This window comes from Enhydra lutris, unplaced genomic scaffold (genome assembly GCF_002288905.1).
Source record: "Enhydra lutris kenyoni isolate GAN:26980312 unplaced genomic scaffold, ASM228890v2 scaffoldscaffold6, whole genome shotgun sequence".
In the NCBI taxonomy this organism is placed as follows: Eukaryota; Metazoa; Chordata; class Mammalia; order Carnivora; family Mustelidae; genus Enhydra; species Enhydra lutris.
In genome coordinates, this window is record NW_019154090.1 from 5444267 (window position 1) to 5571844 (window position 127578).

Consider the following 127578-nt stretch of genomic DNA (forward strand, 5'->3'; position numbering starts at 1 on the left):
GGGGGGGGGGGGGGGGGGGGGGGGGGGGGGGGGGGGGGATGGGGATGAGAAGAGAAAATAGGACACCCCCTCCCCCCTAGCATGGATTGCAGAAAAGATAAGCCTAAATGAGGCTGTGGGAATTCAGAGGGAACCTTATCTTGCCCAGGTCTTGGATATGGAGAAATGTTTTCTCTCCTTCTTGCATGAGAAAAGATGGCATCCCAGAGAGAAGGTCTAGGGGTGAGGGGTCTGGGAGACACCTCAGCCTATGCCTACCTAGGAGGTGCTCAGCCAACAGTGCTCTGTAGGTATTGGCTGTGCTTCTGCTGTTCACTCAATGGGTACTTACTGAGCACCTGCTGTGTGCCAGGCTCCCTTGGGCTCAGGATGCAAGGTGAGGGGAGGATAATCCTTGCTTCAGGGCCTTCCTGTGGTTGAGGGGGGACAGGGTAGATGCTGGCCTACCAGTTGTTTTCATATGTAAATTAGTACCACCAGTACCTGCTGCCCCTTCCCCCCTCCCTCAAAAGTCTGTCACCACTACCACCACCCCCGCACCTCCCCCCTTTGCCCAGACTTAAGAGTGGATTACAAAGCAGAGAAGGTTGCTGCTTTCTGGAAGAGAGCAACCCCACTTCATCCCAGCTGGTGCTGGAAGTGCGAAGAGCAGTCCCAGCGACTTTGCCCCTGGAAGGCCAGTCCTGGGGCCAGTCTGGGGTCCCATCCCTGACCTGCAGGGCCCGCTGCTCGCTCTGCCTAGGATGCCTGTCCCTGGGAAAGCTGTCTCCCCTCAGCCTTCCAGGACTCAGGTCCGTGGTGTCCCCTCCAGGAGAACCCCTTCCCACTTCCCACCTCCCCGCCCTCACCCTGCTGATTTCCCGTCTTCATCACAGGCCTAGAGGATCTGGGTTGCGCCCTCAGCAGCAGACACGGGAGGCCGGCTGGCACCCCTCGGGCTGCCCCCGCAGGTCCCTGTGTTAGCTTCCCACACCCCATAACGCCCGTCTGAGTCTTTCTTCCCTGCCCCTCCCGTGACCGCCCAGGCTGCCAGGCTCCAGTGGCTGAGTGGACCACCTCCTTCCCCGAGAGAAGTGAGGGACAGCACTACCACCCCTCCTGCCCCGAGATCCCGATGAAGCTTCCTGCTTTGGCTCCTCTGGAGCGAATGCCAGCTTTGTCCGGCCGGAGGCGGCCGCGAGGGCTCCCTCACCATGCACGGTGCTTGGCACCAGAATGGGCCACAGAATTTGCAGGGCCCTGTGCGAAAGGAAAATGGGGGCTCTCTGTTCACAGATGAGGAAGAGCGGCGATACTGAAGCAGGAGAATAGAAAGCCGAGTGTGACACCCTTCGGATGGTGGAGACTGGGGCGTCTAGGTGGGTGTTAGCCCATGAAGCCCACTCTGCCTGCCACCCAGAAAGGACCGTGCCGAGTTCTGTTGAGGAGCTCACTGATAAAGGGCGGGTGGTGGGGGCTTTCAGACTGCCTCAGCTGACAGGTGGCCAGGGGGCTCGGGACCTGTTCCATCTGGAAGTCCGGGGTCTCAATAACACGGCGGGAAGATGTGATAGAAATGGCTATGACCGGCAAAGCTCCCATGGCTCTCCTCGCCTGGCTTTTGGCCTCGCCTATCCAGCCACGTGGCCCCTCAAGCTGCCATCTTGTCCCAAAGCCCCCAGAGGGCCGCATGGCAGAACCACCGCTGCTCCAGAAAACCTTAGAAGACCAGGTTTATCTTTACCAGTCCTGGAGCTTTCTCCCATCCCCACATGAGGCTTGGCCAAACTGCCCCCACCAACACTTGTCTCCCCAGCTCAGCCCTTTCTCTTTCATCCCAAACTGCCTGTGGGGCCCCTGCATCTAGCCCGTCACCTGGAAACCCTGAGCTTGTGGGTTTGCCTCTTCGGGTCAGCGCCAGGAGGGGAAGGCAGCAAGGCTGAACTTGTACCCAAGGCCTCACGTGTGTTCTGGGGGAAGAGCTATTTTGCTCCCATTTTTACAGAAGAAGGCATGGGGCTCCTGAAGAACAGTGATTCACCTGAGGTCCCAGAGACATTCCCCTACGTTCCCGCCGCCAGTGCCCACGGTCAGTGTCCGCTGGGCTCCGAGGGGCTTGGCAGGCCCGCAGGATGAATGAGTGCTGGGAGGGGAGACAGAGAGGCTGGCTGGGGAGGTCCCAGGCCCAGCCCCTCAGAGGTGGCCTGGATGGATGCAAGGGGGCTGGGAACTCCTACCACACTGCCCGCCAGGGGCTGATGGGAAGGGCAGACCCAGGCGTGGGCGGGGGACAGGGTATGCAGGCTCGGGCTGAGGAGTGCTTGGAAATAAGCGAGGCCCACAAGGTGTGTGTGTGGGGGGGTGAAGACATCCAGCAGTCCACACAATTTCAGTCATTTCTACAAATTTTGCAGTCCCAGATGCTACCGGGACCTGGGTTCAAGGAGCTGCGGTTGCACAGGAGACTGACAAAAACTCGGCCTGCGCCCTCCGCCCCCCGCCCCCGCCCATGCGGGGGTTCCTCGGTTTCCAGTGGGACGCAGGATGGTAAGGAAGGCACGAATAACTCAAGGAGTAATTCCAGACGGTGAGGGAAGTTAAAGCAAATAAAACAAATGTGCGTAGGGGTGAGGAGGGGAGGCGACCTTCTCTCTCCTGGTCTGGGAGGAAGGGGCACCTGAGTGGCACCTGGAGGTGGAGGGTTGGCCATCGGAGCTAGGCAGAGATGGAGGTGGGAGGGATTAAATGGAAGGGATAGAATTCCGGGCAGAACGAATGGCAAGTGCAAAGACAAGCTAGCGGTAAGTTCTGGGAGGCGCGGAGGGGTCCGCGTGGTTGGAGTAAATGGAGCGGTAGTGGTGCAAAGGGACGAGAAAGACTTGGGGTCACCTCCTCCGGGAAGCCTTCTCCGATTGCTGCGCTGCCTCCGCACTCCTTCAGCTTCTTTCCCTCGGCCAGAAACTAATCCCACGGGTACCACTCAGGCCTCCTCCCTGTCCCGACTTGAGTCCCGAGAGGGCCGGGCGGGCTCGGATTCCTCCCTCCGCAACCCCGCGGCATTCAGCCCGGCGCTGGGCACCCTGTGGGCACTCGGTAAATATTTGTAGAGCGCACTAGAAGGAATGAATGAACCCATTGGGCGCAGCCGGGGGGGAGGGCGGGGCCGAGGGCAGGTGGGAGGCCGCGGGCGCGGGAGGGGCCCCTGGAAGCCCGTCCTCCTCCTCCTCCTCCCAGGCCCCAGCGCTTACCAGCCTGGTGCTTCGGAGGCGGCCTCTCGTGCGATCAAGGGCGCGCGCGGCTGGGAGAGCGACTCGGGGCCCTTGCTCTCCGCGCGGGAGTTCGGAAGAGAGTGGGTCGCCGCCGCCCGAGGGCGAGAGCGCGAGCGGCGCGGGAGGAAGGAGCGCTCGCTCGCCTACCGCCTCGCTGCCTCCCCGGCGCTAGCTCTCCCGGCTCCTAGGTTTGCTGGCTGCTCCTCCCACCCGCGCCCGCCTCCTTGCTCGCTCGCTCGCTCGCGCCAGCCGGTTTCTAAGCCCCGCGGTGCGCCCGGGCCACTGCCGGGCTAGGGGCCCCGGGGCTATCGCCGAGCAGGGGGCGGGGGTCCGGGCAGAGCGCAGCCGGCTGGGGTGGGGCCATGTCTGGCGCGGGCGCAGCGGGGCCCGTCAGCAGCAAGTGACCGAGCGGCGTGGACGGCCGCCTGCCCCTCTCCGCCACCTGGGGCGGCGCGGGCCCCGGTGCCGGGTGCCCGGAGCCCGGGTCGCGCGTAGAGCCGGCGCGATGCACGTGCGCTCGCTGCGCGCCGCGGCGCCCCACAGCTTCGTGGCGCTCTGGGCGCCCCTGTTCCTGCTGCGCTCCGCCCTGGCCGACTTCAGCCTGGACAACGAGGTGCACTCGAGCTTCATCCACCGGCGCCTCCGCAGCCAGGAGCGGCGGGAGATGCAGCGCGAGATCCTCTCTATCTTGGGCTTGCCCCATCGCCCGCGCCCCCACCTCCAGGGCAAGCACAACTCGGCGCCCATGTTCATGCTGGACCTGTACAATGCCATGGCGGTGGAGGAGGGCGGCGGGCCCGACGGCCAGGGCTTCTCCTACCCGTACAAGGCCGTCTTCAGTACCCAGGGCCCCCCTCTGGCCAGCCTGCAAGATAGCCACTTCCTCACCGACGCCGACATGGTCATGAGCTTCGTCAACCTCGGTGAGTGAGGGCAGGAGGGGGGGAGCGCCTCGGTCAGGAGGCGCTTCGGGACCGGGAGGGGGCCGCTTCTTACATCCAGCCCGCCCATCTTTACACTCCGGGGCCGTTTGCAAAACCGCAGTGCCTGGCCGAGGGTGTCCTACTCCCAGCCCCAGGGGACCCCAAGCTGAGCGCGCCCCAGGTAGGGCGAGCCGGGCTTGTTTGGCTTGTGGGAGTTCCGCGGAGGAAAGGGCTGGTCCGAAGCCCCCTCCGGGTTAAGTCGGCGGCCGCACCTCTGGGGCTGGAGGCGCCGGGCCGGCCGCGGCTCAGTTCAAAGCGCGGGGCTGGGTCATGTGAGCTGTGCCGGGCCCGCGCGGCCCCTGCTACCTGGATTGAAAGGGCCCTGCTGGGCGAAGCTGCCTTCCCGCCCTTTCGGGGCCCCTCTCAGCCCTGTCTGGAACTGGCATCGCAGGCGTCGCGCCCCCTTCCCCTCCCGGGCCAGCCCTACCTGTCCCCTCGCGGTGCGCCCGCCTTAGCGTGCCGCGCGCCGTCAGTGTCTCCGGGCCCCTCTCCTTGCGACCGGGCGTTCCCCCCCACCCCCCGCCCCCGGCTCTTAGCTCTCCTGGCTGGGGCTGGGGAAGAAACGGTGCCATTGGGAGCTTTCTATTTTAAATATTTAATGATAGGTCCCAGGCGGGCAGAATCCATTTTCAGCGTTTATCACGTGTGGCGCGCAAACCACGGCTTTCGGCGATGGAGTGGCGCGGGATCCCGGAGCAGACTCTGCCGGGGGCGGATGGGGGGACCTAGCTCACTCCCCGAGCCACAGGGGCCCCGGGGACCGGGGGCTGGCGCTACAGCGGAGGCGCGGTGGCTCCTCCTCCCTCCGCGCACGCACATTCACCAGACTTGCTCTAACTAACCCCCGGCAGCGCGCTGTAGGACTGATGGTCAAATATTTGGTTTCCGAGATAACACGCCGCGATAGCGCTGTTTCCTGAGCCCATTTCATTCTACGTGTGTAACCTGCTGCGAAAATCCGAACGGAGTCGAGACAGCAAACTCACGCCCACGGGCGCCGCGTTAACAGCGCCGGGATATTGAAGCCCCCAGTTGGGGGGGCTTAGGTCGTGGGTGGGGGCGCGGGTAAGCCGGGGATCAACCCCAAGGCTTCCAGCCCCAGATAAGGCCCGCTGGTGCCCGGGTCGCCATTGTCTGCCCTTAATAATAGCCAAGAATCAAATAGTAAAACGGGTTTCAGAGAGCAAGGGGAGGGAGGTTTAGATGCCAAAATAACTTCAAGAAAGTTTAAATTATACTAAGCAGCCAGCTAGAAGGAGGCAGCTCCGTATGTCCCGATTTAGAACAATCTCTAAGATGTATGAGGTGGAAAAAAGCAAGGTGCAGATCCGGGAGGTTACGTATGTGCTTGCAGATCATCTGTTCCCACTGGAAGAAGGCACCGTGAACTGGAAATAGATTTTACTGGGGGGCGGGGCAGGACCGGGGCTGGGGCTTTGGAGTGGGAGCTGGGGTCTGATTTTTCATGGTTTGCACCTTTGTCTGTGATTTTTTTTTTTTTCCACAATGTGTATTTATGACCTATACCAGAAACTGAAGAAAAATTCCAAATCTGTATCTGTGTATCTATGTATATGTGTGTGTGTGAATTAAAGCAGGGCTCTGTAGCTGTCCTGAAGCCCATGGTCCTCCCCCCCCCCCCCCCCGCCCCAGCTCCTTTCTCTGGTGAGGGATTTATGGTATCTTCTGTTCTTTTGGGTACCCGTGACTCCCAGTGAATGCAGCAGGTCCCAGTGGTGGCCTTCAGAGACAGGCTGGGGTCATTAAAAAGGCATTTGTGAGCCCTGGCTTCTGCTAACCCAGGGCAGAAAAGCACCCTGCTTCTATGGACCAGCAACGTGGTCAGGACTTCCTCCCCCTGCCCCACCACCACCCCCAGCCCAGAGCAGGAGAACGTTGCTGACTGGGTACCTCTGGGAACCTTGGGGCAGCGCTGTTTGCTCCCCCTTGGTGGTGGGAGCAAGCCGGGACTGGTTTGGGAAGGCCACAACTGGGTGGTTCTCCTCCTTCGGCTGTGCACACACCTTTCAACCCGTTAGCCCCATTTCTTTCATCTTGAAAGGACAAAGACCAGCTTGTCTGAGCCTCTTAATCAGTTCGGCTGGCTTTGGGCTTTGTGGGACAGTCCTGACTTTCTCAGGTCTTGCTTTCTGGAACATCACTCCAAATTAGATGGCGCAGTGGCTTTTAACAGAGTGCGCTGACCTTGTTTTCTTTCCCTCGCCGTCCCTAAAACTCGAGGTAATTAGTTGGGGGAAGACCTGGCCTGCCGTTTGGCAAGACTCTGCCTGCAGATCCTTTAAGGGTGGCCTTTCATTTCTGCTCAGCACCAGCGCGGGAGGAGTAAACTGCCTGTCCCCTCCATTCTGTCCAGGGCTGGGGAGTTTCTTCATAGGAGGGGCCTGGGATGGGGGTGGCAGTGGGAGTGGAGGGGAGTGTGTAGGAGACCAAGGAAGACCAAGGAAGATAAGTTTGCTGAGGAAGCACACTGTTTTTCCTTGGGTTGCAAGTCATAATTGATCTGTAACATACAAAGTTTTCTAAAAGTGCATTTAGTCTCACACTTTATCCAATTATAAGAAAATGTCATTCGTCCCTATCAGATCATCACTTGGTAACCCTCACAGGGGCCCTGGGGCGACTTAGTGGGGGGCTGCTGGCTCTCTCCACTGCCCCCCTCCTCCCTCCATTGCATACCGATGCTGTCCTGCCATGCTTGGGGGACCTCTGACCAGATCCTGAAGGCTTTTGCAGACCTGGTGCGTTGATTCTTCTTCTGTCTGCAGCCAAACTGGTTTTTGTTCCTCTAAGTCGTTCTCCTTGGAATTCAAGCTTTCTGCCAGGCTGAGTGGGATCTAAACTAGAGAGGGAGCTAGAGGAGAATATAGGACAAAACCAGATGCCCCAGCTTCTGACAAAGACCAGCCTGTCCGATGAAGCCCCGTGTGATGCTAGCTGAGTTACGGAGGGGGACCCACATCTTCTCAGCCGGGGCCCCTTCGGTTCAATGGCGAGATTTGCAAACTGCTTTGGATTAACCAGCCCCTGACTCCTCTGTGTAGACTTAATTTTGGAATTCGAAACAGGCTACCCCCTCTGAAATTGTCCCCAGGCAACGTGAGTTCTGCAGACCGAATCCGCCAGAGCCCCCTACCACTTTCCCCCCTCTGGAGAAATCCAGCAGCTCTTTTTGGAATCTTCAAAAAGCAGCCGGCTGGCATTAGGGGTGTGTGACGCGTGTTCCTCTCTGGCTCAGGTTATGAAAGAACCAAATTTGTTTTAATCTTTGAAGTTCATTTAAAAAAAAAAGTTGGAAACCGGTCATTATCAGACTCAGTGTATAAAAGTGGCTTTTGTTAACGTAGCTGGGGAGCAGGGAGGAGGCTGTGTAGTTTTTGCTTTAGACCGTCTGGCTGTCCGTTTTGTTGACAAGTGTTTGGCATGAAGATCTCTCCTCTTGCCCCTTAAGAACAGGCCCTACCACTGTAGAGTATTAGAAAAAGATTCTGTTACAGTTTAAAAATTTCCTTCAGGGAGTGCTTCGTGAAAGGAGCACTGGGCTGCAGGCATTTGCAGCTGTAACCTGGCTTGTGTTAAAATTTGGAAGGGGCTGTTCCACATTCCAGCACTTGGAGCAACGGCCCTCACTGGTAAGCAGCCAGAGGTTAATACAGATGTCACACAGGCTTCCCCTGCTTGCTTGCTTGCTGTAGAGTGCCTACGCTCCAGCGAAGAGAGCCCCAACAGCTGTGTTTTTAGCAACCCTTTCAAAATCACTTCTTTCAAACCTCATTTTCCTGGTTCTTAAATCAAAGATCTTCTCCACACACCCCCTCTCCCCCGGACCCCGCCTTTTCCCAAGGATATATCTGACCCAGATTTGAACTTTGTTGATCTTCTTTGTACTTCCCTTCTGGAATCGAAGCAGGTTAAGGCCGAGCCCTGGATGCCAGCCTGCGGGACTATTTTTGGTTTTTATTCCAAGGGCTCTCATTCGGTTGTGGAGCGGTCCACCCGAGGTGTAAGGGAGGTGGCCCAGGTAAAGCTGGATTTCTGGGCAGTAAAGGGACGATTCTGTGAATGCCCAGAGAGAAGCGAGCTGCGGTCCGGACCCTTTCATCGCCTAGTAGGGCTATCAAACACAGCTGGTGTCCGATCCCCTGACCTCGGGGATGCCTGCGATATGAGCGAATGTCACATGCCTGCTGCACTCAGAGGCAAGTGATGACTTCATTCCGGGGAGAGTCCCATCTAACTTGATTGATCACCCCTATCGCTTTAATATCTTTTTTCCCCTGTTGGGTAAGGTCATCTTTGGCCCCTTGCAAGAATCGGCGTGTCCTAACGCTTCCCCAGTCCCCACCCTCCGTGGCCTGCCCAGCCGTTTTGCCGGATGAACATGTAGCGTGGAGAGCCCGAAGGGCTGGCTGTGTTAATTTTTTGGCCATCACTCTTCAGACCTAGCTGGGGGCTGTCGACACACTGTTTCTGGCAGGCTGCTGCGGCGCTTCGCCGTCGTGCGCGCTGGCAGTGTCTCCGGGGTTAGGGCGCAGGCAGGGATGTGTGGGACCTGTCGAGTTATTGTGGGAAGGAACGCGAGGATTAGCCTTTAAAACGTGGCGGTGGGAGAGCGCTGCGGCTGTGTACACTTATTATAAAAGACTTAAGTCCCACTGGTAAAATCAATATATTGAGTTGCACGACCCTCTGCTTTTAATTAGTTCGAATCAAATGCGCCGGTGCCATTTTGCCTCCTCTCGCCTTCATGGGGTGAGGAAATACCAATATTTACATAGAAACTGTTAATTTGTGGTGAAAATGATAACACATTTAGCTCCACACGCCCGAACTGCTCGGACTGGATGGATCCCAGAGCAGCGTGGCGTTGCGGGGTCACGTCCCCGGGGCGCGGGAGCAGGGGCGGGGCCCCGGGAATGCGGGTCCCCGGGATCCCGGGGGCCGCGCGCGCGCAGGTGGGCACATCCATGGGCAAGGTGCCTAGGGAGGCTGGGCTTCTAAGAAACGAGCCGATTCTTTCATTGTGAGCCAGAAACGTTGGGATTCACCCACATCTTCTACAAGCTTCCCTCCGAAGCATTCTTACAAAATCGTTAAGTGGGCGCTTGCCTTTTTGGTCGTTTCCGAAAGTCCTTGCGCCCAGCATGCCGGGTCTTTTGGACCGGGCAGCTCAAGGCATAGTACTTTATTCCAGAGCTTCAGATGTTTTCTTTCCCATTCCTGAAACAGTTTATAGAGGAAGGGGGGGTTTCTTTTCGCTGCAAACCATCCCGTGTCTGACGAGGGCCATTATGTGAACCGTTTGGTATTAGCTGTGTGTTCAGCTGCAGTTGAAATCTGAGTTTTGCAGGGACTGGCATTTGACAAATACTATTTGACCAAAATGTGACTTGGTATTTCTTAATATGGAACAGATATTTTACAGTTAACCTTCCCCGACGTGAGACAGTGGGAACCCAGCGTGCAATGGCAGTTTGGACCAGCAACGGTGCTGCCGCTGTGCCTTCTGCCCCCCCCCACCCCCAGGGGAGTGTTTATGATTTGGGGGGATATGAGGGGCGCATGAAGTTTGACACTTGTGAGCAACTTCGAGAAGCATGTGCGATGTGTCCTTTCAACATTCGTGGCAGAAGGCATTGTTGGGAGCTGCGCAAAGCCTTTGCTGATCCGCGTGGAGTGGATTGAATTAATGACAACTCGGAGAGCCCCAGTTTTAGGGTAATTGCTTTATTGTTTTGGAGCCAGGGTGCTTATAATCCGGTTCCTGTACAAACATGTTTAACGTGTGTTAATGCATTTCCAAACCAGAGCCTCTCAGCACAACCCTGCTTTCCATTAATTGATGTCGGTAGCATGGTACAGTATTTCAAAGGGCTGGCCAAGTATAAACTGTGTTTCCAATTTCCTTCCTTTCCTGTGTTTGGAATGCCAATGTTAATTTGTTCCCATGCAGGAGAGGGGGCTGCCAACTGCGGCTTTCTATAAAGGGCTTCACAGTGAAGGCTTCCAGCCCTCGCTGATGCTTGGGGCTGCCTGGCCAAGTTTCCTGACACTTTGCAGCTAATTCTGGGTGATATATGGAGTGGGGGGTTGGGGGCTTCACCGCCGTGTAACGGAAGTTCTCAGTGACAGCCGAGGGTGTGACTTGGCAAGGGAGAATGGACCGGCATCCACAGCGATTCTCTTTTGACACAGCTTAAACCCATGTGTCTGTTTCCACTATGGGTGCCTATTAGCTGTGTGACCTTGAACCAGTTTCTTAACATCTCTGAGTGGGTCTCCTCTTTTTATAAAGGTGGATAATAATTCCTTCCTTCACGGAGCCGCATGAAGACAAAAAAATTGTATCACGCTTGTTCGCACACAGTAGGGGCACAATAGACAGTGGCTCCTGCTTTATTGTGGTGACCGCATCACTAATCGCTTTGCTGTATAAGTCCAGATATTAGGGTTTTTAAAAAAAGATTTTATTTATTAATTTGACAGAGAGAGAGATCACAAGTAGGAGGAGAGGCAGGAGGAGACAGAGGAGGAAGCAGGCTCCCCGCCGAGCAGAGAGCCCGATGCGATGCGGGCCTTGATCCCAGAACCTTGAGATCACGGCCTGATCCAAAACCCGGAGTCTGACTCTTAACCTACTGAGTCACCTGGGTACCCCAAATATCAGTTTTTAAATACTTAACCATAAAGTATTGAGAGGAAGCCACCCATGTTATTTTAAAGATGTCTAGAAAACGGCCCCCCAAAGGCGCGCGCGCGTGTGTGTGTGTGTGTGTATGTTTGCACACACACATTTTCTTCTTTCAGAGGTCCTTGAAGTTTGACTGAGAAGACCCAACTTATTTGAGGATAGAGTGTAAAGCGGACTCTTTCTCTTGCTTTTAGCATCTATGGCTATCTAAAAATTTCATTACGAGGCAAGCTGAGACTTGAGTGAGGGGTATCTGGGAACTCTCTGTACTATCCTTGCAACTTTTCTCTAAGTCAAAAATTATTCCAAAATAAAAAGTTTTAATTTTAAAAAAAGCACATGACTGAAGTATTTCTTCCCACCCCTTCTGGAAGATGGTCAGAGTACAAATTGTCTTTTCCTTCAAGGGAGTGACAAGCCCAAAGCATTCATTAACAGAACAGCACAGCCTTCGCCACTCTTTATTGGAGCAGGTGCAAGGCTGCCCCCCACTCCCCCAGCTGGGATGGGGCCACGACAAAGCCCTGTGTCCATGCCCTGCGTTGAGAAGCCTCTGGAGACCCAGGCACGAAAGAGAATGTCTCCAGGGCCCCAAGACTAGGGGTGGGCTTAATCACTCAAGGCTTCCCGTAAATTCCCTTCAGCTCTTTCTGTACTGTTTGAAAAATCTGACTCGGTGAGTATTAGGTTTCCCTGCATCTTTGAGGTCACGTGTTGTTCTTTCACATCTTTATCTCCCCAGAGTAGCTTTCAAGTTCCAGTCCTTTGTTGTCTGGCTTAATTAAATTTGGCCGTGAATAAAAACTTGCAGTGTTTCCCAAATGGAGGACTTGCCTGTTTTTAAGCACCCGAGTTAGACCTGTACTGCCTTGTAAGGCCGGCCTCTCTCTCGCTTTCATGTAGTTGGAAAAAAGAAAAAAATGGTAAACACTTAGCATGACGGTCAGCTTCGACTGGTTCTATCGTGGTCCCAGTCCCATCTGCCCGGTGACTTAACCTTGCCAACCGAGGCTGGCGAGGGACTGCGTGGTCTCACTGACTTGTGTTTGGCCTTTGATAAAGGACTCCTTTCGTGACTACTTTTTCAGACATTCTTGTTATCCCATTCTTGCAGTGCCGTGCCAAATTCTCATGGCACAGTGCTCAGATGTTGGCTACTCGTGTGTGTGAATGAGTTGAAGGTGTTCTAATGCAGCGTCTTCTAAATACTTTTTGATTTCACGTCCCCGCCAGTAAATGTCTGGGTCCACACCCTAAATAGAAATAAATCCTACTGTTTTAGTACATATATACATATATATTTTTTTTAAACCTTAAAAAACATAGACTAAAATATACATGTAAGGAGATAAAAACAATATAAAATTCTGACAACGTTAATACACATTTCAACTAATTGATCATTATTTATTAGTATGAAAGGACGCTTTTAATGAACAAGACACGTTTCATTTTGTTGTCACAAATTCATTAATGTTATGCGATAGACTTTAATGTCTTTCAAAATCGTGGTTCAGCAGTGGGGGATCAGTGAGCTAAAGGTCTGGTCCTGAATTTTGATTATTTTCATCCTTCATTTGTCTATTTGGACTAAGTGAAGTCCTCACGTGATTAACAGAAAATTCCCCACAGTCTTGGCGGGGGTGGGGGGTAGACCCACAGAGGTTGTTTCTCTCGTATGAAGTTATGGCTCCATCGTGGGTTGGTAGGGGCTCTGCACTTTGGTCAGGTGGGAGGTGCTCAGGTCCCCTGGCTGATGGGGATGACATTGTCTCCAGGGTCACCAGTTACTGTGTCAGAGGGAAAGTCTCTGAATTGCGCCTGGGCCTTTAAAATTTCCACCTGGAGGGGAATGCCCCACTTGTGCTCCCATTTCATTGGTCAGAGGTGGTCACGGGGTCACACCAGAAGGAAGGTCGGTGGGAAACTACAACCCTAAGCACCGGAAGGAGCCCGAGAGATGGCACCAGTGCCTGCCATCTCCAGGAAGAACATGGAACTGGGACAAAGAGATTGTTGGCTGCAACAATATCCTCTCTTTTCGGTTCACAGTTCTGCAGCTCGGCTGCTCGTTTCCACCTTCCCCGTTGGCCATCGGTCCTTGACATTTCCTTAATTGTGCTTGTAATATTTTCCCCATCTCCCAGTGGACCCCTCTAGCCTCCCTCAAGTGCTCGCACCCCATTTTGGAGACCAGTGTTTCTAGAAGTTTCTGCATCACTGAGGTGTTCACACGGTTCACTCTATCCCCACTTGTAAATGACTCGCTTCTTTGGGACTTGTCTTTCAGCAAAAGCGTGCTTCAGCCTTAGTCTGGTTCACGACCCTGAGAATTAAGGAGGATGCCTCTGGGGTCCTGGCTGGGGAGGTGCTTGTCCTGGCCGGGTTTCTGTGGGTCCTGCAGGTGACTGCTGTGGCGTGAAGTCTTGCCCTGAATGGGACTGCTCCCTTTTCTTCCTGAGCCTCAGAGGCAATTTGTAGTGGGGTGGAATGTCACATGGTTGACTCTAGAGACTGAATTCACAGAGCCTTCATTACCTAAAGGCATCGCTGGAGTAAATCATAGTGATAAAGTGGGAGGGTTGAGATCTTTTTGTAGCAGCAGTGGATTTACGATACCCTCCTTATTGGGCTTCTCACTGAATTCTCTCAGCTGTCTGCAACACAAGTGGTTTTATTCCCATTTTAGGGAGGAGGCAGAAGGGGCTCCAAAACTTGCATAGCTAGGAAGTGGTGGGGTTGACATTTGAATCCAGCTCTTGCTGAATGTAAAGCCGTACACTCTTTCCTCCTGGCCCCATGGAGGTATGTGCATGGGGCGGGGGACACACAAGGAGAGAGGTGTTGAGGCCACCTAAGCACACACCGAGCCCTTGACGTTGTGGCTTGGAGCACTGAAGGTGGATATAGAGATGAGCAGCGTGGACCTTTCTTCTGCTATCCATCCTGCTTAATAACCCCTCCTTCTCCATCTCTATGACTTCAAACAATTGCCAGGGCCCAGGGTCCTGAGTACCATGTACTGGGGCTCCTCCATGCCCCACATGCTCCTCCGATGGGGAAATTCCCAGAGGTAGCTAGAGATTGGTAGTTTATGTCATCGCAAGAGAAACCAGAGAATAGAGATTGGTCGTTTAATAGCAATACCTCAAGGCCACTGGAGAACAGACCATGAATATACCAGAATAAATATTGCATAGTTTGTAATAGTATGAAATCACCCACGGTTCAAACGTCCATGAGCAGGGGTTTGGAGAAATAGATTTGTATTAAACTTATTTATAAGTTTATAATAAACCAGAAGGGAATCAAAAGTCTTCTTTCTTATGTATCAATACTGATTCAAAACAATGTTAAGAGGGAGGAAGCAAGTTGCAGAAGGATGTTTAGGTGTAACCATTTTTCACTGTGTCAAAACACACACTCAGGACGGCACCAGATAATACTATAGGTCCTTAGTGGTTCCGTACACAGTTAGTTTCATGCGGGAAACATAACAGGGGCTGCTGGACTCACACCAGCTGCCTCTGGGGAGGGGGACGGAGGAGGGCGAGAATGCAATTGGGGAGAAATTTTAAGTAAACTGACTGTTCCCTTCAGGTTTTCCTTCCCTTAATAAGAAACCTTAGGAAGTACACTGTGGTATCCTGGATCAGTTCTTGGAACAGAGCACGGACAGCCGTGGAAAAACTGGTGCAATCTGAAAAACAATCTGGAGTTTAGTTACTAGTAAGGAGAAACGAACACTGATGTTCATTTCTCCGCTCTGACGAGTGTCCTGTGGCCCTGGGGGATGTTGGCGCTGGGACAACCTGCTGAGGGCGCTCTGGGACTCTGCACTGTCTTTGCAACGTTTCTGTAAATCCGAAATGATTCTAAAAGAAAAAGTTTATCACAAAGGAAGCAACCAGGATATTAACTCTTGTTAATTCTCAGCTGCGGTACCTGAATATTTGTTCCATTTTCCTCTGTGTTCTTCTTTGTGATTACATTTTTTCCCAAGTCCAAGGTACCGGGAAAGCCTCCCAGAGACCCAGTCTGGGAGTGTGTTCAGGGTCTCATGCCCCAAGGACCAATAACTCATCAATCTCCAGCCCCACAAGAGCAACGGGGACTCAGCGGCGAGTGAAAACCTCAGGCAGCTGTGCCTCGAGACCTTTAAAACTCTTTCTGCCCCGTTCATGAGATGCCCTGTGTGAGGCAGACATTCATTTATGAGCACGAGAGACAGGGCGGGGAGGTCGTGTCAGGTCTTTCGGTTTTCCTCCCGGTCCTGAACTTTGTAAAATGCCCCCCACCATCTTCCCCTCTCTCAGGTTCCACCGTCTGACTGACTTGACCTAACATTTGTTGAGAGAGAAGCCCTTAAAAATGGCAGTGGGCCCCCGAACCTTCCAGGGCTAGTAAACGTTTATAGGGTAGAGGCACCAGTTGGTCATTTCCTTTAGGAGGAAACAATAAATGAAGCGACTTGCCTTATACCAACTTGAACCCTGAGCTCCTCGTCGTGAACCCTGAGCTCCTTGTCGTCTTAATATGCTTGGTGGGGGGTGGGGGATGGGAAAGGGGGTCCAGAAGTCTCTGGTTCTCTTGTGGCTCAGCCCAGACACTGGGAAATGCCTTTTCTAGGTAGTTTAGGGCAGAGTTTCCCAGGCTTGACACGCCTCCGTTTTTAGCCGGACCAGTTCTCTGTTGTGAGAGCTGTCCTGTGTGTTACAAGATGTTGGGCAGTATCCCAGGCTCCTACCCGCCAGATGCCAGGGGCACCCCAAGCCAACACCGTGAGAGCCAAGAATGTTTCCCAACATTGCCAATGTCCCCCCCACCCTGGAGTGAAGGGGGGGCAGGGAGCAAAATTCTAGTGGTGAACCGCTGGTTTAGGGTAGCTTTCCTCCAAGTTGGAAATTGATTTGAGAGCCTTTGGTTCAAACCATTGGTTCATGGCAGTACCTGGGGGAAGCCAGCTTTTCTAGAGGGATGGATTATTTTCCGGTTGAAAGGAACACAGATTGCAATCAGGATGTGAGCCTTCTCCTGGGACACAGCATGGCCTGGGTTCGCAACATTCTAGGGACAGAGATGGACGTCACATCTCTAAAGAGCAGCATCACCTCCTGGGAACAGAATAGTCTTCCAGTGCCTTTTGCCCCATGATACTAAAAGGTTACAAAACACACCCGTCAAAGTGGTTCCTCTTTTTTTTGTCCCTTGACAAAAGGACAATTCCTTGAGGAATTAGGGCAAAAACCTCTCTTACCTGGCCTCCTCTGTCTGCAGTTAATTTACTGGGGGTGGGGGGGGGCAGAGAAGCCACGTGTTGCCATGGCCACGGCCACCATAGCTCCCTCCAGACCTGCTTCCAGCAGGGAAAGCTGCTGGCTTTAGACCACAGTCCACAGGCCAAATTTGAAACTCTCTCTGTGTTTGCACAGCCTGGGAGCAAGAATGGTTTTTATGTAATTTTTTAAAGGATGATAAATGATCAAAAGAAGAATACTAGTTCACGACATTTGAAAGTTAGATGAAATTCAAATTCCAGCGTCTGTAAGGCTTGATTGGGACATGACCACTGATGTATTGTTGGTGTCTGCTTTCCCCCTGTGATGAGAGTGGGGTCACTGACACAGAGTCTGTGCTCTCCAGAGCCTTGGAATACTTCCTATCTGGTGGGTTATGGAGGTCTGCCTGGGGCGCCTGGGGAGCTCAGTCGGTTCAGTGTCTACCTTCGGCTCAGGTCATGATCTGTGGGATCTAGCCCCATGTCAGGCTCCCAGCTTAGCAGGGAGTCTAGTTCTCCCTCTCTGTTTGACCCTCCCTCTGCTCGATCTCTCTCTCTCTCTCACAAAGATAAAATAAAATCTTTAAAAAAAAAAAAAAGTTTGCTGACCCTTCGACTGTCCGTACCCTCTACCTGGGAAGGGATAGAAATGAAAAATCCCGAGTTTTACCCACCCCCTCTTTGTCGCTCTGCAGATGATCAGTGACACAATGCACCGTCTGTCCTGCTGGCCATACAGAGGGGCTCCTCCTAGCTTGAGGAAACTCTGATTTACGCAGATTGCTCCTCTGATGGCTTCTTGGCCTCTGGACTGGGAGGAGTGCACCGTGAATCCCTATGAAGGCGCTTTTAGGCTCCTCCTAAATTTGCTTGGTCCTTGTAGCCCCCTCTCCATACCCCCACCCCCAGATTTTCCTCAAACATCTCAGGTGGTAGTTAAGACCAGCTCTGGGTCAGAACCTATGAGTCTAAATCCCACTTCTGCCCCTTGTAGCTTCGTGACCTTGGGCGGGTGATAATACTGTGCGGGTCCGTTTCCTCCTCTGGGTTAGTAGCGGGGCCTGGCTCCTGGGCAGCTATGGGGGGTCCCCTGTGCGGAGGCAGGAGGAGAGCCAAGCACGGTGCCCGAGGGGCGCGAGGTGCCCAGGACTCATACTGCCGACAGTGATGTGGTCACTCCTAATGGGGGCAGCTCCTCTGGGCGTTCTGGGCAGGGGACGCTGCCGGCTCATTCTGGGGGTGACAGCGGGGCGTGAGTGTGTCCCCCACGCTGAGCTCTGCAGGGCTGGGGTCTGCCACTAGCTGTGTAGCCCCAGAAGAGAGGTGGGAAACTTGATGGTGCTCACAGGACACGATCAAACCCGGAAGCTAGTTCCCTTAGGACAAGTCCTGTTATCCGAGCAAGTCGCCTCTGGCTGGTTCCAATCTGTATTTATCGATGCAGGTTTGAAGGAAACACCAAACCGTCGTCAGACCCGGCACCAGCTCAGGGCACCAGCAACCCCTCAGATGTACGCACTCACTGTGGGCTGGCCCACTCTTCATGAATTAATGAAAAATTCACAGTAAAATTGCACTTGTATTTGGTTTTTGATTTTTATTTTTGGAACTCCATTGATGTAGAATTCCATGGGGTAGCATTTCCTGTGTCCCCTCATTTTTTTTTTTTTTTTTAAAGATTTTATTTAATTATTTGTCAGAGAGAGAGAGAGGGAGAGAGAGCAAGCACAGGCAGACAGAGTGGCGGGCAGAGGCAGAGGGAGAAGCAGGCTCCCTGGTGAGCAAGGAGCCTGATGTGGGACTCGATCCCAGGACGCTGGGATCATGACCTGAGCCGAAGGCAGCTGCTTAACCAACTGAGCCACCCAGGCGTCCCTGTCCCCTCATTTTTAAAAAATATTTTATTTATTTATTTGACAGAGATCACAAGTAGGCAGAGAGGCAGGCAGAGAGAGGAGAGGAGGAAGCAGGCTCCCTGCTGAGCAGAGAGCCCTATGCGGGGCTCGATCCCAGGACCCTGAGATCATGACCTGAGCCGAAGGCAGAGGCTTAACCTACTGAGCCACCCAGGCGCCCCTCCCCTCATTTTTTGATCTGAATACCTGACATTTCTCCTTTTTAAGTGAGATCCTCCCCACAGCAGCCATTAGCACGATTCCCACATTTGTTACTAAGCGTGAGGAGAGGGGAGGTCAGAGAAGACCAGCCACTCACCCAGCTTTGGGGACAGTGTGTGACCTCAGGCCAGTCACTGGAAGTACCACAGCGCTTAGGGCCTCAGTTTCTGCCTCAGTCAGCTTGAGCCAGAACAGAGTACCCTACCCTGGGGGGCTTAAAGCCCAGACATGTATTTCCCCACAGTGCAGGAAGCTGGAGGTCTGAGGTGAGACCCCCGGCATGGTTGGGTTTGTCTCTCTCCCTGGCTTGTGGACCCGCTGCGAGCATCCTGGCAAGGCGGGGGAGCTGGAGCTCCCACCTCTTCCTCTTTCCATGGGGACACTGGCTCCTGCAGGGGACCCCAACCCTCATGACCTCATCTAAACCTCGTATCTCCTGAAGACTCATCTCTTAGTCCCATCATTTTGGGCTTAGGGCTCCAACAGGTGAATTTGGGGGCACAGTTCAGTCCCTAGCAGTGTCCCTGTAAGGTGGGGTGGCTCAGACCTCGGGGCCTGTGGGACCAGCCCAGATAGTAGCAGGGAGCTCTCAGCAAACGGGGGCCCCTCCCGGGGCTGCCTTTGGAGCACCGTCAGCTACAGAGTCTCTTCTAGGCCTTTCCGTGAGCATGAGCATGGTGATGGGCGAGCCCCTGATATGTTGATGGGTCTGCAGGCAGCAGCTTTCTGGGACGCCTGTGAATCCCTCTCCCAACACTGCCCGGGGCCCTCCTGTGCGAGACTGCATTTCTGTAGGTGACTTCACATTTTAAAAATTATACTTACTTTTTTAACTCAACTCCCATTACAGATTTTTTAAAAGATGCATTTATTTATTTATTAAGATTTTATTTATTCGAGAGGGAGAGTGAGTGAGAGCGAGCGAGCAAATATGCAAGTTGGGGGAGGGGCAGAGAGAGAGAGGGAGAAGCAGACTCCCCGCTGAGCAGGGGGCGGGACATGGAGCCCGATCCCACGACCCCGAGATCATGACCTCAGCCAAAACCAAGAGCCAGACGCTCAACCACTGAGCCCCCCAGGTGCCCACCTGCCCCCCTCCTTCCACTTCACAGGTTTTGACAAGAGGCATGGGCGTTTGAAAAAAGTGTGATGTTGCTGTCACCTCTTCCGGGGAAGCTAGGCTGAAGGCAGTGCACAGAAGTTGAGCAGAGTGAAAATTATCCTTGAAATCCCTTAAGAAGCCACACCAGAAATACACACACTGTGTCTTTGGGCGAAGACCCAGGGCCAGTTTTCCTGCTTCCATTGCAAATGAGGGGAAGTGCTTGGTTAAGGTTCAGGGCCCATCGTGGACTCAAATACTTATCTTTAACCACTAGCACCGCCCTCAAGGACAGCGGATGCTGCGAGGTCTATGCTTCCCAAAGCCGGCTCCCTGCTTCAGTGGAAAGGAATGATGTCTCATTTAGGACTTGTTCTAAGTCACACAACACCTGCCTACCAGTGGGTTCGGTGTTAAAAACATGTCATTATCTCCCATAACAGTAAGAAATCAGGGAGGTAATGCCAAGTGTGGGGTAGTAGCTCAGTGATAATCACTCAGGTATATGTGAAATTTATGCCTTACCTTCAACCATCCTCAAAGTCCTCATGCCCATTACTTCATGGTTACAAGATGGCTGCTACAGCCCCAGACATCACATCCTCACACAATTTCATGTTCAAGGCAGGAAAAAGGGGATAGGTTCAAAGAGCTCTCCTGGCTTGCCTAGCTCTTCATTTCCTACAAGCCTCTAAAAAACTTGTCTTTAAGTCCCATGGGCCCAGCTGGTTCCTAAGGCCAACTCTTGCTGCAAGGGAGGGTGGGAAGGTATGAAACTGGCCTCTGGCCAACACAGTGGGAGGCGGGAGAGGGAAAAGTGGGTTAGAAGTAGTTTTGGGGTAACCACTTTCAGTTTATTTGAATTGTTTCTCTTTGTTGTCCTTGCCCATGTGCTACATAGTTTGATTTACAGAAGTTATTTGCACGTGTGATTTTGCTCCTCTCTGTGACAGATAGGGGCCCTAAGCTGGTTTCTGGTCTCTGAATAATAGTGCGGTGTGCTGACGTGAGTTCAGACCCTCTGCAGCTCACCGAGACCCTTGAGATTCTCTTTAAACTCAAACCTATAAGTCAGTACAGCTTCAGTCCTCACAGGACTCTAGCCCGCAGCCAATTGTTTGCAGAAAACAAACTTTATTTTATCAGCTCAACCCTCCTGATCTCCTTAGACAAGGGGCCAAATTATTTGAAAAGACCTAAGAAGGTCAGGAGTCACTGTGCCCTGGGAGGAAGCAGAGGCTGGGCTGGGCTTGGTCTGAGCTCTGCTTGGGGGACAGGTGGCTCTTGTTTCCCTCTGGGTAGAGAACGAATAGATCAAGATACTCAAGGCATCGGAAGAATCTGTGTCACATTGTTTGCTAGGCAAGGGTGGGGAGCTGCTGCAGGGGGAGGCCTGCCTGTCCTAGTGGAACCCTGTGTGTACACTGAGAGCCCGAAACAACTTATTTCCAGGAGGTGGGCTCTGGGCGCCTGGGTTGTTTCTGCTGGTTTACAAGAGACTAAGGCGAGAGGGTCTGAATACATTCTTAGGTGCACCTGTCAGAATTGATGATCGGCGGAAAAGGAGGCAGAAGATATTTTAGGGATTATTTTTGGGCAGCGAGGGTAACAGAATTCTTTGGTTGGGGGCAAAACAAATCTATTCAAACTAGCTTAAATGAAGAAAAAAAAAAAAAAAGGAAATCAATGCATCCCAAGCCTGTGGGCAGGACGCGCCAGCAACTTGCTGGTCTGTAGAGAGTCCAAGTGTTATTCTCTCTGTGTCCCTCATCTGTCCCTGCACAGCCCCTCCTGCCTCTCTGCCCCACTGGGTTCCTCTGCTCCCCTGCTGATGGGCAGAAAGGCCACCCACGGCAACTTGTAATTACAGCTATCTGGCTAGCCACACACTTGCTTTCCCAGCTTTCCTAGCAGGTTGGAATGGCCACAGGATGCTGTCCTAACCAGTGAGACATAAGAGGAAATTTGCTAGGGGAGGAATGGGGTAGGAGGTGGTTCTTCTGAAAAATATTTTGCTTCCAGATGAGTGACAGCTGAGCAAACAGAACTCTCTGTGCTCTTCGTTTTCTTTTTTTTCTGCTTTGAATGTGGTTCTGTGAAGATGTGATGTTTGGAGTCATGGCAGCCATCTTGTGATCATGAGGCAACAGGCCTGAGGATTAAATATCAACATGCAGGGGCGTCTGGGTGGCTCAGTGGGTTAAAGCCTCTGCCTTCGGCTCAGGTCATGATCCCAGGGTCCTGGGATCGAGCCCCACGTCGGGCTCTCTGCTCAGTGGCGAGCCTGCTTCCCCTTCTCTCTCTGCCTGCCTCTCTGCCTACTTGTGATTTCTCTCTCTGTCAAATAAATAAAGAAATTAAAAAAAAAATCCCACCTCCTAATACCATCACATTTAAGGGTAGGGTTTAAAAATATATATATATCAACATGCAGACAATGGCAGAGCCAGAGACAGAAGAAACTTGGGTTTTTGGTGACATGATTGACCTACTGCACCCAACTAAAATTTCTGGGGAGAGACTCTTCGACACCTTGAATCACATGTTCATGCATGCATCAGTTGTGTCTAGAAGGTGGATCACACTACATAAATAAGATTGCTGGGAGTCAGCCTCTGGTTCCTTGTGGCTAGGTCGGAGAGGGGTTGGGGAGGTATCAACTATTCAGTTAGAGCTTTGTTAACCGTCGTGATAATAATCTAAGTCGGTGACATGTGTCAGGGGCTTACTGTGGGCCAAGCATCCTTCATTCTCTTTACCTAAATTAACGTGGTGAATTTTCATGAAAACCATTTCAGGTGGGGACCATTCTTATCCTTCCTATTTTATAGACCAGTGAAACTGAGCACAGAGAAGTAGCTGGTCCAGGATACACAGCCAGGAAGTGAATTTAAATTTGGAGGTCTGCTTTCTGAGCCCTGCCTCTTAAACTTGATCCCTAAGTGCTTGTGGGGCTCAAAAGATGGGTGTGGAGCAGCTCAGTAAACAGCCTTGCTAATGGGCAGGTCGTTTGTGAGGGCAGGAGGAGGCCACAGAACTCTGCTTTAGGCAACACCCCCCCATTTCTTTTCTTTTTTTTTTTTTAAAGATATTTATTTATTTATTTATTTATTTGACAGAGGGAGAGCACAAATAGGCAGAGAGGCAGGCAGTGGCGGGGGGGTGGGCAGACTCCCTGCTGAGCAGAGAGCCCGATGTGGGGCTTGATCCTGGGACCCTGAGATCATGACCTGAGCCGAAGGCTGAGGCTTTAACCCACTGAGTCACCCAGGCGCCCCATCATCCCCCATTTCTTTGATGATCAGTGTTTCTGAAACCCAGATGTCTTAAAATTGATAGAGGTGCTTTGCCCCCAAGAGCTGCCATGACATTAATCACCTCTTACAATAGAGGACATATGGTGACAAATACTTCTTGTGTTGAACCGAAGGGGAACAGAGCCAGCCCACGTTTACTGTGAACACGGTTTATTGACATGGAAACGGGACGGGCACAGAACGGCCCTCGAAGCCAAAAACAGAGCACAGTCGGCTCCTAGGACCCCTGGCGTCTTCCCGGAGGGTGACCGCTGTCCTGACTTCTAATGGCCTAGATTTCGTCTCGTCTGTTTTTAAACTTCATATACATTGAATTGTGCAGGAATTCTCTTAAATCACTACTGGTCGTTTCCAGCGATTTGTAAGATGACCCCATTTCGAACTGTTTTGTGTGAGCTGGAGACTCACTTTGTAAGTCATCGGCATCTCTACTGACTATGTGCCACAGATTTCCAAGCCATTCTTCGGTTTTTGATGGTGGATTCCCCTTCCCTTACAGGAAATGGGTTCAGGGGACAACAGTGTCGTTTTGAGGATGTTTTGGTAGTTCAGCTTGGGAATCCCAGCTCAGCTTGTTGAAAATACGAAGATCGGGGCATCTGGCTGGCTTAGTCCATGGAGCCTCTGACTCTTGATCTTGGAGTCATGAGTTTGAGGCCCTCGTTGAGTATAGCGATTACTTAAAAATAAACCAAAAAAAAAAAAAAGAAAGAAAAACCAAAAAATCCCCCAAAACTTGAAAATGTGATATCAAGTGGATCAGGCTCTTGAGGATTGCGAGTTTTCCAGCAAACCTCCCCCGCCAGTCCCCGGGACAGGCTTTGCACACCCCCCACATTACCCTGTGTGCAGAATGAGTGCACATGGCTCCGTGGTGTTTCGGTTCGGGTACACGGCTTTGGAGAAACTCTTATTTTGAAAGGGAGATGGGAGCCCAGCGTGAAGGAAACGCAGAACAATGTCTTCCTTAGCTGCACCTGCACAGCCAGGGCCTAATGAGTTTGGGTTGATGGAACCCAGACCTCAGGAAGGATTATAAATTCTCATTTGATTTGATTTGCTTCTAAAATACCTTAAACCAGCTGTGCCTGCCCAGCTAACCCAGGAGTCTGTGGCTGCTCTGGGGGAAGGTCTGGAGAGGCACCCTCCTGTCCCGCAGCAGTTCCTCTTGCCACCGCCAGCCACTCCTGGGGTCTCCTCTGGGCAGGGCCCCCCCTGCCCCCGCCATGCCCCGTGATTGCTAGCCTCTGTGTCCTCGAATTCTCAGGGAGCCTCATAATCGAAGGCTCCTTCATGTCTCCATTTTATAGAAGGGGGACGCTGAGCCTCCCAGAGATGGATTAACTTGTCCTGAGTCCCTGCTGGCGATTGGCAGAGCCCATGTTCCAACCCAGGCCATCAAGCCCCCTGGCCCACCTGAGCCCCAGCTTTCTACGGCTTCTTGAGCTGAGTGAGGCTGGGGCTCCCATGGGGGAAGTTTCTGGACACTCTTCGCTAAGATACTTGGGACTCTGCCAAGGGCCATGCAAGTGGGTACAGCAGATGAAACAGTGGCGAACACAACAAAACAGTGACAGCTACTGTCTTTCAGGACCTCCCTGTGTGCCAGCGAGCCAGACAGCCCCGTGCCAGTGCTTCTCAAAGTGGGGTCCCCAGACTGTCAGGATCTCCTGAGAGTGTGTTAGAAATGTTGGTTCTTAGGCTCTACCCCGAATGAAAAATGCTGGGTGTCAGCCCTGTGGTCTCTGTGTGAACGAGCTCCCAGACGGTTCTGGCGCACACTGGTCTGCAAATCCCTGGTCTGTTTTAACCCACCAGCAACCCCATGGAGGAAGTATTCCCATCCTCCCGTCTTACAGGTGAGAAAGAAGTAAGTTGCTAAGCCCCCAGCACGCACTGGGGCTGGGCCTCCCACCCCAGCCTCGCTCCACGGTCAAAGCCTTTGTTCTGTGCCCTCGCTCAGTTTGTGTACTCTTGGTGAAGATCTAGACGAGAAGACAGGTCGTAGACAGGTTAGCGGGCCAACCAATACAATAATCAGAGCAGTTAAGTTCAGGAGGGAAATGGAATGGGCTGGTGGGGAGGGGATGTGAAGGGACGGTGGCCCTGTGGGGCTGTGGCCATCCAGTTGAGCCCAGCTCAGTGAGAGGGAAGGGGCTGGGGTGCCGGACTGGACCTACAGCAGAGCCCCTGCCCCATGTTCTCGAACTTGATGTGTCTGCTGATCATTCCGTGTGATGTCACTCACCAACGGACAGGTTCCCGGTGGTCCTGCACCCAGAGCAGGGGCAGTCATCATGCCTGTTTACAGATAGAACTGAGAGCCTTGGAACCACCAGCTTCCAGCCCAGGCCTCACACACAGCTCCAGGATTAAATACTCGCTGCTTCTGTGGCATTTCTCACAATGGAGATGTCTTTGGTGGGAGGCGTGGGGGGAGGGAACCCTCCCCTTGTGCCTCTGAGAACGTGTATTTGGACCCTGGTTTGCAACAAACTCTCCCTATATCTTGTTGCTCTAAGAAGTCAGCACAGGGATGCCACAGAGCATCGCTTTAAGTTCCCCAAGAACTTTCTACCGTGACGGACAGGTTCTGCATCTGTGCTCTGCAAGGCGGGAGCCACGAGCTCCATGTGGCCGTTTAGATTTAGATCGAACACCAGAACACACGTAAACCACCTCCCAGCCACACCAGCCTCGTCTCAAGTGCCCAGTAAACATATGTGGCTCGGGGCTGTCACACCAGAGGCACGGGTGTATAATCCAGGTTTGGAGATATTAGGCTGAACCATCGATAGGTCAAAATCGGTAGAATGTGGGCAACTTTCTATGGTATGATGTAATGGAAACTCAGGGAGGAGGCAAGACCAGGGAAATCCATCCCTTTGTTACAGAGGGAAGAACTGGGACCCCACCCACCTCGCTGAGAGCCCAGATGGGGCCCAAACCCAGGTTCCCAGACTCTCTTGAGGTTTGTCTGTCTGCTTGGGGATTCTCAACTGGGCATGACTGACAGTTGGGGCTGGACCATTCCCTGAGGGAGGGGGGCTGTCCTGTGCTTTGCAGGATGTTTAGCAATGTCCCCGGCCTCCACCCACTAGACGCCAGTAGCACACACCCCCTGAGTCGCGGCAAACAAAAATGAATCCAAGCATTGCCCAATAGCCCTCGGTGGGGTTTTGGGGGGGAGGACAAAATCACTCCTAGTTGAGAATTACTAGTTGAGCTGAAAATAGTAGCTAGTTTCCATTCTTTTCCCTCCTTTGTAGTTGGGGATGGGATTGGGACCCAGGGATCCCTGGGGGCTGGGTTCCTCCGTCCACAGAGATGGGCTGCCCGTGAATGAGGAATGGCTGCCCTTGGTCGATGGCAGAGAGATCGACATTTGCTTACAGCTCATTTTTCTTTTGAGCTCTACCAGCGTCTGGGTCTTTTTAGGCAAACAACTGGCTTCAGCCCTAGAGATAATTAAACCCATCTTTTTTCCCCTCTCTCCACCCCATGCCCTAAACCCTTTGGTCCATTCAATTCACAATGATAACATTGTTCGAGCAATACTGTGCACATGTTGACATGAAGTGTTTAATCTTGTGGTACAGTAATTCCCCTGCCCCACCCCCACCCCACATCTGTGCCGCAGCACCGATGACAAATGCGGGGCCTGCCAGCGGCCTCGCCTCCGCGCCTGCGTCTCTGGCCATCTAACAAGGAGGCAGTGTCTGCGAAGACCCTCTCGGAGTGCCCGGCGCTGGGACTCCAGGTGGTCTTGTTGGCAGCCCAAGTATTTGGTGGAAAGTTCGAGAGTTGAAGCAGCAGTCCAGGGGCAGGGAGACAATGCTGCTTGTGTGCCCTCCACCAGGCAGGGCCCTGCCCCCAACCCCGATGTGGGGGGCTAAGGAGGGCAGAGGATGGGGAGATGGATGAATGCTCTGTCACCCTCTCTCCAGGGCGACTTTGACCTTGGGCAGGAGCAAAACTTGCAAAGCAAAGAAGCACCTGAGTCGAATGTCGTCTTTACTCTCTGAGTGCAACTTTTAAGGTTACTCTTGAGTTCACATGTGTGCCAAGAGCTTCTGATACTCTAGAGTTGTCCTTACCTGATTATCTCCATGGCTATGACGTCTGTGGTGGCGTCCAGTGTCACGGAGCAAGTCGGCATGGCTGAGTGGTGAGGACCATGTGGGTATTCAGACCAGCCCTGTGGCTGTGGGAAAGTGATTTTACGGCTCTGAGCCTCAGTGTGTCCATCTGCAAAAGGGGCACGATTCATGTGCCTACCTCTGAGTAGGATTTTTACAAGGATCAGTGAGATGTCGTGTGTGACACATGTGATGTGATGTTCAGGACAGTAAGAGGGCCTTTATAGTTGTGACTCACCCCCATTCGGGTGGCTACTCTCCAAACAGAACCCAACCTCAGAAAATAACAAGTCAGCACGTGTTGGTGAGGATGTGGAGAAATTGGAGCCCTTGTGTAGCGTTGGGGAGGACTGTGAAATGGTGCAGCTCTGTGGAAAACAGTATGACAGTTCCTCAACAAATTAAAAACAGAATTACCCTATGGCCTGACAATTACTTCTAGATACAGACCCAAAAGAATTGAAGGCGGGGCTTTAAGGAAATGTTTGCCTCCCCGTGTTCATAGGGGTGTTATTTATAGTAACCAAAAGGTCGAAGCAACCTCAGTGTCCATCGACAGATTAACAGATAAACCAAACATGGTCTGTACACACACCGGAATACCGTTCAGCCTTGAAAAGCGAGGGAATCCTGACAGATGTTAGATGCTCCCGTGTAGATGAACCTGGAGGACAGGATGCTCAGGGAAATAAGCCAGACACAAAAAGATCAGTGCTATAGGATTCCTCTGGTGGGAGGTCCTTAGAGGAGTTGAATTCAGAGACAGAAAATGGAATTGTGGGTGTCGGGCTGGGGGTGGAGAATGGGGGCTCGTTTAATGCATCTTTCAGTCTTGCAAGATTAAGAGAGTTCTGGATATTGGTTGCACGGCGCTGTGAATGTATTTAACATGACTGAACTACAAAAATAGTGAAGACGGTAGTCTTATGTATATCATACCTCAGTTAAGAATCAAATGGAAAAAACAGTAGCCATTAGCCAGCTCAGGGGTCAGGCAGCTGACAGAGTTGCAATCCTTTTTCCTTTTTAAAGGTTTTATTTATTTGCCAGAGAGAGAGAGTACACACAAGCAGGGGAGCAGCAGGCAGAAGGAGAAGCAGGCTCCCCGCTGAGCAAAGAGCCCGATATGGGACTCGATCCCAGGACCCTAGGATCATGACCTGAGCCAAAGGCAGATGCTTACCAGACTGAGCCATCCAGATGTCCCCAAAGCTGCAATCTGACTGGGCTTTTATCTGTCTTTGTCCCACCGCACGATGACAGAGGGCTCTCACACCTCACTGGGATGGTCAAGAAGGGTTTGAGGGTGTGAGGACACACGGAGATATTTTCTTGGGAGCATCTGTCATTTTAGACTCTTACATGATAGTCTTTTCCTATGCCTTTAGGAAGGTGTCCTCTCTTCTGTAGCAGACCTGTGTCAGCACTCATGTTCCCGAAAGAACGTTTTCCTGTTAGAGTACTTGGGTATGTCTGGTCCATTTTCCAGAGCTCCCAGTTTGTGTCATGCCCCTGCCAACTTTTTCAAGCTCCTTCATCTCGCCATGTAAATCTTTGAATGAATGAAAAGTCATCATCAAGGTTCACATCCTTGAAGCTGTGGGACCATAAATTGCCTTCCAACAGCTGCCTTGGTCACAGTCAGCTCCAGTGAATTCTGGCATGTGCCAGAACCTTCCGGATGAATTGCATTCCTGAAAGAAAGAAGGAAGCCTGCATTGGAAATTTTGGAGTTAAATCAGGATTGGCAGGAGGATCTGGGACACGGTATCTTAAGCAGTCAAGGGTCCTTGAAAGCTCAGTTCTAGCTTCTGGTTATATTATGGTCTTTGGTTGGTTCTCTTGGTTCCCACAACCTCATGATCATGGAAGAGGTTCATAACTGGAGCTCTTGGGGACCAGTCTGTTTCCTCTGCCTTTTCTCTGGGGCTGGTCAACCTCCATCCTTCTTCAAGACTGCACTCAACACTTTTCCCGTGAACTCCCTCGTACCTAAACAAATACACTGCGGTTTGCTAGAATAAACTAAAATGAACTGTTCCTTTAGGGACTGTGTCTCCTTTGGCCCCATTGCCTGTTACCCCTAAACTCTTGATGTGGAAATGGTCAGATGCATATACTAAAGATGACCATGCTGTCCTGCCCTCTAACCTCCTGCTTCAAAGTATTTACCCAATAGAAATGTGGTCACCGAGAGGCACACGCAAGGATGTTCCTCATAGCACAGTTTATAACAGTCCCAAACGGGAAACTATCCAAAGGCCCATCGGAGAATAGACTGTGGCCCACTCACGCCACGGGGTTCTACACAGCAGCGGAAATGAATGATCACCACTATAGACAACCAGCCGGATGCAGACATAGAAGGGTAAACGCTCAGCGGGCGAACTGAGTCTGTGGCATCCGGTGTTGGGTTGGCGGTCACCTTCGGGAAGGAGTGGCTTGTGTCCGGTGGGGGGGCCCAGAGGTATCTTCGGTTAGAGGAATGAATGTACCGTTTCCCGCGCTGGGTACGTTTGTGTTGAGATAGTTGATCGAGCTTTGGTCTGTATGCTTTACTGTATGCATGTTATTTAAAGGCTAGAAGGAATTTTCATGGAGAGTAATATATTCAATCCAGTTGCCTTATGGAGCCCTACGTGTGTCCGGCTGTGTCGGGCACTGGGGGTTCATGATGGGGTTAGTCATTGCTTTCTGCTCGGTCAAGGGGTTATCTTGGTGATGACCTGGGTGGCTCAGGTGTTAAGTGTCTGCCTTCGGCTCAGGTCATGGTCCCAGCTTCCTGGGATCGAACCCCGCATCGGGCTCTCTGCTCAGTGGGGAGCCTGCTTCTGCTTTTCCCACTCCCCCTGCTTGTGTTCTCTCTCTTGCTGTGTCTCTCTCTGTCAAATAAATAAAATCTTAAAAAAAAAAGGGGGGGTCATCTTTTGTTTGGAAATTATCCAAGTCTAAAGAATGCAGCTTTCCTGGCAAATGGTCACTTGGAGGTAACCACAGTCGCCTGGATGTGTTTCCCTGCCCATCCATTTCCAGGTGTGGAATATTACTGGGCTTATGATTATTTTGTGCAGAACAGCTTTGGTTGCAAATGGTAGGTTGCGGTCTGTAAAGTTGCAAACCCTCGCTCCAAGTGAGCTTAAAGGGGACTTGTTTGAGGGGTTCCACATAACCCACAGATTGGAAGAACTGAAACCCCAAACTTCAGGAAGGATGGGGATTCCCCACACCAAAGGATCAAGCCTGGGAGGCTTCCCTCCTCAAGGCTGGTGTCTGTGCCCCCCTGCCTGGCATCTTCTTTCTCACGGACCAGCTTCCTCTGCACAGCAGGGGCACGTGGCGGCCCACAGTCCCAACTTACACCCTTAGAGTTCAAGGCAGAGATGACAAACGGGCTGTTTAGCAGCAGGTATGAGGAAAATAAAAGACATCCCGCGTTTGGCCCAGCTTGGGGCTTGTTCCCTCCCATCCCTCAACTGCAGAAAAGGGTCATAGGACAAGATGGTAGCTCCCTTGGGACCACGTGGTTTGACAGAGAGAGCCCCAGTGAGGCTCTTTTTTTTTTTTTTTTTTTTTTTAAATTTATTTATTTGACAGAGAAGAGATCACAAGTAGACAGAGAGGCAGGCAGAGAGAGAGGAGGGAAGCAGGCTCCCTGCTGAGCAGAGAGCCCGATGTGGGGCTCGATCCCAGGACCCTGAGATCATGACCTGAGCTGAAGGCAGAGGCTTTAACCTGCTGAGCCACCCAGGTGTCCCTCCAGTGAGGCTCTTAAGAGAAAGAGTTGGTACAGTCACATCACCTACTTGTGACATGACAGCGAGTGGTCAGTCCTGCAGCTACTTTGCCCACGAGCGGGAGCAAAAAAATATGATACCTTCTATGCCTGTTTTCTCGCACTTGTAAGAATTTATTGTATTCTGGGGTATATGACTATGTATGGACATAGTATAAATATATTGGGGCATCCGTACGCCCTCATTTTACAGGGTTAAATACAATTCTACAAGGCACGGTTCTCAATACCTACGCTTCGGTGCTGCTTAAATCCGTGCTGCCCCCGGCAGGTCTACAGGGCAAGATCCATTTGGTTATCATACCCCTTTGTTCAGAGGACACTTACTTAGTGAGAGCTATGCCTGTACCTTTTGTGTCATGACAGTGGGAGGAAGCGTTCAGATGCTGAGAGGAGGCAGAACTCTGGGGTTGTACGTGGGGCAGAGGTCTCCCCTCGCATGTCCAAGGGTCATGGGAGGGGACGCCCTAGTGGGTGGCTTCCGGTTCCCACCTGCCTCTACCCTTTATGGACACCCTCCAGCCCAGAAAGACCACTCCCAGAACCAGCTTTGGGGTTATTATCCCAGGCTTTTGTAAAATGACACTAGAATTGGTTCTGGGGACAGTCTTGGGGCTGGTTGCTGTCAGAATGGTGTTTTCCGGAATCCATTTTCTTTGGACTTATCTTTTGGTCTCGGGGATTTGGGCCCTTTTAATCTTTTGAAGATGAAAGTCTTCGTTAATGCCTGTGAGCTCTCTTAGCCGGTGGGGTGCTGGAATGTTCAGGGCGGTGCAGAGAAAGCTGGATTCCCAGGGTCTGGGTTGCTTTCGGAAAGCTTCTCTTTATGGACAAAGGGAGATACCAACTCTAGACAATTATTGAAAAACCCAAGTCCTGGGTAATCAGGTATGGTAATGCAAGAAAGATGTGTAAAGCTGTATTTTCTCCCTAAAAGTATATGGTTCTACCTACTTCAGGGGTGACAGTTGAACTGCCTTGACCCCTGAGCTCGAAACGGTGTGGATTCCCTGCCATGGAGTGGCTTCTGTATAAAGTGGAAGCCTTGGAAGGATGAGATTTGGAATTTGGTTTGGACTTTGAATTATGAACTCCTCTTTAAAAAAAAAAATGACTGTCTTTGATAGATTACAAAATTATTTTTAGAACCCACGGTGATGTGGTTTCAGGAAGAGCAGAAGGTGAACGTGGTTCCGACTCCTCATTGTCTTAAAATAATTAATGAAGGCGATGTATGCAGAAAACTGTCCGGGAGAGCCTGCAGGTGTTTGCAAGAAATTTAGCCTGACGCTATGCATAGATCTTGTTAACAAAAGAAACCTTACAGCCTTGGTATCTTAACTGTCTTACCAGTTAAGATACATTTTATCTTCTACATTTAAGAAGTTACGTATACACCTGCTGCTACAGATTTATTTTTGTGATTATGTGTCAGTGTTTTCTTTCTTTCCCGGGTGTGACTTGAGTGGTTGCACCTGTGTTAGTGCCCTGTTCTTTCAAACATTTCTTCAGTGTTAGGTCTGACTGTGGTATTTTTCAAATACAGTTGTCATAGCCGAACTATGCAAATACCCACCTTCGAATAAGGCTTCTTCTGTATGGATGGCATTCTCCTGCCTCACTGTTTGAGAGGCCCCATGACAACGGCAGACATGAACTTATGTTGCCGTAAGTGCCGACTCTGTACAGAGAAAGGGCCACTATCATTATTCTGGGACGAGGGGAGGCATGCAGAGGTTAAGTCCTCGGCTGAGACCACACAGCTGGGAGGGACATAGATTCGAGCTGAGCGCACTTGGCTCTAGAAAGGTCAAGGTCAAGAGTGTGAGCTTTGGAGCCCAGTCACGGACCAAACTTGTGACCTTGAGCAAGTCACCTGCTTCTCTGCACCTCAGGGTCCTCATCTGTGAAATGGGGATCAATCCCACCCCGCCGGGCTGGGAGTGCTCAGAGCGGGAGCCGACTCAGAGCAAGTGCTCCCTGAATATGCCTTTTCGTCCTTCTGGGTTGTTCAGCTTCTTCATTGTAAGTGGGGGGTTCTGCACCCCCATCTCTGGGGCAGGAATGAGGCAGATGGTTGGAAATGGAGACTTAGCGTGGCCTGTCAGCTTTCGGGGAGGGGGGTGGCCCATGGGATGCTCCCTTTTTCTTCCACAGCTCCTGGGGACTTCATTGGGACTAAGATTATGTTCAAGGAGTGGCCAGAGAGTCGGGGGGAGAAGCTAGCTGTTCACAGGGGAAGGAACCACAGGAAGATGAGGTTTTCGAAGGCAGGAAGAACCAAGTGCTGCATTCTGGTACCTGGAAGACGGGCAAGATCATGACCATAAGACAGCCTTTCCGTTTCGTTAGGAGATGGTCTTCGGTGACCTCAGGTTGGGGGGTGCTGCGGGGCTGGGGGGCAGCTCAGGCGTGGTCATGGCTACTCACTCAGTGAGGGGGCCCGGCTGGGGGACTGCAGAGGCTCATGCACGGACTGCTCGCTGGCGGGGAGGTGCTCTCCAGGGGTGGCTGCCTTACTGCCCTCAGCCAGTCCCTTGCAAAAAAGCCCTTGACGGCTCCCAGACTGGGCCCATCTCCCTAACAGGATGAACTTGTGTTTCTCCACTATTCCTCCTGGCACCCTCTGAAAAAGCTCCCAGGGTGATAGTTGGGGTGAACAGCTCGGCAATACGACTAATGGGGAAAACACACACAATTCCACTTCTGCCCATGCCTCCCCACATTCACCAGATACGGGCAGGGCACATGGGTACCAGAATGCCCTGCTCTGAGAGCCCCAAATTAGAAATGACCCGAATGCTCATGGACTACAGAATGGACATATGAATCGTGGTGAAATCCATGCAGGGACTATTGCACGGTGTCAGGGCTGGGTGGCTGTCCCCAGGCACGCAGATGGACCGCACAAACACTGTTGAATCAAAGAGGCCACGGACAAAAGAATATGTATGGTGTTATTTCCTGTTTGTGAAATTCTGAAACGAGCAAAACCAACCTGAGATTTGAGAAGTTGGGGGAGAGGAAAGGGGAGCTGGCGACATTCTGTTTCTTGGTCTGGGAGGAGGGCCCATGGGGACACTCAGGGCAACACGCACAGAAGCACACACATGCATTTTGCGTGCACATCGTATGTACGCTGAACAGCAACGAGAAAGTTCTGACCACAGGCCTAAGAGCTGCCCTAGCAGAGCCGGAAGTGTGGCCACTGAGAGGCGCGGCTCAGATTTGGCCGGGTCTGGGTTTGAGGTCCCTCTCTGGCCCTGGACAGGGCAGTCAGTTCCTCTTGGCTCTTAGGTATGTCCCCTACCAATGTGGCATTGCGCTCGCCTCCTAGGGTGACCTGAAGATTGAGTGAGAAGGATGACAGAGGCCTGGCCCCGGACGTTAACACAGTGACCGACGCAGGGAGCTTTGCTCTGCTCCCTCATTCAGAGGTCCCCTCCTGGCTCACTTGACCCCCACCGTGGGCTGCACTTCCTAGAGGCTGCCACAAAGACCCTTACCCTACCCGCTTTCTGCATAAATCAAAGCTGGGGACGCCCCCATCAGCATTCTTTGTCCCCCAACTTAGCCTTTCCCTGAGCCTGGGTCGGGAGGCAAGTGCTCTGGGTGGGGGTCAAGGACAGAGCAAGTGAGGAGGATAGGTGCAGTCTTCAGTGACCATGGGATGGTTTCTGGAGAGGTCATTCCTGTGGCCAGCTCTCCACGTATGGCCCAAGATTCCAGCAGCTGAAGTCCGGAGGTCACCTTCCCGAGATCTCCCCGGAGGCAGAGTCACTGCTGTACCTAGCCAGAGTTCCCAGGCCCTGAAGACTTCACCTGCCCCGTCTGCCAACAGGAAACAGCCTGATGAGAATAATCTGTCACTACCCCAGCCTCATCCCAGTATCTTTTAGAACTATTATTAAGGTTTAAAACAGTTTTGTTGTTGTTGTTTTTAAATGAAGGTCCGTAGGAAGGGCCGTTGGCCTGCCGGTGTTGGGAACCCTTTTCCTCAAAGGCGTTGGCGTCCCGCCTGCAGCTGCGCAGCCCTGACCCTGCCTGGGGGCCTCCAGGGATTAGGAAGCTGAAGCGAGAGGTCAAGCTGGGCACATTTGTCCTCTATTTCTCGTATCCCTGGTCGCCCCCCACCGCAGGCAGGAAGCAGAGATGGGCTGTGTCTCCCGGGAGAGGAAAGGTATCTGTGGATGTCACACACTTGCTTGAACTTGGCCATTCTGCATCTTCCCAGCCCTTGATTCCCAGCTTCATCCTTGCTCCGTTTTGGACCAGAGGATACATGAATCTCGGGAATCACAGGCCCCTTCCAGAAACACTCTTTTTGGGCTTATATCCATTTAACATTTATTATCAATGAAATGGGCATAGTCCCTCAGTCTAGTCTCACCGCTGGTATAAAGGAGAAGAGTTGAGGCCTTTGCCTTGTTTTATCCAGAAGTCATTTTAAAAAGCCACACCCCCTGACCTGTTGCCGCTTTTTCTGCTTTTAGTCTAAGGCCGTGGTTGGAAACTCTGGCAGTTGTTAGAAACATCTGGGGTGCTTTAAGAAGTACGGGTTTCTGGGCCCCCTCCCCAAAGATACTGAGTCAGTTGGCTCAGAGGGGGGTGAGTGCAGCAAGGGGCTGGAGCCCCCCATGCCAGCCTCCCACCCCCATCTTCAGTGATTTCACTTCAGGAGCTCGAAATCGGCCGAAATGGAAACTGACAGACACGACCGATAAGGTCCCAGAGACCCAGTTCCTCAATATTGACCAGTGCACCACTGGGACGGGGCCTCAGCGTTTTCCCACAGCCCCCATGGTGATTCCTACCTGCTGCTGGGGCTGAACACCATTGGGCCTCAGGGACCCCATGACAAGCAGAATGAGGTCTGTCTACACTCATCATAGCTCACTGTTGTCGAGCTCTCCCAGAGGCTAAGCTGCTGGTGTTAGGTTTCTTAGCTCTCCCAACAACCCATGCAGGATAATGATCCTCATTTTTAGATAAGGAAATGGAGGTCCAGAGATTAGCGGTACCTTGTGTAGGCCTGCCAGTTAGTGGCTGACCCTGGATTTGAACCCAGGCCCACGAACCAGAGTGTGTCTAGGGCCTCTGGGATGGCTCGGTCGGTGCCCCACTCTTCCCAGCAGGTTGATGCCGAGTCACTGCTCTCGTTCAAGGGGAGCACAGGGCCAAGGCTGTGTGTCTCCAGGCTTCCGCAGGGCAGTGTGGAAGGGGTGGTGAGCACCAGGGTGGTCCAGCCGTGGGCGGGCTTGGACTCTGCGGCGGGAGAGTGAGAGCCGGGAACTAATGAGCCCTCGGTGTGGCGTGTGCTTCCTCCCTCCAGTGGAGCACGACAAAGAGTTCTTCTACCCACGCTACCACCATCGGGAGTTCCGGTTTGATCTTTCCAAGATCCCGGAAGGGGAGGCTGTGACGGCAGCCGAATTCCGGATCTACAAGGACTACATTCGGGAGCGCTTTGACAACGAGACGTTCCGGATCAGCGTTTACCAGGTGCTGCAGGAGCACTTGGGCAGGTGGGTGCTGGGACCAGTGCCGGGGAGGGGTGCCGAGCTGCCCTCCGCGGCAGAGGAGGAAGGGGTGGTGGCTGGGCTGGGGCCGGGGCGGTCGGGCCATTTATGTCCCGGGCCGCCCACCACGTGCCAGGCCCTACACTGCACCGTGAAGCCCAGCACGTGACCTCAGACGACCAGTGAAGGCGGCCATCCGTAAGAAAATGGGATCAAAACCCTAACCCAGAAATAAACAGGCAGAGAGAGAACTCGACCTTCTAAGAATCACGAGGTCAGGAACCCAGATCTTGGGTTGAAAGACTTGACTGTCTGGAGACCCTTTAGTTTCGAGGTCTCCTCAGAGGTCAGGAGGCTCCGAGATGGGCCAGAGCATGGAGTGAGCACATTGGTTCTTCCAGAGGTGACTGTGACACCCCCTGTCCCCCCACCTCAGTGGTGCTGCCCAGGGGCTGGCTCGATGGCGGGCTCAGGCTGGTGGACTCCTGTCATGGCTGGATGCCATTCCCCAGTAAGGAATGGTGGGAAGGTGCTGTGGGCGCCTCCTGATGGACAGTCCCAGCATTTGCAACGGGAATGGGGACCCATTACCACCCTGGGGACAGAGGAGACGTCACCACCTCCTTCACGGGTCATCTTCTTAAAGACTAAGACAACCAAGCCTCTCTTTCTAAGGGTTTCCACTGTTTTGCATTTGTTACCTGGTTTGTATCCCCGCAGCCCTGCGGGGCGGCCGCTGCTCTGGGACGTGGGGAGCGTTAGGAGCTGAAAGCCGAGGGTGAATCATCTGCCTGCGGCCCCCTGGGGAGACAGTGGCCAAAGTAGGGCTTGAACCTGGGCGTACAAAAAGTAGTTCTTTGGAAAAGAGACTTTTGTGTAGGTAAGACTGTCACGCTGTCACACGGACAAGAGAATAGCAGCTACAGTGACTAGGAAGGCTCCATCCCGGCTCTGGGCCCCGGTGCCCACCCCCAGGCCACCTCTGCTCCCCGTTCCTTGAGGTTCTCCACCCGTGTGACAGGCAGGAGGCGCATTATTTTTGTGGACAACATTATTTCGCACCGGTGTGTGTCCGTCAGATACAGCCCCGGAGATAGAATCATGGGGTCCGAGGGTGCACACGTCGGTAACGGTTCGATTTTGCTGGACGGCTGTCCTCGGAGGTTGTGTCAGTTTATAGCAACAAGCTAGGGGGAGGCCGATCTCCTGTGTGCTCACAACATCATCTCTGATCCAGCTGTTTCGGTCTTTGTCAGTCTGATGGGCGGGACTAAGTCTGCACTGAGGGCCCCGCTTGAACGGCCCCACTCGCCCTACAGGGAGGCCAGCAGACGCTCCTGGAGGGGAGGGTCTCAGAAGGAGGGTGTGCTGTGGGGGAGGCGGCAGGCGGGCTTGGGAGGCACCTCCGAATCCTACGATAGGCACTCCGGCCCCCAGTGAGCCCCGACATCGGTACCCCGCCCCTCAGACCGAATATAGGAAGAAGGATGGAGTTCGTTTTGGGGCGTGACACACGTTTGCTCTGGACTCTGACAGACCCCCCAGGACTGCTGAACAAAAACATATGTTTGACTTTTCTCCTGAAGGCCAGCGAGGACGCAGGTACCACCGGCCATTTGTCACCAGCACTCGATCGGCCCACTCGTGCGACCGCTGAGCCGCACTCCCTCCCCGCCCCTCCTGGCGGCTCCCCACACCTGCCTCTGGAGCGGCCCCCAAGAGGCTTCACCTCAGGAATGGCTGCTCCGAGTGGGTTTGGCTGAAGAGAATGCAAGGGTTGGCTGGTGTCACCTGGGCCGCTCTTTCTCCGAGTTTCCTGAGATGCCGGGCAGGAAGGCCTTTGCCCTCCCTGGCCACTGCAGTGTCCCCAGGGTTGTCTGGGATGCTGCCACTTCCCATGAGGGGCGTCGCCACCCACCGGTCCCTGAGACGGGCAAGCCTGGTGTGACAGGCACGGGACCTCCTTTGTGGGGGTCTGAGGCCTCTGCACTTGGAGAGAGACGTGTGAGCCCAGAGATGTGTTTCGCCCACCCCCCTGCTGAGCACCCATAGGCCAGGTGCTGGCTTTGGAGCTGGTCTCTGGGGACAGGGGCCTCATCTGCATTGGTGGCTGAGGAGAGGACTGGTTTTCTGGGGCTGTGCTCACAAAGTCCCACGAGGTGTGTGGCTTAAAACAATGGAAATGGGCTCTCGAAGGGTTCTGGGGGCTTGGAGTTGGAAGGCGAGGTGTCTGCTGCCTCTGAAACCTTTGAAGGGCAGGGGTGGGGTTCCTTCCTGCCTCTTCCAGCTTCCAGGGGTGTCTGTCCATTGTCAGTGCTCTTGGCTTCTAGCTACCGCTGTCTGTCCTCTCTCCGCTCTTTCCACGTGGCTTTGCACCCTCGAGGGACCTTCTCCTGTGTGCCTCTCTCCTCTTGGAAGGAAACCGGCCATCTCGACCTCGGGGCCCTCCCTGCTCCCATGCGACCTCACCTTACTTAACCAAGTGAATTAATCTGCAGAGACCCTCTTTCCAAATACGGTCACATTCACAGGTACCTGGGGTGGGACTCGAGCATATCTTTTTAGGGGGTGCACTGCAACCCACAGCACGGGCTGGAGGAGATGGGCAGGAAACCAGGAAGCAAGGATGCAGACGCTTGATCACGCGGTCTTGGGTGGCCGTGGCCATGCTGAGCTGGGGTGTCGGAATGACAAGAAGGCTCTGGCAATGGGGCGTGGGCTGGAATAGGGCGAGGGGCAGGGGAACGGCAAAGACCGTGGTCCTAAGGTGGGGACAAGCACGGGCTGTCGGGAGGACAGAGGGACGTGAAAATACCCAGATGGGGCGAGCTACTTGGTCGTTGCTTAATGGAACACGAGCCTTGGCTTCCCCGCCAGGCTACCAGCAGCTGCTTCTCTTTCTGCCTGTGTCAACCTGCCGGCGTCGTGGGCACGTGTCCCGTCACGGTTTGAGGCTGCTGCCTCCTCGACCCTGTCTTAGTTCCGTGGGGTGGATCCAGAGGCCCTCGGGGAGGGGAGGAGGCCTGAGTCACTGTGGTTGGAAGAGGGACGGGCGGGACGGCTGTCTGCGGCTCTCTGGCAGGTGGTGAGGGTGGGCGTCGTGGGGTGCCCCTTGTGAGCAGCTTAGCCACAGGCCACCTCTGGGGGCTGCGAGCCTCTCTTTGCGTTCCTGACTCTGGGGGCCTTTGGTTTGCTGGGAGACCAGGTTCCTCCTTAGCGAATGTCTGATCACCTGCTGTGTGCAGGGCACCGGCACAGACCCACGCCCCTGCCCTCCAGGAGCTTGTCAGGCCAAGGAGATGACCTGGCAAGTGCAAAGTAGAAAAGAGGCAGGGAGCGGAGGGAGGGGAAGGGGTCGCTGTCTTTAGGTTTCTAAGTTTCCTTTCTGTCCCTGAAAGAAGGTGGCAAGGCCTTTATTCTCCAGAAGTTAAAAGGTTAAAAATTTTTTTTGAATTATTTGTATGTGTTTTCTGGGTGGGTTGTTTTGTTTTCTTCATCCAGAAGCCGTATGATTGTATTGTGTAATTCCCCGGGTGGGTCACCCGGCTCTCTCGAGGGTGTGGATTCAGATCCGGACACGACATACCAGCATGGCCTCTGGAAGCAATGACCTTGGAGCCCCAGGCTCCTCCTCTGTCGGATGGGGAGGATCACGCCATCTACCTCCCAGGGCTTCCTTAGAACACAGCAGGTGCTCAGCAAAGGTTCAGTGTTACCAGTATCACCACCATCTCCATCATCCTCACCGTCACCACCGTGACCACCACCACCACCATTAACGCCATCACCATCATCACCTACATCACCGCCGTCTTCTTCACCATGATCCCCATCATCTCAGGGAATCAGGGGTCTTCAAAGGAAAATGGGGGTGGGGGGGACCCAAGATTTGGCTGCAACGGTGCTTCCCCCGTCTCTGCCGAATACCTCATTTTGCAGTCTCCGGTGGGACGCAGGCCTAAGCTCGTGTGGAGGTGGGGCCCTCGTTTGCGTGTCCCCAGCTCTGGGGGCCAGGGAAGGGACATGCATCTTCTTCAGGCTGAAGGCCTGTGGCTGATCTGATCCCCCCAAGAAGCCCAGATCCGGTCACTGCCACCCTGCTGCGTGGCCAGCCTGCTGCCTCTGCCGAAGGGTCTGGGGTCTTGCCGCCGCCAGCCGCCCAGCTGTGTGGGGCCGGGACATCTGGCTCACTGGCAGTCCTCTGCCTGAGCTCCAGGAAAGCTCTGCGGTGCTGGGGATTAGCCGGCTTTGGTTTAGCCTCAGCACCTCTCCCCTCGTGGCAGCCACTTCCCACCAAGTCCTCTTGATCTCTCGGAATCCAGATTAAATTCCGATAACGAGCCGAGCTGGAGGCCTTGCACAGCCCTTGGGCCCTGCTCACAGCGTTGCCCCGGACAGCTGGGGAGGCCGCCGGAGCCGCCCTCGATGGGCTGTGGGACGAGTGGGGCTGTGAGGCCGGTCTAGGGACGGGGGCCTTGGCTCCAGTGGCCTTGCTGGGGGAGTAGTGCTTGGGGGGGCAAGGGGTCAGAGCCTTTCCTCCTCTTCTGAACCCCAGGACTTAGGCTGGACCGGCTTGGGCCTGGCTTACAGGGGGTCGCATTAGTTAATCGGTTTCATTCTGGGCTGGACTCGGCATTTCCATCCTCACCCCCCTCCCACTTTGGGTCCAAGCTTGCTTCCCCAGGGCTGCCCCATCTGTGGGGGATGCAGGTGCTCTATGAGAAACCCCTGGAGGGGGCACACAGGCCTGCTAGGACAGCCGAACCTCGTCAAAGGGTGTCAGTCACTGCCAAGGTCGAGATGATGTTGGCAGCTGGATGAAAAGTGTCCCTTGGTCAGTCTCAGGGACTTTGGTTGCCAGGAGGGTGACCTCAGAGTGGTCTCCAGGGCCAAGGTTGGCTCAGCCGCAGCCTGAGTCACTGAGGAAGAAGGAGCTGTCCCCGTGACGGGCTGGAGTGGGGGCCGAGGGGCCGTTTGCCAGGGCAGCGGGCAGGCGAGGAGAGGGAGGAGGCAAGCATGTGTCCCTTTGTTGTTGGGGCCTGGGGAGAGCTCTGTCACACCCAGTGGCCCTCCCCGGGATCCCCCAGCGCTCCCGGCTCCTGTCATGGAGGGAGCGTCCTGGGGCTCCTTGGCAGTGTTCTCAGCACCCCCAGAACCCTCACACCTGCCACAGCTCTGACCCCTCCCTCTCGAGAAGGAAGCCCAGCAGCTTCCTTGTCCTTAATCAGTTTGGTGACAGGGCTCCTGGAGATCTGGTGAAAATGCAGTCAAGTTCACTTCTATGGGGCGGGGGTGGGGTGTGTGTGTGTGGGGATGAGCTTCTGCATTCTGGCAAGCTCCCAGGGGATGCCCTCGTGATTTCCATCCAGGGAAACGGGGGTGGGGGCAGAAGGTGCATGGGTGCTGGGTGCAGAGCTGGTCTTAGTGGGAGAGCACTGAGGGCTCCGGGGCACAGCTCTCTGGACCCCTCGCCAGTCTCCCTCGTGCTACGTAAAGGTTAAGGATTTGGTAGCAGGACTGACTTTTTTCCTGACTTTAATCACCGGGAGCATGTCTGGGCAGAGGGACACGGTCACGCACCAGAGCACCTCCCCACCCCCTGCTCTAGGCTTGCCGTCATTTGGTGCTTTCTGGAAGTGACTGTGCCAGCCACTTCTGCTTCCTTACGTACCTTGGAAAGGATCCTTGGAAAACTTGGTATCCCCATTTTCCAGAGAAAGTCCCCAGCCAGAGACTGGCTCAGGGAGAGGGAGTAACTTAACTGGGCTCACACAGCTAGAAGGTGACAGAGTTGGGACTTGAACTCGGGTCTTTGGGGTTCCGGGGTTCGCGTCTCTGGCTATGGCAGCACCGTGGTGCGTGTCCTGATTTCCTCCCCTGGGCCTCAGCTGGTGATTGTGATTCCCCAGCTCTGGTTCACGCCCTTGGCTGTGGGCTAGAACCACTGGCGGGAGGGGGAAGGGAGGTTTTTTTTAAACTCCTGATAAGTCGGAGTCTTGGGGTGGGGCTGGGCGTTTTTGTATAGCTTGCGGGCTGCGGACAGGTGACCAAGAGCTCTCTTCTCTCTCCTCTGTGAGCCGTCTTCTCTGCCTGAGAGACGGAAGGGGACAGACTCCTGTGTTCCCTTTAGCCTGGTTTCTCAAAGATGACTGTTTTTCTCCGTAGGACCGAGCCTGAAGTGCCATCCTGACCCTGACTGACAGTCTCAGCGGCACAGGGAAGGGGCTGGCTGAGGGTGGGGAGCCCCTCGGGCTCTGGCTCCAGAGGCTTCCGGAAGCTTCCAGAAGCAGTTTTCTGCTGCTCCTGAAGGCCTACGTGCCTGGTTCCCCGTCTCCTGGATTGCACGTCTCACCACTACACCTCAGCCCCAGGGCGGGAGCTCTGGTTTTGAGCTGCTTTCTCAGGAGTGGCCGACTCAGCTCCCTATAGCCTTTTCAAGAGGCAGGAAAGGAGCCGCTGGCTGCCTGGGCACCACCAGACGTGCTGGAAGGTCAGGGGAGAGCAGGGCCTGGGGCAGTCTGGTCCAGGACACGTTGGCACAGCTCTTAGCACCTTTGTCAAATCCCAGCTCGGAGCTGCTTGGACAGGGACAGAGGCCCCTGGTGCCTCTTGGTTCCCCTTGGGGTCCCCTCCCGTGTCCGGAGGGATCACTCTAGAAGAAGCCTGCATGCTGGGACAACCTGCTGGGCAGAGACTGTGTCCAGTTAGTGCCATTGGCTTCCGGTCCTGCAGGCTTTGGCTGACTGGTGGGCCTTGGTGGTTTTTCTGATCTTCGTGCTTTTGTTTCCTTCCATCATTCATCCCAAGCCTGGCTTTGTGGGGAGAGTCGGGTTGGTGGGGAATCAGTGATGACAGGTTCCATGCCTGTGACTGACCCGGTCAGCACTTAGCAAGCCAGGGCCCGCGTCCTCCCTCCCTCCTCCTGATGACCTCGAGAAGTCCATGTTCTCCCATTTTGTGGATGAGACCGTTGGGGCACAGAGTGTTAGGTGACCCTCCTGAGGTCACACACTAAGGTGGAATTCAAAACCAGGTAATACGTGCCAGCTGGGGTGCTGGGGTCCCGCCTGGACAATTCTGATGTAGCTGGTCCTGGTGTCACCTTGACACTGATATTTTTTGAGGCTGCCCTGAGTGGACTTGCTCCCTGCCCTTCCTGTTCCTTTGAGGATCTGCGGGACCTTGGATGAGTCCCTTCATCCATCCCGTGGGGGCACGGATTTCTGTCCTGCTCCCCTCCCAGGCCTTGAGGACTGTGCGCTGTGCAGCTGAGTGGCAGGTAGGGTTCCCGAGATGAGTGGCTGGGTCCAGCCGTCTTTCTCCAAGAGGACACAAATGATTCCACCACGGGGCATGCCTCCACCTCTGCCCCATTCTGATCACTCCAGGCGGGTTTCACGCCTGATGGCTAAGGTCAAGGTGAACAAATGACCCCCCATGAAGTGGTCCCCTTGCAGACCTGCCTGTAGGTAGGGCTGCTGCTTGTCCGTCTGCATCCATTTGGCTGATGCCTTCCATTTCGCAGTGTGTGACCTCTGCCCCACCCTTCTTGAGGACACCTCTCTGAATGGAGAGGAGAGACCAGCCTTCTGGAACGGCAATGATGACAGAGCTAATTGCCTTGAGTAATTGCTGTGCAGCCCTCTGTAGTCCTTCCCATCACAACCCCCACTCCCCAGGGAGGTACCACTACCCATCTCATTTCACAGACAGGGAAACTGAGGCGTAGTGCTAGGTTAGGGATTAAGGAAAGGAAGCTTGCATCTCTTTCCTGTCCGATCTGTTTTTCTTCCTTTGCCCTTATGGCAATCCTAGGAATCAGGAAAGGAAACTGAGGCAGGGAAGACAAAAGACCTGGCCCATGTGTTCCACAATCCTGCATAATGAAGAGGGAAAGACTGGGGGATTTGGAGACACCTGGATCCACCCCCATTCCACCACTTGGAAGCTGGGTGGGTCAGGGACCCTGGGGGAGCCTCCCCAAAGATCTGAGCCTGACGATTGCCCAGGGGCTGAGCAAGGACAGGTGTCTCGTGAGGGTGGGAGTTGGCTGTATTTTCCCCATTGTCCTATTCTTCGTACCAGGAGCCTGGGACACAGCAGGTGCTCTGTAAACCCTGTGTGTGTGTGTGTGACTGGAGGAAAACGTGTGTAGCCTTCTCCCAGGGTGTGGACTTACTGAATTGTGGGACCATGGCCGCCTCCTGCCTGCAGGTATCCCTAGCTCCAAGCCAGGGCCTGGCATGAAGACTCCAGGGACAGCCCAGTTGTCTGAGTGCTGGCCGAGGAGCCCCAGGGCAGCCTCGCGCTCTCCCAGCTGCTCCCAGCTCCTCCAGCCTTGGACTGGTCCTCCCCGGTAAACCTTCCAGCGAGTTCTCTCTTCCAGGGCTGAAACGTGAGAAGGCCTTGTTTGCAATCTTTCTTCAGCATTTGAGCCCAATTTCCAAAAAAGTGAAAATTGCCCGTAATTATAATACTTTTCGATCTTAGGGAGGTTTCCCTGTGATGATTATAATTATATTATTTAGAGCTGTGTGCCAGGGGGTACCCAAGGGTGGATTGGTTCTCGTCTGCAAATAGGGGAAATGTCGGCATGTGGCCGTGGCCCTGCGTTTCCCACACTGGAATGAATTTCGGGAGAATGGCTTTCGCATCGGGGGCTGTCTGTATAACCTGATCCGGCACTTTAATTCCAAAAGCACTTCATACTTGGACCTCTGTTTGCCTATAGGAGCCTGTTTTTCCAAATGTATTAACATCTGTGTTTCATATCAGGGCCTGTAATTGCTTTAGCCTTTTTGGCAGGAGACAAAGAGAATTAATATTTTTCGATTTGGTCATGAGCGGTCATCTGTAGCTGGGAAGAAAAGGGCCTGCTCAAATACGGACTCAGTGAGGATGGGGAGGGCAGGCTCACCCAGAAGGTGGTGTTGTGTAGGAATCAGCCGCGCTCACGGAGGTCCTCAGTTGTTTCAAGTTCCTGGTGGAAATGGGTGTCGGGGCAAATGCCCAACGTTCTTGCAAACACTGGTTCTTCCTTCCTTTGTCTTCCTGCCAGCCTGTCAGCACCATTTTCTTCTCCCAACCCCCTAGCCCCTCGCAATGCCCAAGGCATTCCATTTTCCCACGCCTGGAATGGAGGAGGGAAAGCCAACCCGGCCTCCTCCGGGATCCAAGGCAGGCATTGCTAATGGATCACGGAGCTCCCTCCTGCCTGATCCTCGGCAGAACCCCAGGCAGAGAGGAGAGGCAGCCGCTGCTGGCTGAGTGAGTTGCCGTGGAGTGAAGCCCACTGACCACTGGTCTCAGGTCAGCTTTCCTGGAAGCTTGCCCCAAGACGAGGATTATGTATGCAAGTGAGGAATTAGAAAACGTTTCCAGCAAAGGAAGGAGCACCGGGAAGTGGGTGGGCAAAGGCAGGCAGCCAGGCCGCCTAGAGTCTCAGGAGGGTGCCTTTGGCTCCCTCCTCCTGCAGGGGCTTTGGGAGTCAAGAGTCGCACCCCTTACCCCCCCGTCGGGGCTCAAGGGGCTGCAGAGTCCATGCCTCCACCTCTGTCAGGAGGGCCGGAGGCTGGGTCTCTCGGGCTCGGCTGTAGTGACATGCCGTGGTGCCCCGCAGACCCCTGCATGAGCTGGGCCATCCTGGGCATTGCGGGGAAGTCAGCAGCGTCCCTGGCTTGTACCCGTGAGATGTCACCCCCAAGCGGCAACAACATAAATGATCTCCAGGTATTGTCCCCATGTCCCCCGAGAGCAGGACTCCCCTTGATTAAGAAGTGCTGGCGTGGAGGCGGGGATGGCAGTCCCCAGGCACTTCCAGTCTGGATGCCGATGGGCAGAGTGGGTGCTGGCATCTGGGAGGGAAGCTCCCTGGGGGCCGCGGAGCCACGTAGGAGGGTCTAAGACTCTGGGGTTCTGTACAGGCCGCGGGGCTGCTGCTGGCTCTGACGCATGCTTGGCACAGGAAGTTCTTCCCCATCCCTGTCTTCCTCTGACCTTCCTGTTCACCTTGACCGCTCTCCACTCCCGAAACACTGCTTCGCACCTGTCACGCACCTGCTCACGGGCTTCTATGGGTCCCAGGTCTGGGATTGTAAGGCCCAAATTGAGTTGTCATTGGAACCACATGGGAGCAGGTTTAAAGAGAGACGTAGAGGGGCGCCTGGCAGAGGCTCAGTTGGTCAAGTGTCTGCCTTCGGCTCAGGTCATGATCTCACAGTCCTGGGATCGAGCCCACATCGGGCTCCCCGCTCAGGGAGGAGCCTGCTCCAGGATTCTCTCTCTCTCTCTCTCCCTCTGCCCCTCCGGCCACTCACTCTTGCTCTTTCTCTCTCTCTCTCTCAAATAAATAAATAAATCTTTTAAAAACAGAGAGAGAAAAAACCCCCAGAAATTCTCATTTCTAACCCCAATAGGACGGGTGTTGAGACTAGAAGTCTTCATGTGTATTCTTTCTATTTTTTTTAAATCTTATTTTATTTTATTTTTTAAATTTTATTTTTTTATTTATTTGACAGACAGAGATCACAATAGGCAGAGAGGCAGGCAGAGAGAGAGAGGAGGAAGCAGACTCCCTGCTGAACAGAGAGCCCGATGTGGGGCTCGATCTCGGGACCCTGGGATCATGACCTGAGCCAAAGGCAGAGGCTTTAACCCACTGAGCCACCCAGGCACCCTGTTTAATCTTATTTTAGAGACATTTTAGGTACAGAGGTTTCCTCTTAAACCCCCTCGCCCTACACATGTCAACATCCGCAGCCAGAGTGGGGCCACCGTCACCATGGGTGAACCCACATGCACATGTCATCATCTCCCCAAGCCTGTAGTCCACACTAGGGTTCCCTCTTGGTGGTATCAATTCTCTGGGCTTTGATAAATGTATAATGACTTGTGTCCACCATTATGATGTCATCCTGAGTATTTTCACGGCCCCAACAGTCCTCTGAGCTCTGCCTGTTCATCCCTCCCCTCCCCCAAACCCTGATGGCTCCTGTTTTTCTCTTAATTGTCGTTCCAATTTTAGTATATGTGCTGCCGAAGCGAGCACTTAATTGTCTTTATAATTTTGCCTTTTCCAGAGTGTCCATAGTTGAAATTCTACTGGAAGTGGCTGTTATTATTTGATGGTTCAAAACAAGCACCTAGGACTGGCCGCATCATTTGTGAGACCCAGAACAAAGTGAAAATGTGGGTCCACTTGCTAAGAATGTACCTTGGAGGGGCACCTGGGTGGCTCAGTGGTTTAAGCCTCTGCCTTCGGCTCAGGTCATGATCCCGGGGTCCTGGGATCAAGCCCCGCATTGGGTTTTCTGCTCAGCGGGGAGCCTGTTTCCCTTCCTCTCTCTCTGCCTGCCTCTCTGCCTGCTTGTGATCTCTCTCTGTCAAATAAATAAATAAAAATCTTTAAAAAAATAAAAAATTTAAAAAAATAAAAAAAAAGAATGTACCTTGGATTTCAAGCCGGTGGTGGCAGAGCATTAAACCATGCAGAGAGTCCTTCTGTGGGGGGGGCCCCTGAGTGATGGCACAGGTCCCCTGCCCGTGGGACGGGCCCTGCTACTCTCTGGGCGTGGATGTCTGCGGATGTCTGCGGGTAGCCGTATTCACCTGCACACCCTGCAGCTTTACCTTGAAATGCTTCAGTCCGGGGCGTGCCTTCCACAGCCCAGCTCCCGCCTCATTTCTAGCTGCCTCCCGTACACAGACACATTGACACACACACACAGACACGTGCACACACACAGACACAGACACACACACACACACACACACACACACACACACACACAGGCACTCCCATCCACAAAGGCATATACGCATGCACACGGACACACAAAACACACAGACATATACACAGGCACACACTGACGCATGCACACACACACGCACACACACACGCCCTCTGGTATGGCCAGGTTGGCATTTGCCTACCCCTTTGCTCTGGAAACTTCTTGTTTTCCAGCCTCTGCTTTTCTCACCCCATCTCCCTGTCTGTCCGGTCTAGTCCAGTTTAATTCCCACACCTATACTGCCAAACCAGCTTTTTGAAAAAAATATAATTTACTTTTTCTTATTAGACTATTTTTTTTTAGAAGTGTTGGACATAGAAAAATTGGGTACAGAGAATTCCAACATGCACTGTACCTGGCTTCCCCCATTAGCCTATGATATTAGTATGGTGCATTTGCTATAAAAAAATAAACCCATGTTGGAGCGCCCGGGTGGCTCAGTCGGTTAAGTGTCTGCCTTTGGCTTGGGTCATGATCCCAGGGTCCTGGATCGAGCCCCACATCGGGCTCCCTGCTCAGCAGGAAGCCTGCTTCTCCCTCTCCCACTCCCCATCTTGTGTTCCCTCTCTTGCTGTGTTTCTCTCTGTCCAAAAAAAAAAAAAAAAAAAAGAACCCATGCGGATGCATTGTTATCATTAACTGAGGTCAGTCATTCATCCAGATTCCTTTTGTTTTCATCCTCACGGCCTGTCTTCTCTAGCAGGATCCCACCCAGGACACCACCTGACTTTTCCTCGTCCTGTCTCCGTAGGCATCTCCTCCTACGAGTTTCTTGGACTTTGCCCATTTCTGATGACCGGCTTTTCGCAGAGTGTTTGTGCATAACCCTTTCCCACTACGGCTGTCTGTCTCAACCCTACCTATCGTCTTTTTAATCTGACCGTTTTTGTAGTTTTTCTGTTCTCCTTGTATTTTATTTTTTAAGTGTATTTATTTATTTCAGTCATTGCTATACACGGAGTGGGGCTCACACTCATGACGCCAAGATCGAGAGCCTTGCGCTCCTTCTGAGTGGGCCAGCCGTCTGCCCCCATGGCACTGCCTGCTTTAAAACGAAGCTCTACTCCTCCATCGCGGTGCGGTCTCGCTGTCTTTTGAACCCAGGCCGCTGGGAGTCAAGATCACTAGGTCCTCAGCCTGGAGCACCCGTAACCTTTGGGGCTTTCAACCGCCGTCCCTCCAGTGCCCGGCTTAGAGCAGACGGTTTTGCTTCTTGAGTGAAGACTGGATTGTAAGAGCCTTCTAAGGAATAGGACTTGTTTTGCCACTGACTCTTCTTTAGGGCTAAATTAAGGGCTCTTTAAAGATGATACCTAGGTCCAAAAGCAGGTGTCTTTTTCCCCCTGGATGTTGTGGGGTTGGGCATTTGCACTCGACCTTTGGCTCAGGGATTGGGCCCACAGGTGGGGCCGTGGAGGAGGGAGCACAGGGTGGTTCAGGAGTCAGGTAGGACGAAGAGCCAGAACCAAAAGCCTCCAGAGAAACCTATTGTCAAAGGAAAGGAAATAGGGATTCTTCTTGGAAAGCTTCTGCTAACAGAATCCTGCTTCGGATGCCTTTCCCATCAGAGGGCCCGGGGTGCATGTCCGGACCCTGAATTTCCAGGAGAACCTGTGACCCTCCAGTCTTGCTTCCTGGGCAATCAAGGGTGTTGCCGCCTTCCTCCTCATCACCTTCTCCGCTCGCTGGCGCCATGGCCATGGATGTCTTGGGTGGATGTCCTGCCCGCTGTCTTCCTTCTCCAGCCCCTACCAGCCACCTCAGGGTGGGGGGTGACTCCTGTCATGTTGGCCTCACCAGCTGGGGCCTCGGACAGAGCCTCCGACCCTCCTCAGTGAGGTGGCCACAGACCCAGATGCTTCCACTCGGCACTGGCCTCTCCTGCCCGAGAGTCTTCTCAGACCCTGGGAACGTCTGCAGCCCGTGGAGGGGCCGAGGCCCCCGGGAGCAGCCCTCCGTTGCCGGCGGTCAGGGATCGGTAGATCAGTCCTGCACTCTCCTGTCACCTTGAGAAGCACCATGGGGAGTGGTGTTCACCCTCGTCCTGGGGGCCCAGAGGTGTGAGCCCCAGCTGCACATGGCGTCCTGTTGGGGCTTTCTTCCATCCCTTCCTCGTGCTCTCGCTCGTGTCCAGGTGGTTCCTGGGGGGCGTCTCTCGGGCTACTTGCATTTGAGTCCTTGACTCGGGATCTGTGATCAAGACAGATCGCAACTCGGGATCTGTCTCGGGGGGGTCCCTTTCAGGGGGGCCTCCGAAATATGACAGAAGATACGATGGGGTGTCCGGCTGGTGGGGCCCTCGGCGAGCTGTCTCCTCAGCCTCCCCTCTGGCCACTGATCTTCCGTTTCAGGATCTGCGGCCAGAGTTAAGTCTGAGGCACCCTGTCCCACTCTGCACGGAGGCGCTCCCATCTGGCCTTTGTTTCTGGAAGCCTCGAACCTGGCGATCGTGATCCCTGTGTCTGCCCACAGACCCTGCTGCAAGGCTCACTTCCCTTCCCCGTCATTTGCCCATTTCACTTGACTTCCCTGCCTCTGGGTTTGAAATCTTAAAACAGCCTGTGGTTCTTAAAAAAAAAAAAAAAAAAAAAAAAAAGGGGAGAAAGAAAGGTAGGGAGGACGACCAGCGTGAAAGCTGTGTTTGTGTTGGTTTGTTTATTCCCTGAGTGTGCGTGGAAGAGGCAGCCTTGACCTCAGTCTATTTTGGTCTGGCGCTGGAGGCTGGAGGAAATGGGGCAACGGGGGAAGGGCTGGGGAGATGAGTCTGCCGGCCGGGGAGTCTCCCCCGCCCGCCTCCACGGTGCCAGGTGGACGCAGCTGCCCAGCCGCAGGTTTCCAGAGCCGCCTCCGAAGCCTCTCGGCGCTCCCCAGCAGGCCCTGTGTCTCTGCAGCCCCCCCCCCCCGCCCCGAGGCCTTTTGGTGACTGACGTCACCAGCACGGCTCACCTCTTGTCCTTTGGTGTCTGTGTGGCTTGTGCCTCGGTTGGACGGAGTGACAGGGCCTCCAGTTGCTGGCAGCTCGGGGGCCCAAACCCTGGAATCGGAAGCAAAGGGGAACAAGAGTTGGCGCCAAAAGTCAATTGGCCGTTGGCTTTCTTCCTAGCTGTGGCTTCCTGTCCATCCGTGTCCTCCTGGCTCCCCCAGACACATCCCGATGAAGGAGCGGGTGCTGGCGGTGACGAGGGCACAGGCATGGAGGGATGAAGCCCACACCCCTGGCAGCTCCCCGCCGGGGCTCTGCTTGGGTCATCCGGCAGCCCCCCGAGGGCACAGGCCAGCCTGGAGGGTGGCCTGTGCAGGGCCTGGGGCTGACTGGTGGCTGGGACCGGGCACCCCCATGGGCAGTGGGGTAGGGGGAAGCAGTGGCCTGAGGCCCTAGGAACTGGGGGTGAATCCGTTGCTGAAAACACTAGAGTCACTCGAAAAAGGAAAACATTTGCTTTTCCTCTTTTACTAACACAGACGACAGGACGTGAGCCCAGAAACCACCCCCTGGGCTGGTAGGAGCGCACCGATGGCACAAGCACGTTTGCTCAACAGATAATTGAGACCTGCTGCGTGCCACGCGGTGTGTTCGGTGCCCGGGCTACGCCAGCGGCCGGCAAAGCAGGCCAGGTTCTTGTGGCCTCGGAGCTCAAAATCCTGGTCGGGAAAGAGGACGCTCCGAAGACCTCTGCAGACAAATTTAAACACCAGCCCGAGCGCTGGAAAGGAGAGGCTCGGAGCGTGTCTCATGACAACGCGCCTCTTGGGTGTCTGTGGAAGCTTCCCCGGGGGGCTGAAGGAGGCGCAGGTGTGATGGAGATCAAAGAGCAGGGGACAGTGTTGCGGGGGCCTGTGTAGGCGGAGGCCCTGCCCAGACGGGCCTGAAGGGAGACAGGGAAGGCTGGAGCCATGGGGCCAGGCAGGAGGAGTGTGGGATGACAGGGGGTGTCGGGGAGGCAGGGGGAACACGTTAGGGACTCTGGGCTTTTTGTTCTAAGAGCTAATAAAGGGTTGAAGGCAGAGCAGTTACCTACTCAGATAACAAGGCTCTGAAGGCCTCGCAGGTTGCTGGGGACTGGGGAGGTCGGGTCAGGAAGGGTGGAAGTAGGGCCCCCCGGGGTTCCTCCTGGTGGCAGCTCTCCCTCCACCACCAGAACCATTGCTGGCTTCCCTGAACCTTCGCCTCCCACCCGTGGAAAGGGCCACAGCCCCTGCCTCGCAGCTGTCGTGGGAATCAGCAGGCCCCTCTCAGTACAGGAGCCAGGCCTGTTCCAAGATCGTTGCATCCTGAGTGAGGGTCCCACTGGGCTGTGAGCTCCCTGCTTTGGGGCTGAGGCAGCTCAAATCGGGGGCCGGGGGGAGTTTCACACTGCCTTTGAGGTCTGCTCCAGCCCAGAGCCATGGGTCTTGGACACTGGCTGGGCCCTCCTGACTCTGTCATCCCATTTAATCCATTTGAGAACAGTCCTCATAGTTAACCCATTTTATAAATAAAAGAAGCTGAGGGACAGGAGTGGGCTTGCCCAGGGTCACTCCCCTGGGATTTTACTTTAACTTTCCTAAGACCCAAAGCCTTGTGTTACAATACTATGTCCCTGCCCACCCAAAGTGTGACCCGAGGACCAACCAGGGGGCTTCTTCACAGAGGATTCTGGACTTCACTCAGACCTCTTGATTGTTTTCTTCTGCGGGTGCTGCATCCCTGATAGGGGAGAACCTTCTATTTTTAGCTCTGCTCCTCCTCGTCCACTTCCTGCCTCCATGACCCATGGGCACGCACATGTTTGAGAGCCTCTTTATCACATGCCAAAGCCAGAGTAGAACTCCTTTGCAGCAGGACTTCTCAGAGCCTTTAAAGAGCTAATGCACATTCTGAAATTTCTCAAGGAGGGGTGATGTGGTGCATTCCACCCTTATTCGAATACAGAGCTTTTTCATTCTTGACCATCTCATTTTCCTCTCTTGGGTATTCAATTAATGGAGGCAGTTTTCGAGACCTTGGTAAATTTCAGACGCTTCCTCTTGCAGATGGGGAAACTGAGGCCCCGACCTTAATGGTTGCTGATCTGCTTCCTGACTTTTGACAACATGGGCCTCCTGGACTGTAGACAGGAGTGTTGTTGACTGTCCCGTGAATGCCCAGATGAAGGGGCAGGGGCGGGAAGGGAGGAGGAAGAGAGAGACAGTCAGAAAGACAGACAGATGGTTCTGGGGTGGGGAAACCGTGGGCTGGCGACTCATGCTCCGGCCCTGGGCGGAGGGTACCATGCTTCTTTGTGTATTTTTCCACCTTCCTCCCAAATGACTTAATTTTAGCCTTCCTGGATATGCATAGTCTTAAAGCGTGTTTAAAAAAAGCCTCGGACCTCTCCGACTTCATCTTCCTGTCCTGGGGACGCCAGGGACTGTTTGGGTGACTTGGTAGAAGGGCAGGGCATTCCCTGGAGCCGCAGGTGGGGTGCTGGGGACCTGGGCTGGGTCCGCCCAGCCTGGGGCCCTGGAGGGGCACTCCCCGCAGCGCCACACCCGACTTCCCCCCTGGGCCCTTTGATCTCCTTCCCAGCGCCCCTGCGGGCCTGGTGTTTGCGTGCTGGTCCGACTCCAGGTGCACGGGGGCTGCTGGCTTCCCAGGCTGACTCATCCTGGGCCGAGCAGCAGCATGCCCGCTCCCCCTCCGTGACATCACGTCAGCCCGGGAAAGCTGGGGGTTCCCCACCGCACTCGCTCCTGCTCTGTCTTCTGGGGCATGTTCTCGAGGCCCCGCAGTAGTGCAGTGTGTGGAGATTTAAAGTGTCCAGCCCTGCAGTGTTCCAGAGTGCTGGGGGTTTGGGGTGAGGGAGGGGAGTCTGCTGGTAACCCCTGCTGAAGACTCTGACCCCAGCTTCCCTGTTCTCTTTGGACCAGAACCTTCCCTTGGCGGCAGGTTCCCCTCCCCTCTCTCACCTTGCTTTGCATCCTCTGTTCCCTCAGCTGGAATGCCCTTCCTGCCCTCCTGGCTGCATTAGCTCTGCCCATCCCTCTGACCTGCCCCAGGAGACCCTGGACTGCTTTTCTTCCTCTGCTGCCCTGGAGGACTCCTTCCTCTCCTCCTGCCCCCTGATTGGGCTCTAACAGCCCTCACTGGGTGATGCGTTCGGCGCATCGGGAGTCCGAGCCCACGTCTGGCTCCTCACAGAGCACCTGAGACCTGGGGGTTGGTTTCAGGAATGAAACTCCATTCGTTCCTATGGCTGGCTGTTTTGACAAATCACAAATTTAGTGGCTTGAGACAGCACCTGTTCGTTCGTCATGTTATGTCTGTGGGGGTCGGAAGTTCTAGACGGATCTCACTGAATTACTCTGAAGGTGTGTCAGGGCTGAGCCCCTTCTGGACGCTCCAGGGGGGACAATCTGTCGCCTTGTCTTTTCCAGCTTCCAGAAGCCACCCTCATCCCTTGGCTCATGGCCTCCGGCTAGCAGTCACGTCCCTGTGACACTGCTTCTGTCCTCACACCTCTGTCTCTGGTTGGCGCGTCACCCTCTTTGGGTGACGACAGGGGCCCCTAAATCACATCAGCAGAGCCCCCTTGACTCGACAAGTCACAGGTTCTGGGGGTAGGATGTGGGCTTCCGGGGTGTGTGTGTGTGATTCTGCCCAGCACATAGTCAGAAATTCATTTCTTTTTCTTGGATGGGGATCACTTGGCCCGGTGCCAGCCACGTTCTCTTGGATTCTCTCCACGCGCTCTAACTCCTGGGAGGATTCCTTGGGGGGGGAGGGTCCCAGTGGGAAAGAAGGGTGGCTCCATGTCACTTCCTATCTGGGGCCTGCCACTCCCTTGCTGAGGACAGTTTCTTAACCTCTCGACCCCTTTACTGTCTCACCTATAAAGCAGGGGTCCTGACCCTATGTGTCCTGTTGGAGGAAGGAGGATTAGGTAAGAGAATGTCACTCACTCAAGCGGGGTGGCAGGAGCGCTCCCAGGCCTCAGTGGTGGGTGCTGGGCCCCTCGCTGCCAGCCAGGCCTCCTGCAGAAACCCTGGGTACCTCCAGATGTGGCCCTTCCAAGCCCTGGCCATGGGTGCTCCCCAAAGGTGATGGGCTGTGTCTGAAGGACGCGGGGTGGGGGTGGGGGGATGACTATCAAGCCGGGTCTCAGGCTAGAATGGTGAGAGACTGTTTTCTGTCGTACCACCTGAGACAGAGGCCCAGAATTGGCTATTCACGTGTGGCCACTGGTGGCCCGAGCACCAGGTCTGGCCTTCCCAGCTGAAAATTGAACCAGTGGGAGCAGATATCCCAGGCTCTCTTCAGCTCTTAAGACCCCAGACCACTGGGACCCTCAGGCAGAAGGGGGAAGGAAGCTTCGTCCCCACGTGGCTTTGGGATGGGGGCTATCTCCAGTGATGAGGCCATGGGCACTGGGGACGGGGTGGGGCCTGGCTGGGTTTTCTGTTCCCTGGGGCTCCTGCTCCTGCCTGGGGTGCACCGGCCCAGAGAAACCCTTAGACTTCTAAGCTGCCTGGTTTTCGAGTTCTGGGGCTGTCCCGATTGGAGCTGGTTTGAATGGCGCACTGATCTCCCGGAGGCTCCGGTCTGGGAGGGGCTCCCCGCATCTCATGTGGGATCATCCCGCTCTGGGAGTGGGTCATGGTGAAGGCCCTTGAGATCTGTCTCTGAATCATTTCTAAGGAGCCAGAGGGGGGAAAAAAAAAAAGAGGACTTTTCCACCTTCCCACACTGGAGACTTAAAAATACCCACTTTTCCAGTGTCGTGGAACTTTCCGGGGGAGGTGGGCTGGGAGGCGCTGGAAACCAGCTCTCGTGGTGGTGGGCCGCCCTCCTGCTTCTCCCTGTGGGTTAGCTTTCAGCTTTCTCAGGGTTGTCCCTGGGAGCAGGAGGCCGCCAGCCCCAGCAACTCCCTGTTCCCAGGCTGGTGGTTAAATATTAATACCCCTCCGTGCCACGACGTTGGGGTCACCGGCGGTTCACACCTCACAGAGAGCAGGGCTTTGGGGCAAGCTCAGTTTCAGGAGAGAGCCGTTGACCTTCGGGGTCTCGAGGCCGCTGGCTTTCATCGGGAGCAGCTGGAGAAGGTGGGGCAAGGCAGGCCGCATTTGCATCCCGAGCCTGGAGGGGCAGGCACGTGGTCCGCACCCACGGAAGGGGGTGGCGAGCTGGGCCACCTCCCTCCCCTCGGGGTCATCATGCCGGTCCGGTGGAGCGTGGGAATAGGTTGTCCCGTGTCAATCTTGCTTCTTTCAGAAACGGCAGGTGCCCACTGAATTAGATGCTATTGATGAACACGGGCAGAGGAGACAACGTGTTATGGCATAATGGCTCTGTGTTCTGTATTTCAGGCTTCAGTTGGCTTTATCCCTTTCAAAAATAAAGCTTTATTGAGATATAATTCACAGAGTATACAGTTTACCCTTGTAAAGTGGCTCAGTGGTTTTATTAGTCTATTTCAAGCTATGGGACCAGCACCCCTATTCCACATTTTCATTAGCCCAAAAGGAAACTCCATGCCCATTAGCACTCACCCTCCCCCCATGCGTCCCCTCCCAGCCACTGGCAACTACTGAGCTTTCTGTCTCTGTAAATTTGCTTCTCTGGACATTTCATAGAAATGGACTCGCACCTGACACGGTCTCGTGTCTGCTTTCTTGAACTTGGCATAATGATTTCCGAGTTTATCTGTGTAGTACCGGGTGTCGCTTGAAGATTCCTTCTTACTGCCCAATAATTTCCCGTTGTGTGGATTTACCATACTTTGTCCATCCATTTATCGGAGCATGGATATTTGGGTTGTTTCTGCTTTTCAGGACTATTATGAATAATGCTGCTGTGAACATCTGTGTGTAAGATTTTGCGTGGACCTATTTTTTATTTCTCTTGGGTGGTAAAATTACCCCAAATTGTAGCTCTGTGTTTCACCTTTCGGGAAACTGCCAGACCGTTGTCCACAGCAGCGGCAGCATTTCCCAGTCGCATGAGAAGTGTACGAGCGATCCAGTTACTGAGTATCCTCGTTAGCACCTGCTACTGTCTGTTTTGGTTTTAGCCATCCGGTGGGAGAAAGTGCTATCTTACTGTGGTTCCAAGTTGCGTTTCCCTGGTGACTGACAGTGCTGATCCTCCTTTCATGGGCTCCCTGGCCATGCGTGTATCTTTATAGAGACGTCTGTTCCCATTGGCCGTGTCCGTTGTTGGAGGCCATGGCGGATTAGATTTCCCCACCTCGTCCTCTCCCGTTTTCTTGACCTATTTGTACAAGCAGGAATTGTCTGTTGATAATCTGGGGATTTGGGTAAAAATACAGTACAAAACCATTTGGGGATTGGGGGTGAGAAAGACTTTTCATTTCTTTTATGTTGTGTGTCTTCAGTTTTCTATTTCTTCTTTTCACCATTTTTTAGCATTTTGTATTTCTCCAGAAACGTACATGCCACACATTCTGTTTCATAAAGCCTTTTCGCTGAACACCCTATCATCAGGAATCCCCCTCATCAGGAAGTGTTGATCTGTATGGAAGCTTGTACATACCACCATGTCTTACCAGTGTTTCTTAGTAGGTGGTTCTTAGTTTTTCGGTGATAAACGGCGTAACCATAGTTTAGGTTCTGTCTCTGTGAGGGACAGACTATCCACTACACCGTGTAACTCAACAGTCATTTTGTTGCTCAGGAATTTGGGCAGGGCTCAATTAGGACACTAATTGAGGTTCTTGCACTTTCTACAGCATCTGCTATGGTCAGTGATGAAGCTGGCAGCTCAGCTGGGGGCTGGCTGTGTTTCTTTCTCTCTCTTTTCTAGACCCTCTTCCCCCGTGGCCTCTGCCCCCTTCCATGCAGTCTCTTTCTTAGCACAGAAGTCCGATTTCGGGATCCACGGCTAGCTTCCCAGAGAGCAAAAACAGAACTGCTAACCCTTGGACAGAGCGGGGCCTCTCTTCCACTGGGTCCTACTGGTCACAGCAAGTTGCAAGGTCAGCCCAGACTTCAGAGGTGGGGAGCAGCCCCCACTGATTCATGGGAGAGCTGTCTGTGGGGACCAAGATGGGTGGCCCCATTTACAGAAAGTCTACGACTCTGACCATCCCGTCAGATGAACTTTGGAGTCGAAGTACACGTTCTTTGAATGGATATGCGGTCTACTGACTTGCGGATTTGGGGAATCCATATCGAGCAGGGAACGTGATCCTGTTGCTGCGCCTGCTCTAACTGCAGCGTGTCCCGACAAGCCATCAGGATTTGCTGCCAAGCTGGTCTTCACTTGGGTCTCCCCACTTGCTCAAGAAGGTGGCATTAACCCCACTTTACAGAGAAGGAAACTGAGGCCCAGCAATCTGCTGGCTCAACCTACTCTCCTCTCCCTTCGCCAGCATCCAGATCTCATACTTTATAGCATTTTCTCTGCTCCACACAATATTGTAAGAGTAAGAGGCATCACGCAGAATCCAGCCACCTCCTGTGTCTCTTATCCTTTGGTGAGAGGTGAGTTAAGGAAGGGACAGGGCTCACATGCTCACGGTCTGGGGTCAGACTTCCAATGCTGCACCCGGTTCTGTCCCTTTTAAGGTCACTGAGCGTGGGTGGTGCTTTACTTCTCTAGGGCCCACTGTCCTCGTCTGTAAAATGAGAACAACCGTCTTACGGTTGCGGGTCCCAGAGCACTGACATGAAGGAAGCACCTGGATTTCCAGCAGGGTTGAGGGTGGGGGAGTGCCGTCGGGCTCCTTGGGGGACCGTCACCCTGAGCCTTCCCCTCCTCCGCTTGCACCTGGCCTGGGTCAGGGGGGCCAACGTGTTCAAGGTAAATAACACGTCACAGAGGTCCTCCCCAGTGTGAGAACCACTGTGCTCTAATGAGATGCTCAAGGCAACAGCTAGACGAGCCCACTCTCCGACCTGTCCCTGCAGACTCTGTCGCAGAGTCATTCCTCCATTGTCTTTTCCTGTGGGCCTGGACCTCGGGTGCAGAAGCACAGCCTCGCCAAGGGTGTCCTGCCCCAGTGCCTTTGAATGCGGCTCTGCGTCTTCCAAGCAGGCCCGGAACAGAACGCAGGCTGAGGCCCCCGGGGAGGGGAGCCGGTGCATTCCCACTGATTCATAGGATGAGTCAATGCGGGCCGGTACCATCTGGCGCTCAGTGTCAAGGCCTGTAATAAGAAGGTTTAGTATCGTTTGGCAAGAAAGACGTTCGCTGTTCGAGAGCCCCAACTTACTCTTCGTTGCTTTACTGCCCATGAGGGCTTACCCAGATATCTGGTCACATTTTCCGGCAAGTAACATTTTCCAGCAAAGTCACCACCCAGGCTTGCGACTTCTGGGCCGTGGCATGGATGCTTCCTACGAGGCCCAGGGAGCCGGTCTGAGCGGGGGAGCTGTTCTGGTTTGGGCTGGAGTTTCTGTTCGCTGTTATTTGTTGAGAACAGCTGATGGCTCGTTGACGGTGCCGGCGGTGCCCGGTAGCCGGAGGGAGTCGTCGAGGCACACTGGAGATGAGGACAGCAGGGAGCTCTTGCTTGGAGGCAGGAAACCCGCACAGGTGTCTCCCGAATCGGTTCTAGAACTGCCCATCCAGGGGCCAGGGAAGAAGTGGAAGTGATATGGTCATGCAAGACCGTCCTGTTATTCTTCCACTGGGACGGGACAGGCCAAGTTAGCGTCTCCGATACCCTCTGTGGCTCCAAAAAGCTATCGCTCCTTCTGGCATCTTCTAGCCTCTCTGTGTGTCGGAGCGGGGAGTGGGCTCAGAGGGACCAGCGAGGGGACAGTACACGTCCTGTGTTGGCTAGGAGATCCCCAGGCACGGTTCATTCCCACACGTTGCATAATATAACTCGGTATTTTCTCAGTCAGGTTCTGGCCATTGTTGAGTATCACCTACAAAGAAATTTTCGCCGAGACGGATGCCGATAACCCCCTTCCTGTCTTGCGGTCCCGGTGAGGCCGTCCCATCCCTGTGGAGTGCCCTGCCCTCCCACGGCCAAGGGCTGGGCACCTCCTTGACTCGGCCAGCTAGGCTCTCTGCTCTCAGACTTTGGGCTGGAGCCATTCCCAGAGAGAAGTAGAGCTCGGGTTCCTGCCGTCCACAGCTGTGCTCCACAAGGCAGCCCGACATCCTCTCCCCTGCCTTGGCTCCTTCTCTCGCAGAGGCTGGTTCTCCATCCCTGTGTCTGCCTCTCTGAGGACCTGGGACTCTCCCTGTACATTTCCAGTGGGCTCTGCGTTCAAGTAAATTTGAACGCTGGCTCAAATTACTGCTTTATTTTCTGCGTGCCTTCTCACGACGCCTGCACACATGAAGGTCCGTGTGTTATGGCAGGCAGCAGAATTACAGTTCGGCAACCTCACAAATGTGGAGCCTCCACGGCACATGGTAGAGATGAATGATGGGGTGATGGGTAATAGGAGAATCGGGGACCGGGGCCGATAGGAAATGTGTGCCTCGTCCTGGGGGGCACCTGCTCCTTTGCATCCAGCCCATGGTTCAGTGCCTTATAGCACAGTGAGTTCGATTTGCCAGAGGCTCTGAAATGCCGGTAGTCACAGCTGAGCAGAGGTAGTGTCCAGAAGAACTGTGTTGCTGGATGGTGGCAGGCGTGGGCTTGCAGGCCATCTCCCTGGATGTCAGCCCTGTCTTGGCTCTGTCTTAGCCCACAGGGAACCCTAGTCACCCCAGGCAAACAGCTGGGCCTTTCGGAGCCTCAGTTTTGGGGTCTGCACCCTAATATTCTCCTCACAGACTTGTCGTAAGGACGCAGTGCTGACATGATGCTGGTCAGGCATTTCAGCCTGGAGCCTGGCGCATGGTAAGTGCTCAGTAGTCAGAGAAAATTCACCGTAATTCCCCAGAAAATTAGATCACTCCAGATCTGACAGGGTGGAGATGGTCAGTGTCCTGGGGCAGGGGGTTTAGATGTTGTTCACCGTTGTACCCCGGTGTCTGGCACAATGCGGGGTGGGCTCAAATACTTTAACTGATTATTGAAGACTCAAAATATTGAAACTTCAAATGTTTCTAAGTAAAACTGTGCGAGATGTTACGAGACCTTGTATACTAGAATTCTATCACAAAGGTAAAAATTCACCAACCTATCCACCCAACCACCCATCCACCCAACCACCCATTCACGTACCCAGCTATCCACCCCTCCAGCTACCCATTCACCCAACCATCCCTCCATCCACCCATCTACCTGCCCACCCACCCACCCAACTGCCCATCCATCCCTCCATCCATCCACCAACCAACTACCCACCTATCCACCTACCTATCTACCCACCCATCCATCCACCAACCCATCCATCTTCCCATCCATCCACCCATCCACCCACCCATCCTGTCTTCCACACACCCATCCTTCCATCCATCCACCCACTCTCTTCTCGCCCACAGACCCATCCTTCCATCCACCAACCCGCCCATCCATCCACCCTCCCATCCTCTCATCCCCACCCATCCATCTTCCATACACTACAATGACATTTATAGTTTTTTTGCTACTGCAAAATGTGAGAAAAAGAGGATTAAAGGGTTATCTCTGTAAATTATGTCAGTCTCGGAGTTCAGCTCCTAATGCTTGGAGGGTTTATGAAGAAGTTGCATGGCCTGGAAATGAAGAGCCTTTTCACTGGTGCTCAGTTACCTGAGCTCACACCCTAACTCCGTAGCGTCCTGGCTAAATGACCTGGGGCAAGTCATGGCCTCCCCATAGTCTGTGGAGATGATAGTCTCACTACCCTGTAGGGTCGTGAGAATTGAATGAGATAATGTGTGTAGAATTCTCGGGGCAGTATCTGGCACATGGTGAGTAATCTAACAAGTGTGGGCTTCTTCCCCGAGACTCCCAGCAGCACAGAGGCTATAAATTCCTGCCATACTGTCCCCTGTCCCATCGGTGTGCCACCTAACATGTGTGAAGGGTGAGTTTGCCTCGGAGCAGCTCCTTGTCCGCTGTGTGTATCTCTTTATGCCTCTTCCACACTCCCTTTCCCCATCACAGCTATGAGGGTGTCTCTAGGCCTGGATCTTGCTCTGATGCACCCACTTTTGGGAGCCCAGTGGCCCTCCTCCTGCATCCCGTACTCCATATGGTCCTTCTCTCCAACAGCGGCTGGCCGGTGACAGGGTGACAGAGCCACGGCTTGCTGACCTGGAGCCTGGGTCTCTCCTCTTTTTCAGGGAGTCAGACCTGTTCCTGCTGGACAGCCGCACGCTCTGGGCCTCGGAGGAAGGCTGGCTGGTGTTCGACATCACCGCCACCAGCAACCACTGGGTGGTCAACCCACGGCACAATCTGGGCCTGCAGCTCTGCGTGGAGACCTTGGACGGTAGGTGTCCGGCCACCATCTCCCTGCTTCTAACGCAGCCCGTGCTCCTGGAATCACGCAGGAGCCCGGCAAGCTCATGCCTGCTTCCGTCAGAACAGGGCCCCCCTGCCCCAACCAGCCAGTACTCACTGTCCGGCCTTTCGATCCCAAGCAAAAGTAACACCCACCCCCTTTGCAAGAGATGGTTACATGGTTGGCCACAGCTGGGTCGGGTGGGGCCCTGTGCAGAGTGAGGTCCTGCACCAGCAGGGTAAGCATCGTCTTGGAAACGCAGACTCTGGTCCCTCCCAAGCCTGCTAGAACCAGCGCTGTGCCTGGGGCCCCAGGTGCTCGCGGAACACATTATGCATCTGAGATGTGCTGACCCAGGCACCCCACCCCCGGAGACGGAGGACATGCTGCATGCATGCCCCGTGCATGGCAGATGTCTAACAATATCCCTGACCTCTACCCACTAGAGGCTGGTAGCATCTCCCAAAAATGTCTCCCTGTTGAACAAAACTGTCCTAGTTAAGGACCACGGCACTGGTGCAAGGAAGGCATGAAGCCCCTTCCAGGAGACCCTGAATGTGGTTCTGAGTCCCAAATGCTTGGAGAATCCACGGTTGGTCTATGTCGCCCTGTGCCTCGCAGTCACTCTCTGCGGGCACCCACCTGCTTGGACAAGGGTGACCAGAAGGCGAGTGGGAACTCAGGTGGAACTGCTCGCGCCCACGTCTTCCCCCAAAGCGTGTTTCTTATTAAGTGTGGGATGGCTTTGGGTGGGTAGCTTCTTCCTTATACCAGCTTTCAGGGAAAAAAAACCCCAAACTAGAAACACATTTATTTTAGAGTGGGTAATATTTGCCAGTGGCTCAAAATGCAAGTTACAGATATGCACAACGGTGTGGCTCTCCCAGGGCCGCCTGAGCCGCTCACTTCCACCCCGGGGGCACCTGCCGTTTCCCTGTTCCTGGCTGTGTTTTCAGAGATGCCCTCTGGGTGTTTAAACAACTCCATATAGATTCTGTTTTGCTTTTATTTTATCCCTCCCGCAAGTAGTGACATGGCATATACGGTGTTCTCCGCCTTGCTTTTTATCGCTAACCTTGAGGGCTGGCCCTTTGCAGCCCTGGACGAGCTGCCCTGTTTGTTTAGGGGCGGTTGTGCTGTCGTGTATGTGTGTAGTTGAGTGTAGCTCTGCCATTCACTCGCCTTGTGACTTTGGACAACTTCCCTCACCTTCCAGAACCTCCTCCTCTCCAACACACAGGGCCACAGGGGGTGTTAATGCAGAAAGAGTTTTAAGATAGTGCCCCAGTGAGCATAGGAATCCCCCCGGGGCATCCTGGTAAAATGCAGTTTCGGATCGAGCCAACCTGGAGTGGAGGAGAGGCTGCCGCAGAGGCTGCTGGTCCTGGGCCACGCATTGGGAGGCAGAGCTGAATCTAGACCTGATGCCTCGGACACACGCCCCACTCCAGGGCTGTTTCTGTTGTTATTCATGGTGTTGGTGTCATTGCACTGCTCCTACCACTGACACTGACTTATCCGGGGCCCCCTTGGGAAGAACGTGTACGCGTTTTCTGGTCCTTTGCTCTTACGAACAGGGCTGCAGTGGAAAACCTCAGTGCACGTATCGTTGTCCACTGAGTGTAGCCCTGGGATAAATTCCCAAAGGGGGCGTTATCTGTGCGTAGTTTGGACAGGTGTTGTCAGTCTGCCCTCCTTGGGGCTGTGTCTGTTCACACCCCCGTCAGAAGCACATGAGGGCACCTGCTTCCCCTTCTTTGACAGTACACATTCCCAAACTTGTCCATCTTGGTTAATCAGGGAGATGACAAATGGGCTCTTGTAGCTTTGCTTTGTTTTCCTCTCTGCTCTGTGAGGCTGATCCCCTTCTCTGGTGTACTGCTTGCAGTCAACTCCCTACATGCCATGCGTTTATCCCCTCTGCCCATTGCTCTGACAGAGCGTTGGTCTTTTTCTTCCTTATATTCTAAGGACACCTGGCTCTTTGTGATTTGAGCTGCAAATAATTTGTCAGTTTTTCATTTTTCTCTTTTACTGTAGTTAATGCCAGGTGCCAAATGGATTTGGGTGATGTAGCCAAATTGTCTCACCTTTTGTTTTATTGCTGCTGGGCTGTGCCTCTCTTCTTTTCTATCAGAGGCCACTGCTTTGGTCTGGAGCTGCCCCCTCAGTCTGAGACTGGCCTGAGGCCATGCACTCTGTGGGAGGTGCAGCAGAGTTTAGGACTGTGCTTGTCTCGCTTCCAGGCTGGTCTTTCTACTGGTGGAGCCTTCAGCCTCCCTCTCCTCCTTTTTCCCCTCTCCATGACACATAAAGAGGGGAGGTCCTGGAACTGCCAGAGTTTTCCATGGCTCTGTATTGGATTGGCAAACTATATGCCCGGTGGTCCAGATTCAGCCTGTACCCTGTTTTTTTTCTGTGGCTTTTGAACTGAAACTAGTTTTCACATTTTTAAATGGAGGAGGAATATCAAAAGAAGAAGACTATCTCATGATATGTAAAATTATATGAAATTCACATTTTGGTGTCCATAAAGTTTTATTAGTACACAGCCACACTCACTCATTTACATATTATCTAGGCCTGCTTTTATGCTATCACTACAGAGTTAAGTAGTCGTGACAGAGACTGTAGTCCACAAAGTTGAAAAGAAGTATTATTTTCAGATGATTATTTATAGACAAAGAATGCAATCCCTGTTGTATGCCAGAACTTCTCAAACTATGTCCCATGAAGTGTCAGTGGATGTCCCAGGGTAAAGGGAAGCATTCATGATCAGTTAAGAGTGAGAAAGGCGAGGCTGGATAAACTAAGCAGATTTCTCTGCAGGACTTACCAGAATCTTTATTTTGCAAATATCCATTGTGAATTTCCTGATGGGGCACAGAGCATAGAGGAATTCTAAACTTATTTGACAAGAGTCATTCAACTCTTCTTTTTACTTAAACGCTCCTGAGGAACATATTGGAGATGAAGTAAAAATGGGGCTAAAGTAGATTTGACTCCTCTCTTCAGAGTGGCCATTTCCCTCGACTCGTGGATATTGTCTAGATCTTCCCTCTTGACCTTGATGGGTCCTGTGCTTCTCTGCCCTGTCTGCCCTGCTGGCTTGGGGTGGCCCAAGTTTGGTTTTTCTCTTAACTGACACCCAGCCCAGTTTCCCTAGTGTCAGGCTTGCCATTATCTTTCTCTCCCAAAAATCTGGGGCTTTGTGCCCTTATTTCCTCCAGCTTCTGCTTCCCCCCAGAATGCAGGTGAAGCTTAGCACTCAGTGAGATGGCACAGCCTGATGGTTAAAGCTTGGACTCAGAAGGCCAGACTCACCAGGTTCAAACCCCACCTCTACTGTTTCTACCCACATGATCTGGGGTGAGTCACTTAATGTCCCTCATCTGGAAAGTGGGGTTAATAATAGTTTCCACCTTCCAGGGTGGGTGGTGAAGGATCAGATGAGCTCATGCAAGTGAAGAGCTTAATTGTTCAACTTGGAACAGCAGCTGAGCCCAGAGTCAGTGCGTAATGCCGTAGCCTCTTGTCATTCCCACCATGGGGCCACAAGGCAGGTGCTGCCAGTAAGATCCTCATGGGACAGTAGGCCCCTGGCAGGTGTGCGACTCCATATTCTGGCAGATCCCTGGGGATCCCTCTTCATCTAAGGGGAGGCTAGCCTAGTGCTTGTAAGATGCTACCCAGGGTCTGAGCAAGGATCAGAAACTGTACTCATGACTCAGGGCCTGTCTCCTCCCCTCCCACCCTCTCCTAGATGGGCCGCCCAGAGCTGGGCATGGATGCCACCACTCAGGAATTCGGCTGCTCTGTCCAGGCACTGTGCATACCGAGGAGACAGGTTTGGCCTGGCGGCCTGGGTCGGGAAAGGACCACCCAAGCAGACCATCAGAGAGGGATAGAGTGAACGATGGCTAACTGGGGGTATGAATTTGGGGATCTTCGTGGGAATGAGATATAGCAAGTAAGCCCAGTGTTTCTGAAACCACGGGCTTCTGGCTACGCAGCTGCTTTCCCTCTGACCCCAGTGTCCCTCAGAATCCCCTGGGGGGCACGTTGAGACTAGTGATTCTTGCCCCCACCCCAGACCCATGGATGCTGAGTCCCTGAGGGCTGGGCCAGGAAGCTGCCTTTTCTCACGAGCTCCCTGAGTCACTTGGGGCCTGGCCCAGTGCTGACCTGCTGACAAAGTCATGCCCCGTGTTTTGGGGTACCTGCTAATAAGACCATGCTCAGGCTGAGCACCCCATCAGGTTAAATCCCTACCCCCGTGAAAGACCAGCAGAGCCTGCTGGGGAGTCCATGGATTTGGGGCTCCGTATGCCAGTGCACCACGGCTGTGCCGCCTGTGGGAGCCACGGGATCCCCGCCTCGGGGGCAACTGCTGGCATTAACCTAAACTCAGTGAGCATGGCTGCCTCCTATGGTACCTGGGCAAGCCGAGTTCCAGGGCAGTGGCACCCAGGCCCAGCCCCCAGTGCCCCCTTTGGGAGGAAAGGAGAAGGGGCACCGAGACTGGTACAACAGGTACAGTGTAATCCTGGTCCAGACCCTAGCAGCACCTTGTTGCTGCTAGGTGGCTGCCGGAATACGGAGCCTGTCCCATCTCAGAGGCCTCAGTTTTTTCACCCATACAATGGGCGTGTTGATGATAGTTATACTGGTGAGCTTGCTTCCAACCTAGTGAGGCACAGACATCATAGATCTTCTCTGAGAAGCTTTATGTTTGGTGTGATGTGAGCCTCCTGCCCACCGGGTCTCCAGGTCCCTCCTGAGACCACCCAGGATGTGTACGTCTGTTCCCTCTCCCAACAGCTGTGCTTTCCTGTTAGTACCCCTGGGGAGCAGTGAAGAGCATGCTTGTGCAGGGGAGAAGCCCATAAATGCTCCAGGCACCTGTGGCTCATTGGGAGCCAACAGGGGAGCAGTGTCTCATCCGGGGACAGGACGCTGTGGGAAGGAGGGCTGGCATCTACTTGTCTTTCCCTTTGTACAGAAGACAGGAGGAAAGGCAGCCAGCCCCGAGCCACACAGGGGGTGCCCCTGCTCCAGGGACGAGTGAGTGGGAGAGGAGAGGAGGCATGGATGGAGGGGTGCTGATGCCTTCTGGCTCCCCCAGAGCTAGAGAGAGCTAGCCAGCTGACAAGGGGACTGTCCCCGTGGTGCCGGTGAGGGCTGACCCCTCGCTGCGGGCCAGGCTGCCGGCTCGGGGCTCCTGTGCAGACCAGGGAATGGCCAGCAGCTCCCACACGGACCCCGGAGCCAGCGGCCCAGCCCTGCTCCTCGGACAGCCTCGTGTCATGTTGGGCAGCTGGTGCAGCCTCTCCATGCCTCATCCCTTCTTCTGTTCCATGGGTGCAATAATGATCAGGCAGAAGAGTGAATTCCTGTGAAATGCTGAGCCCTGGGCCCGGCACCCTGACCATGCTCCCTCCCGCATGCTCCTGTCATCATCATGGTTGCCGTCGACAAGCTTCGTGATCACGGTGACCCACCCAGGGAGTGTGGCTGTGAGCATCGACACGTTAGCAGACGAAGAAACCGAGGCCGAGAAGGGGGGTCCGCTTGCCTGAAGTCGCCCAGTTCCTCGGGCAGACCTGGGCTACGCACTGGTTCTGACTCCAGCCCCCCAGCCTCGCACTTTGCTGGGACGCCTCCCAGGAAATGTGGTCCACGGGAACCAGGCTTGGGGAGAGCGTACCTCATGAATGCCTGCCGGGTACATGGCTGGGCCCTGGGGACAGACAGCCCGGGACCCTACAGTGTCCTGCTTCCTGCTGGGGAAGGAAAGGGCTCGAGAAAGAACCCAAAGGACAGTGGGCTTCCCGCTCCTGGGACCAACAGAAGTGGCCAGCGCTGCATGTAACTTTTGTGGCCTCCCCCCTCTATTAAAAAGAAAAATAGTAAAAATGATGTTTCATGACCACAACAGGATAAAGATGAATAGAATCCTGGTTGGATTAAAAATGAAAACAATTTCTGTAACCCTCAAAAGTTTATGTGTCTTCTGACTTTAAGAGACATTAAAACATTTTCACGGGCTCCTAAAAGTACCCAGGCCTGGGCCCTGTGCCTGTGGACAGGACAGCCCTGGGTCTGGCGTCCCAGGCTGGGGAGCGATGCCGGCCTTTCCCTGCCCCAGCACCTGGGTGTTAGAACCTGCTTCCTGTAGTCGAGAGCCTCTCCGCCCACACTGGAAACACATTTCTTCACTCAACAAACATCTGATGAGCCCGGGATTGTTGTAGGCCCTGGGCTACGGCCTGAGGGATTTTGCCATCACGTCGCCCACAATCTCATTGGAAGGTGGAGAGTGACGAGACCGTACGCTAAAGGTCAGGGAGGAGGCGTGAAGACAAGTTCTGGGATCCTCAGGAGGGTTTATCTATGGTTTTTCCACTGCCATCTTCCGTCCCAAAGCCACAGGGAGAGGAAGACACTGCTTTGAACTGCAGGCACTTCTGTCCTTGCAGATGTGGAAACACCTGGACATTTGCTCCCAAGACAAGGACTTCAGCCTCTTGTTCTAGGTTATAACGTCCTCCCTCTCTCTCTCGCCCAGAGAAGAAATCACTCGGAGGCTCGGGAGGGCAGCGCCGAAAAGCCCAACTCTCCAATCCGAGAAGACAGTCTGGCGGTCCCTCCTGCCCACCTTGCCTCCAGCTGCTGCTCTCGGACACGGAGGGCCCCTTCTCCCGCCACCTGCCCCGTGTCTCCTTCCTTGTGTTCTGGACATCTGTGCGTAAAGGGAGCCTCGGGCTTCTCTCCTCGGGCGCGGGAGCACGTGCCTCTCTTCTCCATCCTCCCCGAGGGGATTGAATGGGATTGCAAGGCATTTAAAGGATTGAGGGCGTCTGCTGTCCCAGCGTTCGGCCCCGGAGGCCGGGCCGGGAGCGGGAGGTGAGCCACGCGCCCACGACAGCCGCAGAGGCTAAGCCGCATAAAGCCGAGGTTGGCGAGCAGTCCCGCCCTCAGCGCCGCTGGCTCGGAGGTGCCTTCGCCCTGCGATTGCTTCACATCCTGTTTGTGCAGAAGCCGAGTGAGAGACAGGAGGAGGCCTTGATGACCCAGAGGCTGGGATGGGTCCTTTCCGGGTTGGGTGCGCAGCCGTGGCTGGGACAACATGGGGTTACTGGGACCCGGCGGATGTCACAAGCGATACAGACGTTCTCACCCGTCACTTGGGCCTTGGTCCACGGAGACAAGTGGCTGGAGTTAACATGTTTTGCAGGATCCCGATCCGCAAGGGGCATTCTGCTGCTGCGGGCCTCCACCAGGGGGCCTCCACAGGGCCTCTGGGCCTGGAAAACAAAGAAATCACAAAACCAAGATGTCGCTTCCTCTGTGATGGGGCTGTGCTCTCTCTTCTCCCAAGAGGCCCCATTCGGGCTCCATGCCGCTTCCTGGGGAGCTTCCCCGGGGCTGGGCGCGCTGATTCTGTTCCTGCCTCCACAGGATCCGCCAGCAGTGGCCTGACGCACGCTGGCTCGTCCCTGTCCTCCAGGCCCAGAGTCCTGCCCCCACACCACCAACCCGGCTCCCCCTTGGAAGACCTTCCTCCTCATGCCTTGGGGAATCCTTCCTGCCGTCTGAGGCTCTGTAGGTTGTCCACGTTCATGCCCGAGCAATCTTTTCCTTCCTGTGTGTCTATCCACCTGGACTCGGCGATGGTGTGGTGGTCAAGTTCACAGCTTCCACACAGCTTCCCCCTCTGTAAATGTGGGATCGGGGGGCCTGCCTGAGCAGCAGCATGTGGAACGGCCCCAGCACAGTGCCTGGCACAGAGCAAACACTCGGTAATGTTTGTTCCTCGTCTTTATTGTGAGCCAGCAATGGAGAGAACCAACTCTGTCGGGAATGCTTCCACGGGCAAATGATAGACAACAAAAGTGCCTTATCTCGGGCAGTTATGGTTTCCTTTACAAGTCCGGAAGAGTGCGGATCCAGGGTTGGTTAGAGCAGAGGTCAGCAAACTTTTCCCATAAAGTACCACATAGTGAATTAAGTTTTAGGCTTTGTGGGCCAGATAGACTCTGTCACAGCTCCTCAACTGTGGCATTAGAGCATGAACGTGGGCGGTAAATATGTGCACCAATGTGCAAGGAGGTGTTCCAATAAAACTTTATTTGCAAAAACAGGCAGCAGGCTGGATTTGGCCCGCGGGCTGTAGTTGGCCAAGCCCTGGGCTACAGAATCAACAGTAGTCAAGATCTCCCTCCTGGCTCCACACTGTGTCCTAAGACTCACCACATCACATTTGGCGAGACGGTGGCCTCCATGTCCCCAAGCACGGAAGAAGGAAGCAGGCGGGCTAGAGGATCTTCTTTCCTTCTGCCTGCCTTTTTAGGGAGGAGACCATCTCTGAGCAGCCTGCAGTGCCCATCCTAAGAGGAGCTGTGTGGGAGCCTGGGAAGGGTCTTGGAGCAAGAGCAGGTCTAGAAAGTGGAGTTCCTCTCCATCAGCATGTTGACATCATGGGCCGCTCCTTCTCCGTGGGGGGCGCCCTCCTGAGCACCATACGATGTTTAGCACCGTCCCTGACCTCTACCCACAAGATGGAGAAGCACCTCCCTCAAGCCATAAAGCTCCAAAATGTCTCCAGACCTTGACCCGTGTCCCCAGGAAGCAGCAGTATCTCCAGCTTCGACGCACGAGATAAAAGGCCGCACAGGAGCCATTCTGCATCCTGATCAGGGTGGTGACCACATCAGTCTGTATGTTTGGGAAGACTCACTCATCTGTATACAAGATGTTCGTTTAAACACTAACATTTTAAAAAAAGGAAACCCAAAACACAAACAGAAGTAAAGCAGCCCACAAAGAGTCAAGCCATGCGTTCCACCAAAGAAGAAGAAAGCAGTGAGCCATTGCTCTGAGCCCACGCACCTGCCTACTGGGTAGACCAGATGTCTCGCCCATGGTGTATGGGTGCAGCCAGCACAGGGGGATCAGATCTACTGCTACTTTGGGAAGACCGTCCTCTCCTCCCTTGAGGAGGGCCTCTGGGCAGATTAAAATGCAGGACATCCCATTAACTTTGAATTTCAGATAAATAATAAATTATTACGCAGCATAAGTATGTCCCATATACTGCCAACATTATTCATTTCTCTGAAATTCAGATTCAGCCAGGCTTCCTGTATTTTAATTTGCAAAATCTGGCAAACCTGCTCTTGGGCAAATCTTCAGGTGGGTTGTTTGTTTTTTTTTAACTTATTAATTCTTAGCTAGACTATACATCTTTTCCAACTTCCCTGAAGACACAGACTTTATGGTTCAAGTATTTGGTTTCTCGTGCCTCCCTGTCTCCATCAGTTACTTCTCCCTCCAGCCATCAGCCCGGTGTATGTGGCCTGGCTCCCTAGTCGTGACACTCACCCTGGACATTTAGAAACTCACCATCAAAACAGATGCTTGCCCTGGCTTATGCTAAGTAAAGCCAATGCCCTGTGATATCATAAAGTGAAACAGAATTCTTCTGCCAGACAACCCACATGTCCTCTCCTCCAGTAAAACCCTTCTTGGCCCTTTTTGGGGAGGTATTAAAACAAAACAAAACAAAACCCCTATGCACGTACATACTCACATATGTTGGTATATGCTTTAAATTTCTTCTCTCCCAGGTGTGGTCACAGCTTATCTGATTCCACGCTTCCTTCCCCAGGCTGTGGGTGTAACCTCCAGGGTACAGGGCAGTGCCTGGCCCCTGCCTGTGCACCATGAGTATGTGTAAAAAAGATGAATGAATTATTTAGGTGCCTGGTCCATTAACTATCTGGGTAAAACGCCACATTGTCTCTGGAGTTCTGAGTTAAAAACTTGACGGCAAGGACGTACCTTTGCGTGTCTGTCCAGGAGTGGAGCTTGTCGTAGGGAGGATGTGTGCCAAGCTGTGGCTCGCCACCTGGGACCTGTGGCCTCCCAGGGGACACTTGTGAATGTGTGCAGACAATTTTGCTTGTCAGGACTCTGGGGGAGGGATGCTCCTAGGACACCTGTGCACCTCCTCCAGTGACCCCCAACGGCCTGAGTGCTGGGGGCCCAGGACCAGCCACTGTGTTGCCGCTGTTTGGTGAACATGCTGTGGCCTGTCTTGGAGCCCTGACCTGTGCTGGGGCAGTGGGTGGAGGGGACCACCCTGCCCTGACTTGCAGGGCACGTGGGCAGGACCCAGAGAGGCTGCCAAAGCGGGGAGTCTAGAGGAGAGCCTGGAGGGAAGGGGCTCATTTCTAGGCCATCCTCTTCCCCCCACACAAGCCTCATTGGGTCTCTCATCACCGAAGTCTGGCCACATCCCCTCTCCAGACCCTCTGTGACTGCCATACTACCTAGACTGTGATCCAGAGCCCCCACAAAGGCCCCCAGGGACCCAGCCTTATCACCGACCCCCCCTTCTGACCCTACTGCCTGTTCTTCAAACACACATCGTGTGTTCCTGCCTCCTGGACTTGGCATTGGCCGTTCTTTCCATGGGGAACATTCCTCCCCCAGAATACCCGTGGCTAAGAGGCCTTCTCTCCCTGACCAGTCCCCCCTTGTCCCTGCCCCGGACCCAGTCCTAGTTCCTTCGTGGCCACCATACTCCACATCCCTGGGCTTCTCTTCCTCCCTGGGGGGCGGGGGCCTTTGGGGGTTCCTCTGGCTCACTGCTGTGCCTGCACCTCGCACAGAGCCGGGCACACAGTAGGTGTTCATTAGTAGTTGCTGAATGAACAATGGGCCAACAATGGGGTGGTTGTTTTAAGCCTGGGACATTAACCTCATTGTCTGTCAGTAGGAGAGGATGAGGTAAAGGCATTTTCAGATGCGAGGCTCCTCTGTGGCCACAGGGGACGAGGTCAGGGTGTTTCGCTGATGGAGAAAGATGTCCACGGTGTATTGCATAAAACCCAGGTTTATATGAAACAGCGGTAACCGTACCATCCCAGTTATGAGGAACTGCACACACCTGTTTTTGTAGACACACGTGTATGCGGCTTAGACTAAACAATCACAGGGATTTAGTCATCTTGGTGGTTGGGGCAAGAAGCGAACTTCAGGACTGGTTTGATCCAGTGGTTCAGCAACATCACCGGAGATTCTGTGTCTGTCTCTCTGCTCTTCCTTCCACCAGATCAGCCCCATTTGAAAATGTGATCCTCTCGTGGTCTCTAGTTGGTGGCCATTTCTGGGGCTCCGTCCATTCCTCCTCCCTGTTTTTTCTGGGGAGAGAGAAGGTTGCTTTTGGATGCTAAGTGGGAAGTTTCTTGTCCAGAAACTTCCAGGGTACCTCTCCTCCATTCATTGGCTGCATTGGGTCCTAGGCCCATCCTTGAGCCAATCACCGTGGCTGGAAGATTAGTTGTTCGTTAAACCACAGGCCCACCCCTTTGGCCGGGGGGGGCCGCTAAGATACAAAGTCTGAAATGAAAATTGGGTTGGGTACCATAGAGAGGGGGCATGGGTGAGACAAATGGCCTCGTCCCCACTTTACAGATGAGGCCACTGAGGCCCCAGCCTCCAACTTTACCTCTTGGCCACACAGGGCAGTCAGTGGCAGATACGAGTGTGGACCCTCCAGAAGTGTCCCTTCTCCCCATGTCTGCCGATTGTTTCCCTGAGGCTGCGGGTCCCCGGGCCCGGCTGCGCTTGACCGCGGTGACAGCCGACCGGACACCCTCCCTCGGTGCCGCGCAGCCCGCTTGCAGCCCTCGGGTTTACTGTGCCTGGAACAGCATCAGGTTTTCAGGCGAGGCATTTTTATTTTGCCCTAAAAGCCTTCCAGGTGGGGCTAGGGCAAGATACAATCCCTAGGGGCTCCACTTTAATGGTTTCTTTTATAGAATCCTTCATATTATAAATGCGTGAACTCGAGGAAACCCTTGCTAAAGAATGCAGGAGAGCCGAACGTTCCAGGGGGTGAAGGTACAACAGTGGGGGATGGGGGACGCTTGCTCTTTTAAACACGAGCTGTGAGAACACCAAAGAAAACCTCTGGTGCCGATCTGGGCCCCGGGAGGCTGGGTTTCCTGACTTGGGCCCGTCTGGGGGGCTCCAGGTGAAGTTAATTCCAGACGTGGATGGGCCCAGCGCCCCCCAGAATCACTGCGTTCATTGGCCTCTGACCCCTCCAACCTAGCTGGAGGTTATGTATTTCTGTCCCTCGTACACAGCCTGGGTCCAGACTCTGCTCGGTCCCTTCCAAGCTGGGTGTCTTTGGGCAGGCTGTTTGGCCTCTGGGCTGTTCTCTCATGAGTGACATCAGCTTTCCTTGCCCTGTCTCTTGCTTTATTTTCCTTTGGAATATTTATCACCCTGCAGCATGACATCCGGTACGTATCGGGCGGTGGCCTGCGCTGCTGGCCTGTTCTCCTCTCCCAGCCCCACCCCACCCAGCAGCAGAACACAGGACATGGTCCTTGTTCCATCTGCTTTCTCCTCTCTGTCTCTCAGGTCCTGTATCCTCTGGGTGTCCTCCTTCTTCCCCCCCAAGTTCGTTCCAGATCCTCCCTAACTGGGCACCCGGTGTGAACCCTGCCCTCTCCGTGGTGGAGACTGGATGCCTGGGCTCAGCCGTCACTCTGCTGCCTAGTTACACCCCGTCCCCAGAGGAGCTCCTCCGTGTCACCCTGACCCACGCCCCGGGCCAGCGTTTCTCGAGCGTGTCCGACGTGCAGAGCTCTGTTCTGAGAAGCATCTGTGTGTTGAATGGCAGAGGCAGCACGTGAACCCGGGAAGTCTGGCACCAGGCCAGAACATGTTTGGTTCCGGATCCATCTCTCCCCGCTGGATCAGGGGCCACACTCATGCTGGGATGGTCCTGCCCACCCGCCAGCTTCCCTCCGGTGACAGGAGGACATTGCAAACAGCAGCCACCGAACCACACTGCGTTCTGTCTTCCATCCTCCCCTCCCCAGCCGATTCTCTCCACCTCACCCCAGCCCTGCCTCGGTTTCCCCACCTCTGTAAACGGCCCCTCCCTTCTTCCAGGTGCTTGGGCCCAGAGCGTGGAAGTCAGGGATGATTCTGCACCTTCTCACACTCTCTGTCTAGTCCCTCGGCAAATGCTGTCGGTTGTTTCTCTCCAAGTAGACCCAGGCTCTGTGGTTCTCGGCTTTGGATATGCTCTAGTTATGGGACTGTGGGCTGGAACTGGGAACGGTGCAGGGCACGTCCCTGTACATTTTCTTCTGCAACTTCCTGTGAATCTGTAATCATTTCAAAACAAAACCTTCAACATAAATTCCAAAGACCGATTTGAAAAATGAATCACCGAGGATCTGACTGTCTCTGGCCAGCTCTCTCCCCGCTGCCTGGGGCCAGCCCCGTCCTTCTGCCTGGACTGCCCAGTAGCCTCCCAGTGGCCCCCCGGGGGCACCCAAGGTGCTCTGTTAGAGACAACTCGGGGTGCCCCCTGCTCAGCTTGAACACCCCGTGGCTGCCACTTCGTGCCACTCTCTCAGCCCCCTGGTCCACAAACTGGGGGGGCTTAAAGCACTAGGGTTTTGTCCCCCCAGTCTGGAGGCCGGAAGTCCCAGGGCTGTTCCCCTTCCAAAGGCTTGAGGAATGAGTCCTTACTTGCCTCTTCTGGCTTCTTTGGTGTTGGTGTTTGTTGGCTGCTTTCCCTCAGTGTGTGTGTGTGTGTGTGTGTGTGTGTGTGTGTGTGTGTGTACACGCATGTGTGTGTCGGTGTCTCTGTGTCTTCACGTGGTCTTCCTCTAAGGACACCGGTCATTGGGTTAGCTGCCATCACCACCCTCGAGTCCGGTGTGACCTTATCTATGTCTGCGGAGATGCTATTTTCACAAATAAAGTCATACCCTGAGCTTCCAGGTAGACATGAATTCCTGTTCAACTCAGGAAACGGAATAAAAGCAGAGTGCTTGCTGTTGTCTGCAGGACCCCACATGATCTGTGCTCCAGATAGTCCCCCTGATTTATCCCACTGATCCCTCCTTCGTCCCTCCTCACTCCCAGTCTGTGCTCTAACCCAGCGGCAGTCTCTTCCCTGTTTTTTGAACACCCCACCTCGCTCCCACGTCCAAGCATTTACCTTTGCAGTACACTCTGCCCAGAATGCCTGTCCCCAGGACCCACATGGCTCCCTCCCTCGCTGTTACCCAGTCCTCTGCTCAAACAGCCTCTCCATGCCTAAGGTGGTCATCACTGGGCCTGTTTGCAACTGCTCCCACCCTCCTTGGGCAAACAGGGTTCTCCCACCTCTTGAAATTGGGTGGATCACATGACCTGCTTTGGCCAATGAAATGTAAGGGGCACTTTCATTAGCCGGAGCCCGCAAACCTCAGCCAGGTTCCTACACTGCGTGCACACGTATCAGCAGGGGCTACCGTGGTCTGTGCTGCCCGCCTGCCCCCCTGCCCCACTGCATGCACACCCAGAGGACCCCTCTGTGTGCTTCCCTGCTGTCTTCCAAGCCCCTGAGCAACCTGGCACAGAGTAAATGCTGAATAAGCACTTGCTAGATGGACCGATAGCAGGTGCATGAGTGGATCGTGAGGCGCGGGTGACGTCACGCCCACGCAGCCCCTCCCCGCGAACTGTTTCTCCTCTGAAATTGATCTTCTGTGCATTTGCCTGCTTCCTATCTAGGGCAGAGCATCAACCCCAAGCTGGCGGGCCTGATCGGGCGCCACGGGCCGCAGAACAAGCAGCCCTTCATGGTGGCCTTCTTCAAGGCCACGGAGGTCCACCTTCGCAGCACCCGCTCCACGGGGGGCAAGCAGCGCAGCCAGAACCGCTCCAAGACGCCCAAGAACCAGGAAGCCCTACGGGTGGCCAACGTGGCAGGTATGCCTGGGAGGCAGGAGGGTTAATGCACGGACCCGGGAACCCACAGTAGGACCCCGGTAGGCTTGTGACTCAAAATCCCATCCTGCGCGGAGCTCACCGCCTTAACTGTGTGTAAGTAGTAAGTTCATTTTGAAAGGCACGTAGCCAAGCATTAGTAGAACGATGCCAGTCGTGTAAATTTCCAAGTAGTCAAATTGACAGGTACAAATAAATGAAAGAAAGCTCTAGAAACATGAAGCGGGAAGACACCACACCACCTTCCCAGGGAGGCGCTACTTGCGAGTGAAAAGGAAGAAAAATGGGGGCGTTTGCTCTGTTTTCAATTTTAGTTCTTAAAGCGAAAGATACTTGAAACTCATGGCTCCTTTGACTAATGGGTGGTAGTGAGTTTTTTGTGTATTATTTGGGATACTTTTAGGTTTGTTTGAAATGTTTTGTTTTTATAAGTAAAAAAACCGAGCACTAGATCTTTCAGTGTATCTTAGGGGGTACTTTTTGGTTCATTGCCATGATGCATTATTGTAAGTAAAAACAAATTAAAAATAAAGGTAACATTTTCATAGCTAGCAATTCAAAGATTAGGAGGAAGTACTGGCTAGTGCGTGACTTCGGGGCCGGAGACATTTATAGGTACTTGCTGTAGGGTGTGCGTGGTGTTCTGTGGTTCTTGAGGCTCTGAGGAGGATGGCCTCCCATCTGATAGCAGGGGCAGATGTGGGGCTCAGAGAGGTTAAGTAACTTGTCCACGTGCACAAAGCAAGTGAGAGGCAGCCCCGGGATTTGAGCCTGCTTGGCTTCGCCAGGACACGCTCTGGTGCCCCCAGCGATCCTGTTAAGTGTCTTCTGATGATTTACCAGGCATTTGCTGAGCCTCACTTGGGCCTGCCTTTGCCAGCCTCGGGGCTTGGCTGCCACGTGGTCCTTTTCCCTCCAGCCTGACCAGGCCCCAGGATGTTGCTGGCATCCTGTGGCCTGGGGTTGCTGGGATGAGTTTGGGAGCTGGGTGGGCCTGGACCGGCCTCTTCAGCACTGGGGATGCCTGTGGCCTGCAGGCCCACATCCCGACCTGCCCCACGATCTCCAGCACACTGAGCGCCGCCTCTGAAATGATGCACCTCGATGCCGATAACTTCACCACCAAACCATTTTCCCCACAGACTGCGGAAATGACCACCCAGATCCCAAGAGCCCAGCTTGTGGCTGAAAGAAAACTCCTGCCTCGTCCCCTCACCGGGGCCAGCTGTGAGGCTGTCTGAGGGGTGCTCCCTCAGCTCCCCGTGTCTTAATCCCTGGGACTGGTGAATGTCTTACCTTACAAGGCACAGGGGGCCAAGGCTGCCAGTAGGATGCGGGTTACCATCAGCAGACTGTAGAATAGGGAGATAAGCCGGGATGGCCAGGCAGGCCCAGCATCCCACTGGAATCACGGGGGTCCTTCCGGAGGGAGAATCCAGCCTCACGTGGTCAGAGAGCTGTGAGGCCAGAGGAGAACGGAGAGTGTGACATCACCTGCTTTGGAGGTGGGGACGGGGTGTGGCATACGAGAAGGCGGGTGGCTTTTAGAAGCCGGAAGAGACAAGGAAGTGGATGTCTCCCTGAGCCTCCAGAAGGAAGACCGCCCCCTGACCCCTAGACTCGAGCCCGCCTTGGACCTCCGAACCACAGAGCTGGAAGGTGATGAACGGGCGTTGTTTTCAGCCGCCGCGTCTGGGATAGTTCGTTAACGCAGCCGTAGGAAGCGGAGCCACTATGTTTTACAGGGTGGTTTACGCCGCGCGACCCTGTGCCATCTCAGGGCTCAGGGTGGGCTCCAAAGCCAGGCAGGGTCCGCAGTGGGAACCAGGCTGCCGGCCATATGGGGAACTCGGAGCTGAGTTCCTCAGCTCTGCCCGCTCCTGGGCCCCGAGGCTGGCCCAGAGGGGCATGTTCAGGGGCGCACGGTGGCCAAGAAGCCCCCACTCCCAGACTAACCTTATATTAGCATCAGCTAATTTGGGTTCACGTAGCCAGTTTTTACATTTCTCTTTATTTTCCTTTTTGAAGGCAAAGAAAGGACTGGTCGCTTATGTTTGGTGGAGTTTTTAGAACAGGGTTTCCTGACCCCACGGGCCCCAGATGGCTTCAGTGTCTCTGAAGCTGGTGTGCAGGGACTCTGCAAGGCTTCTTCATGGGCCGGTGCATCCGCTCTGCTTTTAGGCTCTCGGAAGGCTCTGTAAGGCCTCCTGTCGAAAATCCTGCGGAATCCCTTAATTTGCAGTGGAAACCTCTTCTGTGTTGGCTCTAGCTGTTGGGGTCCCCTGGGGAAAGCCCAGCTATGGATCACCCTCTGGGTCTGGGCCAGGCTGGAGGTGGCTGTCCCTTATTAACAGGCCTGAGAGGCAAGGGATGGTGACTAGGGGATGGACACGTCCTGGAGGAGGGAGCTGCAGAGAAGGATGCCCCACCAAGAGCTCGGGGACCAGCAGGTACCCCGAGGCCTGGCTGGGTCCGCTGGACCAGAGTGATCCAGGCAGTGGGACCCACAGGCAGAGAGGCCTAGGGTGAGAAGCAGTGGGGCTCCTTTGAGGGGAGAGGGAGGCCGTGGAACAGGAGGAGGGTAGGGCTGGCAAGGTGAGCGAGATCAGGAGTTCCCTTAAGAGTCACATCTTGAGTTTGAATTTCATCCAAAACAAATTTGGAAGCCTTTGCAGAGCTTTAAGCTGTGGTGTGGGGGCAGGGATGATCAGATGATCCTCCTGGCTGTGCTGAGAATGTCGGGGAGCAAGGTGGGGTGCTCAGGAAGGGTCAGATGCCAGGTTTCTTTCCATATCAGCCAGGCAGCATGTGACGGCACAATCCATCCTGCAGACTCCAGCATCTTGCAGGCCTGCCGGATGTAATGAAGGCAGAGGGACCAGGCCTCACGCAGAATTCGACACCCGATTTCCTCCTGCATCCACACCAAACACTCCATTTACATAATCCCCAGGACGGGGCTCTCACTCCCTCACATGGCAGCCGTTCTAGCTTGCCTGGAATCTGCCTCCATCCTGGGACTTTCTACTTCCTAGTCCTTTTGGCAGTTTGTCTCAATCCTTCCCGGAAATTTAATTTTTAAAAAAATACCAAGGCCTGCCCCTCTCCTCCCACCCCAAGGCTTGGTAAACCAGAATGTCTGAATGTGTGTGTACGCATACATACACGTCCTTTTGAAGGGCTTTACCTCACGTGATGGCTGGTATCCTGCTGAACCCTCTCACGTGCTGATCTTTCATGTGTGGGAGGGACACACGCCCCTGCCTGTGGTCCGCTGCGAGGTCCCTGTAGGCTGATCACCCCCCACCCTGCCCCAGAGCCTTCCCCTGCTCTTAGGGGGTGTAGTTTGGGGTTGAAAGACTGTGTCCCACTTTTTTCTCCCCTCCCACGTTTGCACCCAACCTCCTAGGAATTAAACATCTTCCCCAAATGATCTGGGGGTTGTAACTTGTGAGCTGCTCGGGCAGGGGCTGGTCGAGGCAGATGAGGAATCTGCGTGGGTTCAGGGGGCCAGACCAGAGGGATGGGGGAGCTGGGAGTCTCCTTTGCGGGCATCTCTTCTTCCCTGTCCTAGTCTTTCTGCTAATATGAGGTCGTCAGGAAACAGGACTTTGACCGCTTTCTCCCAGAGCAGCCCCACAATCCGAGGAGGCCTAGAGAGGTAGTGCAGGTGGCTGGGTCTTTGGTGGCAGGTCCAGCACCCATCCCCCACTGACACCCACAGCTGGGCTTACAGGCTGCTCACAAAATCCAAATCCTGTTGGATTTCAATGTCTTGGGTTTCAACATTAAGCCAAATGTCATTGCTTTGCTTGAAGATAGGGTTGGGAAAAGTGACTCTCAGGCCTACACCTGCCCTGCCTCTGCTCATGGCAGACATTACTAATCAATGGTAGCACCTTCTTTTCACTGAGCCTCCCAAAGCTTCCAATCCTTGTTTACTCATGACATCAAGCAGCCAGCAGTGTTGGCACTTGATGTGAAACTTCTTTGCCACATCCCTGTCTCGAGCTAACATGTTTGGTCCTTCCACATCACTGCCTGAGGGATGCTCTCCCTCCTTTCCCTCTACCTTCCACCTCCCTCCAGTGAAGAGGGAGAAGGAGGCTGCGCACTGACGGTGCTACCTGCGGCTGTGGGCATGGCCACAGTGATGGAGGCTGTCTTTGGACTTCCACTCAGTGCATTCTAGACAGTATTCCAGATGGTCCAGTAGATCTCTTGAGGCTCTTCTCTGATGGCTCCCTTGACCTTTACCTTCATATCTTAATTACCACCCAGCCCTCCAGAGGCCCTCCTACCCCTGCAGCTAGCACCCCAGGCCCCCATTCCTTCTTTGTCCTCCCCTGGCGCCCAGCCTCGGAAGTCAGTCCAGCAAAGTAGACCTTCCGCCCCTCCCGCACTGCCTGCTGCTGAGCCCCGCTCATGCCTCTTCATCCTTAGAAGGCTCTAGTGCCTGCCTCTCTGTCCTTGGTCAGCAGCTACTGCGGTTAGGGTTCTTGCTGACCTTCTCGGTCATGGAGGGCACCCTCCTCTCCATTCCCCTACATCCTCGTCATGGAATTTTCCTCCTTTGGATGCTTCTCTGGCTGGCTCGTTTCCTTCTGGTTCTAACACAAACATCACTTCTTTGGAAGAACCTTCTGTGAGCACCCTCCGTCCCACAGCCTCCCTGGCAGCGCACCCTCCTCTTCTGTCTTGTTCTCCACCTCAACAGGATGCAGTTTCTGTTTACTCACTGGCTTACTGTCTGCCTCTGTCACTGGAAGACAAGTGCCCCCAGGGCAGGGCTTTGTTTTGTTCATACCTGTAGCTCTGATGCCTAAAACAGCATCTATAAACCAGTAGACACTCAGTATGGTTTGTATGAATGGATGGATGGATGGATGGATAGATGGATGGATGGATGGGTGCATGGATGCATGGATGGAGCACTAGGTACTGAGGTGGTGAGACTGTGCCCACCCCACCCTCACTGAGGCCATCTCAGGAGCTCTGAATGTCCCTGAGGGCCAGGATCCCTCCTGTAAAGACACATGCAATTTTGTCATAATGAATTCAATGTGATTTTTCTCACTGGTTGGCAAATCTTTAAAAATTGCTTTGCTGAACTGTAGATATAAGGATATGTACAAAATCAGGAGTATACACAGAGGCTGTTGGCGGTGGAAGTTGCACAGGATTGAACCCACCCAGCCGTGCATATGTGCTCATCTCAGACCTACGCATTTCCGGAAAGCCTGTTGGAGACCATTTTCTGATTGCTGTGCCCTCTGCTGCCCTCCCTCCCTGTCTTCTTCTCCTTGACCTTGTTCTTCCTTCTCTTTGTCCTTCCCACCCTCACTCCCCTCCCTCACCACTTCATTTCAGATTTGTTCCTAGCCTCGGAGTAGCCCGGGTGCCTGTACATTCATTACTTCTAGGACAACATAATGCCCAGCAGGAGTCCAAGGAGATCTTCCTGACTTACAGTGTGTGGTCGCCACGTGTGGCTCACACCCATTTCAACACAGATGGGGAAGTTGAGGTCCAGGGAAGGGAATTCAGTGATATCCTTTTTATCTTATTGTCTCTCATTAACCTAGAAGCCATACAGTTAGAATTCCTGGGGACAGCAGGAAACTGACGGGTATTTCACTTCTTCCAAACGTGGCTTGTTGTTGGGTTTGGAGGAAGCAGTCATTAACTCCAAATGGTTAAAGGGTGTGGGTGGGGTATGAAGTGTGTATATAGTTTTAACCTTTCCTCGCAGGTGGGCTGGAAAGATAATAATCGGCATCTGATGGCTATGAGCTGAGCGTTGTGCTAAACAGATTGGAACACACACGGCTGCCCCAGTAGGCACTTCCTCCTCGCTCTGCAGACCCCAAGGTCTAGGGGAACCAGGGTCTGACTCCGGAGCTGGAGCCATACCCCCTTGCCTGGTTCTGACCCACTGGTCAGACTCCACTCGGGAGCTGGTGTGCTCTGGGGTCTGCACCACCAGGGTCTTACCTGGGCTCTAGCTGACAACCACCCCCACACCAGATGCACCTTTCCAGGCAGGATCCCTTGGGTAGTTTGGCTGCAAGTCTCAGAAACACAGATCAGGTGGCTTCAACCACTAGGAAAGCCACTGACTCCCACTGCCAAGGTTGGGTGGGCATGAGGGTTGGTTGATCCAGAAAGTCAACAAGAATGAAAGCCCTGGCTTTCTGTCTTTGTCCCCCATGTTCAGTGTTGGCTTTTCCTCAAGACTGTGGCTGTATGTAACCATCCACACTCCTCCTTTGCTGTTCCCAGGCAACAGGGGCCAGAGATGAGCATCTTTTCTCATGGTCTTCCTTACGAATTAGGAAACTTTTTCCAGAAGCCCCCAGCATGCTGCCACCATGTCCTTTTGGCTTGAATGGGATCATTTGCTCTTATCTGAATCAATCCTCACTCCAAGGATGAGATAAGAGCTGGTGAGCTCAGTCCTGGCTTCTGAACCAGTCAGTGACAAGGGCTGGGGTTGCCACAAACCCCTGAGGCCACCAGGAGGGCCACTCTCCTAGCCATCTGAGAGAACTGACCGGGCAGGGAGAAATAGGTGTGTTTGGATGGCTCCCAAGTGCAGGTCAGGCGAGCAGACAACCCTAGATCGTCTCTTGGACTTTCCTCTCCACCCTGTGAGTGGTTCTTGTGTCCTTCACCCACTGGTGTGCATTACCTTCTGAGACACTGAGGCCTGGAAGGATCACAGCCATAGACAGAGGCATCGACTTCTTTATTTGTGTGTTAATGACACAAATATTGGTAGATACTGGGCTCTGGGGACCCAGTGGTGACCTCACAGTGTCACAGAGGCAACATTCGAGGGGAGACATGAATATCAAGTAGAGCCAGACTTAGAAAGATTACAAGAAGAAGCATTTCGGGTGGATGAGATAGCAAGTGCAAAGGTCCTGAGGTAGGAACAGGCTAGGTAGTACATCCACAGCACAGAAAGAAGACTGTGGCTTAGGAATCGGGGCCATATTGGGCCATACAGGCCAAGGGCAGGTGTTGAGACATTGCTCTGAGCATGAAAGAAAACCCTAGAAAGTTCTAGCTGGAGGAAAGACAAGTCATAGATAAGGGAAGAAAATGTCCATAGCTGTAAGATGAAAAATTGTGCAAGAACACCAGAATGTGTGTGTGTGTGTGTGTGTGTGTGTGTGAGGGGGGCGGTGGGGGCAGAGCTTCCTCCATGTTTCCAGGTGCTCAAACCCTAGCCCAGATGCCTGCAAACATTACATACTTCTGGAAAACCCCAGTGCATAGTTTTCGCTCCTCAAAGAAACCTCAGTACTGGTATGTCTCTCTGGGAGGTCAGTGGGATTGGCCTTTCCACCCTCTCATTTCTTCCTGGTGGTGGGGACTTTGTACCAGGCCCGGTCTGTGCCCCTCCCTGCTTCCCTTGAAGAGCGGGGAGCCTCGCAAGGCAGGCCGGCCTCAGCCGGTGAGCTTGGCCAGAGGCAGACCCCTCTGAGCAGGCCCCCGCAGCCAGCATGGTGGCACATGGGTTCCTATATGGAGTCCTGGCAGCGGTCAACATCCAGACAACACCTGTGCACCGAAAGGCCAAGGTCAACAGACGGATCCGGAGAGTGCTAGGGGCTAAGATGGCACAAGAGGGATGGGGGTGACGGCACTGCCTACCCAGGTCGTTTGCTAGGGATGAAAATGAGTTCTAAGGCTACGGGTCCTCAAACGGCTGTTGTGTTAGAAACGTCTCCTAGCTGAGTCTGTCTGTATTCACACCACTGCCTTGGACTGAGGGAGCCTTACCACGTGTGTGTGTTTCCTCTCCCCCGCCCGCACCCCTGTCTCCCGCCAATGCAGAAAACAGCAGCAGCGACCAGAGGCAGGCATGCAAGAAGCACGAGCTGTATGTCAGCTTCCGCGACCTGGGCTGGCAGGTAAGGACGGGGGCCCCGGTGGCGGGGGCTCCGGCGTGGGCGTCCCTGCACTCCCCCCACAGCAGCGGGCCTGCGTCCCATGTGTGCAGTGAGTCACGTTTCTCACCAGAATCAAGAGTTCTAAGCAGGGTGGAGACGTCAGGTTGAGGGTACAGGGACGCCTCGTGGCACGCAAGAGTAGAAACTTGGGGGGGATTCAGGAGAGACCCAGGAGCCCCCATACTCTGGACTCCGAGCCTCATTCGCTGCGGGAACTTGAACTCCATTCTGCAGCTGGCTGCTCCTCTCTGATGGGGCAGAGCCCGTCGCCTGCAGGCCCCCCCCCACCGCTGCTCTGTCCATCCCTCCCCTTCCATGATTCAGACTCCCCCGGGCAGGGGTGGATTGGCCCAGCTCGGGTTGGGTGCTTGGTCCTGCACCTGTCACCTGTTTGGGGATAAGCTTGTGTCATAGGACCATGACAGCTCCTTCCGGAATGATTCGGATGGAATGGGACTAAGGGCAGGGGATGAATCCTAGGACAGGCATGAGGGTCACACACTCTAATGACTGTTTATGAGCGTCTCTGACATTCTGGGCGCTCTTCCAGGCCCAGGAGACACAGCAGGGAGCATGACCCTCTGCCTGCCCTCATGGAGCTGAAGTATCCGGAATGGGGCTTTGAGATCCCCGAGATCAGTGGTTTTGTTGTCCACTCCTCAGCGGGCTTTTTTGTTGGGGGAGTCCGGACCCCTCCCTGGGGACCGTGCAACTAGCGGGACAGTAGCCCACAGCCGGTGTGGAGCCCTCCCGTGGGTCTGTGCCCCGTGGGGCGCCTGGCCATGCCTGCGTCCTGGTGCTGGAGCCCGACCCAGACTCCAGCTCCTCTGCAGACAGAGTCCACGGAATTGAGTCCGTAGGGGTGTGCGTGCTATCTGAACGGCATCCCCGGGTGGACCGAACCCTAAAGGCAGGCCTGGCTGTGAGCGTCCTTGACCAAGCCATGCATGTGCACCAGGCGTGGGCGGGCTCGTCTACACAGTCATTTCATTCTCAGTGTTGAGGGTGAGTCGTCGCTCTCCCACGTTGCTCAAAGCAAACTGCCAACTTGTAACCACCTCTGACAGAGCTAGAGTTGACGCCCCCCCTTACCCCCCACCCCCGCCCTGGTCACACATCTCTGGGCCACCTCCCAGCAAGGCCATGCGGGCATCCTTTCTGGGCTCAGCCCAGCCCCTGGGTGGTCTTCGCCTCATTTTGCCTTCTGCGGGGACTGTGATCGTTCAGCCTCCGCTTCTCCTGCTTCTGTGGGACCCCCAGCTGCTCAGGACGGTGTGGGCTGTGTCTTTGTCCCCTGGAAGCACGGAGCCTGGCCCGCAGGAGGGGGTTGGGGCGTGAGAGGTCATGTGGGGCTCATGCTGTCCCTCCTGCAGGACTGGATCATCGCTCCTGAAGGCTATGCTGCTTACTACTGTGAGGGCGAGTGTGCCTTTCCTCTGAACTCTTACATGAACGCCACCAACCACGCCATCGTGCAGACGCTGGTGAGTGTGGCTTGCATGCCCTCTGGGCGGGCTCAGCCGGGGCAGGGGCGCACGGGACTCTGCCTAGCACTCCTCTGGACTGGGGCCCTGACTTTTCGTGGGCCTTGGGCTCTCCTCCTGGAGTAGGCCCCTTCCTCCATTAAAAAAAAAAGAAAGAAAAGAAAAGTTTAAAATCAGACTTTATAACAGCATTGGCGTAAAGATGTGTGTAGTCTCTGACCCTAAAGTTCACAGATTTCTCCCAATTCGGAAAGAAAGAAGAGCAGTTTCAGGAGCTCCTAAAGGTATCTTGGATAATGTCCCTGTGCCTCATGGTGACGTTAGCCCTGGCCCTGCCTGTCTCTGGGAGACTGTTCTCGGTTGCCCACGTGTCTGCTCATCATCCATGAGTGTCCCCACCCCCGGCCCCCACAGTCCGGGCTTCCGTGGGTTCAGGCCGGCTCGAGAGCCCGTCCCTCCCCCTTGTCCCCGAGCTCAGGTCTTTGCTTCCTAGCCTTGATCTTTGGGGTTCAGCCATCCAAGGGCATCTCCTGCAGGTAGACGCTGCACTGGGAGCTGAGGACACCGCAGGGAGCAGCCGAGACCTGTTCCCTGCCCTTGGGGCTCAGTTTCCAGGGAGAGAAGTAGTCAGGTGAGCAAAGGAGGAAGGGGGAGGAAGCTGGTAGACAGGACCACCGGCCAGAGAGATGGGGTGGGGCAGGGGCCTTTTCAGGCTGAACTTCCCTGGGATCCTTGGAGGATTCACTGTGATAAGAAGATAAGCTCTTAACAGGGTACCCAGCCCTGCTGACTCTTGGAAGAAGTGATTAACAACTCTACGGAAAACAGCAACAGTGATAAAAATTCGGAACTTGGTTCTTTGGCCTAGAATCTGAGGCTCAGGGGTCTTGGTTGTCTAGCTCCTTGCCATGAACATCATGGGGGCCTTTCCCTGGCTTGAATGCTCCTGGTGATGGGGAGCTCACGACCCGGGGCCATCCCTTCTGTCCTACAGTTGTTTGTTCTGAAGCTTTTGGCTTCTTTTATTTAGTGGCAAACTTGTTCCTGCCCCACATGTTATGTCTTGGGAAAAAAGCTCCCCTATTCCTTTCATTTGGACCTCTGTCTGCCCTTCGAGGGAAGGCTTCTCTGGCTTCTCTTTTAGCCATGCTTTTCCAAGGCCCTTCCTTCCCCAGAGGTAAACTCTGAAGTCCTGCTTGGGATTGAAAGGCCTTGGTCTGGAAACGAATAGTGCTCCCAACCTGTTTCTTGGCCTGGGCCTGTTCTCCCATGCCTGCGTGTGCCCTAGGGTCTGGCCCTGATGCCCCTGGGAGGTGCCGGGGGGGCCTCCCACCTGCCAAGGGCACACCTCTACCCTCTGACCTGCTTCATGGCCCATACAGGGGGAGCCTGGCTGTCCCCTGATCACCCACTCAGTCCGCGTGTCACGAAGGAGCTCTGGAATCAGAACGAGCTAATTATTCTGCAAAGAAATTCTGTGGTCCTGCTTAAAAAGGGGGAAGGGAGGGAAAAATAAAGTAAGACGAAAATCGAGAGGGAGGCAAGCCATAAGAGACTCTGAGCTCTAGGAAACTGAGGGCTGCTGGAAGGGAGGTGAGTGGGACAACGGGGTCACTGGGGGATGGACATGAAGGAGGGCACTTGGCCGAATGAGCACTGGATGTTGTATGCAACAGATGAGTCACGAAATTCTACCTCTGAAGCAAATAAAAAAAGGGGGGGATCCTTGCCTTTGGGGGTCCTGGTGAAAAACACAGGAAATGAGCTGATGTCTGGGATTTGCTTTCAAATTATTCAAGGATGGAGGAGCTGGGGGGAAGGTTTAGATTTGTAAGGTTTGAAATCGTCCATAATAAAAAGCTTCTAAGTTTGCTGTCTTATGTCAGAGGTCACAGGCTGGAGGCTTCCAGAATGCTTTCACTTGGCATGCGCAGTGTGTTGGAAACCTGGAGGTTTCATATGCAAACAAAGCAGAACTAAATCCCTGGCCTGTCCTGGACACTGGGCACACCCGCTGCACTGGCCTTGATTGGCCGAGGTCAGCGGGCAGCATCTGCCTTGGGTTTGCCCCAACCCTCACTATCCCCTCTTGTCTTACCCTTGCCTCCTTCACTCGTTGGGTGGTGCCTGCGTGTCCCCTTCGGGCCTTTGAGTTTGTTTGCCACCCCCACCCCCGCCTTTGTCTGCTGCGAGGTGCCTGGAATCCCAGAGCAGGAAGGAGCAGTAAACCCGAGCGGCATCTGGCTTCATCCCTTCATCCGTCCCTTCTAGACCCCCTTCTTTCTCGCGGACGTCCAACCAAGTGTTTGCCCAGTTTTGTCCTCCAAGTTTTACTGCTCAAGAGGCAGAAGCATCTAGGACAATTTAGACCTGCACCGTCCGATCCGGTGACCACTTTTACACGTGGCTCTTGAGCACTGGAAATATGGCCGATCTGAATCAAGGTGCCTTGTCAGTGTAAAATACACGCTAGGTTTTAAAGACTTAGTGCAGAAAAAAAAAAAAGATTCTTTGTGGTAAGTGCGTGTTGAAACGATAATATGTTTGAGATACCAGGTTAAATGAAATACTGTATTTAATTTTACCTATTTCTTCTTCATCTTTCCAAACGTGGCCGCTAGAATGTTTTAAATTACATGTGTGACTTTCATTGTGTTTTTCTTGGACAGGACGGGTCTAGCCCAGAGGTCAGCCGCCTTTCTCTGAAAAAGGCCAGATGGTAAATATTTTTAGCCTCGTGAGTCAGAAGGCCTCTGTTGCATCTCCTAAGCTCAGGCCTTCGCAGGGTAGAGGCAGCCCTGGGTACTCTGGAACCCGTGGGCTTGGCCGGGTGCTAATAAAACTTTATCCACAAAACCAGGCCTCGGGACGGGATTTGACCTGCTGACCCACTCTGTCTAACTCGGGTGTTCTCCACTAGGGACAGATCTGCCTCCCAGGAGACATTTGGCAATGTCTGGAGACGTTTTGGGCGGTCGTGGTTGGGGGCTGAGGGTCTCTGGCTCCTGGTGGTGGAGCAGAGAGACGCGGTGAACACTGTGCGGTGCGTAGGACCGCGGGGTGGTGGAGAGCCACCTGGCCGCTAACTCCCCAGCTGTGGACACCTCTGTGCTCTGGTCTCCTGGTCTGTGCACCAGAGGTTATGTGTCACGGGCCAGAACTGGAAGTGTGACGTGTGGTGACTCTCAAGGGGGAGTATCACGTGCGTCATTTTGTCTAAGCAGCTGGCGTTCCTTATAGAACGGGAGTAGGGACCCAGCGCTGCTCACCAATGCCGCCATTCTTTGTGTGTTCCAGGTCCATTTCATCAACCCCGAAACGGTGCCCAAGCCGTGCTGTGCCCCCACTCAGCTCAACGCCATCTCAGTCCTCTACTTCGACGACAGCTCCAATGTCATCCTGAAGAAATACAGAAACATGGTCGTCCGAGCCTGTGGCTGCCACTAGCACCTCACGGAGGTCAGACCCGCGGGCACTACACTGTTCTGGAGTCCTTGGTCTCCCACCACCCAGTGCCTCCCACCACCCAGCACCGCAATTGCCTTTCGCGAGACCTGCCCCGCCCCCATCCCCGACCTTAAGGGCGTAGGAGGATTAAGGAATTGGAGAGGCAAATGCCTTTTGATCAGGTTTTCATCAGCCTCCTATGGACAAGATCCTACACGCTGCTACAGGCAAAACCTAAAGGAAAGAAAATATATAAAGAAAAATTGCCCAGACCTGATCATTGGCTGTGAAGTGTCAGCCATGCACTGACTCATTCCCAGGGGTCATTAGGAGCACCCTTCAGCCAGGACACCCAGCAGCAGGAGGAAGGGGGCATGGCGAGGGGTGGGCACGTTTGCGTCTGTGTGCAAGGAAAGTTGACACGGAAGTTCCTGTAATAAATGTCACAATAAAACGAATGAATGAAAATGGTTAGGATGTTACAGATATATTTTCCTAAACAATTTATCCCCATTTCTTGGTTTACTCTGACTTCATAAACAGAAGCCATGGCCTGCGGAGGCAGGGGAGGCCCCCTCTCCGTTCCATTCTGGTTTCATTCTGAGGCTTGCAGAGGCCTGCTGTTTACATAGACTTGCCCAAATCCAAGATTTGACTGGGAAGGGAGAGGGCAAATTTCTGCTTGGAGGAGGGGATGTGTTAACCTTGAAGGAAAAATATGTCCCGTCCTTCAGTTGGGTGCATGGTGGCGGAAATTAAAATAGGCGTGAGAAGCGCCGACAGATGGTTGGAATTGGTTTTGTAGCTCTCCTAGTGGTAGAAAATCAACATGGAATGACAGGGCGGAAGGGACAGCAATTGGGAGAGCCCACACCTTGACTCTGAACTCTAGCTAACATGGCCTATTTTAAGAAGTGTCAATGAACCCTCACTCTAGTTGGGGGTGGGGTGAGCAGGCATGCTGTCCCTCCCACAGGTGGGTTCCCCTGTTGGTCATGATTAGCAGCATTCTGGAGTCCAGGTGCCAGCCAGGGTCGCTGTAGCCACTGTTCTCATTTGCAGACCCCTACAAGCACTCTGCAAACTATCAGCTCCTTGAGGTAAGGAGCAGATGGCATGGTGGAGATCTGCTAGGTGCAGGATATGGTGGACATGAATCTCAAATGGAAGGATCTAGACACTGCCTTGAGAGTGACGTCCTAATTGAGCCTTCCAATTCAAAGGTGCCATCTCTGATGTGGCTCTTGGCGTGAGCCTCCCTGGCCTTGGCCTGCGGGTCCCCTAAATGCTGTGCACCCAGCCTCCAGCTGCAATGTAGGCCTTGTGGAGCTCTGGTCTGTCTGTAAACAAAGAGCAGGGTTACCCAGGTGAGGCCTGTGCCCCTGGAACCCGGTCCAGCAGGGAATCATTTCTCCATCTTGATTAAGTTGGTTCCTAGAAACACTGGGGTCCCGTTATTATTTTCTTTTATTTTTCTTCTTCAGTAGCTTAGGCTGCAGCCTCCAATCTGCCTGGTCAATGGGGGAAGAGTCACTGTTTTTGCCGTACTTTGTTTTATCTGTTGGCAGATCTGGGGATTTCTGTGTGGTTCGCTCTTGGTGCAAGTTTTCTCACCATCCACGCCCCACCTGGTTTCTGGCTAGCATCCTTTGTACATTGAAACATGTAAATAGTTGTTACAAAACAAATTATTTATGTCCATTGGAAGCTCATTTTACACTCTCCTTCAGTCCCTTGTTCAGGATGATGAGCTCACTTTCCCCAGCCTGTTTGTTTTCTTATTTAAGACTATTTATTAACGATCAGACCAATGTACCTTCAGCTTTTGTATAGAGCAGCCTTCAGCGAATTTTCTGTATAAATAGACAAAATAAAAAGGGTTTTGACTTTTCAATAAAAGAAGACATTTGGTTCTGATTCTTGGGGCCATGTATGTCCGTGTGTTTTTTCTCTCAACTCCTGGACTTTGGAGTTCTGTTGGTTTGCTAAGAACTCTCTGCCTTGGCCCCACCATTAACACGCTGTTCATCATCCAGGCCCTGGGGAGAAAGGGGTGCTGGTCAACATTTGCTGCAGCTGTGTGGGGCTCCAGGCAGGAGAGATGGAACCCAACAATAAATGGGAATTTGGTAGGCTCCACTACAAAGATCCTTGATTGAATTACAGTGCAGCTGTCAACAGCTGTTTCAAAGAGGCAGGGGGTAAATTAGCTGTGTTTACTGCTAACATAGTTTAAAGATGTAGTCATCCCAATAAAATAGAGGCGCAAGAAAGAAAGGAAAAAAAAAGAAAGGCAGGGTGGGGGATGTGTACACCCAAAACTAAGGCAGCACAGGCCCCAGAGCCAACATTGTCCAGTGCAAATTATTTCAGTGGTTTTGGGGCTGCTGTTGGCTCCTAGCTCAAGACATGGAGGGACCTCTGGGGGCCTGGTGGGGGACGGGCCTGCCGCCTCACTATGCACAGAGCTCACTCAGCCATGCAGCATGGAACAACAGCTCTGGTTCCTTCTGCCTTTGAAGTGCACACTGAGGTCACCTGATGGATGTTAGAACCCCAGCTGTTACTTGGCCAGACTTTTCGCTCTTCTCCTGTTGCCTCCAGTGAAGCAGCCGCTCCTAACAAGTTCCAGCCCCTGTGATCTCCAAACCCTCCTGTCACTGTCCCGATGGGCGAGTTAGCTTTTGTTCTGTTTCCAGGCCAAGGACCAGAGCCACAACCCGGAGGGCCAGATGTGGCCTGCAGACGTGTCTTCTCCCCCCACCCCACGTGGTGTTTATACATCTTCAAAAAGTGAATCTGTGGCCAACTGTTTTTGAGAACCAGAAGGTTGGGGGTGAAAAAAAATCCCCAATGCTGGCTTCCCTGGAGAAATGGCAGAGCTGGCTACCTGGGCCGCATTTCTGCACGGAAACTCTGGGCTGGAGCCAAAGTGTGGTTGTTGCCACAGTCACCACTACTCCCAAGCGCCTCCCCCATGGAGGGGTGAATGTCAGTTGCTGTTTCAATACTCACAGAAAGCTGTGTATTTGTTCCCATGTGTTTGTTAGGAGGAGGAAGGTAAAAGCTGGGCAGAGAGGGCCACACCTTCAGGAAGAAGCAGAAAGGACACATTCTTCATGCCTGGCTCACCGCCCCCCACCCCCCCGTCTGGCACCTACCCGGGCCCCTGTAGGCAGGTGTGTCTGTGGCTGCGGCACCACACGTGGCCTCATCTTTTGCCGTCACATTTCCTTTCCTGCTTTCCAGCTCTCTTGCTCGTTTTCACCTTGGAGCCGTTTCTTGTCGCCTGCTCTCTCGACCCTGCTCTCTGAGCTCCCGTGTGGGGTCCCCCTGCTCCCACTGCTTGGCCTGACGTCCCCGCTGGCCATGCTGAGTGGGCACAGAGAGGTGAAGGTGTTTACTCAAAAGTCCCCAGCGACTAAGTACTGGATCTGGGATCTGAGCCCCAGAGCCCGGTCTCCCCTGAGCTCGCTGGAGCTGCTCGTGAAAGTGGGGATCCCTGGCCCCCCAGCCCCAACCCCCCAAATGTCCCCCAATCCCAGGTGTCAGTCCCTGAGCCAGTGTCGACTTCCCGAACCACCAGTGCAGGGCTTGGGTCTCCCTCCTGATTCCTGGCTGCCCGAGGCTCTCCCTCGCCAGCGCACTGTTGAAGGCAGAGCTCCCTCCCCGGGCTGGGGCTGGAGGCCATCCCTGCGGGTCCCCCCCTTACCTGCCAGTGACAGCTTGTGTGGGCCGTCCTGGGAGGCTGGGGTCGGGGGGAGGTTAGTGGTGGTCATGGAGGCCTTCTGCTCCGAGAATTCTCACACGTGCATTTTGAGTCCTTCTCTCTGTTCGGATCTTTTGGAGAAGGTGGGCGTGTCCGTTTCCTGGGACTTTGTTTCCTGGAGTGGCCGTGGCTGTTCCTCCCGCGTGGGGGCCTAAAACAGCAGAAATGTACTGTCACCAAAAGTCAGGCCAGAAGTCACCCATCAGGATATCTGCAGAGCTGTGCCCCATGCAGAGGCTCCCTGGAGAATCCTTCCACGTTTCTCCTGGCCTCTGGGGCTGCTGGCTTCCTCGGCTGTGGCTGTTCTCATTCCGGTCTCTGTTCTGTCTTCACATGGCCTCTGCTTTTTCCTGGGTCTTTCCTGGGCCTGTCTCTGAGAAGAACCCTGGTCATTGGATTTGGGAGTCCCTGGATAATCCAGGATGATGTCATTTCCACATCCTTAATAACACCTGCCAAGACCTTATATCCAATTAAGGTCACAGGTACCAGGGATTAGGACGTGGGCAGGTTTTTTTGGAGGCCACCGTTTCATCCACTACAGTGACGCTCCTGTCCTCCTCACAAGGCCTTGTCCCCCTCTCCTGCCACGAAGTTTAGGGGCCCAACAGAACTTTCTAGCTAGCCTCAGTTGGTCTTCTCAGCGTGACTCGGGCCATACGTGCCAGTGGCATGAGAACTCCAGCATTCTGTGCTATCCAGTGGCTGGAGAAGGGACTTGGGGGCCCGACCCCAGCTCCCCCCAATTCCCACCTTTGCCAGCAAACTGTTGGACCCCTGCTTTCCAGTGGGGCCAATGCAGCACAGGAATCCAGGCCGGTCAACCCTGGGGGAGCCGGCAGACCACACATGGGGATGACCGCTGTTGAGGGCAGCCGAACCACGGTGCCCTTCATAGGAGCGGCGATCACCTGGAAGAAGCCTGAACTGCCTCTTTGGCTGGAAGCATTCCTTCACTCCCCTGCTCCTGTGCTAATTCCTGGTGCCCGCTGGATCCCAGCGCTCTGGAGATGGGGGACAGGGCAAGGTATTTGCAGCACGAAGCTTGCATCCGGGGAGCACGGGAAACAGACGGTACCTGGCACCAGAGCATGGCTGCCTGGAGCCTCCCTTCATGAAAAAGCGTGCAAACTCTGTTTTACGATGACTACGTTGGAACAAAGACGAATATAAATCAGGCTGAGTCACGTTTATTTCCTACCTCCCGATTCTAAAAGACGTTAAGCCATTTTGGGGGCCCCGGGCGGTACCACGAGCCCTTGGGCACTGTGTCGGTGGTGCTAGACGGACAAGGTGACACTGACGGTGAGCGATTTAGTGGCAGGGAATGATGTATCCGGAAGAAAACAGTGAGCGGGGGAAAGAAGTGCGGGGTTGGCAGCCAAGCTTCTCAGACGGAGCGGTGAAGGAAGAACCCCAGAGGCTGAGACCCTGAAGAAAGGAGAGAGCACGCCCGCGAAAGGCAACGGAGCTCCTGTAGGGAAGAGCATTTCTGCCTGAGGGGTTAGCATGGACAAAGGCTCCGAAGTCCCAGCTGAACCTCTCCCCTCCTCACCCACAGAGGCTGGAGCTTGGGTGAACGCTGATGGCCCTCACCCGCTGTGTGAGGGGTGTGGGGTGACAAGTGACACCTGCTCAAATTCATTGCTGGAGGCCACCAAGAAGACCCTCGCTCACCTGCTCTAGAGGAAGACTGCTGCTGCTTTCTTCCAAATCTCTGTCTGGAATGGAGAATTCTCATGCCACCGAGTCAGACACTGTGGGTGTGGGGGAGAGGGGCCTGCAATCAGTTACTTAGCTGTGGGACCTTCACTGTGGGCAACTCTCTACCCTCTCAGTGACCTTGGTTTCTGTTCTACCTTTCTGCTCTGTCATCCCAATTCATGGCTTCTATCTTCACAATCTACCTCATGGTCTAGTATGGTTGCTGGAGCACCAGCCATCATGTCCGTATTCTAGGCTGAATGCTCCCTCCAAGCAGCCATCCTAAAGAGCAGACACAGAATACCCATTCACCTCCAAGTAACAAAAATACAGTCACATGACCACACCTAGCTGTGGAGGAGACTGGAGATGATAGTCGTTTATTCTAGGTGGCAGTCAGGGGCCTGTCTCTATCAGAACTTTAGGGATGCAGGAGTATCCCAAATAGCAATTAGCTATTTGCATTAGTTTTCTATTGCTCCAGACCAATCACCAAACGTGTTGCTTAAATCATCACCCATGTATTATCTTACTCCTTCTGTGGATCAGAAGTGTGGGCAAGGCGTAGCTAGGTTCTCTGCTCAGGAGCTCACAAGGCTACAGTCAATGTGTCGGAGGCTGCATTCTTACCTGAAGCTGAGTCTTCTTCCTAGTTCATTCAGGTTGTTGGCCAAATTCAATTCCTTGCACTTTTAGGACAAAGGGCCCCATTTTCTTGCTGGCCATCAGCCATGGGTCACTCTCAACTCCTAGAGGCCACTCTCAGCTCCTTTATAAGTGGGCCTCTCACAACGTGGCCACTTCATTCTTCAAAGCCAGTGGGAGGATCTCTCGTCTTTTCGAGATTCACCTGATTAGGTCAGACCCACCCAGTATAATCACCCTTTGATTAACTTAAAGTCAGTTGGTTAGGGGCCCTAAATGCACCTGCAAAATCCTTTCTTCTTTGGGAGCAATCATTATATGTTGGACAAGAATCTTGGGGGGTTATGTCTGTGTTTTTCCTTGCATCTCACCTAAGTTCCACTGCACACCTTGGGTTACAGAAGATGTTAGAGGCACCACAGACACAGACACTCTCTGCCAAGTACCAGGCACATGAGAGAGTGATGACCAGAGCTAAATGTAGGGTCCTCCCACTGAGAAGCCCCCCCACCCCACCAAAGGAGTGGTGCAGTTTGAGTTGTGCCCAGAATCATTAGCTTCAATCCCCAAAGTCTTTATAAAGCCCCTCACCACCTCACCTACTCTCATCTGTGCCTGGGAAGGACAAAGGACTGACCTGTCTGTATGAGCTCTGGAGCATTCCCTCTGGGCCAGGGCCCACCCAAGGCATATGAAGCACGTTACACTTGAGCTCACTGAGCTCTCAGGACAAGCCTGAGAGCCATAGGCTGACTGTCCCCTGCCCCCACTTAGGGAGGTGGAAACCTAAGGGAGGTGGACACGTTTGCTGGATGTTGGTGGATGGGCTCTGAACATCTCCAGGGGGCGCTCTTTATCAATGGGGAGATCAATGAAAGCAGCGCTACCACGGCGGGGCTGAGCGACCCAGCCCTGACTCAGGGGGCCTCTGCCGGAGGGACAGAGGGTCTTTACCGGGACCCGGCCCTACCCTCAGGTTGAAGTCCGTCCATCGCTTCCAAGCATTCTCGCTGTGACCTCTTCCAGACATGTTTCCCTTCGCCTGTGGATCAATTCGCCCTGGCTCAGACGGCTTCAGAACTCTGGCCCTGGCCTCTCTTGGTCTTAGATTTGAGAAAATAAAAATAGAAGAGGAAAAACACAGAGCTCTCCAAAGCCTTTGGAGTTGTGACAGCTGGTTGGACGGAGGCAAAGTGCACCTGGCCTGGGGGGTCGGCGTCTGCCCCGGCGGGCGGCCCTCTCTCAGTCTCAGACTCGCTGCTAGCAGGCGCAGGAGCTGCCCCGCGGGCAGGGGCTCCAGTATCGCCGGCCCCCACCCCGACTCCATGGAGGGCAAAGCCCAGAGCTGGCCCTCCTTGAAGTGCTGTGTGCCCTCAGGTGTGGCCGCATATCTTGTCAAAACACTGGTGACAGTCACTGCAACACAGTACGAACTCTCCCCCCGTCTTCGACCGCCAGGGCCAGCCTCACGGGCTGTGCGCCCAAGGCAGCTGCATGGGGCTCTGTGCTCCGAATGGTCCCTTGTTGGCTTGGATGTGCTGTTGTTACCGTCCCACAACTCTTCCTGCCTTTTAAGCAAGCCCCCCCCAACCCCGCCCCAGTCCTCGGCCGGGCCCTCCTGTGCCTGGTGAGTAGAAAAGACTTTGACGTCCAGTTCTGTCCGCCGCCACCTCTGCTGTTCAGAGCGTGCGTTTTGAGCTTGGAGGCGCTGTGGCCAGGGTTCTGGGCACCGGGGACACACCATGACCCACAGGGACACAGGGGCCCCGTGCTCTTAGACAACACATCCACGGGCAGAGGGAGCAGGAGAGCAAACAACCAAGGAAAGGGGCTGACAACGGTGAAAGTGTTGGGTAGGACGTGGGGCCCAGAGGGGCACAGAAGGCGCTCACATCAGGGTGACTTGAGGAGGGCGTCAGGAAGGGGGTGCAACATGGGTGCGTGGGCAGCGTGTACAGAAACCCCACATGTGACGTTGCCTGTCTACAGGGCTGCGTGCAGACCTCAGTGGAGAGATGCGAGGCCGGCCTGTGACGGGCAGAGGGCGATTCTCAGCCCTGACAGCACTGCCACTTGGCGTGGGTCATTCTCTGTTGCGCGGCATCCTGTAGCCGATGCTCGGTAGCATCCCTCGCCCCTATCCTCTAGATGCCAGTAGCAAACCCCAAGTTGTGAGAGCCACTCATGTCCTCAGATATTGCCAAATGTCCCCTGGGAACACAGTGCTCCCAGGTGAGAGGCACCGATGGAGAGAAACCGAAGTCAAGCCCAACGAGACAGGAGCCTGGTAACTTGGGGGAGAGTTTAAGGGACGGGAGCCCCCTCCTGCCTTCCGGAGAAGCCCCGTGATGTCCAGCCTGCTGGGTCGGTGACAGAGTCCACTCTCTGGCATTGCCTGCTTCATCAGGAGAGCTGTGAGCACCTGCAGGAGGCGATGGGGGCAGGGTCGGGGACAGTAGACAGCTGGGCATTTGTTCCAGGGGACAGTTGAAGGAGAGCTCCTCTAGCAGGTGGGGCCACTGGACGAAGGACCCTGTATGCCCCATTAAAGGAAGGACGTGAGCCTCTGGCGAGCTGGCACACCTCAAAGCCCCACATTGGGACCGCATAGCTCCCCGAAGCCCCGGCTTCCTCTTCTGTAAAATGGGCACAGTAATAATAACCTCTTAGGGACACTGGGGACATTAGAGGAGAGGATGTCAGCCGAGCACTTACCTCGGGGCTTGGTTTACAGCTGCAGCCCACGCAGCTGTTAAACAAGAGAGACCTCTGCTCAGAACCTTCCCTGAGCCCCGCTTCGACTAAAGTCACCCGAAAGGCCCACAGCAGCTGCCCCTCCATCGGTTTCCCGGGAGTGCTGTAACAAGTGCCCAGCAGCGCTGCCTTCCAGCAGCACAGACGTGCTCCTGACAGCTCTGGGTGGGAGGGGCTTCTCAGGCCTCAGGAGAGGGCTGGTTCCTTCCAGAGCCTGCATGGCACCCACGTTTTCCGGCCCCTAGAGTCCCCCGCCCTCACCCCTGAGTTTGCAGCCCCTTCCAAATATATATATTTGGTCTTTGCCCCCGATTCCCGGCACAGAGCTGCTAAAACCCTTGGAATGTCCGGAGGGATGGGAAGAAGGCATTTTCGAGATGTTGTCTGATTCCCATAAACAGCTCCCTCCAGCCACACCTGAGTTTATGCCAATGAGCTGACTCTTGCCTGAACCAGAGGGACAGACCCTGAGGTTACAGAGTTAGAACTTCCAGCCCAATCCCCTGACCTCCGGGAGGCGAGAGGAGCTGGAGATTGAGTTACTCTCGTTTGGCCCGTGGTTTACCCAATCCTGCCTACTTAATGGGACATCCATAAAAACCCCTGAAAACCCGGGTTTGGGGAGCTTCCTGACTGGGGATCACAGGCGGGGCCTGGGAGGGTGGTGTGCTGGAGAGGGACTGGAAGCTCTGCTTCGACCTTTGCCCCCTTTGGCCCTGGGCATCTCCTCCATTTGGCTGTTCCTGACCCATAGCCTTTAGAACACACCGTCATAAGAAAATTAACTTGTGAGAACCGTGAGCTGTTTTACCCAACGATCAAAACTGAGGAAGGGTTGTGGAAAGCCCTGATTTATAGCCAGTGGTCGGAAGTGCAGGTGACTTCCTGGGACTTACACCTGGTGTCTGATGTGGGGGTGGTCTACAGGTGAGCCCTGAGCCCGGGGGTCGGCCCAAGCTCCAGGTGATGAGCACCAGAATTACAGTGCAACATGGGACACCCAGGTAGTGTCTGAAGATTTGAAGACTTGGTTGGTCTGGGGGACTCCCCAACTTTACTACCACGTTTGGTGTTGAAAGCTCTATAGGTGAAAGCAGTTGACACAAAGTAGCATATGTCATCTCTGCAAGGTACCATCTTCAGAGATTCCAGGGATTAGGATGTGGACGGCTTTGAGGAGACATTATTCAGCCCCCTGTACCTCACCCATCTCCTCTCCCTGCATGTGCTCTGCTACTGCTGCACACCTTCCTTGCCCTTCTCAACACCCTAGGCGTGCCCTGCCTCAGGGCCTTTGCACTGTCTCCAGCCCCTTGCCAGGAATGCTGTTCCTCTGGACAGCTGCAGGCTGTTCCCTAAGCTTCAGCTGTTCTTCGCCTTAGGTCACCTGTGCAAGAGTCCTACTCCTGGCAAGGACCTTCGTCTGTTTCGTTGGCCATGTTGTTCCCAGCGCCCGGCCCAGGGCTTGGCACATAGCAGAGCTTCCTTGACAGGCTTGGAATTAGACAGGGTCTGCCCCTCGTAGCTGCACGAACTTGGGGAGGCCTTAATCATGACCCTCTGTGTCCCTCCCTTTCAGAGGGAAAGGACCCCAGTGGCGAGGGCCTGGGGTCTCTTAGTCGGCCTCACCTGATGGGCAGCTTCGGCCACATATTGGGATCACCAGCGAGAAGTTTTCTCGGGTGTACCCAGGCGCACCAGTGGAGTGGTGAACCTTCTCGCTGACTTCATCCCAGACCCGTGGCTGTCTTCTCTGCTTTTCCTGCTCTGTGACAGAGAGTGGCTGGGGAAATTGGGAACAATGCCTCAGAACTTGTTCTCCCAAACTTGCGGCATTAAAAGATGACATAATTCCAAGAATGGTTTGTGCGTGTGTCAGGTGGGGGTGGGGGGAGCGGTGGGGACCAAGGTGGAAGTTGGTGGGGGTGAGGAGGGTGGAGGCGGGGACCACAGTTTGCTCAGAGGCCTGCACCTTTGTACTTGACCCTCAATGGTACATATCCAACTTAATTAAGTTATAGAAATGCGCTGAATAAAAATGGTTTCAATTGTTAAAGCCAACAGAAAAATTACATATTTGGGCTCTGACCCTCTAACCGAATCCAGATCTGGGATCTTTCTATTTTAGGAGGCTTTAGCACAAGTCCTCTTACACATTCCTCTAGCCCGGAGCTGGAGAGCAGAGGCTTCGACCTTCCACCCTGCCCTGCCTGTGGGCGGGTGGGTTACCCAGAAGTGCTAGGAAGGGGATGGGAATAACCGCTCTGAGCACGGCTCTACCCCGGCTGCCTTTGGGGAGGATGGTTTCTCCCAACAAGCGCTGGTCTTTGTTCTCCTCTTGGGTAGCGTGTTGATGAAGGACAGGATGACAGCTGCCTGTGCCCCATCCCATCCTGTCCTTCTGAGTGGTCCCTAAAATAATACCATTAGTGGGGCCAAGCGGAGGCTCCTTATCTTTGGAGTGGGCCTGCTGATAATGCAGAGCGGGTCTCCTCGGAAGTCCCGGGCTCAGATGGGGCGGCGGCTGTGGGCTGAATGCCAGCAAGGGTCTTTGCTTCCCAGCCAGCCTGGTGACATTCCAGGGGTATAAATAGCCCAGGGGGCTGGAGGCCTGATTGTGCAGGTGTGACATTGGTGGCAGAGTCTGGCCCATGTGGCCCCTGACACCCATGGAGTCATGCTTGCACAGAGACCTGACACTGCTCCTGACCACATGTCCTCAGCCAGAGCGGGGCCGCTGGGCGCTGGGGAGCTTCAGTGACCTCGGCCCGGACGGTGTTTCTTCTGGCCTTTGCCCCGTGGTGACCTCCTGTCCCGGCCGTCCACTGCACACGCTCACCATCAGCGTCAGTCTGAAGCCTCTGTCTGGCGGCCTCTAGCTGATCATCAGAACGCTCCTGGAGCGAACACGAGTTATTCCTCCTCTTAGACTTGGAAACATCCAGCAGCTCCCAGGAAGAGGTAAAACGTTGCATAGAAAGCCAACCTTCTCCTCTCACTGCACGTAAAATGCTGTGCACATTTCCGTTCGTCTGGTCTATTGATAAATGTCTGATCCATTCAACACACCGGACACCTGCAAGGACCTCACTCTGACTCCGCACCCGGCACCGTCCCGGAAAATGCACCTTCCAGTGCAAAAGGAAGACACGCTGGCAGGTGGACAGAAGACACCCTCCACTGATGCCCCAAACCGGCAAGGGACAGCCCACCAGCCACGGAAAGTGGCTCACAAGAGAAACAGCGGCTAGGGACAAAGGGACCATCACAGGCGTATGGCAGTACTCTGGCTGAGTTAGGACAGGCTTTCAGAGACGGTGACATTCCAGCTGAGACAAGATGCCAAGGGGGTCTCCCATCAGCCTAGGCCCCCACCATGCCCTGGACAAGGGAAACATGGGCAAGGTCCTATCATCGCACTTATTCTCAATTTCCTACCGAAAGACGACGTCCGTGCAGAAGAGGGCACAAAATTGCAAAAGTGAATAGTCACCAAGTGAGCCGCAAGCAATGGTCTATGCGCTGGGAATAAAGCAAGAAATAGCATCATGGCCCCAAAAGACCTCTTCCGAGAGAGCCCCGCCTCCCAGGGTCACCATTGCCCTGATTGTAACCCCTGTCCCCATATTGGTTTTGCATGTCCAAGAAAGATCTACAAACAGAATAGAATGATTCCTGTTCTTGCGTTCCAGCCCCTTTTCCTAAACGTTACGCTGGTAACATTGCGTGCGGTCGTCATCTACCCATTCTCACTGCCGTGCCCTATTCCCAACACGGGAATGCAGCAAATTCATTTACCCACTCTCCTCTGCTAGTGGGCACGTGCTGGCTTACAGTTCCTGCAGAAGGAGGAGCTGCCGTCACGAACATCCTTGCATTTATGCCTTTTGGTGAACTGCACTCCTGCCTGTCAGCTCTGGTGCTCGGAAGGGACCGGCAGAGCTGGGTCAAGGACCTGTGAATTGTTTGCTGGAGTCGACTCTGCCCAGCTGTTGTGAGGGGTGGTGGACACTAAGTTGTCCCCAGCAGCAGGAGAGAGTCCCATCAGTGTAACATCCTTGCCAGTGGTTGACCTGTCCGTCTTTTTTATTGTGCATAGTCTTGTGAGTTATTCCGTTCTGTTCTGAATGTTCTGTTTTGAATCTGTTTTTTGGTGAGACACAAAACTCTTTAGAGGTAGGGGTAGGACCAGAGACGGGAGGGGGGACATCTCTCCACTCATTGCTGCCCCGTGAGCTGTGGCCAGGGGCTGGTCTGGGCCTTTCCACTCACTGTCCCAGTCCACCCCGCATGAGAAGCTGTGACTGGCTCCCAAGAATGTGTAGAGGGCAGTATCTACCAAGGAGGCCCCCCCATCCCTACTCACACAGAGGTGCTTGATAGGCTTGGAAATGACCCCAGGGAAAAAGTTTGTGGGCCCAGAGAGAGTGAGTCACTTGCTATAGTCACACAGCAGGAACGGGGTTTGAACCCAGGTCTGTCGTGCTTCAAATCCTGCTCTGACCTCTGGTCCTGTTCCAGCCTTGAAGGTCACCAACGCAGGAACCCCACATCCAAGAACTTGAACCACAATCCAGGGAAACGGCTTCTTGCCCAAACCTGTCCGTGGATGAATTAAAACGAAAACAATGACCTCACTGGTCATCTACCAAGCACAGCATGAAGAGGGGTTTTGGCAGGGCTCCTGCTCGCTGACCACTCTAGATGAGCAAACCTGATAATTCAGGCAAAAGAATTCACTTTGCTGCGGTAGCCCCCACCCACGGGGAGCCTGGCACGTCCACTGGGAACGCCGCTCTCGCCAGGACAGCTGTGGAAAGGAGAGTGATGTGTTTATTTATTTAGGATTTATAGATGGACTGCTTCCCAAAAAAAGGTTTTGTGGGAGGCTTAACAAAAAAGCTTAAACATACAAAAAAATAGGAAGATTAAAAATAAAATTGGAGTAGTGGTTGGTGAAAAGGCACAGTGAAGTTAATGGCCTGGGGCACCTGGGGTGGGATGGCCACACGAATATTGGAGGGGCCGCCCCGTGGGAGGTGAGCGCGACACCGGTCCCCTGGAAGGCAGACCAGAGAAATAAACACTCTGGGCGCTCGCTAGAGTGACCAGCCGTCCTGGTCTTGTCAGGGACGGGCCAGTTTCCTCCGAGGGTGGGGATTTTGGTGCTATAACCGAGAAAGTCCCAGGCGAACTGACTGACTTGAGTCCACCACCCCAGCCCCCGGTGACATCACGTGAGCGGCTGAATCCAGCTGTACTTGTAATCAGGCCACCACCCCTGTTTCACAGATGCGTGTGCCAATGAATTCCTTGAATTATTTGTTCTTCCCATAGAGAACTGCGCTTTTGTTACTTTGACATTTAATTTCTATTTATGCAGAGGTAAATAAAAAGTTACACTGAACGCAAGTTTATACTAAAGAGCAGCTGTGGTCTAGCCCCACTCCAGCACCGGCTCCTGCTCTCAGCGGGGGTACGGAAGGGTAGCCATCATTCTGAACTTTATTGCACTGGGCACATGACGCGCACTTGCTATGTGGGCATTAGTGTCTTCTAGAAGGAACCACTTTTTTTTTTTACTCTTTTGACTCTTTCATTTCATACACCTTTGTATTTCTAAGAAACAGACTCATGCTGTTCTTTCTCGATTCCCTATTTTAAGCATTATTCACTGACCTCTCATACGGAACATGAGGATGGAACGCCTTACACTATCTCCATATATAGATTTCTCCTCTCCCACATCCTGTTGATCCATTGATCCCAATTTTTGGGGAACTGAATGTTTAGTGTTTATGTTACTATGGCCACGGAAACACTGTTTACCTTGAGGCCATGTAGCAAATTATGGCATTGTTTCCTTTCCTGCACAACCTTTTGTTTTTCCTAAAGTTTATGATTGCCTCTAGAAAATAACAGACTCGTTTTTCTTTGCGCCTTTAACTATGTCTTTCTCCAACTCTCCAAGAGAATCTAAAATTTTTTCAACACAAACACATCAGGTAATTTACTGGGTGACTTTCTTTCTGTTTTAGTTTTTCAGCCATTCCTGGTTCCCTCTCTATGGCTTCTGGGCCTACTGTGTGGCTGGAACTTGCCCTCGTACCACCTGGGGATGAGCTTTCACCTCCCCACTATGGTAGGTTCCCAGTTCCTGGGTCCCAGGCCTTCATCTTTCATGGTTTATGCTGCTGTTGTATGGTTGGAACAAGTCCTCCTCCAGGAGTTGCTGGGATGAGATATATGGGAGGCAACTTTCTGAAACTTCTAATATCTGAAAACACCATTCTATCTCACACGTTGATAATTTAGCTCAATATAATATGTCTCATTTGAGAACAATTTTCTTCCAGACTTTTGAAGGCATAGTAAGGCTTGGCTCAAGCCCTTCAGAGTTGCAACATTTCCAGGATTGCTGTTAAGAGTTTGGGGCTATTCTGATTCCTGTTTATTTGTATATGAACTTTCCTCTCTTTGTCTGGGAAAACTTGGAGTGTCCTTTTTATCTCCAGTTTTCCAAGAATTGTTAATGTGATGATAATTTCTCCCTCCATCCCATCTCCTCTTTCTAGAGCTCTTGCTAGTGGTGAGCCCCGTCCCACCACGGAGGCTCCAATTTCTACTTTTCCATCTCTAGGTTTTTATGCCAAGTTTTGGAATATATATATATATATATATTTTTTTTTTTTTTTTACTTTATCTCCAATTATTGTATTGACTCTCCTGTTGCAGTTTTACAAGAGGACATTCTTGCTTCTCCATAAGTTCTTTTTTTAAATAAAAAAAATCACATTTCTTGTACAAATCCGATCTTTTATCTCTGTGAGGAGATCAATCGTGTTTTTTGGTTTTCTTCTCAAGAGTGTTTCTTTTCTCCGCATTGTCTTGGTTTCCTCCATGTGTGATTGTTTTCTGCATGTGTTTCGGTTTCTCAGTCTGATGTGCAGGCAGGTGAAGGGGGAGGCCTCCCTGTCCCCACACTGACTTGCCCTTAAGTGCTCTGTTTTCACCACAGGGTCACCCCGTCTTCTCCCTTCTGACACCCCTGGTTATGGAGAGTCCCACATTTCATGTCTGCAGGGTGGCCCTCGCATCTCCTTTCAGAGAGGGGCTAGATCCAGGAGCCTCCTTTTCTGGGTCTCTTGTCATTGCCTTCCACCCACCCCACACATCTCAAGGGACAGCTCTGCTGCTGGGCTCAGTGGGCCGTCTTCATTCATTCGGTTTGCATTTCCAAGACCTTTGTGGGTGTCCTTCATCTGCTGTTGTCCCCCCTTCTGTCCCTGTTGTTCTTCAGGTTTACACCTTTATTTAAAAACGTGTTACCTTCTCAGTCTCGGCTCTGGATGGAACAAAGGAAAACACACATGTTCACTTCCCTGATTTCCCTGGGAATGAGGTGACCAACTTGACCTGATTTGCCCAGGACTTTCTTGGTTTTGAAACTCAAAAGCCTATATCCCAGGAGATGTCTCCATCCCGGGACACTATCCTTCTCCAGCTGTAGCTTCTGAGTGTCTTCTATGTCATCGACAGTCTGCACCCATCTGAGTTCAGCTTTCCCTGAACGGCCATGAACGGTGTCCCTGCTCATCCAGGGAGGGAGGCCTCCCAGCCTCAGAGAATGATGCAGACCGAATCACTCATATCACAGACACTCACGAGCGTCTGGAAAAGTCCCTGTATTTCTGGAAACCCCAAAGATAACCAGCATGCATGACTATCATTACTGAAATTGCCGGCTACAGCCTAGACGTGCAGGTCCACTGGCCTCCCGGGAGCGCAGCCCCCGGCCTGCTCTACCTCTGTAATTAAAAGAAAGCATTTTAAATTGTTCCAGTCCAAACAAGACCTGGAAGTACAGAGAACAGTCTGGTCATGAGGGCTGGAGGTTAACGGCTGCCGTGGAAGAGCCTGGAGAGACTTGCTCACGGCCAAGGGCAGGGCTGGAGGTGATGTTTTCACTGCTGCTGCTGCAATAGGGTTTGTAGATGGAAGGGGGGGCAGCAGGTGCCCCTCAGCACCCCAGTTCCCCCTCCACGGGAACAGGCATATGGGAGGGGCCCTTTTATTTGGTTGAGGTTTCTCTACAGTCCGACAAAGCATGCATTTGGAAGAACAAGCACTTAAAATAAAAAGGCAAATATTGCTATGCAGAGTCGAGCTAGCAGTCACTCACACCTTAGAGGAAATTAATTTACCACAGAGGGAAGGAAGCCCCAGTACAAGGCAGTTGCTGGAGGGCAAGTGGGAGGGTGGCAGCAGAGGAGGAGCTGGGGAAGGTGTGTGCCTTGATGGTGGGACCCCTGCAGTTCAGTCCCAGCTCCACACCCTTGCAGGCTGTGTTGTTTGGCCTCCGTGAGCCTCAGTTTCCTTATCTGCAAAATGGGTATAATTATAGCATGGACTTCATAGGGCTGTTGTGAGGATTAAAAAGAAAAACAACACCATGTGCTTGGCATGTTCTGGTACTACGGAACATCATAGGCGCACAATGACTGGTGTTACTATCGGTGTTACTATCACGATCAGGCTTCCTTTGCCGTTCTCCGAGGGACGCCCCCTGATTCTGCCAGTGGAAATGATTCCCACCCTGCTGTAGGTTGCCATCGCCTGAGTTAGAGGGCACAGGAAAGAGCAGACCTGAGGCCAGCCTCAGCTAAGTGAGACCACGATTATTTGGAATTCAACGAAGCAGGTTGCCAATTTAACCAGATCCTGCTTCTCCCTGACACTGACGTGTCTATACCCCATGACCAGTGCAGAACAAGCAAGGACCTGCCCGGCAGGTTCTGGGAGAGTGTGGAACCTGGCCAATCTCCTGGAAGCATCTCCACCTGCCTCTGTCCGTGGAAGTGATGCTCCAGGCTCCACAAGGGCACAGGTACTAAAGGGAGGTCTCCTCAAGCTGTGTGGGTCGCCACGGAGGAGAACCAGACCGACCAGGGCATCACGGCAAGACCCCAGCATCGAGGTATCATGGAGAAACGTGATCACACATGTTCATTCTCTTCCTCTCCTCTGGCTCAGAGATTTCTGATCACTTGAGCTCTTCCCAGCCTGGGTCCTTCTCTGGATACACCATGGCACTGTCCCTAAGTCCCCTAATTTTGTCTGATAAACATGCAGCACAGAGCCCCCTTCCCCACCCTGCCCTGGCCGCGGTCCTAGAGGAACTCAAACTTACAGCCTCAGGGGGAGACTGATATAGCCTGTCAGGCCCACAGTTCTTAAGGAAATGAAGGAGTGGGAGAAAGAATGAACGATGAACTGAAAGATTTGGTATGGTTGGGGTATGAGCGGGTGTGCTGGGAGTCCACAGGACTGAGGCACTGGAAGCCACGTAACAGCTCAGACTCCCCAAACTAAGCAAGTCCCTCCTTCTCCCTCCCGTGCCTCCTGCCTCCTGGTCCCCCGATTCTGTGAGTCCTCCACTTCCATTTCACAGAAGTCCAGGAACAACCTGGGCTGTGTTCAGAGCATGGAACAGATGAGAACATTGAGCAAGCAAAACACAAAATTCTTTTTAGTGGTAGTGATTCTGGGGTGCTTAGATAAAAGAAGGAGCATTCCAACATTCACCAATTTGAATGTCTGTCACAAATATTTGGTAAAATATTTTGAGGCATCAAAGAATGTTCCTTCTGCTTTTCTTCCTGCCTGGAACATGGGTGTGATGTCTGGAGGCTCAGCTGCCATCTTGCAGCTATGAGGTGATAAACATGAAGATGAAGGGAGAAATGGAGAAGACAGAGAAGCATCAGAGGGTCAGAGAGGGACACACACACACAAGCACTGCAATGAGAGAGAAGGCAAAAGGAGAGGAAGAGAGGAGACCACCCCACATGGGTCACCACAACTTCACTTGAATGCTAACTGTTCTGGGGAGCCCTCCATTTGGGCCTTGCTGTTCCTGAACCTTCTGTCATCTGCAGCCTAAAACAAGGAGAGGGGGCTCTTCACCTTGCTGGCCAGGTCAGAAAGGGCTTAGGAGGGTCTGGAGGGCTCCCATCACATGTTGTCCCACCAGTGACTCTTTGCGACCTGTGTTTCTGCTTCAAAATGCCGAATGGGGTTAGCAGCAGGAAGGAGGGATTTCTCCTGGTTGGTATATTTATTCGAGGCCTCTCCCCGGAGGACTTGGCGGTGGATGTGTTTTTCTAAAGAGGAAGAATAAACACGGAGAACACAGCAGGGGAGTGGGCAGGTCTGGCACACGCACAGCCTCAGAATGGCCGGCGTGTGGTGCGTGCGTGGGCGTGGGTGTGCACATGTGTGCAGGCTGTGCTCATCCTAACAGCCATTGTCCAGCACTCTGGAATTGGCAAAAACACCCCAATGTTCCAGACAACTCAGCCCCTCGACACACACAGAGCAGTGTTTCTAGTGTATTTGCAGCTGTGCGCCCATCACAGCGGCTCTTAGAGTGCTTCCCTCACCCCCGAGAGAGACCTCAGACTCATCGGCAGCCACCCCCAGTTCTGTCCCCTTGCCCCCCAGGCCCAGCCCCTGGCAACTACTGATCTGTTTCAGGGTCTATGGAGTCCCTTCTTCTGGACGTTTCTCACAAGTACAATCACAGGATGTGGTCTGCATCTGGCTTCTTGCCCCACACGTCACGTTTTCAGGCCTCATTCACGCCGCGGCAAGGTACCGTCGCTTGCCTCACTTACAGCGGAATAACGTTCCAGCGCGGGATAGACCGCAGTTCCCCTCCTCATCAGTCGATGGGTCACTGGGTTGTTTCCACTCTGGGCTGCCGTGAATAACGCCGCCATAAATATCCACGTCCAAGTGTTTACGTGGACATGTTTTCGTTCCTCTCGGCTGTACCCTGCGTGGGATCCCTGGGTCATGATAACTCTGCTTTAACGCTTGAGGAACTGCCGGACTGGTTTCCAGAGCCGCCGCACCGTTAGACATCCCCACCGGCCCCACATAAGGGTCCCCGTTCCTCCACACCCTCGTCCACACCTGCTTTCGACTGTCTCTGATTCTAGCCTTTGCCGTGGGTGTGAAGAGCCGTCTGCCTGTGGTTTTGGTTTGCATTTCGCTGACGACAAGGATGTGGAGCATCTTTTCAGGGGCTTTCGGCCGGTTATACGTCTTCTTTGGAGAAATGTCTTTTCAGATCCTTTGCCGCTGTTCTAATTGGGGTATTTGTCTGCTATGAGCAAAGCACTTCTGCAGACCCACGCTTTGGCCTCACATCAGTGCTTGCATAGTAGGACTCACACGGTCATCCCCACCTTACAGACGAGGAAACCGAGGCCCTACAAGGTCTTCCTGGGATGGCTACCTCATTTGTAGGATCCAATGCACAAAACAGAACGCTTTGTTCAAAAATCACTGTGGATTTCAAGATGGCGAGAGCAGAGCCTTAAACCAGACGAGGACCTTGTGACTTTCGTAGCTCTCTCACCCAGAAAGCTGCCCCACATCACCTGACTATAATATTTATGGCTAACACTTACTGAGCAGGGACGATACGCCAGGGTCCAGGCCAGACACACGACCTGTAGAACATACCAAGTCTTGGAACTAACCCACAGGGCAGCTGCCGTCATGTTGTGCATTTTAAAGATTGGCAGCGGCGGCTCAGAGGCCCTGCGCTGCTTGTCCCAGGTCTTGGCGTGCAGGCGGCAGCCCAGGATTTGAACTGAGGTCTGAGTCACAGCATGGGGAGTTAGTGACGTTGGCTGTGGTCCATGTTGTGGACTTCGTTCTTCCCAGCATCCACCCTGAGATGGTGATGGCAGTGACCCCGTGAGGAGAGCAGAGGCGGATGGGAGCCACGGAAGGCAGGGAGGGGAGGCAGCCAACACAGGGACAGCTTATGGCTGGAGGCCGCTGAGCCTCTATCTTGCTGGGGACTCCAGGAGACAGGGTGGATGTTGCACTTCAAAGCCACGAGGAAACTGGGGTATTTATCCACCAGCTCAATCCTTCATAGCTGAGGGCTGCTCCCCCGGGGTGGGCGCTGACTCCCAGAGCCCTGCCTACGGGCCATGTGTTTTGCAAAATACATCGGATCTTCTCCACAACCCCATAAGGTAGTTAAGATATTCTGCCCATTTTATAGATGGGAAAACTGAGGCCCAGGGAGGCTTATTTAGCCTTATTTAGCCTTAGCTTATATAGCCTTACTGTTGTAAGGCTATAATCCTGGGGATCAGTGAAACTGGGATTCCCACCCATACCTTTTGGGTCCACAGCCCGGGCTCTGAAATTCTGCAGGGCAGGACCCCACCCGTTCACTGGCCCTGCTGGCAAACCAGCCCACGTTCTCAGCTCAGAGACATAAGGACCCCCGATTCTCAGTGTCATCGTGGATCAGGGCTGGCCCGGGCCTCCCCCACCAGTCCCGGCTCCGTGCCTGCAGATGGTGGTGGCCGTGAGGGCTCGGGTTTTTATCACCATGCTGTACACTTCCGTGGTCCCCTCCCACTCCAGCCTGGGCGCCTGCCACTTTGATGTGGTTTCTGCTTCCCGTCCTGCATCTGGCCTGCACATGGAGGGGCAGGCATCTGGGCCTATCCCTGCTCGGTGTCCCCTCTGCCATTTCTCCAGAGCCCTTCACAGGCCCAACGCCTTCCAGTTTCTGGATTCTGGCTTGGGGCTCTGGCTGCGGAGGGGCTGGGGAGTCAGGGCTTGGAGGCAGCTCCTGGGAAGAGGCAGGCAGCCCTGGCACCCAGCCAGCTCTCGGGGGAGAATAACGAGCCAGTGTTCAACAGGGCTACAGCAAAGAGCTGCAAGTTGGCAAAAAGCATTGCTTTGAGCCCCCCGAATGCCCCGCCCATGACCTCAAGCCCCCCTCCCCTCCAGTTCGTTGTCTAAAGAAGCAGCATCTGCACATGAGGACGGAGAGTACCGTCCTCCAACTGTGTGTTGTTAAATGTTTTGAAAAACACCTTGCAGAGTGGGGGACAGTGCAGAGCCACAAGGCGCTCCCCCAGGTCATAGCCGCCAGCCACAGACTGCTGGGGAAGGAGCTCAGAGCCCCTGGCAGTGGGCTGTATGACTAGCCGGCAGGGGGTGCATCCCTGTGGGTGCATTCTGGAGCCCCAAGCATCTGTGCTTGAATCCTGGCTTCTACTCCCAGGGCTGTGTGACCACGGCTGAGTGACTGAACCCCTCTGAGTCTTCAAGTTTGCATCAGAATGTGTCCAGAGGAGTGCCCTCCTCGAAGGGCTGCTTGGAGATTAAGCTAAACAATACCCTCCTAGTCCTGACCTCAGCACCCAGCATATAGTCAGCACTCAAAAAACGGAGTGTTACATATACATTTAAAACAAACAAGCCCATCCGTGCTGATTTGTGACCTACTTTTTAAGCTGAACTCATGGAGTTTTCCATACTGGTGCATGTAGTTTCCCAGCATGATTTTAAGCCATGGAGGCTGAGAGCACAGGCTCCGGACCCCAGCTGCTTGGACCGCAAATCCCAGCCTTGGCAGTTGGGAGCTGGGTGACCTCAGGCCAGTCACTTAACCTCTCTGTGCTCAGCTTCTATAGCCATGAAATAAGAATAAAAACGAACGTAGATCAAAGGGTCATTGTGAGAATAAAATGAATTAACACATAGAAAGGGCTTTGCCCATTTTGGGGCACATGATAATCCCTTTCGACATGTTGGTTATTTCTTTATCATTTCTCCATGGAATAGACATGCCTTGATCCCTTTTGTCTGACTTCTCATTAAGCGACTTGCCCAGAGCCAGCATTTGAAACCAAGGCCTGTCTGACTCTAAAGCCCATCGAGCTGATCAAGGTGGAAACCTAGAAGCTTTTACACTGAGAGGGAATGCCAAAGAGGCATTTCATAAACACCTGAACTGTGAGAAAACGCTTTCCCATAATAAAAAAGAGACTCAGATCTATCATCAGAGTTCGAGCCCGGCTCTATCTTTAGCCAAATGAGCTCAGTTAAGTCAATCCTTGTCTCTGAGCCTCAGTTTCCCCGTCTACAAAATGGGGGTAATGAAAGTATCTATCCTCGGGATTGTTGTGACTCAAATATGCAAATGTATATAAAGGCAGAGAGTATATACGTAATATGCCTCTTGGCCTTCCCGGTCAGAAAGGGCTGGACTGGACTCCCAGATCAGCCCCCTCCTTGCCACTCAGCAAGGCGGTTCACCTGTCTGAGGTTGTCTCCTCATCTAAATAATAGGAGGGGAAAAGAGTCATTTTCCTGATAATGATATGTAGGTCAGATGGTGTTGCCTTAACGTGGGTGCTGGCGCTCCTGGCTGAGGGTCGCCGGTGCTGTTGGCCGGGCCTCAGTGGCTGGGGAGGGCACAGAGCTTCCCCGGGTGGCTTGGCTCAGGCCCCGAGGGTCCCCATCACGCATGTAGTTGGGAACGGGATAGCCCTTGGCTGCTGAGGACCAGTCCTCCTTCCCAAAGGTTAAAATGATTAAACCTGGGGCCGCCTGGGTAGCTCAGTCGGTTAAGTGGCTGCCTTCGGCTCAGGTCATGAACCCAGGGTCCTGGGATCGAACCCTGCTTGGCGGGGAGCCTGCTTCTCCCTCTTCATCTGCCTGCCGCTTCCCCTGCTTATGCTCCCTCCCTTCCTCTCTATCAAATACATAAATAAAATCTTTAAAAAAATAAAAATAAATAAAACTATGAAACCTGCGGGTCACTCTGTTGGCACACTGTGCGTCATACAGCGTTTACTAATGATAGAAACCCAACTGTGAGAGCTGCTTAAAGCCTGCGGACCATCAAACGTGTGTTTTTTCATGTACTTGCTTTTAAAAATCACTTGGGACGCTGCAAGTGAGCACACATGACTTTCACGATGAAATAAAACGACACTGAAAAATATAAAAGTTAAAATAAATAAATAAGGATTTGTGTCCTGTGATCCGTCCGTAGTTTCTCCCAAGCCTCACTGATGACAGGCAGAGCAGGCCAAAGGTTAGGGCCCCGTGGCCTGTGTTCAAATTCCAGCCCTAACACTTACTACCGAGACCTCTGGCAAGTGTAGTCCACAACAGATTTGTCCTCTCTGGGGCGGGCTGGCCACGGCACCTAACAGAGTCACCGACGACCCAGAAATTCTGCTCCTAGACAACATACCCAAGAGAACTGAAAGCAAGTCTTCAAACACAAACTTGAACATGAAGGTTCACAGAAGCATTCTTCACAATAACCGAACAGTGAAAACAACCGAAACACCCATGCATAGTCAAATGGATAAGCAAACTGTGGTCTCTCCGGGCAGTGGAATGTTACTCAGCCGTAAAAATGCGGGAAGGATTGATACCTTCTAGCACATGGATAAATCTTGAAAACACGACACTAAGTGAAAGAATCAAGACACAAAAGGCCACAGAGTGTATGATTCCAGCGAGAGGAAATACCCAGAACGGGCAAATCCCTAGAGACCATAAGTGGATTCACTGCTGCCAGGGGCTGGGGAAGGGGAACGGGGGAATGACAGCTTAATGGGCATGAGGCTTCTTTTGGGGGAGTGATGAGAATGTTCTGGAATGACGTGGTGCTGACTCATAAAACCATAAATGCATGAAAAGTCACCAAGTCATACACTTCATAATGGTTAAAGTGCTGAATTTCATTATATGAATGTCACCTCAATAAACCCCAAAACAAACAATATGCACCCCAAAGAGCTAGGTCCGACTGAGGGGTTGCACCACGCAGGGCCTGTCCTACGGACTTGCTGGATTTAAGTCCCTGGAAGGAACGGTGTGACTCGCGTGGTTTTAGAGCTGTTCCTCACACCCTCCCATCTGAGAATCTCTCTCAGAGAAGCCGACCGTGTTTCCTGGGCTGAACAGAAGCCCTCTCCGTGAGCCCCTCCGATCTAGTTCATGTGGCACTTGAGGACTAAAAGGAAATGGAGGCCAAACAGGGAAATTGTGGGGGAAGTCACCGCAATAAAGGGAATAACCTGGGAGAGCGCTGTGTCCCCTTTCTTCACGAAGACCCACTCGGGAAACGTAAAAGGCTTTGTGCAGCATTTTTTCCCTGTTTAATAATGAAAACCATTAAAGTGTGTCCCATAGAAAATATATAATCTTACCATTTAGGCTACATGCTGTTTTGGGTAACAGTGGAGTGGAGAGTGCCAACTGCCCAGGTTTAGATCTGGCCTCGGAGGCCGAGTCTGTGGGCCTCCTCCTTCAGACTCTGCACCTACCTGAGGAGGTGGGCGGGAGGCTGACGGCAAAGTCGTCGGGCCAGCGTCTGGCACATGAAGGCTCTATAAATGTTAGCTCTTATTAAGGATATTTTCATATGATTGCCATTCGTATAATATTTTTCTCTTGTTTTTAGCCAAAAAAAAAAAAAGTTAATTTCTGGACAAACTTCAGGAATGGGACAGAGAAGCAGATTGCTAATCCTTTTGTCTGAGATTTGATTTTGTGCAGTGAGATGGGGCATCATTTTTATGGACCAGGGTTTCTTAACCTTGGCACGATTGACCTTTGGGGCTGAGTCCTTTGATGTGAGGACTGTCTCGTGCATGGTTAGGATGTCATGCAGCCTCCCTGGTCTCTACTCGAAGCTTGCTCACCTCACCCCGCCCTCATTCGTGACAACCACAGATGTCTTTGGACGTTGCCAAATGTTCCCTGGAAGCCGCATCACCCCTGGTTGAGAAATACTGCTACAGAAGGAAAAATGGGAACAAAGCGACAGTCATCCCACTTTATTGGTTTTTATTTTTCCTCTGCTTCTAGAAGAGTGTTGAGAAACACTGTATTGGGGTGAGTTTGTAAAAATCACATTTTAGGGTGACAGATGACTTCTCAGTTTGGTGGAGGTGACAAGACTTTGGAACCATTAAAAAATCCGGCATTTTGGCCCTGGATCTTCATCACCATACGTGTGACTTGAGATGCATTTTTCTCATGGCCCTCCCTCTGTCTCGTCCCTCGTCACCTGGAGACGATAACACACATCAGAGGGATTCTCCAGAACTTGCGGACATCAAGTGAATCAGTGCGCCCCAACTTCCCTCATTCGGCTTCATGATTTTTATCTGTCCCCATGAAATAACCATATTATTATTCAACGCTTTATATGACAACTCTACCCCCTCCTCTTTTCACTCACTGAAACACCCATTTCAGTCTCAAAGTCAGCAATCCCGTCTAAGTCATGTGTTCTCTGTGCTCCCTAGGTTCTTTCTAATATAGTTCAAAGTAGGGGAAATGTAAAACCAAAAAGAGTGATCTGTGTGTTCCTTAATGCCTCTGTGACACACTGAAATAAACTCCCGCAGGTGACAATCCTTTGCAATATAAAAACGGTACGAAGAACACAAGACAGGGCAGACCCATTCGAGCCCATCCTCGACACTGGACTTGGGTTTGGAACACCAGGGAGAGACGAGACTGGCTGATCGGCCCCGCGCTTTGGCGCAGGGCCTCCCTCACGCTCCTCTGCCGAGGACGCGCAGGGATGACCCTGGTGACCCGCAGCAGCTCAGCACCTGGGGGCTGGCAGGTGCACGGGCCGGCTGGGAAGCCCTCTAAATCCCTGGGGCTCTCCAGAAAGGCCCTCCTCTGCCGGGGCAGGCCTTCAGATCTGAGTCCGGGAAATGCCGGGGGGCTACAAGCAAGGCCCCCGCCGTCGCAGGGAGGAAGGAGCACGGGAGAAGCGGGCTCGCTCGTCCGAGAAGGCGACTTTGGGGATGCTGCGGCTCAGGGCTGCTTCAGCTTCCCTCTTCACCTCTCAGATATGGTTTTTTCTAAACTTCCCCCAGCCTTTCCCGAATCCTAATCTCCGGCTCCCCGGAAAGCAGGGAATACTGCTGTAAAAACAGCCATTCGGAGCAGCCCCCCTTCCCCAAACCACATCCCTCTTTTCAGAGAACTCTCATTCCACAGGGAACAGCCATGTTTGTGCCGCAGAGCCTGCTTGGGTAGCCACAGCTGATTGGCTCAGGGGCAACACGTGACCCCCACTGGTCCAATCAGAGGCTCGCTCTCTGCAGTTTGGATTGAGAGACCCAGAGCTGGGAAGCCAGGGCCGAAAGCCTGCCCAGTGGGCCCCGTGGTGCGTCCGCCTCTCTTCCCCGCGGTATCTCCCCAACCAAGCCTGGGAAGGCCCTCGTACTCCCAAGACACCCCTTGAATCTTTCCTGATGCAAGTAGGCTAGGGGAGGCCCACAGATCCCCTCCAGCAGACTGACAGCTCAATCTCACCTTCTCAACCCGGTTGGAAGTTGGAATTACCAGGGAGCCTGGGGCCAGATCCTGGGGTTCTCACTGCTCGGTCCGGGGTGTGGCCCGAGCACCTGAATAACTGAGAAGCTCCCCAGGTGAGGACTTGAGTGTGGCCGTTACGGGTTCAGCTGCCTGGCAGCTTCGCTCCCACGGATTGCCCCTCCGCCTGAGCTCTGGGAGAGTGCACTCTGCTGCTCGCATCCCGGGGATTTCCGACCCGCATGGTTCTGAAGGCTTTGCTCATTTCTACCTCAGTCATAAACTTGGGGGCCTGGAGAGAGAGGGAAGCTTCCAGAAGCCACCATGCACCTGCCTCTCCTGGTAGCCAGATGAGATTTTGCATACTCACTTGTAAGCCAAGTAACCACAGCAAGGACAGGGATAGCTCACCTCTGTTGACCGCTTAGTGCAGGGGTGCAGGGGGGGCTGAGGTGGGGGGGGAGGCACCCAAACTGCGGTCATCCAGATAAACAATGTTTCGATGCGCTGTTTAAAAAAAAAAAAAAAAATCAAAAGCAATGTAAAAAAAAATCCACGATGAACAACATATTAAAAGTTTAAATAAAGGCAAGATCAGTTGCAGGGCTGTGCCAACCCATCCCAGATCCTAAGGCGGAAGAAAAATCAGGAACACCGATGGTGTCTGCATTCAGCTTGACTCCTCAGATTTTTGGCAGTCGCTCTCCACCATCTTAAACATCGCACTGGAGGCGAGTGCCTCACGCGTGTCGCCATAGTTCCAGCCTGGTTTGGCCTGTGCTGGCCCTGGGCTGCCTGCCCCAGCTCAGGAAGTCCTCCTCCCTGCCTGAATAATGTGTTACCTGTCCCGGGTCCCCTTGGTTGTATTGTCCTCCCCACCCCCAGCCCCGCCAAGCCATTCTTTACCCAGAACCACAGAGATTTGTTAAATGAAAATCAGATCTCTTTTTTCTTCTATCCTAACTCTTTGAATGGGGCCTTCACGCTCAGAACAGCAGCCAGACTCTGCCTCTGGAGCCTCACCCTGTTGTCCCTGTTCCTCCATCCCCCTCCTCCCTCCCTTAGTTCCAACACGTGAGCCACTCGGTAGTAGCTTGACCCCTCTCCCCCATGCCTATTCGTGCCTCCTGGCCTTTGCACAGGCTTCGACCTCCGCTGGCACATTCTGTCCTAGGGTGTTTGCCTGGGTCACCCCATCTTCATTTCATTCAGGGCTCAACCCCAGTGTCACCTCTTCAGAGGGGCCTTACCTGACCACTCATCCACTCACCCTTTTGGGCATATCTTCCTCTGTTCATTATGACTTGGGGGTTTTCTTATTTGGTAATCTGTTTCCTTATTGGTTAATGAAAGGTCCATGAGGAGAGGCACCTGGTCTGCCCCTGCACTGGATCCCCATGCACAGCCCAGGATCTTTACGTATTTTCAGAATGAATGAATCAAGTCCATTTTTCAGGTAAAGAAACTGATCTCCTGCTCTCCCCAAAGTTCCGAAGGGGGTTGGCTCTGAATTCTAATGTGGGACCCCCTCTTAGCAGTCAGTCGCTGGGATTTTCTATTTGAAGATTCCAGTCCCCCCTTGATTTCAGCTCCTGTACCCTCAATCTGGCTCTCATTAGGGCCGCTGCCACCCACCCGCAGACTAACAAACGGGGAACAGCTGTGCCTCAGGAAATCGCCTCCAACTCAACCCCAATGCTGCAGGGATGTCTTCAGTTAACATAAATAGGCTTTTAACATTCATTTGTTTCTTTTTGTGCAAAATACCTATCATTAATTCTGACTTGGGAGATCAAACAGTTAACAACGTGTTGATCCTAGCTTACTTTCAAGTGATGTATTGTATCATTTTGGAGAGTTATGGGAGGTTGATACTTTCTTTGACAAACACATCCAAGTCCACCAGAGAAGGGCTAACCAGCATCCCAGGGAAGGAAGCAATTAACAGCTCCACCCCGAGGGTTCTGAGCACCATTGCGTCATTCCTCCGTGTTTTATTAAACACTGCCTTTTTCTTTTGCATTCTGGTTTTCTTTCTTTCTTCCCTCCTTCCCTCCCACCCCCCAACCAGAGGAAATGAGCTCCTCTAATCCATTACTTCAAGCAGTATCAGTGGTAGAGTGGAAAATAAAAAGGCTTCATTGAACACCATTTGGCCTTTTTTCCTTTGTTGACATGCCTCCACAATGCTCTTCGTGAATGGACTTTACTTTCTTCCTATTGTGGCCCTCTCTGCCTTCCCAGGGAGGATCAGCCCTTTGTACCCCCAAATACCAGTTATTCTAAGACGAGAACACATCCTCAGTGCCTCCAGGGTCCAAATGAGCATATAAACCAGGGACGTAGTCTGGATATAAGACACTAGGGAGTGGTGGGGACTGTGGTACACGCAGAACCCATGCCCAGCCAGAAGGGGCTCCCACTACTCAGGGCCACAGGATGGCTGTTTGAGGACCATTTTTCAAGAGAACTTGGAAATCTGGATTATTTATTTATTTTGGCAAAAACCTAAAAATACCACATAAGCCAAACCAAACCAAAGGGCCCAGAGGCTGCTGGTTTATAAGTCCTGTTCTCCCGCTGAGCTTCTTAAACTGGAGCATGTTTAGCCTCCAGGTACAGTCAGTGGGTAAAGGGGTCAGAAAAGCCCAGAAGAAAGGAGGAACATCCTCTGGGAAAAGTTAATTGCTTTAGAAGTTCTTTTGAAAGTGTGTGGGATTTCACTGTCAGACAACTAAAACCATTTTTATATTAAAAGAAACTATAGGGACGCCTGGGTGGCTCAGTCAGTTAAGTGTCTGCCTTCAGTTCGGGTCATGATCCCAGGTTCCTGAGATCGAGCCCCGAATTAGGCTCCTTGCTCAGCGGGGAGCCTGCTTCTCTCTCTCCCTTTGCCTCCCTCTCCCTCTGCCTGTTGCTCCCCTTGCTTTGTGCTCTCTTGATCTCTCTGATGAATAAAATCTTTTAAAAAAAAGAAAGGAAACTATATTACAGAGCAAAGTGTGAAAATAAAATCAAATTAAAAAAAAAAAAGGAACTTCAAAGAAATGCCGCTTTTCAGTAGGCAGCTTTGGGAAACCCCTCAGGTCCCCAGCTTCTGTGTTCTTCTTCCTACACTATCAGCAGCATTTTGATGGAAGCATTGAGAAACCTGAGAGACTTGGTCTTCTCATTTGTGAACTGGGTATCATAATGGTACCTACCTTGTGGAGTCATTCTGAGGAATCAACGAGACAACCCGGGTGCCGTTTCTGGCCTCCCCAGAGTGCCACCCCTCCTTCCTGCCCACGTCCTGTAGGTGAACCCAAGTCCCTTCACTGTCCCCACGCTACCCGCAGAGCACTAACTAGCACCGGGCACATGGCACTCAGTGCCTAGCTTGGATTTGACCTTCCATCCCCATGAGAAGTGTGTGAATTTTCAAATGCCTCAGAATAAATGGGAGTATCACCTGCATCTCACGATCTTCGTAGCTTAATGCCTGTCACCCTGAACAGCTTCTACCTTGAGCACATGCCAGGTTCACTCTCTCTGGGTTACAGAGCCATGAATGGGACACCGCCCCCCGCCTTGGGTCGTTCCAGGTTAGGTGTAGGCTGACACACAGTAGGAGCTCATCGAAATTTGGGGGAAATAAAAGTATGCCAAATTAGTTTCCCAAACAGGCCATCTGCTTCAGGGAAAAATCATTTCTGGCAGAATTTTGATGAGATTCAAGCATGTTGAATGATTTATGGAACTGTTAAATATACACTAAATCAATCTGCTTTTTTTTTTTTTTTTGAAGGGTCGGGGTGGAAAAGTGACATCCTTAAGGGAAAAATAAAGTCTCTGAGCTAGAATTTGCAACCTGGGGCCTGACATTGCATGGAAAATGGTCATCGCTGTAACACGAACCCAGCCAGCCAATGCGAGTATGATAGTTTTAATGCTCCCCAAATCTTGCAAAATGTGTATCCAATTAGCCACTACTGAAGGGCCTTATTTATAAAATAATACTTTTGTGGTCAGGTTGCACTTTTTCCATTTATTTCTGGTGCACGGGGCTCAAGTTGCAGGTTCTGTCTGTGATGAATAGAGACAAACATCGCATTTCTGCTGGCATCTGCGGGGCTGGGTGGAGTGTGGCCAGAGCAGCTCAAACCCCGGGACTTCTCATTTTGGCCTCTCCCTTGGAACACTGGGGTGAGGAAGGACTGCGAGGAGCGCTGGGGAGGGGCTGGGGTGCAAACAGTAAGAGGAAAAGTCATTTTTCTTGGACAGGAGTGGGTACAAGCGCCGCGTGATCCAGGCAGGCCCCGACACATCCCGTTGGCTAATTGGAGGGGGAAGTCTGAAGAATTTTGTGGTATGTGGGAAAGAGCTCCCTGGCCCACTGAAGGGTTGGTTTCCTTTTATTAAGCCAGTTTTAGCCCTGTTAATGCTGTGCATCGTTCCCAAGCCTCTGCTGGGTTACTGTAATGGCAGCAGAGTTCCGTAGGTGGGGATTTCAAATTTGGAGGCAGGGACGTTTTGATGGAGGGGTTAACAACCTTTTTGTCCAAAGGACAGAAAACAAATATTTTCAGCTTTGCATCTACTCCATCCTGCCTTTGTAGCCCTGGACAGTGTGTAAAGAAATGGGCAAGGCTGTTCCAATAAAACTTTATTTACAAAAACGGACAGTAGGTTGGATTTGGCCTGCAGGCCGTAGTTTGCCAACCCTGATTTAGCCCAGTGGGAACGGAGACGCAAAACTGGAGCAAGCCGGCCACTCTACCCAGGGACTAAATCAGTTCTCTGTATCTGGTGGCTGTGAACTCCGGTTCTACTGTCTCTGGCGAGCAGCAGCTGTCACTCCAACTGAAGTTAATGTCTCTCTCAAACCTCCAGTGCCAGGCGGCAGAAGCCTAACTTTAGGGATTTGGGCTCCTCCTTTCTCCGGAGTGTTGTTTAGGGAGACCTCATAGCCTCGGAAGTGCCTAGGATGGGGGGGCCAGGCTCTCCACAACGGCCCTGGGCACCTGCTGCGTCTGCCTCCTTCCTCTCCGTGCTCACCAGCCACACCCGCGCCCTCTGTGTCTCGGGAGCAAAGCCTCTCCAAGGGGGCTGGGTCCTGGGGCCACACCTGGCAGAGCAGCCCAAGGGCCCGCGGGGAGCTCTCTTTTGGAAACTGTGGAGCCCTGAGCCCACCCAACACATTTCTTCTATGGCTGGACCTCTCTGTGTCTTGGGAAAGTGCTGGGAGTCGACCAGTTCCCTGGACCCCCTTCTACGAATGGTTGGCACAGGTTTTCTGTACTCTTGGATTCCCAGAGTGACAGGAATTTCTATCACCCACCTCTACCTTGTTTGGGGAGTCCTGGGGAAAGGGAAGGGTACGGACCTTGGGTAAGTTCATTATCATGTTAGTCACGATTGACACAGTAATGCCATGTAACACACTGTCCCGAAGCCCGTGGCTTGCACCCCAGGAGGGGTGGATCGTGGTCTGGTTGATGTAGGCTGGGTTCTGCTGGGGTCTGTGCTTCAGGCTGAGGGGCTCCTGGGCTAGGCGACAGGACGGGGTTGGGCTGCCACACCCAGGTGTGTCCACTCCGAGGCCCAGGGCAAAGGGGCAGCCCTTGGTCCCGGGCATATTCTGAGGACAGATCACGGGACACGGGAGCCAGGCCAAACATGCCCCTGCTGTGTCACATCCACTAATGCCCATGGGTCAGAGTAAGCAACAGCCACAGCCAAGTCCACAGGGAAGAGGGTGGGGAGGGAGAGTCTGCCCTTGGTATGAAGGAGAGGGGTGTGAGGCCGAACAGGAAGCCATCGACGGTCATCTCAACCGCCCTGCTGTCTGTCGGGAGGCCTTTCATCTGCAAAGAACAGCAGGCTCATCTCAACATGGTTTAAATGGTAGATTTAGTAAATCCCACCAGTCGTCTGGAGGCAGATGGTTCCGGGGCTGGTCTGAGGCCTTCAGGTCGGCGGTGGCCTTGTGGGCTCCTCGCGGCAGGCCATCCCCACGCTCGGTGCCGTCTCCCAGTGGCATTCCGAGCAGGAGAATAAGGCAGTCTCTTCTCCCCTCCCTTGCTTTTGTCAGAGAGGAAAAATGTTGGCTCTCAAGTCCTTGCAGGCCTGATTCCTCTGCCTCCTGCTCTCAGCACAGAGGCTCTGAGTGGAGAATCATTTGAGTCGAGACAGGAGATGGGGAACTGCATTGTGACCCAGCCCTGTCGAGGGCAGAGGCCCCCCCAGAGATCAGGCCCCTGCTCTACTCGCTAGACCCTGTGAGTCTCGTATGTTACCTGGCCAACTGGACTTTGCAGACCCCGTCAAGGTTACAGGTATAAGAGAGGGGGATTAGCCTGGGTTTTCCAGGTAAGCTCACTTTAATCCCAAGAGCCCCTAAAAGCAGAGAACTTTCTCAGACTGGAGTCAGAGATGTGGCAGATGAGGAGACAGAGGTCTGAAGCAGGAGGGGCTCAATCCTCTGTTGCTAGAAGGGGCCATGTAGAAAGCACGAGAAGGAACATGGTCAAGGAGCACAGACCTGTCCCCGGGTGTCAGTCAGCAGGGAATGGAGGGAGACCTCAGCCCTATGGTCACGATGAACGAAATTAGCCAGCAACCCAGAGGGGCCTGGAAGCAGAGTCTTTCCTGGTGCCCTGAGCCCAGAGCCTGGTTCCGCCAACACCTTGTGATTTTGACCTTGTGAGCCCCGAGGGGAGGGCTTCTGAGTTGCGGAAGGGGCAGCAGCTTGTCGAGAATAAATGACTGCTGTTTTCGCCACTAATTTGGGGGTAGTTTGTTTGGAGACCAATAGGAAACTAATAGGAATGGCATTTCTCCTTCTCATGTCCTGGGTGGAAGTGAGCAGTCTCCTGCTGGGGGCTCCTGGAGGCCGGTCTTTCTGGGATCTCCGGGAGACCGTGTCTGACAAGCCATAGAGTCACCTGTGAGGAAGCCAAATCACTTACCCACCTGACCCCCCCCCCCATCAGTCACTGCCTGAAGGTCATTCCAGGAATGTGTGCAAGTACTAGCCTTGGAAGCTGGGGCTGGGGTGGGGGTGGGGCGGGGGGGTTGGGGGAGTGGGGAAGATGTGACATGCCTGCGAGTGTGAAGGCCCAGGGGAAATGCGTGGGGCCCTGGCAGTGTTTGCTGGAATCTTCTTCATTAACCCCTCAGCCGCCTCCCTTTGGACACAAAACAAATGTCTCTCCGGGTTAATGAATACACTTCCTCAGCATTCATTGTCAAGGCTGTCCACCGTGGGCTCATAACGGCTGCGACACTGTGGCATTCGACATTTGACCATCTCCGTTTTCTCTCTGGTATAAAGAGATGTGCAATCACCACTCTTTCAAGAGCTGTATCTTCTAGATTTCTGGAAGTTTCTCTTTGGTTCAAAAAGCGATGTTGTATCCTTTCCCTGCATGTGGGTCCGGGGGGGATGCTCCCAGATTCTGGCTTGCTGCTTTCCATTCCTGTGAGTGATACCTGGACAAGTAACGGCACACGGGGGAACAGGGCCGCTCGAGCTGGTGGCGAGAGAAAGCCTTGGCTCGGGTGGGAAGTGGCCGCAGACCCTTACAGAGGAGGAGCTCTGAGAAATGCACAGGTTTCCCAAAACACAATGTCATGCACTTGTTTTCTTTTCTGGTGGGAGTAAAACGGATCCCATAAAAATAACAGCTTGTTTTCAGGCGTCGGGATAGAGCTAGCTCTGGTGGGATGATCAAAAGAGAGTGTTGGAGGGAATAGAAATGTCGCAACGACAAGCCCTTCACTGGGGGAGAGTAGCACGGACACCTCGCGGTGGACGCACACCCCGTGTGCTCGTCCTCGAACCCGCCCACACACATCATCCCTCCTGCCACCTTCCCTCCTTCCGCCCCTCTGCCCAGCTCAGAGGCACTGGCTCCCCTCAGCTCCAGAGAGAGAGCGGACTGAACCCTCTTGAAGACTTTCTGTCTTCTTACCTATTCTGGACATTTCATAGAAATGGAATCCTCCCCTCGTGGCCTCGTGTGTCTGGCTTCTTTCACGGAGCGTGATGTTTTCGAGGCTCGAGCTCAGATTTACAAGGCAGGGCTCCTGGGAGTGGTGAGGCGGCTTCTTCCATGACGGATATCGAGTCCTTGCTTGAGAGTGGCTATTAGGTTCCTGACACTTCTTGTGAACTGAGCGGTCGTGATCCAGCTGCAGACGCCCCACACCGCCCCACACCGCCCCACACCGCCCTTACGTGTGCGTTTAAAACTCTATGTGTAATTCTGGGGAGGCCCCCCAGACTGAGAACCTCTGGAAAACATCTTTATTTTGTACCCTGTCATCGAATTTAACATTTAGACCTGTATGATAATATGCCTATAATAATTGTATAATATATTCACTGTTGCAATAATTGTGCTTCCCCTCCCCCCCCCACCGCCACTTTATGGATGAGGATACGGTGGGTCAGAGAGGTCCACTGAGTTGCTCACAGTCATTGAGTGGCAAGCTGGGACCAGAGCCAGATTTGCATGACTCTCGGAGACCTAAAATTTAGGAGAAGGGTGACTGCGAGGAGGAGGAAGGTGATAGGGGGAGCACAGAGATGGGGCCACATACTCCTCAAACCCTTTTGATGGTCCTCTCAGACGCCAGGCGACACGGGCAGCTCGGTGTGCGGATGTGACTGGTTTGTCCAATGCAAGTGGGAGGCAAGTTCATGCCTGGCGCCTGGGACGTCCTGCAGGACATCTGTCCTCACTCTCTTGGTACGTTGGCCCTAGGGGCCACAGGGCCTCATGATGGGAGGGTCCTGGAGGCCTGATCATGCCTTGGAGGAGAGCCATCTGGAAAGGCTGCCTCCCTTCACGCGTTCGGATAGGAGCAAGAAGTACACTTTCACTGTGTGCATTCGTTCCCAATGGCTGCTGGAACAAATAACCCCAAATCCAATGGCTTCAAATAACACAAATTTATTATTTTACAGTTCTGGAGGTCAAAAATCCTAAAATCAAGGTGTTGGTTGGTGTGCGATCCTTCCAGAGGTTCTCGGGGAGAATCTACTTCCTTGTCTTTTTCAGCTTCTAGAGGCGCCCTCACGCCTTGGCTCCTTCCTCCTTCCACAAAGCCAGAAACACAGCATCTTCAACACGCCCCTTCTTTCATTGTCACAACTCCTTTGACTCTGACCCTAACACCTCCCTCTGATGAGCACCCTTGGGCCCACTCAGATCATCTAGGGTCATCTCCCCATCTCCAGACTTTTAATTTAATCACATCTACGGAATCCTTTTGCCGTGGAAGCTGTCATATTCACAGGGTCTGGGAACTGGGACATGGTCATCTTTGAGGGGCCCTTACCTCAGTCTGTCATACTGTTTTAGCCACTGTGATCTGGGGACTGTTTTTGCAGGAGGACACAGGATTACTCTTACCATTGTCCAGGGGACTACCAAAATCAGAAACCTCTATCTTGTCAGGGAGCTGGGCTCAGAGTGGAATGTAAATCAAGGAAAAGTGAAACCGACTGTCTTGGAAGGACAGAGATTCCTCTTTGAGTGGAGTGTGGATGCCCATTTGGCATTGTTCTAGAGAGCGTTCTGGTCGCCAGCCTCAGATGCTAATGGTAAAAGGAAGACAAGACTAGAATTCAGGAGAAAGTACCTCTCATTCCCACTCAGCTACCAAAACACTCAGGGCAGTTTGCTTTCCCCCAGAGAGCCTCACTGACCTCCTCTGTAAAATGAAAGACTTTGCCAAGTTCAGGGTCAGAAAACCTAGGGCACGTGGGCTCCCCCGTACCATTCTGTGCCTGTAGCAGACATCACCAATCGATCACAGCAGAGCCCCATCTCAGTCAATTCAGCTTGAATGTCAGCACTTGCTCAGAAATGAGCAGGATGAGACCCCACTGAATTTGGAGGCCAGGAAGGTCTCGAGGCTCTATTTCATTTTTTGCATTCTGTGAAATTGTGGTTTTGTGGGCAACCAAATTCCAGCAGGTTGTGGAGTCGGAGAACATTTCTCCTAACAGTGAGAGCTGCTCTGCCTCGAGACCCGCCTAAGGGAGGCCCCAGGCAGTTCTCCCCTGGGAGTCAGGCCCTCCCATGCGTAGCCCAGCTTCTAAATTACACGGTTCAAATTTCCCTTCCTCTGCTTCAGGACGGGGGAGGGCTAGTCACTTTACAACCGTACAATACAAACAATATTTCTCTTGGAGACGTTTTTCATTCCCAAGGCCATTTCCCTGAGACCCAAGAGTTCAAAGACATTTTTTGCTGGGTGATGTTGAATTGTATTTCTTAAACCCACAGAGCCCACTCACTGTTCACTCCAGCCCAAGGGCTCCAACTTGCGTTGGTGCTGATTTCAAGCACCCCCTGCCCAGATCACAGGCACCTCACTGCTTTTTTTTTTTTTTTAAAGATTTTATTGATTTATTTTGACAGACAGAGATCACAAATAGGCAGAGAAGCAGAGAGAGAGAGAGAGAGAGAGAGAGAGAGAGAGGAGGAAGCAGGCTCTCTGCTTGGCAGAGAGC

At 53.4% G+C, this 127578-nt stretch overlaps 1 protein-coding gene across 1 annotated transcript; it reads left to right on the forward strand.

Moving 5' to 3' along the window:
- The first annotated feature begins 3753 nt into the window (after window positions 1–3753).
- On the forward strand, window positions 3754–91924 carry LOC111141703 (bone morphogenetic protein 7). The gene is made up of 7 exons (XM_022494473.1): window positions 3754–4171; window positions 36019–36211; window positions 62150–62298; window positions 76906–77103; window positions 84967–85043; window positions 86456–86566; window positions 89864–91924. The coding sequence occupies exons 1-7, from the start codon at window positions 3754–3756 to the stop codon at window positions 90011–90013; spliced, it is 1296 nt and encodes a 431-aa protein (XP_022350181.1). The 3' UTR covers window positions 90014–91924.
- Window positions 91925–127578: the final 35654 nt, after the last annotated feature.

Bases quoted from the DNA above. Each gene is read 5' to 3' on its own strand.
- LOC111141703 (XM_022494473.1), top strand. From the start codon at position 3,754: ATGCACGTGCGCTCGCTGCGCGCCGCGGCGCCCCACAGCTTCGTGGCG. The intron at 4,172-36,018 runs GTGAGTGAGGGC...TCCTCCCTCCAG, and splicing joins CATGAGCTTCGTCAACCTCG to TGGAGCACGACAAAGAGTTC. The intron at 36,212-62,149 runs GTGGGTGCTGGG...CCTCTTTTTCAG, and splicing joins CTGCAGGAGCACTTGGGCAG to GGAGTCAGACCTGTTCCTGC.